The sequence below is a fragment of the Stegodyphus dumicola genome, chromosome 2 (genome assembly GCF_044657685.1).
Source record: "Stegodyphus dumicola isolate Sdum_Otavi_A_Nest chromosome 2, ASM4465768v1".
Taxonomy (NCBI): domain Eukaryota; kingdom Metazoa; phylum Arthropoda; class Arachnida; order Araneae; family Eresidae; genus Stegodyphus; species Stegodyphus dumicola.
In genome coordinates, this window is record NC_140769.1 from 19,554,205 (window position 1) to 19,676,100 (window position 121,896).

Sequence of the window (121,896 nt, forward strand, 5' to 3'; positions counted from 1 at the left end):
TGTAATTTCCGGAAAACGTAACTACCCTCCATCAAATGGTATCGAAAATTTCTCACCTTGTTCTCGGCACAATGAATCATCTTTTGGAAATATTGGTGTCGCGTGCATTTCGACTTGTTCCGCCACTCGGTTTTCCCTGGGATGTAAAACTCGTAAACGGATCGCTGGCAGAGCTTCCTGAAAAATTCGGCTTTATCGTATCCATTGACGTAGATCACCTCCACATTTTCGGTCAGTATTTTCAGGATCGTAGAAAGATGCTCGTAGGAAAGACGACCCTCGGTTTATTGAAGGCCGTGTCGGTTATTTGTAGTCTGGTTGACCACAGCTTGATTGCAAGACGATAAGTCATCGTAATGGACAGGAGGGAGAAAAATCATGGATCCGCATAAGGTTAAATCGCAAGTGATGTAGCCCAGTTCTTTCAAGATGAAACATATATCTCCCGTCTTTGGATCATAACAATGAAAGTATTCCATGTCCAGAACAATGTAGGAATCTTTGAGAGGTTTGGCACTAAAAATGTCCATCTTCTTCAATTGAGGAAAAAAAGAAAACAAAATTCTCTCTCTCTCTCCCGCTGTATGTCCTGAGGGAAAAAATGGATAGCGTTCTCTGGCCGTCTCCTCTTTTATATAGAGAGAGAAGTTTGTACGTGACAGGTCGTATGAATTCTGGGAAAGGTCACATTCGTATATATATTTGTTTTTTGAATAATATCGTGCGTATCTCAATACACATCCATCATCATGATAATAAAGGTCACCTTGGAAAGAAAAAGAAATAAAAAACATGGAACTCGTGCTCGACTTTGAAGGTTTCTACGATTCTCAAGGAGCCTTTATTGTGAAAGAATTGGCTTACGTCACATTGGACGGTACTTCTCGAGGGGTATTTGTTTTTAAACCCCCGTTTCCATGGCAAATGCTCACCGAGAAAGAAAAACGAACCGCTGTGTGGGCGAGTGATTATTATCACGGCTTGTCGTGGTACGAAGGAGAAATTCCGTACAGTTATTTTCCATGGGTGTTAACGATGTTGACGGAACCTTTTGCCATGATTTGGGTGCGAGGAGAAATGAAACGGCAGTTTTTAGAGAAATGGTTGCAAAGATCCATTTATTGCATTTCGGGATCGACGCAAGAGATTCTCAAATACAATGGGATCGAACACATGAATTGTCCTAACCATACAAAAGGTTTTTTCCATTGCGCTCTACAAAAAGCGGTTCGGTATCATTATTATTTAAAGACACAGAGAAAAAATTCGCAAAGTCGATCCTGCACAATTCAATCTTGACAGAACTCATTAAAAAAATACATATATCATGTTACTTCTTCAACAGCACAGATTGTTCTGAAGCGAAACTTGGAATTTTGAAATAATAGATCAGGGAGAAATCATTCTTAATAAAATGGTAAAGTCTCGAATCGGCTGGGAGAAAAAAAATTTCTCAGAGCTGAGATAAAAATTCTCTAATGGAAAAAAAAAAAAAACTTTTGGTTAATTTTTATCATGTCTTAGACATGATAAAAATTAATGACCCTCCCTTTTTGTCTGGGAAGGATGTCTCACCCTTTCTAAAAATAGACCATGACTCATCCTTTCGCTAATGGCAATCATTCCATGAATGAATCACGATTTGTTTTTCAAAAGAGTGAGACAACATTCCCAGAAGAAAAGGAAAGGGGGTCGTTAATTTTTATCATGTCTAAGACATGATAAAAATTAACAAAAAGTTTTTTTTTTTTTTTTTTTTTTTTTTTTTTTGAGTTGTAGAATTTTTCTCAGCTCTGAAAATTTTTTTCCAGCCGACTCGAGACTTTACCATTTATATTTACGAATAGTCTTTGGATTATTTATTTATTTTCTTTTAAAAAGAAAAATTCTGAGCTAGACCTATCTATTGGCTTAACATTCTGGTCATAGAAACAGTCTAGAATCTCATTTAATTTTTCGAGGCTAATGCACGGGTTCTCCAATCAAAAGGGTTACTATAAAGGGATTGGTTTGAATGCATTTATCTGCAAATGTTGTAGGATTCTGTTGTTGAGAAGGGGGTATATTATTATTATTATTATTATTATTATTATTATTATTATGATTGTGGCAGATTCGTTTTCTACATGGAAGTCTAATCTCCTCCGAAGACCTTTTCTGGGGATCGTCGATAGATGGTTTTTCAATAGGAATTGTTTCCCTCGGATCCTCAAGAGATAGAGGGGGGTCCTGTCTTGAGACATGGAGCGGTCTCTCCTCCTCCTCCTCGAGAAGTCTTGAGAAAGGGAGAGGATTTTCGGTTCCCTTATTCTTGAGGGGTCTTGACAAATTGAGAGGTCCCTCCTCTTCGAAAGAGAGAGAAGTTTTGGTTCCCTTATCCTCGAGGGGTTTTGACAAATCGAGAGGTCCCTCATTTTCGAGGGGTCTTGATAAATGGAGAGGTTTTTCATCTTCGAGGGGGTTTGATAAAGGAAGAGGTCCCTCCTTCTCGAGGGGTCTTGATAAATGGAGAGGTTTTTCATCTTCGAGGAGGTTTGACAATGGGAGAGATTTCTCCTTCTCGAGGGGTCTCTCTTCTTCAAGGGGTTTTGAGGAAGGGAGATGTTTTTCATCCTCGACGGGTTTTGACAAACGGAGAGGAATCTGAACAGGCTTCTCCTCATCCCCATCATTATCGAGGAGGATGAGGATAGGCTTTTGGAAAGGTTTTTTCTTTTTCTTCTGAACAGGCTCCTCTTGATGCTCGGGGAGAGGGATGGAGTAGTTGTTCCACCATTCTATTTTTTCTCGCTCGAGGATTTTTTCAAAAGTCGTGGCCTCTCTATGATGAGACGAAGGAGGAGAGTCCTCGAGAAGAATATAATAGGTATTCTTCCCAGTCTTCTCGATCGAGAGAGGTTCGTGCAAACATTTGTGCAACCATTCACTAAAATGAACGAGAATCCCTTTTGTCTTCTCAAGACGATCCATAATCCTATTCATTTGCGAGACGGTTAGAAAGTGGGACGTGTAGAAATATTTGGCTCGTTTCATTAACAAAATTTGTGCATCCAAAGGTGGAATGTCACAAGCCATCAACACGTTTTCGTCGGACAAAAATTCGTCCCGCATCTTTTGATAACTCCCCACGGTATAATAACCCGCACATTTTGAAAAATCGGAGGCTTTCAGGTAAACGACTCCTTGGATGATATAAAAGGAAAGATCAACATATTTATATTTGAAAGGAATACACGTAGTGAGCTGGGGATGCCTCCTCATGATCCACTTGGACAAAAATACGACTTTGGGGCTCTCCCCTTTTATTTATAAAGAGAAAGAGAGTGTGACCTTCCCTTCCCTCCTCCTCCTCTCTCCCTGCTTCCTCTATCTCTGGACGTCCTTCGATTGGAAAGGTTGACTTTGAAAAAAAAAAGAAGGTCATGGTTGGATAATTTTTTGTTTATTAAATTATTACTTTCACTTCCTCATTCCCACACACATTCATCTTTTTAAGAAAAGAAAAAGAGGTCATGGAGATAAGATTTCTTGGAAAGAAGAGAGAGAGAGAGAAAGAAACAAAAAAAAACAAATAAAACGGACGTCATAGAGCCTCTACATGTGTCTGTGTGTGTCTATATATATACAAAAAGGCGAGAGTACTGGGCGAGATCATTTCTTTTCCATTGGGAGCCATGTCGCTATTAGACGTTTTTCCAACTCAACGGATTTCGAACGGGGAGGATTTGAAGACGCTAAAGCAAATCTCCAACTTGAAAATTTTTTTGGCGTGTCATTGTGCGACATTTATTCCGCATTTACCACCTCATCAAGCGATCGTTTCTTTCAACCAAGATGTTGAATCCTCCAACCTGCTCGTTCAGAATATATACAGAAATTTATTCGAATCGCAACAAACGAAAGAGGAATCTCCCTTCTCTTGGAATCGGATGGATCGAGCTTTGAGACGGCCCATTCAAACAGACCGGCGATATACGGATCCGCGCACGAGTTTTCGGTGGAAGAATATTTTTCTCACGAAACGATATTTTACGTTTGGAGTGAGAACGACGGCTGAGGACGAAGTTCATATTGTTCAGACCACAGCCGCTCCTCTCGCCTATTACGAATCATCGTCCCCCAATCTGAAGGAAAGAAGTTTTAAAGTCAGCGACAGGATGAAATATAAGAAATATATTCTAAGACCTTTTCAAAACTATGTCGTTCCCCTGAAAACGCAATATCTCATCGTCACAACCCAGAAGAGTCTCTTTCTCGTCGATCGGTGCTCGTACTCGCTTTGGAAACAATTGAAAGAGGAGATTTCTTTCCAATCGCCGATGATGTTTCAAGAAAAAGAAGAAGAAAACCCTCCGCCACCTTTACCCATCCCTTCCTTAGATGATAAGAGGAGCTGGACCAAACCGTCAGCATGGCCCGAAACAAAATCGACCCGGCAACGGAATGAAATTGAAGTCATCACAATTGAAGATGAGGAGGAAGAAAAAAAATTACCTCTTAAAAAACGGTCGACTTACCGGAACCTACCTGGCGTGCAAGATCCGCTTCAGAACCCAGAAGCTTCTTCTTCTTCTTCCCCGACTTGTTCAAACAGGCAGCCTCTTTCGGACTCCTCACAGACAGAACCTCTTCCAGTATCCTCTTCTTCTTCTTCTTCTCCTCCAACCTGTCCCGACATCGTAGAGGTAGAATGTCAGACGGGTCCACAAGCTTCAAAAAGTCCCGACATCGTAGAGGTAGAATGTCAGCCGGGTCCACAAGTTCCAACAGGTCCAGAAATCATGGAGGCAGAATCACAGCCGGGTTCACAAGTTCCAACGGGTACGGGTCCAGAAATCGTAGAGGTAGAATTTCAGCCGGGTAAACAAGTTCCAACGGGTCCAGAAATCATGGAGGTAGAATCGCAGCCGGGTCCAGACATCCTAGATCCCTCCACTCATCCCAAAGAGACTCCAAGTGTTTCAAGACAGCCTTGTGAGGATCCAGCCCTTCCCGTATGGAATGATTATATGGACTTACAAAATTTGGTGCAACAGGAAGGAGAAGAAAATAATCATACGGATGGGTGGGTCAAAGACTGTTTAGATCATTTAACCTCGAATGAAATTGAACTGTTATGGAATTGCATTTCTGAAATCACATCGGAAATGGGATAAAAACCAAAACAAAAAAAAAAACAATTTTTTTTAATAACAAATTGGAGGAGGGTCATGATGTCAATTAAAAAAAATATTATATAGAGTCCAATCTTGGTGGTTCACTTCAGTTTTCCAGCATGAGGTGATCCACGTTTCCCGAAATATGGATCCCATTCCAAGAGAGATTGTGTAGAGCCTTCACTTCAGTTCTTTTTTTATATACCAAGAGGAGAGAGTCCCCAAAGGGCTACCCATGTCCAAAGAGAGAAAGTGTAGAGCGTTCATTTCAGTTTTTTTTCCAAGTTTAGGGGAGGGAGGTCTCAAAATGACAACCCCCCATTTTCAAAGAGAGATGGTGTAGAGCGTTCATTTCTGTTTTTTTCCAAAGTTAGGGAGTTTTCAAATGGCTACCCATTTCAGAGAAAGAGAGAGAGAGAGAGAAAGCGTAGAGCGTCCATTTCAGTTTTCCAACATTAGAAGGTCCCAAAATACCTTCTGAATTCAAAGAGAGATCGTGTAGAGCGTTCATTTCCAGTTCTCCAAGATCAGAAGAAGAGGGTCCGCTTTTACCAAAATGGCTTCCCAATTCAAAGAGAGAGAGAGAGAGTGAAAGGGTGTGTAGAGCGGTCATGTTCATTCTCCAAGATAGGGTCGTCAGCTTTTTCTCAAAATGTCATCTCCCCATTCAAAAGAGATCGTGACCAATTTTTTCCAGTTTTTTCCAAGATGGGGGGGGGAGAAGAAAACCTAGGATGGAATAACACGACACACAGAGAGAAAGAGAAAAAAAACGCCATCTTGTCATTTTCTGATAGGGTACCGGTGTTCGAATACTTTTGTGACCGACTGTACAGAACCTTTGCTGTGGACTTTGTAAGAGCAAATTCTGAAGCTAGAGTCCTTTCGACCTCCTCCCTCTGTACTTCTGGCGGTACAGCGTGAATTGCAACCCTAGGATGCCTTTTTTCCGGGAGTTTTGTCTGTACAAGTTTTTGAACTTCTTCACTGCCCAATGTATTGGCTAGTTTAGAGAGGTCTTCTTTTGTGGGGCAATCTACTGCCAGTCCTCCTTTTTGGATTTTCCTTATTGCATTAACTCTAACTCCTAAGGTAGCAAGGGGGAATTTTTCATTCAAGGTGGCTTTTAGATCTTTGCCTGTTCCTTTGGCGTCTTGGGCCGGATAGATCAGCAGAGTATGGGTTCTGGGTTTTCTAGACTGGCTGGGCTTCTGAATCAGCTTTGCTGCCTCCGCAAAAGATCTTGGGATGGGAACCTGGGGAATTACAGCTGTTTCTACGTCAGTGAAAGGGCTTGGTGCTGCTGAATCACTTGGTCCTGCGTTAGGTTGGAAGTGCGCTAAGCCGCAACAGACGAGGGTAGATGTGTTTGTGCCTGCCTCGTGTGTTGGCGGTTTTGGACTGAAATCTGGCCCTTCGAGTGCCAACCCTTTTAGCACTTCCAGTGAATCCTTGAGTCTGTTCCTTAAGACTTGGGAAAGAACGTGTTTGCCTCCTCGATAAGTGTCGGCAATTAGACTGATGTCCCTTGCTAGAGCTGCAATTCGCTCTTCGCATGTAAGCTCAGACGTCAATAAGGCCTCCGTATCCAAGTTATCTTGTGAGGTAGTTCCTGCTTTATCTGATAAAGTTGTCGGACGTGTCATGTCAGAGTGGAACACAGCACTGAGCAATTATGCGCTGAACACTAAAAGACTAGCACTTAGCACTTCGAGATGACACTTGCGTCACACTTCATGAACTTATAACACTTGACACACTTTAACACACTTTTAGCACTATTGCACGATTGTGCCTCTCTGGGTATCTTGGCAGACAGACTTCTCTGTTCTTCATCTGATATTAATTAGTTGAAATCTAATAATTGTTATCCACGGTAAATGTATTTCTAACTTTGACACACACACTTGCACTATATAAACACTGCACTGCACTGAATTCTGCTATTTATTTCTAACATTGACACACACACTTGCACAATGTAAACACTGCACTGCACTGAATTCTGCTATTTATTTTTAACTTTGACACACACACTTGCACTATGTAAACACTGCACTGAATTCTGCTATTTATTTCTATCTTTGACACACACACTTGCACTATATAAACACTGCACTGCACTGAATTCTGCTATTTAATTCTAACTTTGACACACACACTTGCACTGTGTAAACACTGCACTGCACTGAATTCTGCTATTTATTTCTAACTTTGACACACACGCTTGCACTATGTAAACACTGCATTGCACTGAATTCTGCTATTTATTTCTAACTTTGTCACACACACTTGCACTATGTAAACACTGCACCGCACTAAATTCTGCTATTTTTCTAACTTTGACACACACACTTGCACTATGTAAACACTGCACTGCACTGAATTCTGCTATTTAATTCTAACTTTGACACACACACTTGCACTATGTAAACACTGCACTGCACTGAATTCTGCTATTTATTTCTAACTTTGACACACACACTTGCACTATGTAAAAACTGCACTGCACTGAATTCTGTTATTTAATTCTAACTTTGACACACACACTTGCACTATGTAAACACTGCACTGCACTGAATTCTTCTACTTATTTCTAACTTTGACACACACACTTGCACTATGTAAGCACTACACTGCACTGAATTCTGCTAAGTCCAATAAATAGAGGAAAAAAATGTATCTCCGGATCTAATTATCGGAATGACACCAAATTTGGAAACTTCTGTCCGCGAAGGTGAAGTATGAGTAATGGCGTTGGTCCCAGATTGGTGCGTCGAGTTGTTCTTTAATTACTACGTTGAATAAAATAACCCACTTGATAAAAATTCGCTGTTGTGAATGACCTTCGCGAACTTCCTGCAGCTCGCGGGGGGGGGGGGGGCGAAACGATTTCCTTCAACGGTCGCTCCAACGGTCGAAAAGTGCTTGCTGAGCGAAAATTCGCTAACTTATATTAGTATATTAATTATAATTCATCATCCAGTTTGCCGATTGAGATAAAACCAGTATTAATAGAAAGCTGAAGTAATCCTCTTTCCAATGATACCAGTATTGGACTGCTGCGACTTCAGATGGCTTCCTAATGCAGTTGTGAAGATGGAATTCACGTCGAAAATGGCGTCAAGGAACGCTGATTAATGTTCAAAATTTGTAAAATCCACAGTTAACGAACTAATAGTCGTATACGCATAAAATTGATATCCAGGTACTCCTGAGGGTGTACGCTATTACGTGACAACTACTTTTGCGTTCGTAGAACGATTATTGCCGCTGCTGTAGATCAAAACGATGGAGCGCTATCCGAGCGTGGCTCAGTACGTGACACACACGGCAACTTCTCGGAAGGACATCTCAGCAGGAACTGTCACGTGAATCAAGACTGGGAGAGAGCTTCCGCGAAACAAAACAAGGGAAACTACTCGTAAAATGCAGCAATCTCACGGAGCGGAGGTTGCCAGGCAAAGATGCAGCCCCTCTGAAAGTTCTTCAAATCTCTTCAGTGAGCGGCGGAGATAACGGACTGTTTGTCAAAGGATACGTGAATAAGCATCCTTGTAAGATGATCATAGATACGAGAGCAAATGTAACCATCGTGAGAATAGATTTAGCTCGGGAACTAAGCAAAACGCTGTGCTGGACTCCGTCCTGTGTGACTTTACAAACAGTAAGAGGTGATAAGATTCCCATTAAAGGTAAAATTAATATCACCATTACCTTCGGAAATGAAACCTACCAGCACTTAGCTTATCGTCGCTAACATCGCGGAGGAAGTAATACCCGGACTGGACTTTACTCAAAAGTACGACTTTACGCTGGACTTTAAATGTAGCAAAATGCGCTCTGCAAAAGAAGATATAACTGTGTTTGAAATGAAGAGCAGCATTCTCTCAGCTCATCAAGTAATAACAAAAACAGATGTTACCATCCCTCCGATGACAGAATTATTAATAGCCGGCTCCATAGGAAAGAATAGCTTCAGATTTGGACTAATAGAATACCCTGAAAATAGCCCGAGAGAGGTACTAGTGGCCTCCTCATTAGTAGACCTTTTGAAAGATTTTATCCCTGTGAGAGTGGCGAATGTTAGCCACAGACTGAGAAAAATCCAAAAGGGTGAAATGCTAGCAGCATGCACTCCAGTTACTTGCATTTACAAAGCCCCATAACAGAGAAAAAACTGCGTTCACTACCGGTCAAGGACTCTGGCAATTTAAAGTTATGCCTTTTGGACTCTGTAACGCCCCTGCAACATTTGAACGCCTGATGGAGACAGTGCTTCGTGGTCTATCTTACGAATCTTGTCTGGTCTACTTAGACGACATCATTACAGTGGGCCGTACTTTCGAGGAACATCTAGAAAATATCAGGAAGGTGTTCCAGAAGTTGAGAGATGCCAACCTTAAACTCAGTCCTTCAAAATGCAAGTTGTTCCGCAGTGAAGTTACCTATCTCAGGCACGTCACCTCTGCCGAAGGTATCGGCAGTTAAGGACTGGGAACGTCCTGTGGATATACAAAGCTTCCTGGGACTCTGTACTTATTACAGAAGATTCGTGAAGGGGATCTCCAACATCGCAAGGCGTTTGCATAAATTAACAGAAAGTAAACAAAAATTCGTGTGGACTGAGGAGTGCGAGAAATCCTTTAATCAGTTGAAGGCGGCATTAACATCTACGCCCGTGCTCACATATCCCAGACCTACAAACAATTTATATTAGACACAGATGCAAGCAATGAAAGTGTGGGAGCTGTCCTTTCTCAACTGATTAATAGTCAAGAGCGAGTAACAGCCTATTGGAATAAACGCTTGTCCAAACCAGAAAGAAATTATTGCGTCACCCGTAAGGAATTGCTTGTTATCGTAAAGGCCATAGAACATTTCCATCATTATCTCTATGGCAGAAAATTCTTATTGCGGACCAACCATTCTAACCTGGCTACTGAATTTCAAAATTCCCAAAGGACAAATAGCCAGATGGATTTAAAGACTCCTGGAATATAACTTTGAGATAAAACATCGTAAAGGCTCCTCCCGCGAAAGTGCGGATGCTTTATCCAGGAAGCCTTGTCCTGCAAGAGCCGAAGTACAGGTTGGCGAATGCGACTATCTTCAACATCAACTGATCCAGATCCATGGAGTTATGAAAAAGTTACAGAAGACCAATTAGCGGATCCTAACATTAGGGCAATAATAGAACTGAAGGAATCATCCAGTACAAAACCCAACTGGCAGGGTTCCATTTTCAGTCCTGCAACTAAAAGGTACTGGGTTCACTCCACTTCCAAAATGGAGTCTTATATCGACTATGGGAAAACGACGATGGAACTAATAAGAACCTGCTGCTTCCTAGAAACCGAACACCTGATGTTCTGAAGGAAATACACAGCAGCTCAACAAGAGGGTATTTCCGCTATATGGAGACACTAAACAAGGTCCGAGAGCGCTTCTTCTGGAGTTCGGCGAGAAACGATGTTGAGAATGGTGCCGATCTTGTGATGCTTGTGCAACCAGGAAAGAACCGAAGGAATGTATCCGAGGAAGGCTGCAGCAATACAATGCAGGAGCGTCTTTTGAGCGAATTGCCCTTGACATACTTGGACCTTTTCCTCGGACCACGGATGGCAACAAATACATTCTCGTTGTCATGGATTACTTTAAGAAGTGGCCCGAAGCTTACCCAGTTCCAGATCAAGAGGCTGTCACAACAGCTGAAGTTCTGTTACAGAATTGGGTATCCAGATTTGAGACCCCCTTATTCATTCCGACCAAGGCAGGAACTTCACTTCGGCTGTGTTCAAGGGACTCTGCAACTTGTTGGAAATCAAGAAAACGCAGACGACCCTGTTACATCTGCAGTCTGATGGCATGGTGGAGAGGTTTAACCGTACAATCCTGAGCCACCTCTCGCTCATGGTTTCCAAAAACCAAGAAGACTGGGATCGCAAGCTACCCCTGTTCCTGCTTGCTTACCGTAGTGCCATCCACGAAAGCACCGACTATTGTCCATCACAGATGCTCTTCGGTCGCGATATCCGTCTAGCAAGTGACCTGTTCTTCAGCCGCCCTCCAGATGTACATTTCTCCCCTGAGGAGTACGTGTAAGACCTCCAGGCCCGGTTGGAAACAATACACAGGTTTACTCAAGAATGGATCAACATCTCGATCGACAAGATGAAGAGATACGACGTAAGAACCACCGAACATCAATTCCAGGAAAACGACGAAGTGTGGCTGTGGAATCCAAGTCGTCGTAAGGGCGTTTCTCCCAAACTGCAATCGCATTGGTAGAGTCCCTATACAGTCCTAAACAGATTGAATGACGTCGTGATCCAGATCCGTAAATCCCCCCCCAATTCCAAACACAAGGTCGTTCATTATAACAGATTAACCCAATACTATGGCCATAGTTCTTAGTGCCTCTCATTCTTAGGGGTACCCATAATTCTTGCGCATGATTTTTCTTGCCTAGTTTATGTGTAAAGTTTGCATGTAATGTAAATGTTTGTTTCTTCAGTTATGTTATCTGTATGTTTTAAAATGTTTCGATTGTATCGAATTTGGCTTCTGATCAATGTTTGTACTGCCTGGGATGTGCATTCCTTGCATGGAGGTAGGAAGTAAGAAGGAGTCGCCCTAAACAAGTTTCTCCGTACCCTGCTCTGAAGCACCGGCGATTCCTACGTGGTGACCAAAACATTGGGTCATTTACCATTGAGTTCTATGGGATTTGACGCGTTCGGGTGTAAATATTTTGTAATTACGTCGCAAATATACATATAAATTTATATATTTTCTTTTTCTACAACACTTCAGAGTCCTAAGTATGTGAAAACAACATATTTTTAAACAACATTTCATTCTGAACGGAATTAAATGCTATACTTTTCACAGGACAGTTTTCTCAGAATGGTTTAATTTGAATGAAATATTTTTACAAGTTTTCGTTAATTACATTAGAAAAAAAAATTAAGGTAATTCGATTTTACTCGGTTAAGGTACAAAAATTAAGATCAAAGTTTATTGTATTATTAATATTAACATTATGCCTTATTTCTTTTCTATTTATAGAGCTTCTTCCTAAAATACTTTCTTAAATATGACATGATTTTTTGGCTTCTTTTAAATCGAAAAATGTAAGTCAATTTATAATTAATGCTCTATTCGGTTCATTTTAAATTAGAGAATTATTAGGAAAATAGTATTTGACTTTCTCTGAACATTTCTGAAAGGAAATAAAATAAGTTTTTTTTTTTTTTTTTTTTTTTAAGTATTATTTAAAACTTGTAACTGAGTTATTATAAAATGTAAAGGGAATAATTCTTTTAATTATACTTATCAGATTTTTTTTTTTACCCTTCATTTCAACAATACATATTCCAAAACTCTTTATTACGTTCTTAAGTGCGCATCTCATAGCATTTGTTTTACAATACCTTTTAACAGATTGCTTTCCAATACGAACAATTCTTGCTTAAATAGTTTTATAACGTATTTGTGAACAGGATTTCAATTTATGTTTACAATTCAATATTAAGGTTATTATATATTTAGATAACATTTATAATCATTATAAATTAGATACATTTAATCATTAGATTTCTTCACAGTAACATCACAGTTGTTTATAAGTGAATAAATTCTTCATTTCAAATACATTTATAAATAATTTAATGAATATTTAAGTATTTTGTCAAAGGCAGATACATGCTTTTTGCAAGCACATGCATAAATACCCATACATATTTCCTATTTATCATTTCCGGCATGTGCAAATCTTTAATTTCTGTGCATTCACTATATTTTTCGTGTAAAGTAATTTACACTAATTTAGCATACACCCGAAAGTTTTACATAAAAAATATATATGAATATAATTTGAATGAAAATTATAAGTATTATTTTTAATACCCACTCAAAGGTCAGTTTTTCTTCAAAATTCCCCCACGATGGCATCTCTCTCTTTAGGCAGATAGCCCTTGCATGCGTTACTCTATTTAATAAAAACTTAATCTGACCTATGTGCCTAATTATAAATATTTTAACATACATAATTTTATATTTACATTTAGCCATCAAGTTTCAAACTTTTCAAATCTAGAAAATAAATTTTGGCAGATCTCTTTTAGCAATTTTCTTAAAATCTATATTTTTGTAGTGCAACAGCTTAGAATTTTATAAAACAAATTCATAATCAAAATCGCTGTTCTTAGTTATCGAAAAATAACCAAGATGTGATTTTTGCGTAAATGTCAGTAAACTATACAAATTGCTATTATCCATCACACTATGAATGTTTCTTTCATGCAAGAGTGTCCCTTTTTCGATTTCTATGGAACTGTCGTGTGTCAAAATACTATCAGAATTTTGTCAAGCGAGCTTCTGAATGTAAACAAAAAACACCCCGTCTGGTGACCCAAGCTTCAAAGCAGTGCTTCACTTCTAGCGCTGAATGGCCCCTCCTCCCTTTCCTACCTCCATGATTCCTTGTGAGGGGCAATGTTACAAAATGAACAGGCGTGGTGAGATAGCTTCCCCCGCAAAGAATGTTTAGGGTTGCCACATTTGGCGATATACATTGGACGGTTGGAGAACCTTCTGGAATGAATTCTTACTGGTTTAGCACAGAATGTTCTTGAATACAAGCCGAAGGCTATATAAACCCTACTGGCCTGCAGTCAGTGAGTGTGTCTCATCTAGTTAGTACGTGCGGAGACGATCAAGTTGACAGCCGGCCAGCAAGTGTATCGAAAAGTCTCTTAGTGTATTGCGGTTAGTGCATCGTTAGGAGAGTGGTGTTAAGCTCCGGGAACGACTGAACCGAAGAGTCGGGAGCTGTGTCGTCGAATCGATGTTCGGTTGTAGCATGGAAAGTCTCGAGACTACTTGGAGTTCTGAGAACGACCGAGCAGAGTCGGGAGCTGTACTCTGGTGCTTTGCAGTGAATCTGTCTCCACCGTTATTGCCTGAAAGTGTGAAGGCAGTGTCGCTGATTGTTCCAGCGTGTTTATTGTAGATCTTCGATGACTGTAAAAGTGTTTCGGAGCTGTTCTGATTAACATTGGTAAATAAAGTGTGTTTCGATACTTCATCATCAAGTGTCGTCATTATTCACTCCAAATCCACACGAACCCCGTACGAACGTGAAGGAAGAAAATAACTTGACAACTGGTGTCAGAAAAGAAAAATGCAACAATATTATAGATTAGATTATGAAGATATGATTGGCGATATAACAGTCAGATTCAAATATCAGAAGGTTGTGCCAAATGACTGACAGTTCACAAAATAAGTTCTGAAACTGTGTGTAGTACTAGAAAGAAAAAGGAAATCAAAATGAAAGATTAAAAAAAAAAAAAAAAATCATTCTTCTAATAAAAGGCACATTTTGAGCTGCTTGTAGGAAAGAGAATATTTGCTTTATCTGGGAAAGGTTACCTGCATATTGTATTGATCTAAACAAGTTTAGGAGCAAAATAATTTATCACCCAAAATTATTCATTAATTTTATGCCATTATCTTTGCCATGCTAAAAAATAAATATACAGAAAAAAAGGTTCTTGTGAAGGAAATGTTTTAGTTTCTGCAATTCAGGGGGGGGGGAATCGCTTTAGGTAGAATTGGGTGCTCTTTCGATTGGTGACAAATTTTGTTCAATTTTGGTGATGAAACCCCATTTCTGGTTACCATAATAGTTTTAACTCAGTTTTGGATTCCTGATTTTTTTAAAGTGAAAACGGTTTGATACATTCAAAGTCAAGGCAGAGCGTAATGACAAGTTTGCACATTGCACAATTCTTTAACTTCTTATTTTGGCTTTGTGTAGCGGCCATCTTGAAATTGTGCCTTCCTGCTGCTGATCTTGATGTCATAAAATAATCGTCAAAAAAACAAGGGGCACCCAATTTTAAGTATTTACCAAAAAAATATATAGTTTAATGTTCGACCAAAATCGTGAAATATCTTTAAACACTTCACTACAGCATTTATCTTAAAAAAAAAAAAAAAAAAAAAAAGGAAAAGAAACCCACAGAACATTCTGGATGACTGAATATGTTGTTCCTTGCCATGCAGGAACATGAATATGTTATCTTTTGCCTACATAACACTCAAGAGAACAAATTAAAAACATGGAAGGATCTTCTTGGTGTCATGATCCTGAATTTTGTTCTAAACTTTTAAAACATTCCTTGTGATGTCTTGAAAATATAAAATAATAATTTTGAATGGAAACATGTTCTTATTCTTGCAATAGCTGGTACAGCCATTGTAAGAATAAGAATCTCAGAGAAAAAGGTTAGAGTAGATTTAATGGTGCTCCTCATATTATCACGAAGTTGTTTATTTATTGTAACCCAAGTAGTTGAATGTTATGGAAACCCTATTATTATGTAATTGGTTGCATGACTGCAGTGAATTTGATTGATGGAAAAAGATTTGTGAGGACTTGTGGTGCGTGTTGGTTAGGAAGTACGTAGCTGTTTTGTGGTTTAGATGGTAAAATGGCTGAATGTGGTAAGATTAATTTGAAGTTTCTGTATGATTTGGAATGAAAGGAGAAAAGAGCATTAATTAACTGGTGTGTAATGAAGGTTTACTTAGTAGCCATTATAAGTGTGTTGTCTGTAGGAAGGAAATGCATATGGTTGAACATCGGAGGATATTTTCAACTTTTATTTTTGTGAATTTAAATTGCAACATCAGTATACAGATTCTAGTTCAAATAATTTTAGGAAGTTTTTGGATGCTGTTAAGGAATTTTGTTTGACTGAAGAAAGGGAAATTTCTAAATAAGGTAAGTGGCTATTTCCTTTTGTGTAGTGCTAAGATGAATTTCCTTTTTTATGTTATTTGATTGTTTGATTTAAAATGTAGTTTATTAAGATTATATATTTTTTGTTGGCTGCTCCTTTGACTTTTTAAGTGAAAATAGATCGATATATTCATGGACAGCCAAGGAAGTGCACAATGCCAAAAATCGCCGCTACACAAAGCCAAAATAACAAGCCAAATTGTGTCAATAAGAATTGCACAAACTCAGTATCCATGTACCGCCAATTTATGCCAAGGGGCATCCTAAATATATTTTTACTGAGATAATTTTTTAATTTATGAGATGGAACACAAGATTTTAAATTTCCTTGGATTAAGAATTCTTATACAACACTGATCGATGTACTCCTAGTAATTAAGATTTTCTCTTCCGATTGTTATATTTCAAGAGCAGAGGAACACATCTGGACACTCAGTTAGAGAAATACAAAATTACCTTAACACTAAAATAGCTAAATAAATGTATTTGGGAGGCATATGAAAATTGTATGGTGACAGATATAGCAGTCTATATTACAGCAAGTTATTAACAATCAAGCTTTCCATATTATTTTTAACTTGTAAATACCACACTTCGTTTTGAAATTCAATCTATATTCACTTATATACATATTTTCGATATTGTTGATCTAGCAAACTGCGAAATCCCAGAGAAATCCTGTAGGGGTTCTGCAAGTCAAAATTTAAAAAGCTTTGAATATTATATGAATTATAATTCAAATAATTAATAAAATAATATTTTGTACTTCTGTTATTATTGTTATAATCATTATAGAATATATTTGTTTTTATAAATAAAATGATTTTGTGTTTCTATTTTCCACTTAAAAATAACACATAATAATATTGATATATTTCAATGCTTTTTGTAAACTACTTTTCTGAAGTTGGTAAGAATTCTACAAGAATAATTATAGATTAATGAATTTTCAGAGTTGACATTTCAAGACCATTGTTCTGCAATAAGGACACACCACTATTAAATTCAGATTCTTAATTTATCAAAGTATGCATCCGACTTCATTTCCAACTTTATAATGATATTGAAAATAATCACTTAAATGCAAATTTTACTGTTTGCAAAATATTAAAGTTGTTTGGACATATTTCGTTACATAGAGTCTTTAAGAATAGATGAGATTTCTCAAGGTCTCTGTGAAATATGTATTATATAAAATAAACTTAAAGTGCTTTTAATTCTTTCAGTCACTTCAAAAAGATAATGAGCAAATTTAATAAAGTTCAATATGAATTCCATTAACAGCATGATAAATGTCATAGCAATATTCAGTTTCAGTCCAGATAAGAGTGTACGTTGTATACACAAAATAATATATGCACATAATCTTTTTAAATTACTGAATTAAATAAAAAATACTAAATTTATTACACATAATACATACTTCAAAGAGACTTTACAAAATCCCACTATACATTCTTGGAAACCTCATACTAAGTATTTTCAGTTTCGAGGGCAGTAAAAAATCGCCAAACTATTGTTGATGCCAATGCTGCCAAAAATAATTGCGACAAGAAAGGAAGTATAATAGTAAATAACTATTTAAGATTGATGTTTTAATTTAGATGAAAGGTTAATTTCATATAATACTTTTTTATTATTATAATTTATGTGAAAAAGGCTAAACATGACTGAATGGAAACATAAGAGTAAATAACTATTTCAGATCATTATTATAATTTATATAAAAATTGCTAAACATAACTGAATGGATGCCTGCATCGCTATTTTGCTACCGACTTATCGCTGAAGCATAATTTCATCTCGTTGGTTATTCAAATGTAATTTTCTATAATGAATGAAGCCTTTTCTTTGAAAATATTCTCGGTAAAGTGCAGAATCGCTCACTTATTTGTTTGCCGCTTTTTACAAGGGTAAAAACAATTGTATTTTTGTCAATTTTCTTTTACTTTTTAAGTGACAATAGGTCGATGTGTACATAAAGTCAAGGGTGTGCATATTGCCATCTTTGTGCAATTCTAGGATTTTTTTTTAAAGTGAAAATAAGTTGATGTGCACATGGATACCAAGTATGTGCAATTCTTAAAAACGCGTCAAGCAGTGGGTGATTCTGCGCTTTACCCAAAATTCTATTGCCGACTTTTCGTCATGGGCAATTCCCAAATTGTTAAATACATAGCATATCAAAAAAGGATTTAAAATCAAAAAAAGATTACAAAATTAAACTAGTATTTCAATGACGTCTTAAGAAATATAGAACTATATAAACTTACGCAATCTGAAATCAGCGCGTACGCTGGATTTGGCGCGCTGTTAAATTAGTGCGTTTGCTATATTTGGCGCTTTTGCATGTACATATTCGCTGCAATTTTTTTACGGCCCTGGAAACCGAATAGTACCGTATTTTCTTGCATAAAAGGTATAGCATTTTTAAAACACAAGTTGCTTTTTAAATTCATTAAATCTCTATCCTAAAACAGAAAAATAAACACAGTATATTTTGTTGATGTTTGAAGAAATATATTAAATTTCACAAATACTAAAAATACTATACATATTTTATAACCTATTAAGAGATAACAGGTACAGAAAACCACAAATTCATTGCCAGCCAGCAAGTCGATTACACTGTTTCTTTTATAATTTATAAATGTAGTAGAAAATATACAGAAGACTTGCATGATTTTTCATGCACAGGATCTGTCATTGGAATATTTTTGCAAAGTAAGACAACTACAGTTGCTGATATTTTGATTCTATAGCAAACAAAAACTCTGCCTCAGAAATTAAAAAAAAAAAAAATAAAATAAAATAAAATAAATAAATAAATAAAAAGATGTAGCAAAAATCATCAGAGTTTCTCAGCCTTTAACTTCAAAGATATAAATTGAAATGAAAACTAAAATTATACTATTATTCTGAAACAATTGCACATATTATTTAAATAATAAATTATATGGCAAAAAAATTCTGGTACATTGATTTTCTACAACCCGAGAACACAACACAGAAGAGGCAATGCATCATGTTGCCTAAAAGTATTTGTGTGTTAACCCAAGCATGCACATAGCATCCATTTTTCTAGACATTTTATAAATGGGACAGCAGATTATGATCACTATTATAGGAATTTTAGCACAATAGTGGATTGCATACAGTTTTCATTATGTTCTGCATAATCTCGCACTTAGTTTTCTGCACACATACAGGATAATGCAGCTCATTTTCAAAGGCATCATGCGACTCCTTTTTCTTTATTTTAGGATTTTGTTCAATTATATGATTTTTTTTAGTGAAAACAGATGACTGTTAATGTAGGAAATACAGCAGCATAAAAATAGAGATATCCATATCTTGCATGGAAAGAAAAGAATGTAATGAAGCAGAACTGGATGAATCATTTAAATAGACATAATGATACCTAATTTCTCTCCAAAGTTAGCAATGAATTTCTGACTTCTCAGTGGAGGCAAGGGTAATCAGAAACTACCAACATGTTTTATAGCTCCAACCTCCCATTTTACTAATGCTTTTCACTATCCAAAAGTGACCTTGTTACCTATATGGTTACCTGGAATAATCTGGGTTCTATTGTATTTAACTATAATTACAAGACATGAGAGCTATTTGCTTTTATGATAAGTTACTAAATAAAACTGACCCATGTAAAACTTACACAATGAAGAAAAAATTGCCATCCACTAACTGATTTTAACAGGGAACAAATCACTGATAAAAATACCTGTTTAATTACTTATTTAACCAATAAAGAGTTATCTTCTCAAATATATTCCAAGAAACTCATTTTTTTTAAATACTACTTGCCATTTTCTGTTAACATAATTTATTCTTCAACGCATACATTAATATGAAAAGTATCAAACTTCTCTCCAGAGATTAAATGATAATTCTGAAATTAATTGAAAAATAAGTTTATAAAATTTTATTTTGTTATATATTTAATCACGTAAAAATTTATGTAGACTGAAATCTTTTCAGTATAGTTTATACTAGCAAATGATTACTATATGATAAACATTCATTAAAAATGTTCAATTTTACAAGTCTTGGCAGAAATGTTGGTATCAAACTCTTCTACACAATATAATGAATACACTTGTTCTTTATTTCAGAGATCTTGATCTTACTAAGTCACATCAGGAAATGATACCAATGCTCATTATTTGTTTTACTTTCTTTTTATATCTGCTTCAAATTTAATTTTAATTAAAATAAAACTTAAAGAAAATAATTATATAATACATACACTTATTTCAAGATCTTAATCAAAAAGATATTCAACACAATTTATAAACATTGGTTTTTATTCCTTTCATAACACACGAGAAATTATTTGTTCTGACAGAGCGCTAAGAATTTATTCTGAAATGAAAACAATTGTCAAATACCGTCAAGACGGGTTGTCAAATGAAGACGGTTATATACCGCATACAGAAATGTTTTTTTTTTTTTTATTAAATACTGCAAAACACAAGCCCGTTAATATATTTTAACATGAAAAAAGGTTCAAACACGAGGACAGGTATATAAAATGATTCAAATTGAATATGCGCTTGACTGCATGATTGAATTACATTATACTCGTTGCTAAACTTGCCCATTTAAATTCTAAGCTCTTTTTGCATTTTTCAGGTGCACTTCCTGAAGCTCCTTCTGGAGCTCCTGCAAAATTTCCTGTTGCTTATCTTGCTTGGTACTTAAATCTTTCAGTAAATCTTCGGTCCTCTTGAGTTCCGAACTTATGAACATAATCCTTTTCTCTACGTTTTGCTTTGCCTCCTCGATCTCCTGTTGAACTAATACGGGTCCTGTCATTTTGTACACTTTATTTTCGGGGGTCAAAAACTCTAACTCTTCTTTTACAATTTTATTTTCTGACAACTGGCCATCTAAGGTTTGCTTAGCCGTCATGGCTTTTGACAAGTCTTTCTGAACAAATTTCAATTTCTCCAGCTCTTGAGATAACTTCTTTTGCAGTTCTTCTGGTGATCCCATTTTTATAAAATAACGTATATTATATATATATTCAAATTATAAACGTAAATTCTAGCAGTTGTTACAAACGACAAAACACCGTTGCAAGGGTTACTTAAATCGCTGCCAAAAAAAATTTCGCTTTACCTCTAGAACATGGAGGCGGACAGCTAGACAGCATGTTTGCTCTTGCATATTTTAACATGGAAATATAATTTGATGCATTTAAATGTATAATTTTGTTGCATAGTATCAAAATTATTCTTATTTATATTAGAGAACTGAAAAAAGGATGGAAAGAGATCTAAATAAAGCAATATCTATCTTCAGATTTGATGTTGCTTTATTTAGCTCTATTTAAATTTAAAAAGGAAAGACTGAACCAGTGATTATACAAAATAAAATAATAAATTAAATAAAGAAAGGGAAAAAGATTATTTTGAAAATGTATTATATAACCGCGGCACTGATTAATGGCAGGGATAAATAGAAGGGCTAGGTCATTCCTTTGTTCGACTCCTCGCCGACGTGAGCCTCATGGAGGGGGGAACCAGAAGTAATCTGACGTGTCTCTGTTGCACCTGCTCTGATTTCGCGCCTTTAAAACTGTAGTTTCATCCATTTGCGAGACGATTTTCTGGAGATCGCATATCCCAAATTAATGTTAATGATACATATTTGTTTTCTAATAATGCAAATATTTAAAATAATTTGTGTGTGCATATATATATATATAGTTTTAGTCAGTTTTCCTTTTAAATTCTATATTTAAAGTATCCTTTATGTAATATGGCTTCTTGTGCTTCTTGTACTTCTTGTGCCGTAACACTTATAGAAATACGAAAGAAAGAGATATTGTATTTCATTCTTTCCCAAAGAATAATTTGCTTTTGACGAAAGAATGGATACATAAATGTAGAAGACAAGATTCTATTAATGTGAAAAAAGCAAGAATTTGCAGCGAACATTTTCTGTGCAGTGATTATGAAGATGACATGAGAAATCGCTTGCTTGGATTGCCGCAAAAGAAACTGTTGAAATGCAATGCTGTGCCGAAAGTAAATTTATCGTGTGCAGTAAACGAAATAACACAAAGAAATCGGTGACATTTGAAAAGAAAACTAATGCAGAGTGCTTTTGAAAGACTACACGAATTAAGCCCAAAGAAAATTTATTTTGAGGCCGAGAACGAAATTGAAGCTGACAATAAAAAATCAAATGTGAATGATTTTGAAATAAAACTCACAAGTGACAATGCCCTATGTGACAATATCCCTGAGTGCCCTAAGTGTAAAGATAAACAAGAATGTATTGATAATTTGAAGAACAAAATAATATCCTTAGAAAATTGTAATAAAATATTGAAAAATAGAGAAAAGAAAAATTTTAGAATGTTTGCTCAGCGACAAAGAAGGTGGACGACATCTAGAAAGAAATTTGTATCGGAAATTCAGAAATTAAAATCCCAAACAGCGAAATTTAGGAAAAAACAGAACAGATCGGAGAATTTGGAAAAACATCTAAAGCATATTTTTACAAAGACGCAGATTAACGCATTGCTAGAAAAGAAGGAAAAAATCAGTGGACTAGTGAAGATATTTCACATTGCATTGTCATAAGAGCTCTGTCATCTAAAAGCTACGATTTTTGGAAAGAAAAAATGGGAATTCCTTTACCTAGCACTAGCACATTAAAGAGATGGTGCGCTAAATTTTCATGTAGTCCAGGAATTCAGAGTGATGTTCTAGCTGTAATGAAGGAAAGATGCCAATATTTGAATTCTGTAGAAAAAATATGCGTTCTCAGTTTCGACGAAATGCACATAGATTCTAAACTCTGCTATGACTCTAAACTGGACCAAATTCTCGGTCCTTTTCAAAAAGTGCAGTTTGTTTTAATCAGAGGTCTCATTTCGCAGTGGAAACAACCAGTATTTTTTGATTTTAACACTCCAATGAAGAAAGAACTTCTTTTTTCACTCATAAGACATATTCAATCATCTGGAGTAGAAGTGAAAGCAATAGTGTCTGATTTAGGAGGATCTACTACTTTGTGGAAAGAGTTACAGATTTCGATTAATAGTTCTCATTTTCCAAATCCAGTATTCCAAACGAAAAAAATATGTTTTTGCAGATTTAGCGCACTGCCTCAAATTACCGAGAAACCACTTTTTAGATAAAGGATTTGTTTTAGAAGATGGAACTGTTTTAAATGTTGATATTATTAAAGAGGTTTTAAATAAAGATTCAGGAGAAATTAAATTGTGTCACAAACTAAAACCAAATTATTTAATGGTCAAGGGAAACGAGAGACAAAAAGTCGCTCCAGCTTTTATTGTATCCTCTGTTATTATTGATTCGATTTTGTGTTAGCTTAGCATTCTAGATAAAATATATATAAAGTATGATATTAAAGTAATTGGCATAAGAAGACCTGCCCTCTAACCCCCACTTTTGAAAAATTAAATAATTATTTTAGGTACTGTGAGTAAAGTTGTTTTGTCTAAATTAAGATAAGAATCTTACATGTATTTATTTAAATGAAATATTGATGTAAGCCTAAGTTACAAAATTATTTAAAAAAAATATATGTTATTATATTGAATCGGGATAAAAATATGCCAATGTAAAATTTACAATTAGACTGAAACTCAAACTTAGATTAGCAGAAATTTTGCCATATATAACCATACATGTTTAAAACTATGCCAATTTAAGGTTGTTTTTTGATTAATTTTAAATAGCTGTTATTATAGTTATCTTAGAAGCAGTAGTACAGTTCTCTTAGTTAACATGCAGATAAAGAAATGATTAGAAACAAACAGGCATTTAAAGAAAAAAAAATCCTTGCAAATAAAAACAGGAACTTTATGCTAAGAGTAGCGCACTTTATCTCTTATTTTAAAATTGAGTAAGTACTATTAAATTTTGTAATGTGCAGTGTAAAATGCATACTGCGGTAACAGTGTCTCTTCCAAATTATAACTATCTTTCACACACAGCTCATTTTAAACGCTGGTTCTTCAAATTTAAAACGCTAATTTCTATGTTGTCAATTGCATTTCCGCGCTCGGTGGCATCATTTCTACGTCATCACTCCTCACTGCATGTTTCAGGGGGAAACGCTCTATGAGCTAGCCCTTCTCTTTAGTCCTGGATTAATGGAAGCAAATGTGCTTCGCAGGTTATCGACTAAAAGACTCAGCTGTTACAAAATAAAACCTCTGTCTGTCTGGCAGTGTTGTGTGTTTTGCGTGCAAAGTGTAGAAGTGTAGTTTTTGCTCTATATTCAAGAATATTCTGCCGTAAGTGGTTATTCGTTGTTAATTAAAAAAAAATTTGACCATAAATGTGTAAAAATTTGATCCAATATTCTTAAGTATTGCGTAGTGTATAAAAAGATTCTGTGTAGTATGACGGAGAATACTGTAAAGTGTAAAAGTTTCGTTACTGAAGCCGAGATTGAAGCATATAAAAAGAAACGACAAGAAGAATGGGAAAAAGTTAGAAAACCGGAAGATCCTTTAGGTAAGCTCTCTTGCTATGCAGTCGTTTCCTCTTATGTCTATTTTAGTTTATTTAATTTATTTACAAGATCTCTGAAATATCTTTTTCGCCTAAGGCAACCCCTTATTGCTTTACTGTAGTTGTTTCCTGACAGTACATTTGCGAGTATTAGGAGCTGCCTTTACCCCTTTGTATGCGGAGAAAAGTATAAGAAAAGCAGTTTTCCTTTTTATATCCCCCCCGGTTCCAGATAGCGTTATTGTGACGCGTGGACTTTTGTGTTAACTGTTCATTAACTAATATAGTCTGGGCTGATATCTGTATTTAGGGGGATGGGAACGGAAGGGATAGCGGTTGCCTTTGAAACTGAAGTATCAGTTTATAAATAGAAGACGGTTACAAAAGCACTAGTTTTAGAAGTTACTACCCTCCCTCCGCCCCTCGAAATTAAGTCCTAGCTGTAGATATGTCTGAACTTCAAAAAATGACAGCACATTTTATTTGATGACCTTTTATTGAGCAGGTGGAATATTGTGTATCTGTAATTATCTTCATCACTTTCTGTGAGAGTTTTAAACATACATTTCATTTTAAAATTAAGTGGTTAATCTTTGGATTATGGTAACTTGGCGAAAATGCCCCCTGCTACAGCAATCCTCTATTTTTTTTTCGCCGCCACATGTTTCTTTTCTTTTTATTTACTCAACACTTTTTCCAACAATCTGCTAGCCTAATTACACTTATGGTAGAAATTTTATGGAACAAAACTTCTTAATCATGACAAATATTAACTGCAAAAATGGCAAAAAGTGCAGAATCGCAAACTCCTTGCCGCGTTTTTCAGAATTGCACATACACAGTAACCATGTACACGTCGACTTATTTTTACTTAATTGCACGAAACTGGCATTGCGCACACTCTTGACTTTATTCATCTACACTGCTATTTTCTCATAAATTACAAAAATTTGCACGAAAATGCAGGAAAATTTTGTGAATCATTAAACTCTGTAAAAAGCACATATATGAAATTACCTGATCACGAAAAAGTATATACCCTTTCCAAGGATGAACGTTTCCACGTATAATATAAATAAAATATCCAAAAACCTTTACCTAAATTATCTATTATAAACGTCACCAACGAATTTATAATGCAAACATTAAAAATGGTTACAAATACCTAGTGTCAAATATTTAAATTATTTCCATGCATGTTTACTTCCACTGAAACATATACCAAACTGCTACAAACATATAATTCACAAAATAACTATCATTTAATTAAAATATAATTAAACCATGTACACGTCGACTTATTTTTACTTAAAAAAACATCCCAGAATTGCACAAAAATGGCATTGCGCACACTCTTCACTATATCCATGTACACTGCTTTTTTCTCATAAATTAGAAAACCTGATCGCAAAAAAGTATATACCCTTTCCAAGGATGAACATTTGCACATATAAAATAAATAAAATATCGAAAAACTTTTCCCTCTAAATTATCTATTATAAACCTCACTTACCAATTTCTAACGCAAACATTAAAAATGATTCCAAATACTTAGTGTCAAATACTTAAATTCTTTCCATGCACATTTACTTCTACTCAAACGTATTCCAAAATACTACAAACATATAACTCTCAAAATCACGATCATTAAATTAAAAAACACTACTTAAAATATAAATGAGCACATACATTAAATTAATAAAAATTAGCTTACAATCATAATTACTTTAAACTATATCATTGCTAACAACAATTTTTCAATAATACCATATTAATTTATTTACTCCTTACATTTAGAACAATGCATAAAAATAATGTCCTCAAATAATTAAAAATGCTAACTTACCTAATCTTCTACAGAATCTTGAGTGCATGGCGGATCACAAAATGTCCATTTTCACCAGATTTCTTGTACCGCCATTCAAACTTATCTAACGCCATTCAAACTATCTGTAATATCCTTCCTTTCACACAATCTCATTTCATACCCACATGTTGGACATTCACACTTATCCGCAATTAAGCAATTCTTTTCAATTACACATAAACGCAATAAAAATTTCGGATTTACTTTATATAGGGCCATGGGATCCAAATATTAAACAACACTGTTTCACAGAACATAGAATGAAACTAATACTGTACAGCAGATATTTTTACAAATTTACCCCCTTTTCCGATTAAAGAACAGTGATTCGTCCATTAATGTCGCATGACATATCTCATGCTCTCTCATTTCCCTCACACAAAATAATGCGTAATCGGAACTGAGTACTTCTCACATTATTCCCAAAGTCCTAGGTAGTAACTTTTATCGCCTCCAAAATGTTGCCAAACTACCTGTTACCATATTCCAAAGATCAGCCGAAAACTGCATAAAAATAATATCCTCAAATAATTAAAAATACTAACTTACCTAATCTTCTTCAGAATCTTGATTACATGGCGGATAAACTTTTCTTATTTCGTCGCTAAATAAAAAGCAATCGTATGTGCGCCTGTTTCAGGATCTTTAAAAATCATACTTCACAGCAAGATGTTGAAAACCTTCATCCTCCAAACAGATATATGACTTCCAGCAATCAGATATTATTATTGTACCAGGTAGAATAAATAACTTAATAAAACTTAATAAGCAATCTTTACTTCTATCTCGCACAACCTTAAAAAAACACTTATTACTACCCCTTTCAATCCCACTAAATACCCATTTCGAATTCACTTTAGATAGGGCCATGGGATCCAAAAATTAACCAACACTGTTTCACACAACACAGAATAAAGCTAAATACAAAATTTCCAGATTTTTTCCAGATTTCTCCCCTTTTCCGATTAAAGAACTGTAATTCATCCATTAATGTCACGACATATCTCATGATCTCTCATTTTCCTCACACAAAATAATGTGTAATCGGAACTGAGTACTTCTCACATTATTCACAAATTCCAAGGTAGTAACCTTTATCGCCTACCAAAATGTCGCCAAACTACCTGTTACCATATTCCACATTCATTTCACAGAATAAATTATTATGTATGTATGGCAAGTATTTATTAAAAGGAGAATTTTATTTTTTGGTTCATATTTAAAACCTTAACTATGCATAAATATTTCCCAATATGAGTTAAAAATAAACTGAGAAACTAGTAAAAATATATTTACGGGTGCCCCTTGATGATTTTTGCCAGTATATGGATACCGAGTTTGTGCAATTCTTGACTTGTTATTTTGGCTTGTGGGGCGTGATTTTTATGCCAAAAATGAAGACAAAATAACAAGGCAAAGTCAAAATCCATGTACACACACACAAACTCGGAATCCATGTACACATCGACCTATTTTCACTTAAAAAAAAAAGTGGAGAATTGCACAAACTTGGCACTGTGTACTTCCTTGACATTGTCCATGTACACATCGAACTATATTCACTAAAAAAGTAAAAGGAACAGCTAACAAAAAATATATACAGTCAAAAGTTTTTAATCCAGACTCATCAGGACTTCGGCAGTTCCGTATTATAGATCATCGATTTAAATCTGGTAAGATGGCATGCAGAAATTATAAAATTAAAAATATGAAACTGTAATTTAAGAAATAAAGAGCGGTAGAACTCTAATATATGCCCTAATTTCACCAAATGTGGTGATATGTGTTCTGCGCTGGTTTTTGGTGCGATTGCGTGTTCTATGGCAACCCTGTTGAAAAATCTTTCACTGGAGCTCATTGGTTCGCATCCGTGTCTGAGAAGATGGGAGGGAAAGATAAAATGGTAGTTGTTGAATTGAAGTTCGGCAAAAGGAAATATGATTGTGGCTATCCTGTTGAGGGGTAGTGGGTATTTCGAAGTGTGGAAAGAGGGTCTGGGAGATTATTTTTAATAGCAGTGCATGATAGAGGTAGGGATTTGTGATTTTATTTATTTGTGAACCATAGTATAAATTTTCTGGATAGTGTGTCTGGCTGTCGTGTAAATACAATAGTGATAACGTGGTGGCATGTTAAAGGCGGTATGAAATTTATATTTCTGCTATTCGAAAACGCATTAATTCATAGTAAGTACATTTTATTTTATCCTTGTTCTTATTTTGTAGAATGTTATGTTCATTGGTTCTTTAGTATGAATTTCTGTCGTTATTGTTTTTTTTTTTAAATTGTTTGAAATTTATTTTAGTTTATTTTGTTGTTTAGTGTCTACACTGTACAATTCGTAGATGTTTTTTAAAGTTGAAACAGAATGCTTTGTACATGGTATTATTTGAAATTTATTGTTGTTATGTTATTTTATTAAAGCGAGGAGTGCGTAGATCGTAGATTCCTTCCTTCCCTAAATTGTGCAATTCGTAGAATTTTTTTTAAGTTGAAACAGAACGCTGTGTACATGGTATTATTTGAAATTTATTGTTGTTATGTTATTTTATTAAAGCGAGGAATGCGTAGATCGTAGATTCCTTCCTTCCCTAAATTGTGCAATTCGTAGAATTTTTTTTAAGTTGAAACAGAACGCTGTGTACATGGTATTATTTGAAATTTATTGTTATGTTATTTTATTAAAGCGAGGAGTGCGTAGATCGTAGATTCCTTCCTTGCCTAAATTGTGCAATTCGTAGAATTTTTTTAAAGTTTAAACAGGATGCTGTGTATATGGTATTCTTTGAAATTTATTATTATTATGTTTATTTATTAAAGCGAGGTGTGCGTAGTTTGTAGATTCGTTCGTTGCCTACATTGTGCAATTCGTAGATTTTTTTTAAAGTTAAAACATGTTGCTGTGTACATGGATTCTTGTCAAATATTTTTGGTTAGAAACTTTACGTTTTTGCTATCTAAATTTTTTGTTTTTGTTTCGGATTTTTAGCTAAATTGTGTGTTCAAAACGTAGTTTTTGCATGTGCGAAAACCGCGTTTTTGGAGACATTTTAGGCTAAAAGTTCAAAATGTAGACAAAAAATTTAGATAGTAATATGGCAGCGTGAAGTTCTCGCCAAAAATATTTGGCGAGAAATTTGGCGACTTGAGGGCGCATATCAGAGTAGTTCCTAATTATGATCTAAAGGGTATCAATATTTAAAATAAAAAAAAAAAAAAAAGCTTACTGTATTTGATGGCATATAAGACGCACTCTTTTTTTCCTAAATTTGGTCTAAAAAAAGTTACTTGCGTCTTATACGTGAAAGACACAGGTTAACTTTCAGTATTGAATGCTATTTTTAGCCTGGATAAAGGTCTAGACACACATAACTTTTTCTACATCTGCCATAATTATTTTTCGCATGCGTGAAATATCTGTCACCAAAAAGCGGCAAAGCTCGAAGCTGTTGCCGAAGTTCGAACAGGTTCGACGGTCACATTACGTCTATGGAGCCTTTCCTTCTTTACATATACTTTCTTTGACTCAGCCGACACACTTGTCGGTATCGGTGCTACTCTGTATAGACGTGTCGGTATCGGTGCTTAAAACTATTTGTTTAAAAAAAATACTGTGAAAAATATAACTACAGGAAACAAGAGATTAAGATATACAATTCAGTATAAACTAGGAGTGCTAAACTACGCCAAAGTGCATGGAAACAGAGCAGCAGCAAGGTATTTTGGTCCACCACCTACCAAAAAAAAAATGATACGTACATGGCGACTGCAGGAAGATCAACTGAAGACTGCTAAAAAACAAAAACATAATATCGATGCCCAGCTCCATCTTGGACTGAACTTGCAAATGCCATAAAAATGTGGGTGATAGATAAGAGGAAATCTGAGATAAGTGTTTCAACCAAAATGATAATCAATGAGGCCAAAGGATTTGCAGAAAAACATGGGAATCGGAACTTTTCAGGGTCTGAGGGCTGGTGCTACAGGTTCATGAAAAGGCAAGGCTTATCAATGCGCACAAAAACAACTATTGCACAGAAAATGCGAGCAGATTATGAAGAAAAAATACTAGCATTTCATAGGTTTGTTATAAATGCACGCAAGAAAACTTGGCTGATCTTTGGAATATGGTAACAGGTAGTTTGGCAACATTTTGGAGGCGATAAAGGTTACTAGGACTTTGGGAATAATGTGAGAAGTACTCAGTTCCGATTACTTATTATTTTGTGTGAGGGAAATGAGAGATCATGAGATATGTCATGTGACATTAATGGACGAATCACTGTTCTTTAACTGGAAAAGGGGGTAAATTTGTAAAAATATCTGCTGTACAGCATTAGTTTCATTCTATGTTCTGTGAAACAGTGTTGTTTAATATTTGGATCCCATGGCCCTATATAAAGTAAATCCGAATTTTTATTGCGTTTATGTGTAATTGAAAAGAATTGCTTAATTGCGGATAAGTATGAATGTCCAACATGTGGGTATGAAATGAGATTGTGTGAAACGAAGGATATTACACATAAGTTTGAATTGTAGTGCAAGAAATCTGGTGAAAATGGACATTTTGTGATCCGCCATGCACTCAAGATTCTGCAGAAGATTAGGTAAGTTAGTATTTTTAATTATTTGAGGATATTATTTTTATGCATTGTTCTAAATGTAAGGAGTAAATAAATTAATATGGTATTATTGGAAAATTGTTATTAGCAATGATATAGTTTAAAGTAATTAGGATTTTAAGCTAATTTTTATTAATTTTATGTATGTGCTTATTTATATTTTAAGTAGTGTTTTTTAATTTAATTATATTTTAATTTAATGATTGTGGTTTTGAGAGTTATATGTTTGTAGTATTTTGGAATATGTTTGAGTAGAAGTAAATGTTCATGGAAAGAATTTAAGTATTTGACATTAAGTATTTGGAACCATTTTTAATGTTTGCGTTAGAAATTGGCAGGTGAGGTTTATAATAGATAATTTAGAGGCAAAGGATTTTGGATATTTTATTTATTTATACGTGCAAATGTTCATCCTTGGAAAGGGTATGTACTTTTTCGCGATCAGATAATTTCATATATGTCATTTTTACCGAATTTGAAGATTCAAAAAATTTTCATGCATTTTCGTGAAATTTTTCTAATTTATGAGAAAAAAGCAGTGTACATGGATATAGTGAAGAGTGTGCGCAATGCCATTTTTTTGCAATTCTGGAATGCTTTTTTTAAGTAAAAATAAGTCGACGTGTACATGGTTTAATTATATTTTAATTAAATGATAGTTATTTTGTGAATTATATGTTTGTAGCAATTTGGTATACGTTTCAGTGGAAGTAAATGTGCATGGAAATAATTTAAATATTTGACACTAAGTATTTGTAACCATTTTTAATGTTTTGTTATGAATTCGTTGGTGACGTTTATAATAGATAATTTAGAGGTAAAAGTTTTTGGATATTTTATTTATATTATACGTGGAAATGTTCATCCTTGGATAGGGTATATACTTTTTCGTGATCAGGTAATTTCATATATGTGCTTTTTACCAAGTTTAAAGATTCACAAAATCTTCCTGCATTTTCGTGCAAATTTTTGTAATTTGTGAGAAAATAGCAGTTTAGATGGATAAAGTCAAGAGTGTGCGCAATGCCATTTTTGTGCAATTCTGGGACGTTTTTTTAAGTAAAAATTAGTCGACGTGTACATGGTTACTGTGTATGTGCGATTTTGAAGAACGCGGCAAGGAGTTTGCGATTCTGCACTTTTTCCCAATTTTGCAGTTAATATTTGTTATGATTAAGCAGTTTTGTTCCATAAAATTTCTAGCATAAGTGTAATTCGGCTAGCAGATTGTTGAAAAAAGTGTTGAGTAAATAAAAAGAAAAGAAATATGTCTTTACTTCGTGAAGATAAAATGGCGGCGAAAAAAAGAGGGTTGCTGTAGCAGAATTGGTCGCCAAAAAATCACTAAGTTACCATAATCCAAAGATCAACCGAAAACTTCTTTTGAGCTCTGTCAAATAGGAAATATGATGAATTCCACTCACATTTGATGTGCCATCTAACAAGACTGTGAGTATTAAAGGTTCTAAATCAATAACCATAAAAACCACAGGTCATGAAAAAAACCCGATATACAGTAATACTAACATGTTGTGCTGATGGCACAAAACTACCACTTGTTTTCATATTTAAAAGAAAAACTCATCCGAAAGAAAAACTTCCAACGAGTGTAATTGTTCATGTTCATCCGAAAGGCGGGATGGACGAAGCTGGAATGAAACTGTAGTTACAGAACGTATTGGCGAGGCGACCTGGTGGACTCTTAAGAAAACTCTCTCTTTTGGTTTTGGATCAGTTTAGCACCCAAAGAACTGAAACCATAAAGAATAAAGCGAGAGAATTAAAAACCCAGATAGCTGTCATTCCTGGTAGACTGACTAGCCAATTGCAGCCTTTAGATGCATCGGTGAATAAGCCGTTTAAGGAAAATGCGCGAGAAAGGGGAACAAGTGGATAGGAGAGCCACATCACGCCCTCACACCCTCAGGTAGAATGAAACGGCCCTCTATTTCACAAGTTTGCGAGTGCGTAAAAAGATCTTGGGAGGACGTAAAGGCTGAAGTAATTGTTAAGTCCTTTAAGAAGTGCGGAATCAATTATACTCTTGATGGAACAGAAGATGACGCATTATTCGAAGAAGGTGATACTAGCGATGAAGGAAACAGTAATGATGACGATATTCTCGTTTTCGATGATGATGATAGTGAAAAGGATTTTTATGGTTTTGAAAGTGATTAAAGTCTAATTTCATGATAGGCAACGTTTTCCTTGAATCTGTGTTTTTTGTTGTTTCTGCTTTATTTTGTATTATGTTTGATTGCTTGTCGTTCATTCATTTATTCAGTATTGAAATTTACATATCATGTTCAAAATAGCTTGCTGTTTGTTAATTTTCCTTTATAAAAATATGTTTTGTAATTGCATTCAATGAATGTTTATTTGGCTTTTACGAAACGTGAGAACTAAAAGAAACCACATTTTAAGTTATGTCGTGCGGACTATTGAAAGTTTTTTTCCTTGTGTGTGGCCTTCTAAATAAGGGTGCGTCTTATATGCCGTCAAATACGGTAATATTTATTTGTTTACTTTATTAAACATTTCTTTCAACGTGCGTATGTGTAAAGCATACATTACGAAAATTGCAACCATAAAACTATTTGATGTGTATTCGTGATATTTATAATGAAGAGGAATTTGATTTAAATCATATCAAAGACAGAGTACATCGATATGAAATACTACATTTAGTAAGGAATTATTATAAGCTGAATAAAATAAAAACATCTGCCCTGAAGATGAGGATAGTGCTGACAGATCAACTTCCAGTTCATAGTGTGCCGCCCCCCCTTCCCTGCAGAGCAGCGTGAAATTGATAAACAGATTTCGGAATGGGTTTTTTGCAGCAATTCCACTTTTTGTTTATAGACATCGAAACATACTTTCGCTTTGGCAGCTCCAGAATCGGAAATTGTTTTTGACATAATCGAAAGTTCAAGCTTTCGATTGCATTTACGCACGCGCAGAAAGTTTGTAGCTTTGAGGTCCGGATTAAAGACTTTTGACTGTATAATCTCAATAAACTACATTTTAAATCAAACAATGAAATAACATAAAAAAGGAAATTCATCTTTGCACTACACAAAGGAAATAGCCACTTACCTTATTTACGAATTACCATTTCTTCAATCAAACAAAATTCCTTAACAACATCCAAAACTTCCTAAAATTATCTGAACTAGAATCTTTATATTGTCATCACCACATAAATTCACAAGATAAGAGTAAAAAATATCCTCCATAGCATCGTTATCATCCGACTGTTTGACCATACGCATTTCCTTCCTACAAACAGGAAACTTAATAATGGCTATTAATTAAACCTTCATTTACACACCAGTCAAGTAATGCTCTTTTCCCCTTTGTTTCCAAATCGTACAAAAACTTCCATTTAATCTTGCCACATTCGGCCATTTTACCGTCTGAACCACAAAACAAGCAATATGCTTCCTAATCAACACACATTACAAGCCTTACGAATTTACTGAAATCATGCAACCGGTTCCATCTAATAGGGTTTCATAACATTCAACTACTCAGTTATTACTATTTACCATAAATGAAACAACAACTTGGCGATAAAGGAAATAACAGCTTCGCAATAATATAAGGGATACCCTTCTCTCTAACCGATAAACTAAGTAAAACCTAACTGAGAAGCTTCTTCATATCTACCTGCACTTAAAGGAATGTGGAATTAAAAAAAAAGTACAGTCAAAAGTCTTTAATCTGGACTCGTCGGGACTTCGGCGATTCCGGATTATCAATTTTTCCGGATTATAGATCATCAGTTTAAATCTCGTAAGATGGCATGCAGAAATTATAAAATTAAAAATATGAAACCTTAATTTATGAAATAAAGAGCAATTATGATCTAAAGGGTATCAAAATTTACAAATAAAAAAAAAGCTTATATTTATTTGTTACATTTCTTTCAACGCACACATGCGTAAAGCATACATTACACATAGTCGAAATTAGAAAATTGCAACCAGAAAACTGTACTCACGATAATGACGAGGAATTTGATTTAAATTGTATCAAAGACGGAATACGTCGAGATGAAATACTACATTTAGTAAGGAATGATAAGCTGAATAAAATAGAAACATCTGCCCTGAAGATAATGATAGTGCTGACAGATCAACTTCCAGTTCATTGCGTGCAGCGACGTCCCCCCCCCAGCAGAGCAGCGTGAAATTGATAAACAGAAATCGGAATGGTTAGAGAAACAAAGGATATGCCTTTATCCATTTTTTGCAGCAATTCCACTTTTTGTTTGATGGACATCAAAACATACTTTCGTTTTGTAGATTATTTGGCAGGTCCAGCATCAGAAATTCTATTTGACATAATTGAAAGTTCAAGCTTATTTTTATAAAATTGCTCTAACAGTCTGCAAAAAATAATAAGCTGGATCCAATTTGAAGATTAAGGAACAACGCAATCTGCAACATTAACTGAATTAGATAATTTTAGATTAGCTTATACCATCCATTATACATTAAACGTGCATGCATCAACGTATTATGCGCAGAAAGTTTGTAGCTTTCAGGTCTGGATTATAGATCATTCCGGATTATGGGTGTCCGGATTAACGACTTTTGACTGTGTTTCTGATATATTAATAGCAATTCAAGAACCATTATTAGAAAGTCTGAGAATTTCAGACATGAAAGTTGCCTGTGAAAATGGTGAGTATGTGAAGGGGATGCAAGAAACAGATTGGCCTTCAGTGCTAATGATGCTGAAGGTATCAATTAAAATACTAAATAACAGGAACAGCATACTATGGAGTTTGGAATTTGTCAGCATGGAAACCACTATTAATACCATGACATTAACTTATTTAAGGTAGAAGACTGGTGAATAGTTCACATTTGTAGCTGATTTTCCTGATTGAATAATTTACATTTATAGCTGTTTCAAGGAGTAGGACATTTTGTATGTAAACAGATTTACTATAAATTATCTTTTTGAGATTTAAAATTTCCATCCATCTTTGGTTTTCAAATATGGGGGAAAAAAAAAAAACTTTTTTGCTCTTGATTTATAATAAAATAAGCAATATCCTGGTAAAAGTTATTTGGTTTTTGTATTTAATTGCAGGTTAGGTAGTAATTCTGTGTGATGAGTACATATGGAAGCAGAAGCAATGTGTTTTAACATTTTAAGCAAATTCGTAAACCAAATCCTGTAAAATTTTAAATTCTGTGATCATTTCTCTGGCATTATATTAACTGAAACTGCTTTTGAGCATGTTGCAAATTTTTGTGGTTTTCTACTAACTAGTTCTTATCAAATTTTTCGCAATCATAAAGGAATGACCAACATACACTTTCTATCTTGAGCTGCGCACATCATTGCTTTACTGAAAAAGTGCTTGATATTAAAGAATTTTTCCCTCTAAAATGCTTTTATGAATATATCAAAGCTTTATTGTAATATTTATGACTGAACATTTGTTTCTTTTTAAAAAAATTATAACAGTTTAGATTATAGTTTTATGATGTAATATTTGCCAAATTTTGAACATAACTGTAGTACTTCTGAGTCCTCTATACCCATAATGGGAGTTACTGAGATACCAGAAATCACATTGGGCGATATGCGGCAAACAGTGGGAAGAGTGTTTAGGTTGGTAGTTCAGATGTTAGCAAGATATGGAAAAGGAAAGAGATATTTTCTTTGTATTGCGTTTGGGTGTCATGTCACTTTGCAGATAAATCTTTGTGCTGATGATCACTCATGTTTGTGTTTAATGAATATAATGTAAACTTGGACTTCAAATAAGTAAAATGTTGAATTCTTTGCACCAAATGCCAGTGGCATAGCGAGGGGGGTAAGGCAGTGTATGATGCCCCAGGCGCCGCTCGCAGAGGAGTGCCAAATGATCTCCAAACAAGATTTTCATCATATCACTGTCTTTTTTCGGGAGTGGGAGGGAAAAAGGTATTTTGCTTCGGGCGCCAGTTATGCTCACTACTCCACTGCCAAATGCTTAACTGAAATATATTCGCGGATTGCATAGAATTGCTTCATGGGCTGCCAATTTGAAACCACTGTTTTAGACGACTTTCAAATTACATGAACATAATGTTTTATGATTTAGCTAACCAGTATGATTTAACTTTTCGTTCAATGAATATAGACAAATTAAATTAATTTTATCCTATTCTATTTGAGTGGTCTCTTCGTGAAATTTAAACAATTGCATAATGTCATGAAAAGCTGTAGAAGTAGTGTTTGTTACAAATCTTGTTTTACTGCAGTTATGCAATTCAGGATTACATTTCTTTATATACATGAAAACGATTTTCACGGTTCAACACAAGAAAAAAAAAAAAAAAAATGTTAACCGTATAAAGCGAAATTATGTGCATAAAAGAAGCCACAATGTCCAATATAAACCAGATTGAATAGCCTGGAATATATTTAAGGGTGTAATATTGTTGTTGAAATGCGTGTATACTTCATCTTTTAAAAATTTCTTTAACTATGTGATATACATTACATTTGCATGATCATTACTGCATTTCTATTAAGAACATGTTTTCAAACATATATAACCATTAACCCTTCAGCACACGCGTACCGCTGCGCTACGTTAGTACACACGCAGGACAAATTTTACCCCAGTATTTTTTTTTTCGAGTTCACTACCCAACGTATAAATAAATGCATTTCCTTTGTTTTAAATGAATGTATGAATATAATGTATAAATATAACTCAATATAATGTCATAAAATTATTCATATCAAAGAATAGATTCTAAATACGAACATTAAAAAATATAAATAACACATAGGTTCCCCCCTTCCCGTTCCTACCTGAGTTTAATTATTCACATAATTTCGTTTTGAACAATCCTTACATAGTGTGACAACATATTTTTACCAACAATTTCTTAGGGTGAAGGTCTGCTACATCTTCTATTCCTGCCAATCTTTTTACTCCAGTTTTGAGTTCTTTCGAGAGAGACAGGAATTGCAGCCCTTTTTAGGACATGTTCTTTTACAAGCTCTAATGCTAAATCTATGAGAAAAGCTCTTTGGTTCATATTCACTTGGCCGTTATTTGATCGATGAATAATAAAAGCATTTATACCTGCAATGTTCATTAGTCCAAAAAATACCGTTTGAGCCTAGCTGTGGCGTTTTCTTGAAACAGACACCTAACTCATCAATAGTATAAACATCACCTTTTGTAGAGTTGAAAAAAGTTATCATTTCGAGCTTGAGCTGCTCTTTAGACAATCGATCAATTTGATTATCCTCATGCATGGATGATAGAACAAGAATCGATTTACTCTTTTTTGGAACATATGAAGGAAGAGTTAATTCTTTACCTCTAAATCCAAAACGCGAAAAGTACAGAAGCCTGTTTTATTTGGCAGAAATTCTGAAATTTCAGGCGTATCTTTTCGAAGTGTCCCAAAACATGTCAATCTGTGTTTTTCAATAATTCATTGGCCAAAGGAATGCTCATGTACCAATTGTCCGTAGTTATATTTCTTTCAGTGTCACTTACAGGGGCAATAAGTCTTTGTGCAACATCCAAAGCCACATTTGATAGTCTATATAGTCTGACAGGCTGCTGACCTACATAAATTTCTATGTTGTGTGCGTAAAATGTATGAGAATCGCACAAAGCAAAAGTTTTTATTCCATATCTTGGGAACTTACTTTTTATATATTGTCTGAATTGACATCTTTCTCGAAAGGGTTCTAATTTTTTGTCTATAGTACAATATTCAGATAATATATTTTTCATATGTTTTCGACAAATATTTCAAAAGCATTTCTAATAAGTGCAAGTCTAGCCGTCATCTTTTGCTTTGCTAGTAAATTTATGTCATTAAACCTAATACACCTCAACAGGAAGTGGAATCGGTTGATAGACATTGTTATTTGAAAAACAGTTATTCCTCTTCCGTCAGCTGACCACAAATCTTTGCTTTGAGAAGTGCTGCACTCTGCACTCCAGCGTAATACGAGGGCTATCCAGAAAGTAGATTACGTTTTGGAATAAAAAAATAAACAAAGTATAGGAAACAAATTTTATTATATACAGATGAAAGCCACACTCAACTACTACTTTTCTACATAGTCACCATACAAATTAAGGCATTTATCGTAGCGATGTACGAGCTTGGAAATTCCTTCGTCGAAAAATTCGGCCGCCTGCGCCTTCAACCACTTCGTTACCTCTTCTTGCCTTCCATCTTGCTTGTGGTAACCAAGCTTTTCGCTGATGATTTCGTGCAACAAACTTCGCGAAATTTGTGGAAAACTCAAAGAAAGTTCCGTTATTGTGAAATTTCGATTTTCGCGGACTTTAGCATCGATTTTTTCGAGAAGTTCGGCGGTCACTATGCTGGGTCTCCCACTTCGATCTTCGTCGTGAACATTGGTTCGGCCATTTTGAAATCTTATGACCCACTGACGCACTCCAACTTCAGTGATAATGTTGTCCCCATACACTTCACGAAGCTGCCGATAGATTTCTATCGATTTACAGTTTTTTGCAGTCAGAAACCTTATTACTGAGCGCACCTCGCAGCTCGCGGGATTTTCAATTAACGCAGACATTTCAAACCGTCACAGTATCTGAACGGAGCACAGCACGAACCTCTCACTAGCACGGCTAGATGCAGACTGAGCTGCGCAACGCTCTGACCCCAAGATGGCCGCGCTAGCCCCGCCCCTAGCGGACACAGACGGAAACGTAATCTACTTCCTGGATGGCCCTCGTATAATAGGCGTAATTGAGCATAATATAATAGGAAAAACAACGCCTTCAATTCAGCTACATTTGTCTCTTGTGCATCACATTCTCTAGAGAATTTGTTTCTTATTGATGAAATGTAAATGTTTGTTGATTTCACCAAATCTTCCATTATTTCTTCATCAAAAATTTGCAATAAACACTCAGTTGGATTTTTCAAATTTCTAAAGCTTTTCTTGACACCAAGTAAATGTGTCACTATATTGTGCCGCCGTGTCCGAACATTTTTCGAGGGTAATTTTTTACTTCAAATTGTTCCATATTTTCAAATGTAAAAATCATCTGATGTCAAAGAAGGTATGCTCCCTAAATCATGTAAATCATCATATTACTGGTCAGAATCAGTTTTGTGAGCACTTTCAGAAATATTATCGCACTCGGAATCTTCAATTTCGATGTCAGTTTCAACACTAGCGAGAAGAACCTGCAGTCGTTACTGTTCTCGCTCGTACGCACTCATCTCAATGAATGTTTCTCTAGAAGTTAAACGTTAGTACACACGCAGGGTAGCTACAATCCCATTGCACATTTCTTCACCGAAAACAAAAAATCCCAAGGACATGGAAAAAGTTCCTCTGGACGACCCCTTTCTTAACCTTGAAAGGTACATGAAGTACTAGAAAGGTCACTTACGACCTTCCCTTATTTTCTAAGAAAAGACTTCACTTGGAGTAGATTTTACCCCAGTGCGTGTGCTGACATTATGGATAATTGTTCAAATTAAAAAAGTTAATAATGCTGGACTTATATATATCATAACCTAAAGTACTAAGATGGGAAAAAAATATGTAGATTTACTTAATCACATCAATAACTAATTGTTTATAATTTGTTCTCTGTGTATTGTTTACCTTCTCAACGCAAATGCCATATTTTTTAGGTGCTTTCCCCCTTATATTGGGCTGAAGGGGGAATTTTTGGAAAGCACGTTTTCATTCTCATTTTCCTCTTGGTGTAAAAAATTCCTCTCGAGGATTTGGCTATTTTTTGCGATTCAAGGTGGCAGAAAAATTGCACCAAGTGCCGAACTATCTGAGACTTCCTACGTAATGAATCAAAAACTTTGTTACATCTTTTGAAAAATAAAATTGACTCCAGAATTTTACATGATGTTCCTAAATCGGTTCTTACATTAAGACACAGTGTACTATTTAAGTGCTCTGTTTCTGTCATGCCATCAGTACATTATAGTTCTTGAGAATCACTTTGATGACACCCTCTGAAAATCGGGACTTGTGCAATTGATTGCCTGTGTCATATATGTTTGAAGCTAATCTGAATGTACCCTTACAGCGGTTTTTCTTACTTAATGCTATATCAAACAGTCTCATTTATTTAGCACATGGAGAACCAGCATATTATTAGCTAGGTGCTTAATTTTTTACATTTCAGTTTACATTAATGTTCATTTATACCTCGAAGTGCAGGCACCTTAAAGATGATAAGTAGTTTCAAATTTAAAGTTTTATAATCTGAAAATGTGGTTGATCTTTACATTACGGTAACTTGGCGATTTTTTGGCGAAAATTTGGCGACCAACTCCCCTACAGCAACCCTCTGTTTTTTTTTCCCCGCCGCCATTTTGTCTTCACGAAGTAAAGACGTTTCTTTTCTTCTTATCTACTGAACACTTCTTCCAACAATCTACTAGCCGAATTACACTTATGCTAGAAATTTTATCAAACAAAACTGCTTAATCATGACAAATATTCACTGCAAAATTCGGAAAAAGTGCACAATACCATACACCTTACGCGTTTTTCAAAATAACACATACACATAAACCATGTACACGCCGACTTATTTTTACTTAAAAAAACATCCCAGAATTGCACAAAAATGGCATTGCGCACACTCTTCACTATATCCATGTACACTGCTTTTTTCTCATAAATTCGAAAAATTTCACGAAAATACATGACAATTTTCTCAATCTTTAAACCCGGTAAAAAGAACATATATGAAATTACCTGATCGCGAAAAAGTATTTACCCTATACAAATATGAACATTTCCACATATAAAATAAATAAAATATCCAAAAACTTTTACCTCTAAATCATCTATTACATTATACATGTCACCAACGAATTCATACATGAAGCATTACAAATATTTAGTATCAAATATTTAAATTATTTCCATGCACGTTTATTTCAACTTAAACGTAAACCAAATTCCTACAAGCATAAAATTCACAAAATAACTATCATTTCATTAAAATATCACTGAACCATGTACACGTCGACTTATTTTTAGTTAAAAAAACATCCCAGAATTGCACAAAAATGGCATTGCGCACACTCTTCACTATATCCATGTACACTGCTTTTATCTCATAAATTAAAAAAATTTCACGAAAATACATGACAATTTTCTCAATCTTTAAACCTGGTAAAAAGAACATATATGAAATTACCTGATCGCGAAAAAGTATTTACCCTTTACAAATATGAATATTTCCACATATAAAATAAATAAAATATCCAAAAACTTTTACCTCTAAATCATCTATTACATTATACACGTCACCAACGAATTCATACATGAAGCATTACAAATATTTATTATCAAATATTTAAATTATTTCCATGCACATTTATTTCAACTTAAACATACACCAAATTCCTACAAGTATAAAATTCACAAAATAACTATCATTTCATTAAAATATAATTAAATTCAAAAACACCACTTAAAATATACATGAGCACATACATTCAATTAATAAAAATTACCTTACAATCCTAATTACTTTAAATCATTGCTAATAACAATTTTCCCAATAAATACCAAATTCCTTTTCACCTTACATTTCCAACAATGCATAAAAATAATTAAAAATACTAACTTACCTAATCTCCTTCAGAATCTTCATTACGTGGCGGATACACTTTTCTTCATTCTCTTTCAGAATCTTTAAAATCATACTTATCTTTCAAAGCAAGATACCACGTAAAATAAATAACATAATAAAACATGTTTATTTCTCTCTTACACAACCTTAAAAAACATTTCTTACTATCCTTTTCAATACCACTAAATACCCATTTCGAATTCACTTTACTTACGGCCATGGGATCCAAAAATTCACAAACACTGTTTCACACAACACAGAATAAAGCCAAATACAAAATTCCCAGATTTTTCCCCATTAAAGAACAGTAATTCGTCCATTAAAATCACATGACATATCCCATGATCTCTTCCGATTAAAGAACCGTAATTCGTCCATTAATATCACATGACATATCCCATGATCTCTCATTTCCCCCCCACAAAATAATGCGTAATCGGAACTCAGTACTGCTCACATTATTACCAAAGTCCCAGGTAGTAACCTTTATCGCCTCCAAAATGTCGCCAAACTACCAGTTACCGTAATGTAAAGATCAACCGAAAATGTTAAGAATGTTTGGTACTTACATAGTATCCCATCAATCATGAAGCTGTTGTCAAGTAGCATGATTTAGTGCAAGTTTTGGATAAGCGTGACATGACAACACATTCATAACATCTGCACTTTCATTTTATGTAATCGTTATTGATTTTCGATAAGCCACATTTTTTTTAACGAATAAGGATATAAATTAATTTTTTTGTGATGTGTTTTTTTAAAAAATTAAAAATGGAACTACTCTGATATGCGCCCTCAAGGCGCCAAATTTCTTGCCAAATAGAAACTCCACGGGCGCCAAATTTCTCGCCAAATAGAAACTCCATGCTGCCATATTGCTATCTAAATTTTTTGTCTACATTTTGAACTTTAAGCCTAAAATGTCTCCAAAAACGCGGTTTTCGCGAAAGCAAAAACCACGTTTTGAACACACAATTTAAGCTAAAAATCCGAAACAAAAACAAAAAATTTAGATAGCAAAACCGTGAAGTTTCTAACCAAAATTATTTGGCAAGAGTCCATGTACACAGCGATATGTTTTAACTTAAAAGAACATCTACCAATGGCACCATCTAGGCAACGAATGAATTTACGAACTACGCACACCTCGCTTTAATAAATTAACATAACAAAATAAATTTCAAAGAATACCATGTACACAACGTTCTGTTTCAACTTTAAAAAACATCTACGAATTGCACAATTTAGACGGTACGCACTAATCAACAAAATAACTAAAATAAATTTCAAACAATTCAAAAAAACAACAATAACGACAGAAATTTATACTAAAAAAACAATGAACATAACATTCTACAAAATGAGAACAAGCATAAAATAAAATGCACTTACCATTAATGCTTTTTCGAACGACAGAAATACCAATTTCATGCCGCCTTTAACATACCGCCACGTAATCACTATCGCATGTAAATGACAGCCAGACACACTATCCAGAAAATTCATACTATGGCTCACAAATAAATAAAATAACAAATAATCACAAATCCATACTTCTGTCACGCACAGCCACTAAAAATAATCTCCCATACCTTCTTTCCACACCTCCAAATACCCATTGCCCCTCAACAGGATCGCCACAACGATATTTCCTTATACCGAACTTCAATTCAACAACTTTCACCATTAAATCTTTTTTCCCTAGCTTCTCAGACACAAAGCATGATGAGAACCAACGAACTCCAGCGAAAGATTTTTCAACGTCAACAGCGTTGCCATACAACACACAATCGTGCCAAAAACCATCGCAGAACACATATCGCCACATTTGGTGAAATTAGGGCGTATATCAGAGTTGTACCTTAAAATTTGGGAATTTTGCTTCTATAGTTCAACCATCTTAAATGCAACCTTTGCTGGCATTCTGCCAAAACACATAGAATCATCCAAAAGGGTTGTTAGTTATGTGCCGTGAGGTAAGAGGTCAAGCGAACATTCTCTGTTTGTCAGAAAGAGCGAATTTTTATGGCCAAGTAAAGGAAGTCCCCATGTTATCGGGTCATGCTGTCGTTGTCTTTTGTGCCTTTTTTTAAAAAAAATATTTACAGAAATAAATGCTAAGGTTCACATTGGTTTGCAGCCGGAAAACAACGACGTTGAATTTTTTTTTTTATAATTTATGAATTTTACATGAACAATCTGTATTTCGTCACTTTTTTTCAAAGATAAGGTCACTAAAAATCATGGAACTATATTCTTTAACAGAGGTATTCCTTTTGTAGTAAGAAAAGGAAACCATTCAGTAGGTTTTCAGCATATCAGCATAGATTACTTAAAAGTAATTTTGTCTTCTTATGTCTGTCCTCTGAACGCTGCAGAAATAAAAAGGGGGAAAAAAAAAAGAATGGAAAAAATCCCTATGATGTAGTTCCACTCTGATTCCATTTAATGTTTTTGTGGCAAACATTTCATTTTTGGTCAAAAAGTCAAAAAAAAAAAAAAAAAAAAAAAAAAAAAATGCAGTGCACTTTGAACTTTAACCTCTATCCTTTGAAACCTTCAGTCAAATGCTGCCATCTGTTGAACTGAAGCCAAAATAAACTTCTCACGATATATATTCGGGTATAACAATACGATGCACTCAAAAAAAATTAGCCCGAGTAATAGTCGAGCTTGACATTTTGGAATACCAGTGCTGTGCCCGAGATTATTTTGGGCATGACAGTTAAAAAGTTAAATAAAGATGTGTCAGTTCCTATAGAACTCTACAAGAATTATTAACGCAAAATTGGATGTCTCCCAATTTTCATGGTTCAGTGGCATCTAACCTTCACGTTTCATGGGGTATTATAAATGCAATAAATATTTTGTTCAAAATTAATATCATTTTTAACAATAGTAAAATGTATATAAAATTCAGCTCGGCTCTATAGAATTTGAACAAAAAGTCATTATAATAAAAGAAGTAATACTGCAAGTTATGTATTTGTCATATATATAAATTTCTGTTTATATATGAATGGTCTAGAGGTTCCAGAGGAGGAATATGACCCACGTTCCTTGTATGAGCGTTTACAAGAGCAGAAAGATCTCAGGCAAGCAGAGCTTGAAGAAAGTCGCCGTTTAAAAAACTTAATAAAAGGACTGGATGATGATGAAGTGGCTTTTTTAGAATTAGTTGATCAAACAAAAATTGAGATGGAAACAAGGCTGTGGCAAGAGGAAAAGAAAGAATTACAAGAATTTAGGTAAACTGTATACATTTTTAGTCTTTTAAATGCATTAAATGTATCTTTTAAAATGCATTAAAATTTATTTATTTATATTTTTCTGGTTGCCAAAAAGAAGTAACAGAATTATTACATGATGAAAGGTAAATAGAAGTTTTCTTTAATGTTTATGAAATGAGGAAAATTTTTGTTTTAAACCAGGAAGGTTTCTGGTAGTGTGTTCTTTTAATCAAAATATAAGAAACATATTAATAGGAGAACTCGTATTAATAGCATTGTCTGTGATCTTCAGAATTGAGAAACTTATAGTATAAAGTTTAATGTAATATATTTTTGTGAATGCACCATCATGAATTTTTAATAATAAATCTGATATAAAGTTTATGTTTTCTGGTACCCATAATATATGTTGCAGCATCTGATTTCGAGAGTATCAGTACTCTTATACATGAGAACTTCTGTGAACGAGAGTAGGAGAGAATGTAATGTAACTGCATAAATGGCGCATCGCTGCTGTCTTATGAGTTAGTTAGAAATAAATGTTTGTGCCGTGAACTAGTCTGCTTGGTTGCGTCATGCACTTATTTGAACCCACACCGCAGACACACAAATTGGCGACGAAGGTGTGTGAGAAGAAAATCGTTCCCGACTCGGCGCACTCGGTTACATGCGTAAGTAGTAGCAAAACCGAAACTTAGATTTGGGGATTCCCCGAAAACTGCAAAAGGTAGGAAAGTTATTTGATTTTTATTTTGAAAGGATGGAGAAGTTAATATGAAGAATTAATAAAGCAGAATGAAGCTTTAATGGTCGCATTGCAAGAAAAATCAGAACATAAACAAGACAAAATTTCTGTTTCTTTTGTTAAGTTCGATGAAACGGTAGAAAATTTTGATTCGTTCATAGAACGATTTGAGGCTTTTTTGGACATTCAAAATGTTACAGAGGCAAAGCGTGGGAAAGTTCTGATCTCAAGCTTGAATGCGAAATTGTATAATTTGTTGAAAAATTTTCTCTCTCCAGATAATCCTTCAGATAAAAATTTTACCAATCTAAAAAAGTTTCTTAAGGATCATTTAAATCCTAAAACTTTAATAATACCTAGTCGGCACATGTTTATTAATAGAAAACAGCATGAGGGAGAATCAATTAGTAGTTATGTCACTGAATTACGCTCGTTAGCGATTCCTTGTGAATATAAAGAGGATATGCTAAAGGGATGTTTTTGTTAGTGGTCTACGAGATTATAATATCTTAGATCGATTATTTCAGGAAGATGATATTGGTTTAGAGAAAACATTAAAGATAGCCTTGGCGATGGAAAAGGCGGTTAAGGGTGCTAATGAGATTATAGGAAATTCCGTAGAACTGAAAGTACTTAAAAACAAGAAAAATGAGTCCAAACCGCAGAAACAAAATTTTCTTGCTAAGAATAATAAAGGTAAAAATGAAACTTGTTCGTGTTCCTTAGGAGCAAATCACAATAAAAACAACTGTATATTTGCAACAAGTGAATGCCGCTTTTGTAAAAAAATTGGACATATCAAAAGGGCGTGTTATTTGTCTAGGAAAAACAGACAGGTTAAACAAAAGAAAGTTGAGGCAAATAATGATTATTATTGGAAAAATGAGGTCCCTATCTATGGATTTAGCTCCAAAACGCACATGTTAAGAGAGGAAGAGCCGAAAAAACCGCCAATAATGGTTCAAGTTAAAATTGAAAACAAACCAGTTAGCATTGAACTTGATACTGGGGGAACAGTTTCGGTAATGTCTATAAATAAATTTAGAAAAATTTCGAATAAAAAGGTTTAGCCTACAAATTTAGTTTTTAAAACTTACAGGGGTGATAAGGTGGTACCTTTAGGATATGTTCCTGTTAAAGTTGAATACCAAGGTCAAAAATTAGTTTTAAATTTGTTCATTGTGAAGGAAAATTTGGACACAATCTTCAGCCGAGAATGGCTGTGTGAAATCAATCTCGATTGGAATGCCATCAAAACATTGAAAACTTCTAGTGAATTAAATTAAAAAAAATTACTTGAGGTGTATAAGAAAATTTTTTATGGTAAATTAGGTGAAATTAATAATCACGAAGTAAAACTAAATTTAAAACCTAATACTCAACCAATATTTTGTAGGTCATGACCGATACCTTTCGCATTAAAAAATAGAGTGTAATCAGAAATTGATTGGCTTGAGAAGGAAGGTATCATTAAGAGGGTTGAGGCTTCAGAATGGGCAGCACCAGTTGTGCCAATTGTTAAATCTGATGGTTCCATTAGGCTTTGTGCTGATTATTCTGTGACTCTGAATCCTAATTTGGAAGTGCCACAGCATCCATTACCAAAACTCGAAGAAATATTTTCATGCCTTAATGAAGGTAAAAATTCCTCAAAACTTGATTTCAGTCATGCTTATCTACAAATGAAGGTGCATCCGGAGAGCCAACGATTATTAACAATAAACACGCGTAAGGGGTTGTATATTTGTAAACGCTTGATGTATGGATTAAGTGCTGCCCCAGCTATTTGGCAGCGCTATGTTGAGGGATTATTTTAGGGGATCAAAGGAATTAAAATTTTTATGGATGATGCTTGAGTGACAGGACCGGATGATCAGTCTCATTTAAAAGCATTCAAAAAATGCAAGGACCAGGGCCTAAAATTAAACTTAACTAAAAGTAAATTTTTTCAAAATGAGGTTAAATTTTTAGGGCATAAAATCGATGCCGATGGATTGCATAAAACGAATGAAAAGATTTCGGCAATTGCTAATGCGCCTAGGCCGAAAGCCGTCCAAGACATCAAAAGCTTTTTGGGATTAGTGAAATTTTATGACAAGTTTTGCCCTAATTTGGCAACTTTGGCACATCCCTTAAATAATTTAACAACAAAGGATGTTAAATGGAGTTGGTCAAAAAACTGCCAAATTGCTTTTGAAAAAATGAAAAAGGGAATTTGTTCAGACAGAGTTTTAATGCATTACGATCCCACATTACCGTTAATGCTAGCTACTGATGCATCTCCGGTAGGTCTTGGGGCAGTGCTCTCGCATGTTTTGTCAGATGGAACAGAAAGGCCTATAGCATTCACATCAAGGACACTGACTAACACAGTGCAGAAATATGCCCAAATCGATAAAGAAGATATTGTAGATTTGCAACAAGTGAATCCAAAACTCGACCTTTATATCTAAAGGGGAGACGATTTTCTCTGGTGACAGATCATAAACCTTTAGTTGCTATTTTCAAATCGAAAAGAGGACTTCCTATCCTCACAGCCACCCAACTTTTACATTATGCACTGATATTGCAGGTATATCACTTTGATATTGTGTATCTAAATACCAAGGAATACGGTAATGCTGACTGCCTGTCGCACCTGCCTCTTAAGTCCGAAGATTTAAGCATTAAGGATGATGTTGAAATATTCCAACTTTTCCAAATTGAAACTCTTCCGGTAACAGCTAGGAAGATAGCTCGGGAAACATAAGCTGATGAAGAATTAAATAGTCTTTATATGAAATTAAAATCTGGAGAAAGTTTGGAAGGTAGGGAAGCAGAGTACACCTTACAAGACGACATTGTATAATGAGTGGTCAGAGGGTAGTTGTTCCGAAGAGTTAAAATTCTCAAAGAGTTACACCAAGGGCATTTAAGAATCGTTAAAATGAAGGCAATTGCCAGATCCTGCATCTTTTGGAAGGGAATTGATCATGATATTGAAGAAGTTTCTAGGAACTGTGTCGATTGTATTAAGTTCAAATCAGATCCAGTAAGGGCAAGGGTCCATCACTGGAAATATCCAAGTGCGCCTTGGGAACGCATTCACGTAGATTTTGCAGGCCCTATTTTTGAACGAATGTTCTTGATTATCATTCACACATTCTAAATGGCTAGAAGTGTATACCTTAAAGTCAACAAATTCTTTTCAGACAATTGAATGTTTGAGAGACTGTTTTGCAAGATACAAACTGCCTTTAGTAGTAGTGAGTGACAATGGTCCTCAGTTCACATCGGGGGAATTTGAAACTTTTATAAGGAATAATGGAATTAAACACAAAATGTGTGTTCCATTTAAACTGGCAAGTAACGGGCAAGCAGAGCGGTATGTTTACACCGTTACACAAGCATTACGTGCAATGTAAAGTTATCCAGGAAATATTAAGCAAAAACTTGCCATCTTCCTCATGAATTATAGAAAGGCACCGAACATGACGACTTTGTTAAGTACAGCAATGCTATTCTTAACCCGGCGGAAGGCACGTCAAGAAAAGTTACTTGAGCGGACGTGTGGTTTATCACATACCCCAATATTTAAAATATGTTTTAAAAATGTTTTATTTAGTTTTAAACCAGTTTTGTCATTTATTATACATGAATAAACCTTGGGTTACAAAAAAATTATTTCCAGTATTAAGCTTATAGAGTTAAAATAAAAATAAATGGAAATAATAACAAAATAAACATCATACCTCTCAATTATTTTTTGCGTCTTTGATACACAATGCTTATTTTATCTGTTTACACTTTGAACAAAATACATTAATATGTTCTTGGCACAGAAAGATTTCACATTTTGAACATCGCATTCGCGTATTTCTATCCTCAGCTCGAGGACATTCATCACATCTTTTATATTTAGTTATTTTGAATTGCATAGATTCGTTTGAATTATTCGTAGAAACTTCTGCTCTTCTTTTGCACGACGCACGTAAATTTCTCGTTAGCGTATTAATCTCTGATCTTTGTTCAATACGATTTTTAATTAGTTCTAATGCTAAGTCCTTCAAAAACAGACGTCTGCTTCTATATCTGGTTGGTGGATTAGCAGTTGATAGCAATATGATTCGAGCATTTATTGCAGCAATATTCAGTGCAGAAAAAAAAAAAAAAAAAAAATTACCATTGGCCATCTCCTTGTTATTCTGACAACTGAATAACTTGCTGCCATTTCATCTACCATATCCACTGCTCCCTTAGTCATATTATAAAAACATATCATTTCTGGCTTTTTCTTTTCTCCAGTAGTATCATCTATACCACCATCATTATGTAATGTTGAAAGCATAAGAACAGTTTTTCCTTTTTTAGGAACATAAGAAATTAATGTTTTATCTTTTTCAAAACCAAAAAGTGTAGAAAATATTTCCCTTCCCTTAGAAGTAACAAAAGTAGGAGGAATGTCCCTTTTGTTTTTCCGTATTGTTCCTACTATTGTCAGCTTTTCTTTTAGAAGATCTGCAGCTAGTGGGAAACTCGTATACCAGTTATCTGTAGTAATATTTCTGCCAGATATATACAGTGGTTGAATTAATCTTTTCACAACGTCAGGTGGACTGGTACTGACCTTGAAGGGACCATCTGGCTGTGTACCGCAGTATATTTCCATACTAAAAGTATAAAAAGTTCTTGAGTCTACCAGTGCAAAAATCTTGATTGTGTATTTTGCTGGTTTGTTCGGCATATGTTGGCGGAACCCACATCGGTCTCGAAAGGGTTCGAGTTTCTCTTCAATAGTGACGTTCTCACCTAAATTATAGGAATCTTTGCAATTTGAAATAAATTTTTCAGAGAAATCTCTAATTGCAACTAATTTATCAAAGTGTTTTCTCTGGAGTCTGTCTAGCAATTTATCGAAACGCATGCAACGTAAAAAAAATAAAAATCGCTTATAGTTCATTGTTGTGTGAAAAACTTCAATACCTGTATTGTCAGTAGCCCAAAGGTCCTTTACGTTGAGATGCGACGTTTTGTGAAGGCCACATAAATATAAAAGTCCTAGAACTGCTCTTATCTCGACCACGTTCGTAGCTTTCGCATGTCTTTCACGTTTATAATTTAAAACTATCTCAGAAATATATAAATTCGTACATTCTACAATCATTGACAATATACTATTATCAATAAGAATATTCCAATTACTAAAGGGATCAGTAACATTTCTGGCTTCTCTTACAGGTCTTGGAAGATGAGTCATAATATTATGCTCACGAACTCTTACATTTTGTCTAAATTTCTTTTTTTTCCACACCGTTTTTCCATCTTTTCCAATAAAATCATCGGAAACATCATTATCTTTAGCATCATCCAGTTCATCATCTTCTTCTGTATCTGTGTTATGTTTGCTAAATATTTCACAGTCAGTATCACTTTCAATTTCCGAAATGCAATCTTCATCACTTTCAACTGTTTCTAATAAATCTCGCAGCCGTTGCATCTCCAATTCATAGGGACTCATTCTTTTTGCCATAATGCACTAAAAAATCTTTAAAAATATAATGTTAGCTACTTTAAAATTCCTTGCGGGTAGAAATATTTATTGTTTTTCTCTAGAATTTAATTTCTGAAACAAATATTCCGTCAGAAAAAAAATTACGTGGACAGGCGCGTGGGGTGTGTCATACCCCAGTTCCAACAAATACCAATAAATATTTTTCTGAAACACAGATGGACCAGTAAACCTGGTCTGAAGGTCATACACTACTAGAAACTCAGCTACTGAAAAGGACACAAAATTTCCGGTTTCACAAGTTAGGAATATTCCACTGTTTTGTAGGGGTGGGGTATGCTACACCCCATGCACCTTCCCACGGGTTAAAAAGAGAAATTAGAACTCGAATTGATTTAGTTGTTCCAAATCTTAGAAGAAGAGTGGAAGAATGCTTCCGAAGGAATACTTATGATTTCAAAGACAGAAATTTTGAGATTGGAGAAAAGGTTGCCATTCGGGACTATAGATCGGCAAATTCCCGATGGAAAATTGGCGAAGTGACAAACAAGGATGGAGCTTTGCATTATACCATTGACGTTCAAGGAACTTTACTGCGCTGGCACATTGATCAGATCGGTAGGGAGCGAGGTTCTGTCTGCACTGGTAATCTATGAACCTCGTATGTCTGTTACTTCAGATGGCAACGTGAAGCCACAGGCTCAGGACAAGTACATCGAACAAAGAAGTGAAGCTGTGCACACTTCAGCCGGACTTGAAACATCGTCAGTTCCAAGGGAAACTGAGCCAGTCATTCCTATGAATCATGATAAAGAGTTGCAGCAACCCCAGCCAGAACTTAGACGATCTTCACGCATCCGCAAGGCTCCTCAGAGATTAAATCGCTAAATAAGTGGGGAGGGATGTAGCATCTGATTTCGAGAGTATCAGTACTCTTATACCTGAGAACCTCTGTGAACGAGAGTAGGAGAGAAGGTAATGCAACTGTGTAAATCATCGCTGCTGTCTTATGAGTTAGTTAGAAAATAAATGTTTGTGCCATGAACTAGTTTGGTTGCGTCATGCACTTCATTGAACCCACACCACAGACACAACATATGTAAATTATGATTGCTGTAAAATATGTTTATGCTGTAAGTTGTGTTTAAGTATACAGTATGTACTGCCTATTAAACTCATTAGTTAATAGCTTTTTATGTTCAGATTTCCTGGTATCAAAACAAATGCAACAAATGTTGCTAATCAATAGAAAAACCACCATTTATGAAACTCAGATTGGCAAAAGACACAATCTTCAGTGCCAGAATATCCAACTTCTACCTATGAAGATTTTTCATTGCTCTTCCATTTAACATATTGTGGACTGCAGCCTTATTGTTTAAATATATAGTGCTTCAACAAAACAGCTCTGACTGAAATTTTCCTACCCTATCCATATGTCTGGAAACTCTCTTTGCAGAATTCTTTGTCCCCACTAGATTTAGAAATCCATAGAATCCAGATGAAATTATCAGAGAAATATAATTTCTTTATCAAAAACAATTTTCTAGAGACATTGTGAATGAGAGAGGACTCCTTCTCAAATACCAGCTGATGCAACGTGGAAATGCAACTTCTGGATTATATCTTTTAAGGTTTCCACTTTCAAAATCATGCCTTTGGGATAGACACATTGTGCTAACAGAAAGATATAAAAATAGTTCACGAAATACTTCTAAGTATTACCATACATTAAGAATCTGTGAATGGTCTTCACCAGAGTTCCGCAATTCAAAAATTTGGAAAGAAAACTATAAGACACTCACACTAGTAAACTAGTGTTTATTGATTCAGAAGTCAAACAACAAAAATTAGCGTTATATTTTCAAATTTTCACAGGACTAGTTTCGATAGTTTTACCAAACCACCATCGTGAGCTGCAAAAGCACAAATGAATGAGATAGGATATAATGATGATCAGATAAGATAAGAAAGCCTGGACAGAAAATAAGCTAGTGGCGCCATCTGTTGATGAAACCAGAACTAAAACATAATTTCTGTAAAGGCCGAAGGCAAAGATGGATTGGAATTAGGATCGTTAACTAGAAAGATTTTTTTAATGTTAAATGCCTCTAGAAAATCCAGTTCTCCAATGGAAGATGTTTTTTTGAATAATTTTTCCACCCCCAGGCGACTCCCCCCCTCTGTAGAGCAGCGTGAAATTGATTAACAGGTTTTGCAATGGTTTAGAGAAACAAAGGATATTCCTTTATCCATTTTCTGCAGCAATTCCACTTTTTGTTTGATGGACATCGATCCTTTGGGAGCTCCAGCATCGGAAATTCTACAAGACATAATCGAAAGTTCAAGCTTAATTTTATAAAATTGCTCTAACAGTCTGCAAAAAATAATAAGCCAGATCCAATTCAAAGATTAAGGAACACCGCAATCTGCAGCATTAACTGAAATAGATAATTAGATAATTTTAGCTTATACCATCCATTATACATTAAACGCGCATGCATAAATGTATTATGCCCATGCGCACATGCATATGCACAGCCTTAAAGGTCTTACACGCATGCGTAAATGCCTATGCACATGTGCCAGCGCGACACATGCGCAGAAAGTTTGTAGCTTTGAGGTCCGGATTTTAGATCATTCAGGATTATGGGTGTCCGAATAACGACTTTTGACTGTACAACAGTCTTGAGACAAGGATATTATAAATGCTTTCAAATATCATTACAAAAGAAATGGGCTCTACACTTATATACGCCCTAACATCACCAAATGGGGCGGTATGGGTTCTGCACTGGTTTTTGGCACAATTGCGTGCTATGGGATGGTTTTAGGGACGATGTTGTTTATATGGCAACCCTTTTGACGTTAAAACTTAACTCTTTTGCTGCAGTGGCTTAATTGCTCTTTGGTTCATGTCGTGCGTGTTTTGAAATGGCCTATGTTGCAGTGAGAGATGTGATGGCAAGATTTCAGTCGGGTATTTTAGATTGTGTGCAAAGTAAATTTAGTATTAAAAGCTACGATGCTGGAATTGTAAACGAGACTTTTGTTCATGGGTGTGTTTATGCGGATCGAAGTGCGTTTTTGGAATTTCTGTGGGAGTCAGGACTTTTATTGCCATGTCCGAAATGGGGAGCTGATATGAGAACTCGGACGAAGAATGGTGTTTCTGATAGACTTGTGGATTTGCAGTCAAATGATTGCTGGTAAAGTATGTGGCTATCAGGGGAATTTAAGATTTGCATCGTGGTTTTCATATAGTAAGTTAAGTTTGGAGGAAATTTTTATCATTACTTTCGAAATTTTTAATCACAGAAAGAGATGTGATATAGCAAAATCGTGGCACTTTTGTCACAGGCATTCTATGACTGGTGAAATTTTATTCATGAATGTATTATGGTAAGTGCATTTTATTTTATTGTTTTTATTTTGTAGAATGTTATGTTCATTATTCTTTTACTATGAATTTCTGTTGTTATTGTTTTTTTTTTAATTGTTTGTAATTTATTTTAGTTTATTTTGTTGATTTGTGCGCAATGCCTAGATTATGCAGTTCGTAGATGTTTGTTGCCAAGTGGGAGCATATATAAGAGTAGTTCCAAGAAATGTCTAGAAAATGATAAACAGAATTGAATTCTATAAAGATGTAAGGACTTCGAAGGAGATAAATTTGTAAGTCGATATCTCTGCTAGAGGTTATATATAGGGCTAGCATAAATGATCCATTCATTTTGAAAAGGCTGTATTTTCAAAAGTATTATGCATACGCATCTGAAAAATATATGAAAACAACCACATATCTGCTAAGTTTTTTTCACTATTTCACCAAGTTTCCCAGATAAGTGGAACTTTGCTTCATCGCTGAATATCAACTTAGTGGCAAAATCTTCATCCCCCCAATGCTTCGTGAATGTTGAAGCAAAAATCTCGGTAATGGGTGTAATCCTCCAACTTTAATTGTTGCAGGAACTACAAATGACATGGTTTGAAATGCAACCACTGACGTAAAATCTTCCACTCAGCTTTTCGTGGTATTTCAAACATCTGGTCAATTGACAAGATGAACATCTAGACAACAATGCTACAAAATGTACTGAATGAGCTCGATTATTGTGTGGACGTGTGTTGTGTCACCGAAGCGGCACATGCTGAATATTTGTAGAGAATGTATAAACTAGGTAAGTTTGTGGTTCATTTCATATATCTTTCATGTGTGTACGTGAAGTACTTTTGAAAATAAAGCCTTTTCAAAACGAATGAATCATTTACCCTAGCCCTGTATATTATAGTTACTGCAGGCAGTCAATCTCTTAAAACATAATTAAAAACTGTTTTTTAAAATGTGTCTTTTATATAAAAGAAACCTTAGAGGAACTGCAAGCTATAGCTAATGTTTCAGATATTAATGGGGAAAGTTTTAAGGATTAACTTTTTTTAAGGATTAATTTAAGGATCTACGACAACGGGCGTGTTGTAACTTTTACAAAGAAGCTGCCACGTAGCACAAAAGCTCAGTAAAAAAACAAAAAATGTCATATGACTTCCTTTTAGCACATTCCATAATGTGGGGAAGGGTTGAAAGAGGAATAAAAATGACATTCAATATTTTTCAGATCCTAATAATATTGAAACAGCTTGTATAAATTCTGATTATGAAAGTGTTAAAAGAACTGTGGAAATAGATGGCAAAAGTAATCTGGAAAAAATCATGGCACGCCATCATTAATCAAATCTAGAAAAGCAATGCAACGTCTAGGAGAAATCTTGAACTGAAAGGTGCTGATCAGAAAGCTATCAGCAGTTTTATGAAATTGGGAATACAGTTGAAAACCTGTTGTTGAACAATATGAAACAAAAATAGATAGCATAGTTATTCTTAAGACATAAAATTTCATTTAAAAATGTAGTTATAGAAAGATTTTTAGAAAATTTTTTTAAATAAATTTCAAAATTATATAAATAGTTTCATTTTAATGTTCCTTTTTAATTATTATTTTAGGATTAATTAATAAATAAGTTGTTGTTATTTTATGTAAAAAGTGAAAAATTAATATCACAGTTTGCAGCATGCAAATTGCCAACTATTACATTCAGCTGCTTGATAAACTCAAATACGTTTGGAACAGAAGTAATTTTAATAAGCGGTGGGTACTGTGTATCTAATTAAATACCAAACCATTTTTCTATGATTTTAAATTAATACTTTGTATTTTTGTCATAGACGGGCTGTGTCCCATCTCACAGAAGAAGAGCAAGAAGCAAAATTACAACATTTAAGACGTACTTTAAATCTGCAGGGTGCTGGATCTGGGAAAAAATCGCAGCAGACCTTACTAGCTGGTGCTTTAAAGAGAAAAGCGTAAGTTTATTGTTATTATTAAGCTTTAAATTATTTGCTCTCTAAAATTGAAGTGACCAAATTTGATGACAGTAGAAGCTGCTTATTAGAATTAAAATTATTCAAATGACACATCTAAATATTAACGTTCCGGCACGCGCACGTTGTATTTTTTTACAACATCTGTTGTTTTACCGTTTTGGGCATGAAAAATGACAGAAATGAGTGAATATTGATAATAAATTTGTTAAAACATAAAATATTAACCTTATTACTGCAAAATACAAATGATGTCACACTTAAATGATAGTAAATTATTTTTAAACTTTCAAATCAGTCAGGGGGAAAAGCAATATATTTCATTATAAAAATTTAAAAATTTATTACTTAATAACTATATCTTAAAATCTAAGTTACTTTTAATATTTATCTGTTCTGTCCTGTTGATTTATCATTGAATCAACAACTTGTCAGAAATAAAAATCTCTTGTAGATCATCACAGCTCTTGTTATTTCAATTCCAGTGCCATCACTTGAGAACAATTCTTTTGCATTTACATGGTGTCTTTTTTTTTTATTCCTATCATATATAGCAACTCAAATTAGGTTATCATTTCCACTCAAGTAACAGTGCTATTATTCTCACATCCAAAAGTTTCCTTGTCTTCTTTTTCTTCATCAGTTAATTCTTGAAGAATGCAAGCAAAATCAGCTGATTGTACATATTTTTTTTTTACCATGAAAACCGAAATAAAAATTATAGACTCAAATTTATACAAATTAAAATAATGCACGTCAATTAATAACACAATTTTACAAAATATTTAAGAAAATGTATTTTCCGAATTTTCCCCTACGACCACAGGCATGTTGTAACTTTTACAAAGAAGCTGCCACGTAGCACAAAAGCTCAGTAAAAAGACAAAAAATGTCATATGACTTCCTTTTAGCACATTCCATAATGTGGGGAAGGGTTGAAAGAGGAATAAAAATGACATTCAGATGTCTCAGCTGTGGTATGCCAAAAGTGTGCATTAAAAACCGAATGTGTTGTAAATTTTGTGCATAGCGTGTGTGCTGGAAGGTTGATATAGTAGAATTATAATAATCTGCTCACCTGAGGACTAAAATTATGCATATTAGAATACTGTACAGAAAGCCTTCGCTTAATATTGAATTTTATTTTAAAGTGAAATTTCAAAATCTGTATTTACTGAAAACGAAATTTTAGAATACAGATTTGTAAAATATACCTACGTTTATTATGGAGCCAAAGAAGTCAGGAAAAATTTGAAATATTTCCTGAAAAGTAGTCAAAATATAAAATAAATAAATTAATTACCCCCCCCCCAAAAAAAAATAAGTGGTACAGTTTAGTCATTTAAAAAAAGTAAGCTGTTAATTTTTTAAATACTAAACAATAAATAAAAATTCCCTCTTTTTTTAAAAAAAGGAAGGAATTATTGTAATGTCTATTTATTTATTTATTTATTTATTTTGTGGAGTATATTTTAGCCATTTCATTTAATCTAACAACTTCCCTCCCCATGCTTTAGTGTGATATTGAGTATCCTTTTCTTCAGAAATATAACTCTTCTACAATCCTTAATTTGAAAGATATAATTATCTTTAATGATGTAATTTGCAATCAAGCATTTTCAGTTAGATATTTATTTCTTTAATGGTGCCACTGAAATGCTTCTTTAAATATGAAAACAGGGTTGGTACGGTCCTTAAGAGTCCTTAAAAGTCCTTAAGTTTTTTGGAATAGATTTTTGGTCCTTAATTTTGGCCAAAATCGACAGAAGGTCCTTAATTTTTAATCATCTGAAATTTCTGTCTGTTTTTACGACTGCCATTTTGAGCGTGAATTAGCATTTTGCAGGAATATTTTTGACAATTCACTGACAAATATGGCTATTTTTTGAATGGGTTCATGAGTTATAATTTGTTCCTATTTGTAATATAAATAATGGTGGGTTACTCGAGTTTCTGAGCAAGAAGTGAAACATAAGCATTTCAAAAGTATTTTATTTTTTTGTCTCAAACAACTTTCCGCTTTTGAGGATGTGAATTCTTTTATTAAACAGTTCTAAATTTGGTGATTATCAACATTTTGGCGATTTTAAGATCGGTTTCTGTAGAAAATTTTTAATTCCAAGATCTAGGAATTTTTTGACAATTTTTTAGAACATTCTAACATTGATAAATTTCATTAAAAAATGGTAATATATTAGGATTATATTTAAGAAATAACATTAAAATAAAGCATTTTAATTTTTCACTGTCATTAAAAAATGGTAATATATTAGGATTATATTTAAGAAATAACATTAAAATAAAGCATTTTAATTTTTCACTGTCATATTATAAAGTTCCATTTTGGCCACATTTTATACAAGTTTTTGAATCTGAAAAATGAGTAAGGAATAATGAATAGACTATATATATAGACTATATATCTTTATAGACATGCTATAAAGCACAGTTTACAAAATAGTTTTTAGCAAAAGCAAAATAGCTGTGTAATTAATTAAAAATGTCTTTTTAATTTTTTCATGGGAAGAATGATCAGAATTCTCAGAAATGCATCAGTTTTCTCTATAAAATTAATTTCACACTTTTTTCCTGCGATTTTTTTAAAAAAACATTTCTAGCTTTTTGCTGTTACAGAATTGGTAGGGGTAATTTTTCTTTAGGATTTTAGACATTGAAACTTGGAAAGTTTAGAAAGATTTTAAGATAATTTTATAGACCCATGACTCTAAAAGATTCCAGAAAAATGTGATAAAATGAAAAATGTCTCCATGGTAGTAACACGCAGTTTCTTACATTTTGGAGAACATCTATAAGAACAATGAAAACATAATAGTTGAATGTTTTACTTCTGATTCTAGAATCGCTTTATTAACATTTTTATCTTCCCTTTATTTTCTCTACTTTTCACTAGATACAAGCATGGAAAATATCAGAAGTACTTCTAATCTTATCATATGGACAGGCATTATAGAAAGGAATTTTTTTATTAATAAAGAAATTGAAAACTGACAATTCAAAAGATTCATCTAATATGTCTTAATGCATCATACACAGAGCTGGCACTAGGCATTTTGACACCTGACACAGTCTCTGTGGATCTTAAATTCTGTTGCTTGGTGCCTTTCTAAATTCTGCTTCCAATGCCTGCTCTAAATTCTAAAAGTTTTGCCATTTCTAGATTTTGTTGCTTAGTGTGTCCCTAAATTCTAAAAATTATGCCACACCAGCTCTGTGACTATACTTTACTATATGTATTTCATATTTCTTCTGAATGTTCATATTACTAAAGAAATAAAATTAGCGGCCTTTTTCCATACATTCTAAATGTATTTAGTCTTTTAGAATAACAGAAGTCTAATTAAATCCCAAAAAATTTAAAGTGAAAAGGAAACATGTTGAAAAAAGAAACTAAATATGTAAAGAGAAAGAAAATTATTCTTCAAAAATATGTACAGTTATTATTATGTAAATTACCCAGTTACTTACAGTTTTACCCTTTACTATAATTTCCCATTTCTATTTCCTCACTCGAATGCAAATCAGATAGTTTTTAAACTGAGTTTTTTGGAGTGCAATATGAGTGTTTCTGACCTCCACTTGCTCCCTGCATTAGTTCTGTCTGCTCTGATAATTTGTAATTATTAGTCTTTCCATTACTGTTGTTGACAATAGAGTTACTGAACCAGATTAAATTGAAATTAAATCATATAGTATTTAATGACTAGTCCATATTTTTAGTTTGAATTTGACTTGTTTAATTATATCATCACAAACTGTAATTTATTTTGTTAGCATAAGAACAGGCCTATATGTTCAAAGTTCTTTTTAAATAAGAAGCTTATTTAAATTTATTATCTGATTTATAATTACTTTCAGACATAGTGATAATTTGTTTCATGTCTGTTGGAGGGGCGGTTAGACTATTTAACTTTTACCAGATCAAGTAAACCCTCATAGGTAGTACATTGTGGAGAGGTTGGCAGTTAGGAGATAAAACATGCAGAAACTAATGAGAACGTTGTTTTGCATATTGAGACAAATTTCTAATTGTTAGAAAACATGCTTAAGGAGAAGGAAATCAATATAAATTAGCCAAAATGTGTGCGCAGGCCTTGAAATTAAAAAGACGCATAATTATTTTGTTGAGTTTTATATTTTGTAGCTTTTAATGTGTAATCATCCTAATATTGTTTAAAAATCAATGTCATAAATTGCATGTATTTTAAACTGTGAAATTTATGAGATCGTGATATTAATAGAGTTTTTTAACAAATATTATTAAAAAATAAATTTAATTTAATAGTAATATCAATTTAATTAATAGATATTATGTAAATCCATAATGACTAAGGTTATCTAATACCTAATTTAATTATAACTAAGTGCATTTTCTTAAAAATTATCCCTCTATATTAAAGCAAGTTTTTGCCTTTCGTTAACACACTGAGGCCGGCGCCAGTCCCTGGGAACCGGCACTGGAATTTTCGTTTGGCTGGCATCAGTCCGCGGGACCGACAGTATTAAAGTTAAAAAATAAGTATAGTCTCAACGAAATGTGATCAAATGTAATTTTAATGAAATTTATTGAAACATTCTAAGTAAAAATACGGCTTAGCTTTACACATATTTCAATACGAAACAACTATTTTGGTAACATTTTTGGCTATCTTGCATCCAAATAGTTTTGAATTGTCATCATAAAATTTCGAACAATACTTTCGGATTTTATGTGCATCTCCTTCCTTTTTGTATAATTTATGAATAATTTAAGTCGGCAATATTGCAGCCGACTGATCATTGCCGGCTGAATGGATAGGACAGCAAATTCGATGCCAGGCTCAACGTGTTAAACCTTTACCATGGTCACAAGGTAAAACACAAAAATATAAAAATTCATGTGAAACTTATTCTTTGCATCTAGGGAGACTTAATGCAAAACAACGTATCACCGCTAATTCTTTAGTGGCTTAATAGAACCCTAAAGTATATTAACTGAGTCACAACCCCTGGAACTCTACATGAAACTACGACACTAACAGCATCAGACAGAGGTCAGCTAACTTTCAAAACTTGCTAACTGTGCCTACATCAGGCCTTTCAGGTTTGTTCTGATCAGCAGGTATCTCTATAGGCAAGCAGGAGTGGTGACAACAGCCAGTCTTTTGTTATGAATCATGCTGATTATGATTTTAATGCTTATTTTAACCTATGCTGCTTGACATAAAATCTACTTACTATTTACTAAAATTCTAGACTGAGCAAGTATGTGACAAAATGTGACATTAAAAAAAAAAAAAAAAAAAAAAAAAAAAAAAACAAGCTAACTGTTAGTAAAACGTAACTAAAATGTCACTTATCTTCTTTCAAATATGTCCAGTTATTATGAGTGTAAACTATTTAATGCTACTTGGTAAATTTCATAAAATTAATTTTATTCTCAAACATATTAATAATTATGTTAATTAAGTTATGTTTAATAATAATGCATCCTACTCACGTTCAGGCATAGATATAATATTTTTAATTAAATTTATTCAGTTTACATTTGCTCATAGGTCCTTAATTTTTTTCATTAATGGTCCTTAAAAGTACTTAATTTCCTTGTGCAGAAATGTGTACGAACTCGGGAAAATGAATGTAAATTATTAAGAACAAACATAAATGAAAATAATATCATTAATTAATTTAATAACCTATTAAATTTAAAGTGTTCCAATTTAATAAAACAAAAGCAGAAGTGAAGGTGTTGGTGTTATAAGTGTTGTGCAGCCTGAACAAAAAAATAGTCATCACTTATATTAATGGATTTCCACCATGCTTCTGTGAGATAGCATGGTAGCATTTACGATGCAGACTCCTTACATTGTGCAAAATCTTGAGCTTCAATATTTCTCAGCACAATTCAGTTGCTTGAATATTAGTACCTTCTACAGGATTGACAAAATTCTTTTGCGTTTTTGGTTAGCAACCAATTTTAGCGGTACCATCTAAAAATAAATTGCAATAAAAGCAGTTGATCACTACTCCATCATTAATTATCTTTTAAAAATGAGGATTGTAATTTTGAAGTCGCCACATAGCATGATTGTGCATTATAATAAATAACTACATTTATTAACTTTTTTTTTAACTCGCTGTAATTCTTAGTTCGTCATTTTTATTTTAAAGTACTGTACAAGTCATCTTTTTATTTATTTACTTATACGTTGTAGGACTCAAACAGTCCCAGACTGAATCTATAAGGTAATTTTTTTTTTTTTTTTTTTTTCAGTAGTGCGACTACGAGAATGTTTTTGTGTTACTATGTCCTTCCCCTTTTCTAAAAGTGGATTGTGCCAAATCACGTGGTCGAAAGCTTGCAACGACAGCATTTTTTGTAGGCATTTAGTAACCAGCGATAGAAAGAAATGGCGTCAATTGAGCAGAGAATCAATAACAAATTTTGTGTACGTTTGGGAAAGAGTGCTATGGGGACTTTTAAAATGTTGAAGCATGTGTACGGAAGTGAAACATTATCAAGAACACAAACTTTTGAGTGGTATCATCGTTTCAGAAGAGGTAGGAAAAGTGCTGAAGATGACAAATGCTGTGGCAGTCCTCTGACTTCGCACACCTTTGAAAACATCATAAAGGTATCTACAGCAGTACATGCAAACAGGCAGCAAACAATTTGCTAAATAGCAGAATCGGGATATCGAAGGCCACATGTCAGCGGATGCTGACTAAGAATCTTAACATGCATAGGATGTGTCAGCACATCAATCCCCACATGTTAAATGTATACCAACAGAGAATTCGAATGGAAATGGCAGGAGACTTAATCTCGGCTGTTGACAAAGATCCTTCCATACTTGGCAGAACTGTTACTGGAGACAAGAAATGGTGTTTTTTGTACAACTTGCAAAACAAGAGAGCATCGACAATGTGGAAAACACCACAATCTCCATGAAAGCAGAAATTCTGCCAAGATCGCTCTAAAGGAAAGATCATGCTGAGATATTCTTTGATATTCAGAGCACTGTGCATCTGGAATTTATTCCTGAAGGACGCACTGTGGACAAAGAAATCTACGTCGAAATCCTGCCTCGTTTGCGTGAGTCAGTCCGTAAGAAGGGACCAAAAACGTGGGTTGAGCAGTCATGGGTGCTGTTAGATGACAACACTTCTGCTCACTGATCCTTACTCATCAATGACTTTCTTGCGAAAATTTAAAAACTGTTTTGCCTTATTCTCACTCACCTGATCTCGCACCCTGCAATTTCTTCCTATTTTCTGAACTGGCAAGATGCTTGCAGTGTCGTCGATTTCAATCTTGTGCATCGCAGGATGAATTAAAGGACATGGCCAAAAATAGATTACAGACATGCTTCAATGAACTTTACAGGCGCTGGCAAAAGTGTGTTGTTGCCCAAGGGTCTTATTTTGAAGAAGGATGTGTCTGCAAATTAATTCATAATATTTTTTACATTATGGGTGCGTATTTCCTTGCATATGTTTCTTTCATTTGCTTCACAATACAATATAACTGAAAACATAATAAGAATTGGTATTATTGCATTATCGGTCTCACATTGATAAGAATTGCAATTGTCACCAAAGTAAGCAATCCAGATTTTACAAACATGTATTTATTTGGAAACCCACTTGTTGCATGCAATATCGCCATTTCTGTGGGTAGTGGTAATAATTCATGCAGTTTCAAATTCAAAGGTCACATTTTCATTGTGATTAGTGTGTGGAGTTTTTTTTTTTTTTTTTTTTTTTTTCGTGTAACAAATCCTAATGCCACTGCGTGCCTGCTTATGAAAAAGAAAGCATTACATTTTTTTTTTTTTTTTTAGAAGTTTTGCTTTTTACCTACTGCTAGAGAGTGCAGAAATGTGCATTCCATGAAGTTAATTTGTGTAATTTCTGACTTTAAAGCTGAAACAGGTTGATGTGTACATGGAGAGCAGTGCCAGTTTGCTCTGCAATGCTGGGAATTCTGCTATTATCTGGTTTTTATTTTAAAGCTAAAGCAGATTGCTGTGCACACAGATAGAAGACTTAGAATGTTGTTTTGCTATGGATATTTATTGCTTTTAAATTTAGTTAATTCGTTGCTATTTTATAAAGTTCCGAGTGTTTCATCATGGATCTTTGTTTTGTATAATTTTTACTATTTTGTTATGGATATTTCTTGCATTTTTAATTTAATTCATTGCTGTTTCATATAATTTTCAGCACACCGACATTTTTTTAAAAAATGGTTACTTTTTTCACATATTAAGTTGATGAAAAATTAGCTGCCAACTGCTGTTGACTTTGCGCTGGGGTTAGACAAATACCAAGAGAAGTACCTAAAAATTTATATTCCTGTGTTTTGTAGTGATTGCTTCAAATTATTTAATTGTTTAACGTAACTTGTTATTTAATTCATCAGGCTTGGTCTAGAAATTTTTCAGTTTGATCGTAAAGAATCAGGGAAATTTGAAGTTGAATTTCAGTTGTAACTTTGCATGAAGTTTTGTTTACAAATTAACCCACTGACCACAGAAAATAAGTAGCATTTCAGAATAAAAGCAGATTCTGTGTAATAGCTTGCCTATTTTCTTTAAGAGCTGTCTTGGTCATTGATATCCATTGAATATTTTGATTCATAACTGAATACATGGGTAGATGAAGCTGTGTTGATTGGCATGGCGAAAGTATCTAAAATATTATCAAATCACAGTCAAATCATCTTCAAATAGGCATCTAAAACACAATACTGTTTTACAAGTTATTTGAACAGTGTTTAGACCTGGGCTTCTCAACGGGGTTAATAGGGCCCTTGAGGATTGATGAAGTTTTAGACAAAGGGAATGATGATCAAGGGGTCAGTAGCTGAATATGCACAGGCAGTAAATCAGCGTAATGAAGATCCCATTGATTACAAAAAAATAATTTTGTAAAGTTGATAGTTAATTGATTATTGATATAAAGTAATATCATATAATAAGACAGAAATGATATAAAAATTATGGAAAAAATAAATAAATTTACTTTATTTTAAAAATCAATCATATTTTTTTAATTAAAATTTTTTTATATGAAAATGCAATATAAAAAAGGGAAATGCAGTAACACAACCAAAAATAAATGAAGAAAGCAAAACTTCCTCGGAAGATATATTGTTATGTACCAGCTGTATAGAAAATTTAAAAGATTTTAATATTTGCTTTCAAGATATTGAAAATTTTGAATATACTGGCAGGACTCATGGAAATGCCGAACTGTAATATATTTAATCTTGATATTATGATGCAAGAACTGATTGCATTGAATGAGCTTGTTCAAGTACAAGTCTTATTCAAAACACTTGAAGACCAGTTTTGGAATTTAAAAGTTGTTACTGAACAGCCTTATTGACTTTTCTTTCTTCCTGTATGGTAGAAGCAGGCTTCAGTCAAGTCAGTAATTTATTATTGAAAATAAGGAACAGGTTGAATATTTTTGAACAAGGTTATTTAAGAATTAAGCTTGTTTTGTAGTTTTATGCCAGATATTAAAAAAAAAAAAAAAAAAATGTATAAATGCACTAAGCACAGCCATCATACGAATTAAAAAAAAAAGTTTTGTGCAATTGGAATCTAATTTTGTATCTGAAATCTTGTTTATATTTCCAAAATATTAATGATACACAAAAAATAATAAAACGGGAAATCTAATAAACCTCTTTCCCCCCCTCGAAACTGTTCATATTTCTAGTTTAACTGATATTAACTGATGCATTAGTATAGTTTAACTGTTAGGTTATTAAGTATAATTATTTGTATTATTATCATGTTGTATACTGTATGTTATAGAAAAAAATGTAAAAGGGTAATTAAAGAAAACCATTCTTTTAAAAGGGGTTAATGTAAGGAAAAAAGTTTAGTATTCTTGGTTTAGATGGGCACATCTACATCCATAATCATCATTTGTGTTATTTTGACCCTTTATTGGAAGAAAAAGTAACTTGATCAAGTGGCTTCTCAATTCTTCTGATTTACTGGTTCTCATGTATAAATTCATGATTGAAGTATCCTTGCCATTCATAGGGATTCATGCAATGCAGCTATCTACTGTCGCATATGCCTGTTGTGTTTGATCATTTTTCTTGTTACATCCTCTTTTTTGTATCTTTTCCATATACTGTGGTGAGCAACTATTTTGTTATTGGCTTTGATTTTTAAATCATTTGTATATCAGAATTTTTACATGGACTACATCTAGGTCAGCGATCTCCAAATTTTTTTTTTTTTATCATGAACCCCTAAGGTGAATATAATACAGTGCAATGCAATATTATAAAATGTGGTATAATGTAATGTAATATGAATGTGCTTTAAAATTATAATGTTAAATGCAGTTATGATTTTGAGTTCTCCCATTAAAAATAGACCATGGACTTTATGAGAAAGGTATGGATCTTATAATCTTGTAAGAATGCCACATTCACGTGATACATGATCATACACTCATAAGTAATCATGAGCCTACTTACTTCTTTGATGTACTCTCAAGTATAATTTAATGTACCTCACTTTGGAGACCACTCACCTGGATTGTGACTGATCAAAGGCTTAAGTTCCAAGCCATTGATAGTTTTTCCTGGTTTCTATTTACAGTGATTAAAGGGGCTGACTGCATAAGATGTTTTCCCCTCCTCTTCTTCAATTTTTCCTCATGTTTAACATGCCATATTTCCCTCTAGCTTTTAAGCTTCAAGTTCTGAACGTTTAAAAAATTTTTGCATAATTTCCCCTTTCCTCAGTGCATTTAGAGATTGATCCCCAAACCACCTGTCAAGATCACACCAAACCTTTCCTTTCTAACTGTTGAACTTTTTGCCAGCTTAGTACAGGAATCAGTCAATCACAGCAAAGCAAACACAAACTACATTCAGTCTGCAATTTTGCTGAGTTAGCTCCACATTCACCTTTTCTAATTATTTGTGTGTGGTTTGAGGTCTAAGAAGTTGCAGAGAAAACAATAAGAATAGATGAGTTTAATTTACAGAGAAGTAGAAATAAAGATATCTTATTAGATATTTTTATGCTATTATTAGCATATATTTTTGTTGGAGTGTAGTAGGTCAATTTACTTGCAAAATATCCTCCTTGAAAGCCTTTTTTCCTGTAGGTAAGTAACACTTGTATGTATTGCCATGAGTGAGTCACCCAATCCAGTTTGATTAACAAATTTTAAATATATCTATATTTATTTATCTGTCTCCTTATATATCTTTAAAGCATGCGCCTAGTATTGTAAGTAACATATAAAGTATATTGAAACTTTAATTTATTCATGTAACGACTGCTTAAACTAAATAGGCATTCTTACCAAATATACCATTTAACTTTTCTCAGCGAAGTTGATCGAAACATCAGTGCATTCAGACATCGACAGGTCATCTGTATGTCTGCATTCCTTCTCTGCCTGCAGCTTTCTGTGCCAAAACGTTAGTGCATTACTCTATTACATTATGGTTTTGGGAGTTTTTAAATGGCATGCCAGTCATTCTTTTGAAGTGACTAAAAGTAGTTCTCTTATTTTAGTGTGCCTTCCCTCCCCTTTGATTAGCATCAACGTTTAGCAATTGATGCTCGCAGTTGCAATTCTGTTCTAAGGGGGAACTAACTGCACACAGTGGATGAAACAACACTTATTTCTAGGAGAGACGTAATTGTTTCACCTAAGTAGGTTATTGTTAATGCCATAGCATTTTGCTTGGGGGAAGGAAATTCATTCAAAAAAAAAAATTCATAAAACGGGTATTTCAAATGATTGAGAGGAATGGATTTTGCCCTCTACCAATCTGAAAGAGTTAAAAACTACACATTGTTTTTTTTCATATGTAAATTTATAGTACCGCGTGTACTTTGACAAATCAAGTAATCTTAACTCATCTCAATCAGATACCATTCTGGATATGTATTTGAAAGAATGCATTAAGTTTTACTTTTTAAGATTTTTAAAACATATTCACAAAGCTATTGATTGTAAAGCTTAAGATAAGTTTAGCATGTCCTCATTCATATGCATAATAAACATATTAGAATGTATTTCCTATTGTGTTCTTTAAATCAAATGTAATGATGGAGAAAAACTATTTTGATTTTTGTATCTCATTAGTAGTCTGTCTGTGTTAATAGGTCTTCTCCAGCAGGAAGCCCGGAGAAGAAACAAGTATTAGCTGCAGGTGAGAAATGTTCTTAATCCTTTATGGATTTAATAAAATATTTTTATATGTGTTTACTTTGAAATTTAATATTTTTAATATACTGAAAAATATTAGCAATTTCTTTTTTTTGGAATTTAGTATTAAAAAAATCCAAATAACTTGTCCCCCCCTTTTTTTTACAAAAAGTGACAGCTTTTGCTTTTGTATGACAGTGATCATGCAACAGAATTTCTTTTGCTGTTGTATGATCACAAGCGCTGGAGTTATTTATAGAATGTATTATTTTAATCCTGAACAGCAATTGGCTAAGAATTTACAGCAGTGCAGATTACTGGAGATTAATGAAGTCAAAATGATGCAGCATAAATCCTTTAAAGGGGTTATATCAAAATTTATTTAAGAATTAAAAGGTCTATTGTCAATTAAGTTAGTAATTTTGTTAGTACTTGTCTTTCATATTTTATGTCTTACATATACGTATATATAAATATATATGCCCATGTCTTAATCTGTTTCTGATTATTTTTATCTTGAGGTGAACTAATTTCCTTTTTGCTTTAAATATCTTTCTTTTCAGTCAAGGCAGAAAATGTATCTGAGCAAGCAGCTGATGAGCAGACCAAAAAATCACCAGTAGCACCTAAAAATAGAAATATAAATAATATGATTTCTTGTTTGGGAGTTCTTCCTGGACTTGGAGCCTATTCAGACAGTAGTGACTCTGAAAATTCCTCTGACTCTGATGTTGAAAAAGATGGTGAATACGACTTAATTGGCAGAAGGCATGTGCAAGTGCATAATACCCATGAACGGTCTTAGATAAAATTTTAAGAATCTTGTGCCAGATGTCAGAGTACATGCCAATTTAAATTTTAACAATTAACATAAACATATGAGTATTACAGGAAAAAAAAAAAAAAAAAAAAAAACCATTAAATGCATTTTGAGAGTAATGGGTGATCTGTTTTTATTTAAGTCATTCCATATATCTAATGAAAATGCTTTTAACTTTTTTTTTTGGTTGTTTTGTGTGTTTTTATGAATTGGCAGTGGTAAAATGTTGATTTTTATAATCATATTTGTTTATGTTATTTTCAAATATATAATATCTTTAAATAAAAATTCTTTTTAAAATGTAAATGATCAGATAAAGAGCTTTAAGAGGCAAAATATAACACACATTAAGTTCTATAAGAAAGGGTTACATAGTGGTCTTTCTGCTTCAGTTGTACACTGCTGTGCATAAACAATGTTAATTTCTCTCTTTCAGTCCTAAAATATATTCTTTGATGCAGCATTTCAAAGGCTTTTCAATTTTTTTTTTTTTTTCCCCCAGTGCTTAAGATTGCAGCAATGTGGAGATCACTCAGCATATGCATTTAAGAAACAGACTTGTATATTGTTTGTGAAGGATAAATTGCAGTTTAACCCCCCCCCCCGAAAAAAAAGAGTCAGCATGATGCAGTTACTTTATTTCTAAGACTTGGGGACCATCAATCAGTATAAATAGCGAGCTGAAACAAGGCCCAAACATTGTTGACTGTGGCCAGGATAAGGACACATTAGCTTAAATCATCATATGGGGAAAAAGACAAATTACATCTCATGTACCATGTGATCAATGATATACAGAGACATACATATCGTAAGAAGCAATATAGCAGTTAGCACATACAGATATATCACAAGGAGCAGTATAGCAGTTACAGACAATATCAAAGAGAGTTAACTAGGCATGTTTGCATTAGGAGCTGCAGCCAACTAGTTAGATCAATGCACAGGTCTTACAGTCAGCCTATGAGACGTGCTGAATCACAGTGATCTCTTGCATCCTTCCTTATTGAACATTATTGTGCTTAGAGGAGGGTTGTACTGCAACAATGAACTAGTGCATTCACATAAACAGATGCCCATATTGACTGGAGAGGCTAATTAGTTTTCCCATGTGGTACACTATATGGTTTCTAAGTTGTAAGCAATTGATCAGGTTCAAGTGTACCAAAGCAAGGATGGTACAGTTACAATATTTACTAAGAGATCATGCCATTAGGCGATGGCAACGAGCAGGCTAATACTGGATTCTCACAAAACCATGCTGGCAGCAAATGTTGTAGCTTTATAATTTTTTTCACTTTCACTATTATTCTTTTAGATGTCACTAAAAATTATCTCAGAATTTTCTGCAGTTGCTTGTGATCAATTAGATTTTTCTTGAAGCTATACATTTTACCAGTTTGTTAGTTACATTCATTGACTTTAATTTTGTTACAATGCTCAGTTGTTTTTATACATTTTACTATGATATTGATTTTCTTTTTCTTTAGTGTATGGTGCTAAATGTCTCTTGTGCCTATCTAAGTTCAACAAGTGCACATGTGCAGAATAATTTTTGCAGTTAAATTACTATTCCTTTAAAGTCAATGTTTTTTTTTTTTTTTTTAATTTTATTATCAAGAAAGGAAAGTTGAATTTTTTCCAGTTAATTAAAATTGGCATGCATCTCTTTCATCAGTTAAGAGCTTTACTCAGTAAAAATGGATTTTTATGTTAATGATAAAAAATTAAGTTCTTAATCATTTTATTTGATAAAACTGTGTAAAGCTAATTGATTCCTTTCCCTTGATTTTAAGTTGCACTTGTGTAAGTCTTTATTGAACAGTAAATGTTTTTATCACTGCTGTTATGTAAATTAAATATTTTGTTTGTTATCTATTTTCTCATGCTTTGTTTTCAATAAAATAAAAGAATGACTGTATGAGTGAAGTTAATTTCTAAAATTATTAATTTAATATACACTGCTAAAAAAAATGGGACAGTGCTATATCTCCTATTCTACTGGGCCGATTGACAAAATTCAAACTGCATTTTTCATCTCTCGAAAGCGCAACTTAGGATATATATTAGATTTATATATAGCACTATTCTAACATAGGTATTTTGACACAAAATCGGACTTTTTCTAAAATAACATACCAATTGTTTTCCATATTTCGATTCTACGACTCAAATTATGCCAGAATACCAAGTTTTGAAAAAATCGTACAAATAGTTTTTAAACTATTAGCTCTCAGAATTTTAGCTCCTCAATGTTAATTAAATTTGGCAAATATTTATTAATATCTCTTTTTTTATTAAACTTCTTTGATTTTTCCTTTCACATTTAAAAATTTAGGTTCATTCCAAATAAAATTTACCCATTTTTTTTGTGTTTTATTTTTTAAATTTCTATTTTTAAATAATTTTTATAAATTTTTCGAAAAAAATTTTGAATTATAACCTATAAAATTTTTGCCATCATCTTAAATTAGGTGTATTTCTAAGCATACCTGCAAAAAATTATACTTTTTTATTCAAAATTTTCTAAGATATACACGAATTTACATATTTTCACGTTTTGAAACTTGGCATCTTTTTTTTGAGCAATAATAATGCCAAATGTGGTTTATGGATTTTTGTTACAGTGAATTGCCACAGCTATTTTTAACCTTAAATTTCAAATAAAATTTTATGGAGAATTAATTATATGAAATGTTTTCCCTCAATGATGCATAATATATATTTATGAATACTCTATGAAAAGCTATTCTTTAAAAATTATAAATGATATTATTCAAATTTTTTACCTTTTTTTTTTTTTTTTAAATTTCTCTCTTCCTTTAAAAAAAATATTTGTTAGAGTAAATTTTTATCTTCGGCATTTTATCATCTGCTACTTTACTTTAACTTCGTTTAAATCGAATTGTCTAAAACTGAGAACTTTCCTTTGATGTTTATTTGAATTTTAGGAAAATATTTTATGACATTAACTGCATAATTTATTTCTAAACAAGCTGTTGCTTATGAAGTGGCTAAAAGAGCGGCTGTTACTATCATCCATATTTTTAAAGCACAGTATATTTTTATAGAAACATAAGATTTAGAATAATCATTTTTATAAGAGTCAAATTATGATATAAACATACAACCCTCTAGAGACCGAACTAATGGAAGTTCAGTGGTTGTGTAGAAATGATCTGCAGCTACTTAATGGCTGAATAAGTCAGCAGGTTCTGTGGACAAGTAAGAATAATTATATAAACGGCACTCAACAGTCTGGATTAAATTAACACAGAGGGTACTATGTTTATTAAATGAATTTATGAAGTTTTTAAACATAAAAAATCAACTCATTTTTTATCCTAAAATGTATTTTTATGCGTAGCATATTTTAATTATATCCTTAAAATTCTAATTTAGAATGTAATTCTCAAGAACTGAGTTCTAATCATTAGTCATATAATAAGTAATTATTACGGTTATTAATAAATTCTTCTTATAAAGTAATTGCAAATATTTCAAAAAACTTTCTGTCTGAATGCTAATATTTCTAATTTTATATTAATAAAGATTGCACACGATATTATTTATTTGCACTTCAATTCTTACCGTGAGCACTAGTAGAAGTTACAAATCAATTATATTTAATTAAGGAATTATTTAATTAAGGACCACCTAAGTTTAGAAACAGCGTACTGTAACAGCAATTCAATTATTGGTGACGTATCTTTCATGTTACTCCCGATTGGCAAGCTGTATGATTTTTGATGAGTATTCGGATTTTGCTAGTAACTTTCCTTGGAAATTGCGCTTAAACTAGGTTAGTTGGTTATTTGAACATAGAAAGAACATGGGAGCTATTTGGTTAAGATGCTTTCAAAGAGAACCTTTGTGAAAAGAACCTAGAAAACTACGAATACCAACTATGCAGCCTGGGTTAGACTTAGCAACAAACAATTAGTATTTAACAATCTTCAAATGCTAGGCAACTTGGTGAGGCTCCAATTTAATTTTTTTTTTTTTTTTTTTTTTGTAAATATTTAAAATATTGTTGTATTCTTAGACACAAAAAGTAGAATTTAAGTTTTGTTAACTCGTTAGTAAACTACCAAGCCGTAGTGCAAATGAATATTCAATTTCTTTTGCAATAATAGTATTTACTTAATATTCTTGGAATATGAACTAAAGAAGGAATGTTCTCGGAAGATTAAAGAAGTGTTTAAATCCAGTGATATTAGGTTTGTCTTACAAGCTCAGGATCAAAAAGATTGTGCAATTGCCCGAGTAGTTGACTTGTAAATGGATGTGAATTAAGCAGATGACTTTTAATCTTACGTTATTCAGCCAGAAAACGTATTCCAAATCTTCTGTATTGCATGACAATGCATCTTTTCATTATTTAATAACCAGTCGGAGAACCGCTTGTGTTCCGAAAATAAGTATGTGTACTCAATCGTCCTGCATGTTCTTCAAATTTGTCTTCTTGTGATTTTTTTCTTTCCCAAAAACTAAAGTTGCCTCTCAAAGGAAAGTTTTTTGACATTGAAGAGACAAAATTAATATGACATCTACTTTTAGAGGCATGTCAAAAACAGATCTCTACAAACCTTGTCTTCCGTTACAAGTTGTGCAGTCAGACAAAAAGTTGCATCAGCGTAAATTCTATAATCTATTTTTATTACACTCTGATTACTTTATTAACATACAGTGAATATATACTAAATCTTTTACTTCAGCTTAAGTAATTCGGAATTTTTGACGGAATTGTTGTTGGAACTAGGACTTAGAAGATATGTCAAATTGAATATTTCGATAATCCAATAAATTCAAGGTCGAAGTTTCAATATTTTATTTTCGGAGGGAGGGGACATTTTTTTCAGTTTTGGTCCATTATCCGAAGAACATTTACTTCGACTCTTTATTTTTTTCATAAAAGCAAAAATCTTACGCATGGTATACATATAATGCATAGCTTCAATTAAAATTTAATAATATACAGGGCGGTTATAAAGTTCCACTTTAAACCGGTCATAAAAGTACAACTACTGGATTAAATGTTATACTTTGTAACCGTGTAAAGGAGGTCATGGGAATTTAATTTCCGCAAAAAAAAAAGTTCGAAATCTCACCACCAGGAGGGAAATGATGCTGTATGCAATATTGTTAAACGAAACATGGGTCAGAATCTAACTTAACCTTTTGTTACACGGGCTTAATATGTTGTATACCCTTAAGAAACTCTGAAGTGAGCAAATTACCATTTAAAGGCGTTAAATTTGATAAAAGTCGAGTGCGCCATCCGTGTAAGAGTGTGTGTGTGTGTGATTATGGCAAAGCCTCGAGGGCTATCTGCCTAAGGGGAGGGATGCCTTCGTGGAGGACTTTCTAAGGGAAACTGGCTCGTATACACGTTATACATGGGGAAAACCACGAAAACGCCCATGCAGCCAGCCCGTTCGCGGGATTCGAACCTCGGACCGAACTACCAGTGTTCAGCGACTTTACCGCTCGGCCGCTGGTGGGCCCCCATTCGTGTAAGGGAGAAATTCGTCCGTGAAAACCGGGCCCACCAGCGGCCGAGCGGTAAAGTCGCTGAACACTGGTAGTTCGGTCCGAGGTTCGAATCCCGCGAACGGGCTGGCTGCATGGGCGTTTTCGTCACGTGTAACGTGTATACGAGCCAGTCTCCCTTAGAAAGTCCTCCGCGAAGGCACCCCTTCCCTTAGGCAGATAGCCCTGGAGGCTTTGCCATAATCACACACACACGTCCGTGAAAACCCCGAATTAGCGATTAGAAAATGTGAGATCGCAAATCGCTCGCACAAGTGCATACAATCTGGAAATCGTTTTCTTACTGATCGCTAATTTGTAATTTTTGAATCCTGAATTCAGCCCTAAAACATGAAGATACTGATTCAAAACGCTTTTAATCGATTTGCGCCAAATAAATCCCTCGTGTTATCTACCTAGTTCCATTGCATTCTCTTACTGCATTCGATTGCATAGCAGTCATTCCACACCGTTTGGTGAGGAATGACAGCTAGTTTCATAACTGAACCATTTTTCTCTAAGCAGTCGACAGCTGGACCACTGTGATTGCAGATCGCTTAGAGTAAATGTTAAAATGTTTCATGATACATGAACTGCAGTTTGATTGCATTTTAGATACTACGATTATATGCAGGGCTGGGTGCCACCTCATATGTGTCGCACAGTTACTTAGGCAACATTTCACGAATGAAAGTCTTATAAGCCAACACTTCCCCTCTTTCCACCAGACCTCAACCTCTGTGACTTTTGGCTATGGGGTTATCTCAAAAGCATTGTTTATGGTGATAATTTAAACAATTTGGCAGAAATGAGAAATGTGATACACTGACATGTCCCTAACATTCCTCCTGATATGCTAAGAGCTGCTGTTGAGAATACAGTAACAGCTTGTTTTCGGAAAATACTGGACGCTACATTGAGCATGCTCTGTAACACGTTTCGGAAACGATTAAACACATTTTAAACCGATGATTTCATGTCTTATTTCATTTAACAATATTGCATACAGCGCCATTTTCCCCTAGTGGTGAGTTTTTTAACTCTTTCCCCCCCACGGAAAATAAATAAATAAATTCCCATAACATCCTTTCCACGATTCCCAAGTGTGTTAACATTTGGTCCGTTAGTTTTCCTTTTATGACCATTTCAAAGTTGAACTTTAATTATAACCACTATGTAAATTAAACTTTAAAAGTTTGACAGTTTGGTTGAAGTCCCAGCTTTAAAAATATACATATAAATATAAATTTTTATATTGATCCTCTTAGAAAGAATGTTTAAAGAAGCTAATTTTTCTCTCGTGTTATAGATTGTATAAAAAACATTATATATTTAATATGATTTAGGTTGTTTCAGTCGATATAAGAATCGGGTTACTCGGTGGTACAGAATAAACACTGCTGGACTGTTTTATTTCTTTGTCATTTAGCAAAAATCTTTTAATTAAAATATTTATCCTTTGGACTTCACTTTAAATTTTATTTATAGTTAAAATGACTAGAAAATGAAAAGCTGTCTTTAGCTGAAACGCAATTCATATAATTGATATTTTAAAAAATTGACAAGAATGCAAAATGTATGGAAGTCTAGCAATCGAAAAATCTTAATTTTCTTGTGTGAGCACTGAAAATAACTGTAAAAGGAAAGAAGAAAATTAGGGAGAAAAGTAAGCAAAAATTTGCAGGGAAATTTGGCTGTCAGACATACCAAGATGTTTCAAAAAGTTGGACGCTTTTGAATATATTTTCAGGATACTTCAAAGAATTTAGGTGTTCAAAGAGAAATTACTTGGACGTGTACACCAGCAAATACCATCAATTGAGCTTGTGTTAACAGAAAAGACAAATCGATATCATTGCAGATTAAAGTGAAGAGCGACTGGTTTTAAACTATATGGTTGTGTAAATTACGTTATAGAACATCATATCGTATCATAAATGGTGAATCCCATGATTTTTTCAGTCGAATTATTTGAAGATTCAGGAGTTTATCCAGTGATGTATGTGGATGTCACCTAAAGATGTTTTTTTTTTCCGTTCCTGATGAAACAGCGGCCGAGCGGTAAAGTCGCTGAACACTGGTAGTTCAGTCCGAGGTTCGAATCCCGCGAACGGGCTGGCTGCATGAGCGTTTTCGTGGGTTTTCCCCATGTGTGACGTGTATACGAGCCAGTTTCCCTTAGAAAGTCCTCCACTGAGGCAGATAGCCCCAGTGTACCTTGTCATAATTAATTAAACCAAAACCTCTTCATGAAACCAGTCTTTCCTTTTATCTCATACCTTCAAAATGCTTAGCCTCTAAAGACTGATAAAGGCTCTGATGAAATGGATTGATTTGGATTATTAGGTTACGGCAAAGCAGGGCTATCTGCCTAAAAGAAAGGATGCCTTCGTGAAGAAATTTCTAAGGGAAACGAGCTGCAATACACGTTACACATCCACGAAAACGCCCATGCGAACCAGCCCGCTTACCGGGATTCGAACCGCGGAGTGAACTACCAGTGTTCAGGGACTTTACCGCTAGGCCGTTTGTGGGCCTTTATGAAATGGAAGGCGATAACTTTATTCAAAATGATTGTCAGAAATACCAAGATGTTTCGAAAAGTTGGGTGCTTTTTAATATACTTGCAGAATGACTGCGGAAAAACTGTTTAAAGCAGTGTATGCAACTCATCCTAAGTTAAAATATCGGTTATACATCTCTCTTATTTATATATCTTTTCCGAACGGCACGCTAAAAGGCGTGTTAACTGTGCTTTATTGTGTTTTCTCTTTTAATATATGCAGTTTTTAAATGCTTCGTAGTCTGGGTCACAAAGTATTCTTCCGAAAGAAACGCAATTCAAATAAATAAAATCAAATTCTGGAAAATTTATACTAATAAATATATTTAAAATGCTCAGTTCGAATGAATAAACAGAAAATTTTAAAATAATTATCTGAAAAGACAATGCAACACTAACAATTAAAACAAAAGTCTAAAATTTAAAAAATTACCTAAAATAGCAACTATGACTAAAAATATAGTATAAAGAAAACTATTTGAAAATAAATAAATAAATAAATAAACGATGCGCCTTTGATTTAAACTACGCAGTTCAAATAAGTAAATAGAAATTTTTAAAACAGTTATTCGAAAGAAACTATGCAACGTAAACAATTAAAATAAATTCGAAAAAGAAAAAAGTTGCTTAAAATTAATAACAATTATAATTAAAAATATAAGATAAAGAACATTATTTGAAAGAAGGAACGATTGAGTCTTTTTTTTCTGTCACGCACTATGTAAAACTGGAAATGAAAATAGGTTGCCACATATTAAGAAGTTCGCCAACTGAACTAATTTTGGCTCAAACTGAATAAAAAGCGCCAACATAAATTGTTGAATTTCTCCGTAAATTTCGCACCAAATTTTACAAAATTTAATATTTAGGCATAATTTGAGTCGTAGAATCGAAATATGTAAAAAAATTGGTATGTTATTTTAGAAAAAGTTCGATTTTGTGACAAAATACCTATGTTAGGATAGTGCTATATATAAATCTAATATGTATCCTAAATTGCGCTTTCGAGACATGAAGAACGCAATTTGAATTTCGTGAATCGGCCCAATAGAATGGGAGATATAGAACCGTCTTATTTATTTATTTATTTATTTTGAGCAGTGTACTTTTCTATGAAATGGGATTCATTGACATGGCTAACACTTGAAGTTGTTAATAGTTTTATGCAATCATAGGGTAACATTTCTGACTGAGATTTTTCAATTTTTTGGTTTTAAAGTTCATATTTTTTAAGCTTTTTAATAGCAGAATTTGAAATTTCGATATGTATTTGCATTTGATGTAAGTCTGTAGTGCTCTCTGTTGTTTGCAGAAAACCTATGGTGTGATTAGTACCCAGACAAGGAACTTGCATTTTGCATTATCATTAAAGAACTCATTTGTGAATCAAAAGATAGAGTTGCAAGATTTTCCAATAAAACCAGGAAACTCCCAATTTTTTCATCTCATCTCTCATGTTCCTGATAAATTTTCAAATCTTCTAATTTTAATTTGTTTGAATTTAGATTCTCTTTTTCAGTTGTAGTTTTAGAAGACTTAACCGATCACTAATTTTGGAAGCAAAAGAAAATGGAATTTCTTTTTAATGATTGTAATTTTTCTGATTAATTTATATTCGATCTGCTGTGTTTTAATCCATGTATGTATATAGCTTCTAGACTCTGAGCATACTTTTGTCGAAGTACACATTGATGAAGATTCTTATTTTGATACCAAATGATAAAAATTATCTCTCTTACAACGCTTATCAATAAATGGTTCTACCACCATAACCTATCATGGAAATAGATGTAGTACAGGTGAAAATTTATGAATATTTTCATGGAAGTGTGCTGAGGGTAAATATGTTTATCTTAACCTTCTTATGCTCCTCAAAAGAATATGCAAATAATTCCAGTGAACTGGGATGTAGCTGAATAATAATACTTTGATTTGTTTTAACAGCTTTTCCAAATAATCATATTAGTTTGGATACTGGGAAGAGTATAACATTGTATGAAGCTACAAGTTATTTACATTATTGTTATTAATGTTCTTATAACGGAAAAGAGCGTATTGGTGATAAAAAAAATTATTTTTTGAACACAAATATTTTTATTTCATTGTTAATATACAAACGTTTCTGAGTCTTCAGACAGTGTTCATATTGGACACTAGTATATGCAGCCTGTCCCAAAGCTAACTTCTGGATCCATATAGACAGTCAGGCAGCTTATTCCCCCATCTTAGTCTTCCAGAGAAATAACCACGAGCTCAGAAGAAGGTTTAAAATAAGCCTTTCTGTTAAAATGTCAACTTAACAACTTGTATAATTAACAGAACAATTTCTGGCAGCTTGTGATGCTTCTGGGCTTGTGAGATCTTGCAGGTTTCTCAGAACATCAAAGCTAAACTTAATAGTTAAAATATGCAATTCCCATGGCAGAGCCCTCCTATCTAGTCCTCTAATCACAGAAGTAAACATAGCTAACAAAAGGCTATGTTTACTTCTGTGTACTTATAAGTGAATCCAGATAAATTTAAGCTGAGCATAATTACTACATAGAATATCCGTAATCACTGCCAAAAGCACTCCTGTAACTAAAAGAACTCTTTTCTTCTGTACATTAAATAAATTTACATCCTTATGAAAATAAAGGTTAAAGTAATGGGTTAATGAGCAAGAAATCTTGCATATTAATTCTTGATTAATGTGTTGTTCTGCATTTCAATGGTTTGGTTGCTGAAGAGTTTCAAAAAATGCATCAAAAGGTAACACTTGTATAAATCTGGTAAAAAGCTATTTCGTGTTTGATGATGTTTGGCCATTTTGGTATCTTTTCTGAGTGGTTTATGAGATGTTATCCAAAGTAAGTTAAAAATGGGAAGATTGGTTCATTTGTCTGATACGTTGTGTTAAAAGAATGAAAACAAATTTTGTTCTTTTTTTCCCACTGTAATTTGTACAGTCGGATTTTATGGATTATTATTATAGGCTTTCTTTGTTAACATTCTCACTGTATTGAGTAGCAAAACAATTTATTGTGCATTGTAAATAATACTATCTATTTCGCTTTCTAAATCTGAATGTACAGCTCGAAGTGTATTTGTACTACATTTGGGACTAAACACACTGCAAATGCAAATCAGTGTTTCAAAATAAGTGCAAAATGTGTGCTGAAAAAGGCTTCAAAACTGAAAGAAGAAATGCACATACAAAGATAGACTATTAATCCTTTTTATTAATCTTAATTTGGCTAAAAATTTGTCGATAATAGAATGATTTTTCAGTTTTAATCATTGACAGATAGGTTATCCAGAGACACTGACAGCCTGTTTGGCCTGTGTTGGTTATGCTGGTTTCGAAAAATCTGCCTTTGAAAGAGTACATTCCTCCAACCATCATCTTGATCTACAGCATCATTGTTGATGCCTAAAGCATCTCTTGCGTGGAGCACTGCTCCATTTATTTGAGGTCTGTCTCTGTGAACCATACCTCCTGCAATGATAAAAGCATCATCAAGTTGTTGATTTGTAAAGATAGCTTAAGTTACAGATCAAGGAAGAGTAAAATTTGTCAAAGTGTCATGAATTCAGAATTATTGAAATTAATTTTCTTTGCATGTCAGATTTACCAAGTCATAGAAATCTCTTTTTATTATAGTAAGAAATAAATGGAACATATATACCGCGATCTCATTATTCTCATCAAACAGTTACCAGCAAGAAAACATTTTTGATTCTCATCCACACAGTTCACAGATTTGGCACCTGCAGGTTACTTCCTTTCTCCTAAAGTGAAATCTTACCTCAACTATCATTGTTATATTAACATTGAAGAGATTATGTAAACTTTAACCAAAAGCTTAAATAATTGTCCAAAAGACAGTTGTACGAAGTAATCAAGCTGCTGTATGAATATTCCAAGTATTATACAGATTTACAAGGGTTGTGCACTAAATGTTAAAACATTATATTTGTTTATAAGGGTTGTATACCGAAAGTTAAGAAGTAAAATATTGTAATCTTCAATTTTTTATTTTTGTACAAACTTTGTCAACCACTGTGTATATGGCTAGATATCTTTACATTTTGACTTAAGTATTGCAAACTTACCATCTTGCATCCAAGTACGCCTTCTGCTTGGTCTTGTAGGTTCTTCTTGAGAAGGAATTGTAAGGTTATTTCTCATTTTACGTCGTCCACCACTACCAATGAATCGTCTGCTCATCGGATCCCAGCGAGGAATTGATGGGACTGGTTGCGGAGTTGGACGTATCCAAGTGACATCTCTTGCTGTAAACCTCATCATCGTATGCAACTGTAATTTCAATTCTTATCAGTCAATAGTGTATTTTAACATATTTTCCATTCAGTTTTCATAAAAGTTTTTAAATGTAATTTTTTAAGTCTGTCTGATTTTATATTTAAAGAAGAAATATGTTTGTTAGCATCCTCCATTTACTTTTCCATTATGAATGTATTTTTTAAAACCGATAAAACAAAACTGAAGAGCCGAGACAAAAAAAAAAAAAAAAAAAATCGATCCCGAGTCACCCGTGTTGGGCTAGTGGTAAGTGTGGCATCCAGTCAGAAGTTTAATGGTTGGCTAGAGATAAGAAGAGTGATAAAATAATGCAGGCATTGGTGAATGGGTGGAGGGATTCTTTTTGGAAAACTATACTGTATTAAGTCGTGCATGTTGGGCTACTGGTAGCCGTGATATCTAGTCAGGATCTTAGCGGTTGACTTGAGATAGGATGAGAGATAAAATAGTGCAGTTATTAGTGGATGGACGTAAAGACTCTTCATCACACACACACACACAAAAAAAAAAAAAAAAAAAAAAAAAAAAAAAAAAAAAAAAAAAAACACGTCCCTATGCAGCACGTACTTTTACATATGATATTTAACTATTTTGGGTCTCATTTTAATATCTAAATTTTTCCTTCCTCCCTATTTTCAAGCAACACTAGGGGCCGTCAGCACTTGGGAGGGGGACCACCCACATGACTGACGCCAGCCAATCACTATATCACACCCTCTTTCTCTCGGATTCGTTGACTCCTGCACATGTGACTTCACCAACTCTGTTCCATCTAATATACTCACATCACATAGTGCTTGCTATATAATTGCTTATCATCTGTGATGGCTGTTACTGTCACACGTGACTATTGGTCACGTCCCTTTCACCAGAAAGCCTGTCCTCTGGACCCGCATTTCAGCATTCGCCTACCTGGTGCGCTCAATGAAGCATGATATTTTAAGACAGCCGTATCAATGCATGCTATTCGCGGCAAATTCATCAGAACTTGGTACTTCCCATTGCATAACATATCTCAGGTCAGGAATTGAAATACAATCATTTCAGACACCAGTGACCACATCTGAGGTTACCCATGTGAGGTGTTTCCCTAATCGGGGTGCCGGTAGTAGCGGAGTAAATTTCCTGCTGACACAGGCCTACCAACAGTATCAAAGAATCTTTCTTCAGAAAACCATATAATTTTGAATTGATAGTGTAATAAATGGAAAGAAGGGAAGTTGAGAAATCGTTAAATCAATATTTAGAATTTTAATATTTATTCAAAGTATTCACAAAGTTCATTCGTAATTTTAAATAAGATGTACATTATTCAAAGTATTCACAAAGTTCCATTCATTATTTTGAATAAGATGTACATCCTATCTACAGGGTCCTCGCAACTTCTGAGTTTCGGCATTGATTTTTTAATGGTTTGGATCTAAAAGTGGGTTTATTTGTCCCCTATCATGTCATTGATCTCTTTCATGCAACTAAAAATAGTTCCATAAATTTGGATATACACTGTTTTGCAAAAAAAATCGAAGCACCAAGAAGGACTTTTACAATCGTGACGAAATTTGGTATGCAAAAACATCTTGATCGAGCATGCAAATGAACATGAATTGCGATCATAGCGCATATTTCTAGGGCGCAATTCGCAAAGTATAAAACCAGTAACAGAAGCGTAAAATTTATCTTTTTTATTGCTGCCATTGTAATTCCGTAAAGAAGCAACTAAAGATGACATTACGACAATATCGAAGACCTTACAGACAACTAAACGACTTCGAACATAGTCGCATTGTAGGGTTGCGTGAAGCTGGGTGGTCATACCGAGCAATAGGCCACCATCTGCAGCGTAGGGACACTGCTGTGCAAAGATGTTGGAAGCAATAGTTGCTACAAGGAAATTGCCGGCGAAATGAAGGCTCTGGAAGGCCAAGGAGCACAAATGCGAGGCAAGATAGAATACTTGTTCGCTAGGCCCCAACCGCCCCAACGGTATCATTGTCAACTATTCAACGCACTACAGCCACGTCTATACCACCCATGGTACCGTTCACCATCTCACGGAGCTTGTCTGAGGCGGGGTTACATCACTGGTGTGATGGTGTGGGGCGCTATTTCTTATGACAGCAGATCATCCTCCATCCATCTTTAACAGCTCAACGATATGTTGATACCATCCTGCGGCCGGTTGCATTACCCTCATGGCACGTTATCCTGGGCCATTTTCCAACGGATAATGCCAGGCCACATATCGATCGCATATCGCTGGACTGACACAGACACACCAGGCGTAGGACCTCCATCCCAGGTCCTCATTATACGGGACCCATTCAGAGTTTGAAATATCCAACGCCCGTGGGACCTCGTTCTCGTAGGCGCAACCCCCACAGTCCCCGTCCGGCTTTTACTAAGCATTGGCCAGAACGATACGTTGCTAATTTAAAACGCTGTCACCTTGCCTCCGGGCACCACTCCATCGGCAAAACACATTGTAGTAAGGTGCTCTGTCCGCTTTGTCAGTCCCCGCCACGAAAACTGAATGGGGTCAAACCCCCGGGAACTCAGTCGACAAATATACTATGTAGCTCCACCACAGCCGAAGGAACAGACACGACAGTACCAGTACGGTCCCTGCCAAGCCTGAACCAACCTGAGTACAATACTCGGCCTCAAGTCCTGTGAAGTCAAATTATATACCCCCATGGTTGAGACTGCCTAGGTACAGATCCTAAGCAGTACTTCCCAGGCATTCGCCTGTCTCCGTGCGGTTGATACTCTTCCTTGGCCAGCAAGGTCACCAGACTTCTCACCAATCGAGCATGGGTGGAACATAGTAGGCCGCCAGATTCGGGCACCACAAAATATCGCAGATCTGGAGCGACAACTGATGAATGCCTGGCAGAATGTGTCGCAGGATGGCATTATGAACCTCTACCACTCCTTGCCTTCACGAATTCAAGCATGCATTGCTGCCAGGGGCGATTCGACCAACTACTAATTTGAACACTCAGTGGGTGATTGTGAGCCGTGAACAGGTACTATGTCCTTGATTTTTTAATCATTTTATTATCTGTATATGAGCTATACACATATTCAGTTTCATCAAAAACAACCACTTCCTTCATGGTGATTCGACTTTTTTTTTTTGCAAAAGAGTGTATTTGTTTTATTATTGCTAAATGTGTTTGGGGGGGGGGGTTCTTTGAGATCAGTAGAGCTGGTGTTGGCCTCTTGTGCAGCAATATTTTGAATTTCATTGGTTACAATGTTTTTGTTGATGCTGGTGGTCTGGTTTTTGAGAGCCTGGAAATAACTGAAACCTTGTTTAATGAATTTACTATTTGATTTGGGGGGGGGGATTTAGTATATGATGGTGGTTGGCAAGACTGGCAGTTGCTGCATTTAGCGTTTTCTAATTTTTCTTTTTGGGGGCAATCTATTGTTTTGTATGGTAAACAGCATTTATGCAACGGGTTTGAAAGTAATTTTGGAAGGAGTGGTTCCACTTGTAACAGTTATAATACTGTGGGACTGTGTTTTTGGTAATATATTTTTCTACTGTGTTTGAGAATAATAGAAGGTCCTTTCAGCTTCCAGATTTTATCAAAGCTTTTTACTATAGTTGAATCATGAATGATGGCATTGGTACTTTTGTATTTCTGCGTTTTGACTGTTAAACTATTTTACGGTAAAACCTCTATGCATCAATACTAATTTAATGTTACGTTGGTTAGTAATGGAAGGACTTCCTCTGATAACTTTAATTGGTGTATTCTGCTTTGTGTTAATAACATAATGCTCGATACAGTTGTGATGAAAGAATTTTATTAAAGTATTTGCAGTATGAGTCAGAAATTTAAGGTTTCCACTGTTAACTTTTCCTAGAAATTTAGCTGCCATGGTTTGAGCTAGTTTGTTTAGACAACTCCCATGCGAGAGTAGTCCAGGGCTAACCATTATTGGTGGTGTTAATGAATGACTGTTCGTAGTAGTTTCATGCTGTTCCTTAGGGGTTTGCATATTTTTATTAGTTGCGTTATTGTGTAAAATTTCAAATCTATTTACTGTGGGTATTGTATTGTTGTGTTGCTTTCATTGATTTTAGGGTGTTTGCACGTTTTAGTAGAAATCCATCTTGCACCGTTCTAATGGGAAGCTTCTTATTGGTTTCATTTTTACGTTTGCAGCATTAAACTGTTTAGGTATATCAGTTGCAGTGGGGGTTGTGCGGGCATTATTAATAAAACTTAATTTACTCTCTAGTCAGGAATTTGTAGTAATTCCTGCTCGACTAGAGCGGTCTTTTATCTCATCGGTGGTCGTAGTATCAGTGGAAGCAAAGGCTCTGTTTTTAGACATGGCTTACAACAATCATCAGATTATGATAGGTGTAGGCCATTTCGTCAATATGTTTTGTTACAATCGAGCTTTCTTCCGCATCCTGTTCCATAACCAGGTTCTTGTCATTAGTCGGCTGTTGTGAACTCTGGTTAGATCATAGTCGCCTTCAGGCGATTCTTTGCAGGTAGGCTTTCTCGTGAGCAGAAGGGAGAGCTTCTCCACGCACCACGGCTGGAGGCAGAATGATCAATGCACCAAGCGGTAGCAAGCCTACTCCTGGCCTGTGTCTAATACAATACGAATTTTCATTATAATTCCTTTGTTATGTTTTCTTTGATAATGTTTATATGATTTGAAATTCGTATTCCATTTTCGCTAACTTCACGCTATATCGAGTTTTTAAAGTATTTTTTAATTCATGTTTTAGAACAAGGTTTCCTGTTGGTCACAAACTAGCTCACAGAAAGCTTAATCGGGCCTGCCAACTGTTATTTGAAATTTTAATATACTCCATGTTTAAAAACAAAAATAAAATTTTTAGGGGAAAAATTTTAGGAAAAAATAACGCAAAGAGAACAGTATGCGAGATTTTCCTCGCTAGGAGAGCAGGTCCAACCAAACAGTTTTGAAAACAGCAATGAAAATTTCGCCGATTTATTGTACCAACTATAAGCGATGCCTGTGAACGCTAGAGAAATACACATTTGTTATCAAATTAGATAATTGTTTTCAGAGAAAAGAGGCTAAGGATATCCCAGTCAATGTAGTGTCGGAACAATGCCTATTCCAAAATTAGTGGAGCCTCGATTATCTAAGACGCCATCATAATGCTGCCCCGTTCTAAAAGGCTACTGACATCTTTTTGCAAATTTTTCCTTGCTTGAAAAGGCAGAAACCTTCTCAACGGTACCTTAGAATAAGTGTCCGCATCCTTACGTAAATCGCAATCGCTTGAACCTTTGCATTCCAACAGCTCCCAAATCATTTTCGAATTCAAAGAAAAGCAGTGTAAAAGTGTAAACATAGCCTCTGCTTAAAGATGAGCTGTTCCATAAAATTCAGGTAAGATGGTCCTCCTATTTCGCAATCCACAACCAAAATAAAACAAGCTTTGTAAATGAGCTGGCAGCTTTATGACCAGGCATCATAATCAGAGCTGGATTAACCCTTAAGCAAAATCAGCAGGCCCTTAGGGCATCAAGGAAAGGGGCACCACAAAAAGTCATTAGTTCATTTCCTCAAAAAAAAGGGGGGGTTAAAAAATTGGGTCATTCCCTCAGAAAAAGGCATGGAGGTACATTTTTTTTAGTAGAAATTAAGAAGGACAGGCCCTAACCGGTTTCCCCATACACTGCTTTGAAGCACTGGCGCTTCCTTTGTGATGACCAAAACATTGGGTGATTTACCATTAAGTTCAGTGGGTTTTGGCACGATCGGATGTAAATACAGTACAAAGTCTCTAATCCGGACCTCAAAGCTACAAACTTTATGCGCATGCGTAAACGTATAATGCGTTTACGCATGCGCATATGCGTCTTTACACATGCATACATATGCGTTTACGCATGCGCGTTTAATGTATAACGGACGGTATAAGCTAGGCTAAAATTATCTAAGGCATTTCAGTTAATGTTGCAGATTGCGTTGTTCCTTAATCTTCTAATTGGATCCGGCTTATTATTTTTTGCAGACTGTTAGAGCAATTTTATAAAAAGTAAGCTTGAACTTTCGGTTATGTCAAAAAGAGTTTCAAATTCTGGAGCTGCCAAAGGATTTACAAAGCGAAAGCATGTTTCGATGTCCATCAAAGAAAAAGTGGAATTTCTGCAAAAATGGATAAAGGCATATCCGTCTAAAAATTATGCGAGGAGTATGACATTGGAAAGTCAACTGTATATGACATAAGCAAAAAGAAGAAGGAACTTTTGAATATTTTGTGGATTCCGACACCCCACTTGCAAAGACTAACAGAAAAAAGGTTCGTTATGCTAAAAGTGACGATCATGACAAAGTGATAAATGTTTAATAAAGTAAACAAATAAATATTAAGCTTTTCTTCTTCTTCTTCTTTTTTTTTTCTTTTTTCTTTTTTCTTTTTTTTTTGTAAATTTTGATAATTTTTAGATCAGATTAGATTAGATTTTTGTTAGAAGTGGATGATTCTTTTGAGAATGTTATATATATGCTAATCTTAAAAACAAACATTTGATAGCAGAGCGTGGTTGCCCCTTCTGTTAATAAACTTTCAGATAGAACATTGAAGTTGTTTAGGCAAACAAAATCGCCAATTTCTCTAAGAGATAAATTAGTCTTGTATTATAATAAGTGAATATAAATTAGAAAATATGGCATATAATATGATAAATTTGAGTCATATAGAAAAATTAAGTGACGATAATTATCTTATTTGGGCCAACAGAATTGAAAGTGAATCAAGAAGTTTAAAAATATGGAGAAGTGTGATAGAAGCTGATGAACCACCAAAACCATATAAAAAGGATGATGTTAATTTCAGAAATGAAATAAAAACTTGGGAAATATGGGATGATAATAACGCGATAGCAAGAAATATAATGAATCAAACTATGACAGCTCCACAAGCGTTAAAATATGCGAATGAAAAGAACGCAAAGAAATTATGGAAGAAAATCAAAAATGAAATGGCTGCAAGAACATAAGATATTCAAATCAAATGCAGAATAGAATTAGCTCAACTGAAAATGAGTCAAAATGAATCAGTAGATGATTATATGAATAGAGCTGTAATTCTGAAAAGTAAAAGTATTCAAGTTGGAGATGAAATAAGAGATAAAGAATTAATTTACTTCATACTAGAAGGACTTAGAAAGGAATTTGAATTTGATGTTAAAATTATTAAAAGCAATAAAGAGAAAGATTTAGCTTCAATTAGACAAGCTTTAAAAGAAACAGAAGGAAAAAAAATAAACAAAGAGGAAAAGAAATAGAAGTAAGTTCTAAGGCAAAAGAAAACTGGATAAAATCGAAATATGAAAGAAGATGCTTTAACTGTGGAAAATTAGGACATTTAATAAAAGAATGCCGAAATAATAATAATAGTATAAAGTGCTTTTGATCTGAAAAATTCGGCCACAAATCAACTGAATGTAAAAGGAAAACTAAACAAGAACACCGACAGCAGAGAAATGTAACAAATAAAACTTACAGAATGTCAAGCAAGGAAAGAGAATATGAATCAGCTACATGCTTATTTGAAGTATCTAAGAAAATAGAAAGCTCATATCTTAATCAAGATAGAAATGATGGAAAGAATAAAATAAATGAACAAGAGAATAGAAAAATTAAATGGATTATTGATTCAGGAGCCACATCTCACATGGCAACTAATAAAGAAATATTTACTAATTTTAAAGATGAAGAACGACAAATAATGACGGCTGAAAAAGGGGCTATGATCAAATCAGTTGGTATTGGTAACATTAAAATGCAAACTGATAGAAATAAGAACATCTTGAGAGTATAAAATGTTCTGCAAGTACCGAATTTAAGTGAAAATCTGCTGTCAGTATCAAAAATTGTAGATCATGCTTTAAAAGTAATTTTTACCAAGAATAAAGCAGAAGTGACCAATAAACAGGGAAACATTCTATATATAGCTAACAGAAATGGAAATAAATTTGAAGTTAAAGGAAATATTGTTGAAGAAGCTAAAATTAGTTATATTAATGATGTACTATGGCATCAGAGACTAGGTCATGTAGATTATCAAAGGCTGATAGAAATGAAAAAACACTCATCTGTCATTGGATTAGAAAATGTAAAAATTTCTGAAAACAATCGTGAACCTTGTACATTAGGTAAAATAACACGAACATCTTATAAAAGTGTGAAATTTAAGCAATCTGAAGATATTTTAGAATTATGGCACATAGATTTAGTTGGACCAATTGAGAAATCAATAGATGGAAGCTGTTATTTTTTAACAGTGGTAGATGATTACAATAATTTCATATTTGTGATAACAATTGAGAAGAAGAGTGAAACTTCAGAAGCTCTAATCAAACTTATCATTCAAGAAGAAAGACAAACAGGAAAGAAAATAAAAAGAATTCGCAGTGATAATTAATGGTAGTGAGTTTTTAGCTAAAAGTATAAAAGAGTTTTTTGAAAAAAATGGGAATTAAACATGAACTTACAACCCCTTATACTCCGGAAAGTAATGGAAAAGCTGAAAGTTTTAATCCTACTATAATTGAATCTGCTAGAACAGTGCTCCGCAACCGGTGTGCCATGAGTAGGATATAGGTGTGCCGCAATCAAATACATGTATGCGACATTTTGCAATTTTTTATCATGTATTTAATACACAATGACAATTTTTTCCTTAATAATGTCTATTTTAAATGTTTTTATATATTTCACTGTTGTGTGGTTGTGTGTGTGATTGTAAGTGTGTCAGCATTTGAATTTTTTTTGGCACTTCCTTGATAACTCGGAACTCTTTGGTGTGCCACGAAATTCCAGAAAGATTTTTTGTGCGTCGCAGGTGAGGAAAGGTTGCGGAGCACTGTGCTAGAACTATGTTAACTGATGCAGAATTACCGATAAAATTTTGGTCTCAAAGCGTTAAAATAGCTGTACATGTGAATAACAGGAGTCACAAAAATGATAAAAGGTTTACACCATATGAACTATATAAAGGACGCAAGCCTAACATTACTTATCTAAAAAGATTTGGATGTGAAGCATATGTTCATATAAGACGAGAAAAACGTAGAAAGATGGATCTAAAAGCTAAAAAAGGAATTATGATAGGCTATAGCATGAAGAGAAAAGCATACAAAATTTATATCCCTGAACTAAAAATTCAAGAAGCGAGAGATGTAAAATTTGATGAACAGAAACTTGGATCATCTTTACTAAAAGAAAATTATTTAAAATTCGATAAAAATTACATATTAGAAGAACTTTATTTTTATAAGGAATTTTTTATAATGAACAAACTAATGGAAATGTAAATAATTCAGAATTAACTGACAGATACTATAGAGGAGATAATACAACAGATGAAGAAGCTGAGAAAATTTTGCCATCCAACAGTGATGATGAACACGATGATAACAATTCATTGGAAAAGTCAACCGAGTATCCACAAATAAATGAAGAATCTGGAAATGATAGTCATGGAAATTCTGTACAGAAAAGACCAGCGCGAACTACGAAGCCCCTAGAAAAATTAAAAGATTATGTAGCATACAATACAGATGAAGGATTACCTAAGATGGATGATGAAGCTACAGAATCTGCTGAAAGTGAATTCTGGCTACATGCAATGACAGAAGAATTGAGTTCAATGGAAGCTAATGAAGTCTGGGAATTAGTTGAAAGACCCATCGACAAGAAAGTAATTAAAAACCGCTGGATAGTCTCAAAAAGGGATGAAAAGGGTAATTTAGAAACAATTTACAAAGCAAGACTAGTAGCAACCGGATTTAATCAAAGAAAACGAATTGATTATGAAGATGGATTTAGCCCAGTAATGAGACTTGTAACCTTTGGAACATTACTATCGATTGCAGTTTACAAAAACTACAAAATAAAATTTTTCGATGTAAAAACTGCATATTTAAATGGATACTTGGATAAACCAATTTACATGGAACAACCACCTGGCTTTATATCAGATCCGAATAAAGTATATCTTGTAAACAAAAGTATATATGGATTACCACAATCAGGAAAATGCTGGTATGATGAATTATGTAAAGTTGTTAAAGAAAAGAATTTAACTAGACTAAAGTCAGATCCGTGTGTTTATATTTATAAAGATATCAAATATATCATCATATATGGATGACTTAATGGTGATTGGAAATTCAAATTCTGAGATAAATTACATCATCTCTGAACTATCTAAATCGTTCCCATTACGAGAAGTCACTAAAACACAAAAATTTTTAGAAATAGACATCCGGTAAGAATCTGGAAAACTTATACTCAATCAAGAAAACTATATAACTAAAATCTTAAAAAACTTTGAAATGGATGAATGTAAACCTATCAAGACTCCAGGAATATTGGGTGAAAATCTTGATGACATAGCATCTTCGCCACCTGTGTCGAAGACAAAATATCAAGAAGCATTAGGTTCATTGATGTATTTAGCAACAGGCACAAGGCCAGACTTAGCTTTTGCAGGAAGTAATTTGTCAAGATATAATCAAGATCCCAGAGAGAAACACTGGAAAGCTGTAAAGAGGATATTTAGATATATTAAAGGAACACAAAATGCTTGTTTAGTGTATACTTCAGACAATGGGAAATTAAATGATACAAGTTGGTGTACCACTGAAGAAGGAAAATCATTTGGAGGTTATTTCATTAAATTAGGTAAATATTTCATAAATTGGAAGTGCAACAAACAAAGAATAGTTGCTCTGTCTACAATGAAAGCTGAACTTTTAGCATTCTGTGAATGTGCATGTGAAGTTAAATGGTACATTCAAAATCGTAAAAAACAACCTTATATTTAGCGTAGGTATAATGAAACACTCAATCGATTTCGAGGGCAGCTAAAGGTCCCTCCTCATCAGGAGAAAGAATTACATAGAAAGAAGAAAATAGGAATCACAGAAACACGTGGTGCTTATCAGCACTGCACGTGGTTATAACTAGATTTTTAATCAGAGTTGCACTGGCCGCCTACTTTTACTGAGCCAGGCTGTCTGATCAAACATAAAGAAATATTAGCGAAGTTAAAATAGGGAGCGAGGGACAAATGCACATTACGCTCAAAATCTGAACTTCAAATAATGGAAAGCAACCACTGAACGGATTTTTATACCCTCTGGTAGTACCAAGTGCGAGGAGGTAACGCCATCTATCGGCAAAAATAATTGAATTAAGATAGTAGAATTTTAAAGGCATTAGGAAGGACTGGATTGGACTTCAAATCATTAACTAAACTTTCTAAATCTTTGTGAATGTGAAAAGCCTCAAGAAAATCCAATTCGCCTATGGAAGAAGCCTTTTGGATGATTTTTGCAGACCCAAAATCAAAATTATGGTTAAAAGTCCAGCTATGATACGCTATTGAAGACTTGTTAATTTCCCCTTTTTTGACATAAGATTCATGTTCCTTGATACGAAACTTCAACGCTCTTTTTGTTTGGCCAATATATCTTAAACCACACTGACATGATATACTATAAATTCCCCAAGAATTCAAGACAGAAACGCAATCTTTTAGAATCGAAGGGTGAATTTTATTAATAGGGGAGAAACCGACTTGAAAATTGAATTTCTGGAGAATCCGTGCAATTTTATAGCTAACAGAAGGATAAAATGGAAGCACGACAAGGTCATTGATATTATTTCTAACAGTGGAATGTCTTCTTTGATGGGAATCTGAAAATTTTTTAACGGCTTTATCAATAATCACGGGAGAAAATCCACGGTCAATCGCAACTGCTCTCAAATAATTAAGTACATTGGTAAGCAAAGATTCAGAGGAACAAACTTTTAGCGCGCGGAAAACATAATAGTAAAAAGAAGCCATTTTTTGCTTAACAGGGTGGCATGACTTGGCATGGGGTGGTAAACAAACTGCAAAGGGTTTACGGTACACAGTGGTGCTAAAATCGGTTTCATTGCGGATTATAAGAATATCGAGGAAGGGGAGGGAATTGTTGGATTCAATTTCAAGAGTGAATTGGATGGCTGGATCAATTGAATTCATAATAGATAGAATCTCCGATAAATTCTCTTTATAACCGTCAAAAAGTGCGAAAGTGTCGTCAACATACCGAATCCAAAGACGAAAAGATAATTTATCAAATAATTTCATCTCAAAATAGTGCATATAAATGTCAGCAAGTACCGGACTGAGAGGATTACCCATAGCCAATCCTTCAACTTGACGAAAATATGCATTTTGGAAAACAAAGTGGACTTGACTTAGAGAAACTTTAGTAAGCGAAACCAACTCATTAATTTCAGTATGTGTGAAGTGAAATTCCCGAAGCCTAGTTTCAAGACAATTTAGTGCTCCTTCGACCGGAACATTAGTAAACAATGATTTGACATCAAATGAAACCATAATGGAACGAAGTGGGGAAATATTTTTAAGTTTATCAATGACTTCAACAGAATTTTTTACAGTGTGAATATTGTTATCAAGTAGAGGAGAAAATCTGGAAACTAAATATTTGGCCAAAGGATATGAAGCAGTACCTATGTTGGAAACAATTGGTCGAAAAGCAATACCGGTTTTGTGGACTTTTGGAAGAGCATAAAGTCTAGCGCAATTAGTAATAGGCGGAAAAAGTGATTTCTTCAACTGAGTTGGCAGAATGTGGGAAGATTTAATAGCACTTTTTACTTTCATGAGGTCCGAAGTTGAAGGATCTTTAGGGATCGAGCAGTATGGGCCTTCATTTATCAATTTAGAGACTCCAGTAATATATGTGTGTTTGTCCATAACAACGATCTGTCCGCCCTTATCAGCTTTAGAGATAATGATATTAGTATCAGAATGAATTTCACGTAAGATCTCATTTTCCTTTTTGCTAAGATTAGAACCCAAAGTTTTATTGTTAAAATTAACGTTATGAGTAATTAGGTGGCGGATTGTATCCTTCTGCGTTTCCGAAATTTTGGAGAATTTAAAGGCTTTCTCTATAGGAGCGATGATTTGAGGAATTGAAGGTTTAGATGTCTTTGAAAAGTTGAAATTATATTTTAATACTTTTAACTGATCCTCCGAAAGATTCCTATTGGAGATATTAACGATGGAGTTAACGTTTACAGTGGGAAGATCAGCTAGATAATTGGGACTATCCGACTGGTGTGTGAGTTTTTGGAATTTAGAAATGAGCACATTTTTATGCCGTTGACAAACGGTATCGGTTCTAGACCAGGATGTATGTTCAAATGAGGAAAAATTTTCAGTGGAATTAGCAATTTTTAAATGGAGGTAATATAATTCAAATTCAATTTTAGATAAACGTTTGCGTGTGTCCCTTATAATGTGACGAAGAAGTGCCAATTTGAATTTATGCAAAATTTTTGAAACGTGAACGGAAGCTTTAAGGCTACATTTCACATGTATAAATTTGGGAATGAAATTTTGATGTTTGCATTTAAGTAGAAACTGTAGATGATTCAAGAATTTCGTACGCTTAAGGCGTAACTTACAAAATCGGTTCCTGTCAGTGGACATATTGTGAAAAGGGCCCAAGCAAGAAACAAGTGAACAAAAGAAATGTAATTCCGAAAGTCCAAACAAGTAATTACTTATAACATGAAAAAAACACCAATAAATAATGAAGACAATTTTCATCAAATGATAAAAACATTCCAAAAGGAGAGAAACATCCAATACTGAAAACCAATAGCCACGTGGAAAGAAGCAACGAAAGTCAAAATCGTGCACGTGGTAAACCGAAAAAATATAGAATTACCTCGAAAATGCCGGTTGATAGCATAAACCAAATCCGAAAAAATGATGGCCACGTGGAAAGAAGTAAATAAAATGGTGCACGTGGTAAAACAATAAACAGTAATATATTCTCGAAAATGCCGGTTGATAGCACAAACTAGACAGACAATTTTAACAATAAAACTTTGGGTTCTAATCTTAGCAGAAAGGAAATTGAGATCTTACGTGACATTCATTCTGATACTAATATCATTATCTCTAAAGCTGATAAGGGCGGACAGATCGTTGTTATGGACAAACACACATATATTACTGGAGTCTCTAAATTGATAAATGAAGGCCCATACTGCTCGATCCCTAAAGATCCTTCAACTTCGGACCTCATGAAAGTAAAAAGTGCTATTAAATCTTCCCACATTCTGCCAACTCAGTTGAAGAAATCACTTATTCCGCCTATTACTAATTGCGCTAGACTTTATGCTCTTCCAAAAGTCCACAAAACCGGTATTCCTTTTCGACCAATTGTTTCCAACATAGGTACTGCTTCATATCCTTTGGCCAAATATTTAGTTTCCAGATTTTCTCCTCTACTTGATAACAATATTCACACTGTAAAAAATTCTGTTGAAGTCATTGATAAACTTAAAAATATTTCCCCACTTCGTTCCATTATGGTTTCATTTGATGTCAAATCATTGTTTACTAATGTTCCGGTCGAAGGAGCGCTAAATTGTCTTGAAACTAGGCTTCGGGAATTTCACTTCACACATACTGAAATTAATGAGTTGGTTTCGCTTACTAAAGTTTCTCTAAGTCAAACCCACTTTGTTTTCCAAAATGCATATTTTCGTCAAGTTGAAGGATTGGCTATGGGTAATCCTTTCAGTCCGGTACTTGCTGACATTTATATGCACTATTTTGAGATGAAATTATTTGATAAATTATCTTTTCGTCTTTGGATTCGGTATGTTGACGACACTTTCGCACTTTTTGACGGTTATAAAGAGGATTTATCGGAGATTCTATCTATTATGAATTCAATTGATCCAGCCATCCAATTCACTCTTGAAATTGAATCCAACAATTCCCTCCCCTTCCTCGATATTCTTATAATCCGCAATGAAACCGATTTTAGCACCACTGTGTACCGTAAACCCTTTGCAGTTTGTTTACCACCCCATGCCAAGTCATGCCACCCTGTTAAGCAAAAAATGGCTTCTTTTTACTATTATGTTTTCCGCGCGCTGAAAGTTTGTTCCTCTGAATCTTTGCTTACCAATGTACTTAATTATTTGAGAGCAGTTGCGATTGACCGTGGATTTTCTCCCGTGATTATTGATAAAGCCGTTAAAAAATTTTCAGATTCCCATCAAAGAAGACATTCCACTGTTAGAAATAATATCAATGACCTTGTCGTGCTTCCATTTTATCCTTCTGTTAGCTATAAAATTGCACGGATTCTCCAGAAATTCAATTTTCAAGTCGGTTTCTCCCCTATTAATAAAATTCACCCTTCGATTCTAAAAGATTGCGTTTCTGTCTTGAATTCTTGGGGAATTTATAGTATATCATGTCAGTGTGGTTTAAGATATATTGGCCAAACAAAAAGAGCGTTGAAGTTTCGTATCAAGGAACATGAATCTTATGTCAAAAAAGGGGAAATTAACAAGTCTTCAATAGCGTATCATAGCTGGACTTTTAACCATAATTTTGATTTTGGGTCTGCAAAAATCATCCAAAAGGCTTCTTCCATAGGCGAATTGGATTTTCTTGAGGCTTTTCACATTCACAAAGATTTAGAAAGTTTAGTTAATGATTTGAAGTCCAATCCAGTCCTTCCTAATGCCTTTAAAATTCTACTATCTTAATTCAATTATTTTTGCCGATAGATGGCGTTACCTCCTCGCACTTGGTACTACCAGAGGGTATAAAAATCCGTTCAGTGGTTGCTTTCCATTATTTGAAGTTCAGATTTTGAGCGTAATGTGCATTTGTCCCTCGCTCCCTATTTTAACTTCGCTAATATTTCTTTATGCTTGATCAGACAGCCTGGCTCAGTAAAAGTAGGCGGCCAGTGCAACTCTGATTAAAAATCTAGTTATAACCACGTGCAGTGCTGATAAGCACCACGTGTTTCTGTGATTCCTATTTTCTTCTTTCTATGTAATTCTTTCTCCTGATGAGGAGGGACCTTTAGCTGCCCTCGAAATCGATTGAGTGTTTCATTATACCTACGCTAAATATAAGGTTGTTTTTTACGATTTTGATTGTCACATTAGCGTGTTTCTCTTCTAGTCTAAATGGTACATCTTTAAATACAAATAAGGGGGGAATTGGTAGTATTTATTTATAAAGCACAATTTTAAGTTTTGATATTTTGGCAACATTGATATTAAATTGTAAAAAGAAGGAGTTAAAAATGTATCTGGAAGAGAGAGAGTTTCATTATTATGGTTTGGTAATGTGGTAAGATTTCTTATGTCTGATTTTCTTTGAAAAAGTTTTCTTTTTGTATACTGCCATAATGTATTTTTGTTAGAAGTGGATGATTCTTTTGAGACTGTTATATATATGCCAATCTTAAAAACCAACAGGATATTATATTTTAGATAAATTTATAATCATTATAAATTTAGGTACATTTAATAATTAGATTTCTTTACAGTAACTTGCACAGGAGTTTATGAATGAATAAATCCTTCATTTCAAATACATTTATAAATAATTTAATAAATATTTACTTTTTTTTTGTTAAAGATACATGCTTTTTGCAAGGCATATGCATAAATACCCATACATATTTTTAATTTTCGGCACGTGCAAATCTTTAATTTCTGTGCATTCATTATATTTTTCGAGTAAATTAATTTACAATAATTTAGCATATACCCGAAATTTTTACATAAGAAATATGTATAAATATAATTTGGATGAAAACTACATGCATTATTTTTAATATCCACTCAAAGGATCAGTTTTCTTCGAAATTTCTCCGCGATATCATCTCTCCCTTGCATGCCTTACTCTGTTTAATATTAACCTGACCTATGTGCCTAATTAGAAATATTTTAACATACATAATTTTATATTTGTATTTGGCCATCAAGTTTCAAACTTTGGACTTAAAACACGTTTTAGGATACACTCATTATCAAATTCAAATCTTCTAGTAAATATATTCTGGCTGCGCCTTCAATACCTTTTTAGCGATTTTACCCAGTTTAATAATTCTCTGATAATATAATAAATATTATCTACCCATTAAGACACAATAAAACGCCGAACAAGTACTAATTTTAAAGTCAAACAACAAAAATCAGCGCTATATTTTCAAATTTTCACAGGACTAGTTATGATTATTTTACCGAACCACCATCGTCAGCTGCAAAAGCGCAAATGAACGAGATAGGATATAATGATCAGATAAGATAACCCAACATTATTAATCAAGCAGTTAAAAAATTCTCATATCAACACACTGAAAGGCACACTCTTGTTTTAGAAGATTATAAAAATTCTGTTGTCATTCCTGGTTCCCCAAACCATCATCGGTTTGCCTTCCACCACACTTAATCATGTCATCCGACTAAACAAAAGTTAACTTAATTTTCTTCATGTGTTTTCCGTGGTCTTCAAGTTTGCTCTTCCAAACTATCCCTTGATGAAGATCTAAATTATTTAAAAGCAATAGCTATTGACAGGGGCTTTTCACCCAACATTATTAATCAAGCAGTTAAAAAATTCTCATCTCAACACACTAAAAAGCACACTCTTGTTTTAGGAGATTATAAAAATTCTGTTGTCACTCCCTTCTTTCCATCAATTCCCTGTAAAGTTGCACATATTTTGCAGAAATTTAACTTTTGGGTCGTTTATTCTCCCATCAATAAAATTCCGAGTTCCATACTCAAGGACCCCATTCCGGATATGAATTCCTGGGGTATTTATAGGATTCCTTGCCAGTGATGATAAATTTACATTGGCCAAGCTAGGAGAGCCTTAAAATTTCGCGTCAAGGAACATGAAGCATATGTTAGAAAAAAGAAAACATAAAAGTCTTCTGTTGCCCAATATTGTTGGTCGGAAAATCACACTTTCAATTTTTCTGCAGCCAAAATTATTCAAAAAACATCTTCCATTGGAGAAGTGGATTTTCTGGAGGCGTTTCACATTCAAAAATATCTTTCTGTTCTAGTTAACGATCCTAATTCCAATCCATCTTTGTCTTCGGCCTTTAAAGAAATTATGCCTTAGTTCTGGTTTAACCAACAGATGGCGCCACTAGATTATTTTCTGTCCAGGCTTTTCTATCTTATCTGATCATTATATCCTATCTCGTTCATTTGCGCTTTTGCAGCTGACGATGGTGGTTCAGTAAAACCATCGAAACAAGTCCTGTGAAAATTTGAAAATATAACGCTGATTTTTGTTGTTGAATTAGTATTATCTACCCAATTCAAATTTAAACCTTAAAAGCATAGTCATTTAGCACAGCAAGCTTCCATGCTGAATACCCTTCAGTATCAGTATTCAATTTTTTTGCTGTTACTGGTTCTCAATTTCTCAGAGAAATCTTTAATCCAAGAGAGAGTTAATTTGAGAATCGGGAATTTTGCCATTTTGTAATTACGATACTGAGAATAAGTATTGTAATATTCTCCAGTTAGCCATTCTTTGTCTGTGAGCAGGAACCTCGAATTTCCGAGAAAAACAGAATTACGTGGGAAACATTTAAAAATCTGGAATCAATAAGAGGATCATTCATGATCGGACCTCCTTTGGCAGAATGCACAAATGTTTTCACCTCCGTCGATTACCCTATTTTCAAATTCTTAATGAGCTGCCTTGATGACGTAGCACGTTCACATGGTCACATCATCTTGACCGCCCATGGTACCAATGGCGTAGCTAGGGTGGACATCTGTCATGGTACCAATGGCGTAGCTAGGGTAGACATCTGTCCCCGGACGCAGCATCCAAGGGGCGCCAAATTGATGCTACGAAATTTTTTAATGAAATGTTTTCATTTTTTGGTACACAGATAGGTGCGCAAATTCTTCAGTTGTCCCCGGGCGCTGGAAACTCTAGCTACGCTCCTGCATGGTACATCCGCCGAATTCACAAGTGTATCCGTCTTCTTTTCCACACATTTATATAAAATTGTACATGATTTTACACAAATGTGTGGTCGTAAATCATGGAAAAGTTAACTTATTAGCATATCTCTGTGTATATTTATTAATTTCGACAAGGATTGCAGCATTTGGTGATAATTTTATTTCTTAATTAACCCGAATACGTAAAATGTGTAAACTCGGATTGATTATTTTTCAGTTTATAAAAATAAAATTATGAGTTTAAAATGAACAACTATAAAGTCTGTCCTCTAAAAATTTTTAAAACTGCATGTTACAATAATATGTGTATGGCAAAAAATAATATTTTATTTAAAACATTTTGGCATTTGGAACATAAAATAAAAGTAGCGAATACTCTATCAAGGGTATCGAAAGACGTATACAATATTAAAGGTACCGTAAGGTATTTTTCATTCTTTAAGCATAAGATTTTTGCTAAAATCTATATTTTTGTAGTTCAGCAGCTTAGAATTTTATAAAACAAATGCATAATCAAAATCGCTGTCGTTAGTTATCGAAAAATAATCAAGATGTAACTTTTGCGTATATGTGACTAAACTATACAAATTGCTATTATCCATCACATACCGATTGTTTCTTTTATGCGGGAATTTTTCGATTTGTATGGAACTGTCGTGTGTCGAAATATTATCGAAGCGCTTCTGAATGTAAAAAAAAACACCCCATCTGGAGACCGAAGCCTTGGAGCAGTGCTTCACTCGTAGTGCCGGCCTGGCCCCTCCTTCCTTTCTTACCTCCATGGAAAATGAAGGGACCACAAAAAATTTCGATTACCGGTTTCGCCACTAAGTACTGCAATTAAGGCAAGACGGGAAGAGACGAAATCGGGAATGGGAAACAAACATAAATGTATGAGGGAGCACCAAAATATAGGGCATCTAAAAGTTTTAATCCGCCCCTGATCGTCATGCAAATAAAGCTTTATTTAAATGCGCGATGCGCTGCAAATGAAAAATGAAATTTCTATATGCATAAGCATCATGATGCCTCGGCTTAGAAGTCCCCGAACTTTATTAGGTTGCTTTTTTTTTTTCTTCAAATTATAAGTCGAGCTGCATAAAAGGGAGGTATGTTGACGAAGGTTTCTTTCTTTTCAAAATGTAGTCAAATTGTATAAAAATGTCAGAAGCTTTTTAATATGGAAGACACTTATGAAGCGCTCTCGACTAACAAAGATCTTAACTTTTCCTCAAAAATTTATTTTTCGATAACAAGTTTTACTTACAGAACTAACTATGTTAGTAAAAGGTCATTGCGTTCTACGTACCCATAGGAGCTTTCTTTGTAAAATATTTCAGTCTAAATATGAAATCTACAAAGAAAATTCATTTTGACCATAGGTTTGTCTTAATAAATAAATTTTTATATTAATTATAACGGAGTCATATTGCGTTTGATATGCCAATAAATCATACGTAATTTAAGATCTTATAGTCATCAAAAGAAAACATCTGTGAAATATATAAGCAAAAGCGATTTCTTAGTAAACTAAGATAAAATTCATTGAATGCACTCACTAAAAGACAAAAATTCAAAGCAGCGTTCTCCCTTTGAAACTGAAACCTGAATTCTGAGGTTGGCTGCTAAGGTAAGTTGTACACACAAAACAACACGCGCGCGCACACACAAAAGTATTAAAAGAATAAACGATCTAGAAAAAATAACTGAAAATATTCTAATTGAAATATTGAAATCCTGCTACTTTTATAGCTTAGTGTTCGGTGAATTATTGTTGTAACCAAGTGAAATTATTTTCTAAATGATTCACTTACCACTAACTATATCAAGCAAAGTACTTTTAAAGTATTGAAGATAAGGAAAATATATTATATAACATTAATTGGCAACAGCATTTATTTATAGTGCTCAAGATTCTATCCAATCTGAAAATAATAAACATTTCGAAAAGTTTTTGAGCTGTTTAAAAAACGAAATTTGTGTACTTCTGCAATAAACGTCCCATCGCTTCGCAGTTTATATTTTCGGTATTTAAATCCTATCGGAGTGTCTCTGTCGTAGATCGTAACTTTTTGCTGGGCCCCTATCTGTACATGTAGTTTGATGTAACTGGCAAACACGACATCAGTGATCACGTACAATATGTTAACTCCACAGAGACCTGAAATTAAAGAAAGAGAGTTATTAGCTTATGCAAACTCGATTCAGTTTATTTTGCTATACCTCTACTCGTCAGGTTGTTGTAACCCACGTGATCATCATGAAAACAGTCAATTGCTGTTTTTATGATATGCTTCATAAGCTGAGTTTAATTAGTCTTTAATTAAAGGGAATGTATGTTCATAGATCAGAAGCAGCAATGATGAAGCTCCTTATATTTAATACACCATATTTAATTTCTAATCTGCGATTATTTTTTCAAGATTATTTTTCCTGTCTTAATCGTGTCTGCCCTGTTATGCAGGTTGGCCGGTTTTCACCAAGGTAAAATCTTCACCAAGGTATCTCGGCGCCTTTATGAAGGTAAGTTTACAACTTGAAACTGTATACAGTCTAAAAGAAACTTTACTTTTTAACTCTGTGTTTCTTTATAAATTATGTGACCTAACGGTACTTCACTAAGAGTTATTCCTAAATATCATGAGGTCCGCCTTTACAACGAACAGAATATACCAGCTATAAGGTATTTCTCCCGCTTTCCTAGCGTGCCTTCGTGGTGTAGTTGTTCTGCATGCTGGGCCGGTGTTCCAGAGGTTCGATTCCCGGTGAAGGCGGTTGCTAATTTTTCAATTCTCCTGCTTCCAAAAAATACCTAATGTCTCTATACAGCTAGCATAAAAATTTTGTCTCATTTTGGGATGTTGGAATATAGAGGGTAACTGATTCTTTTCAGGTAAAGGTACGTCGAGAGTAGTGGTAAGGGAAAAGGTCATGATTCATTGGAGCTGTTAAAAAATGTTTAAAGAACGGTCCCTCAGCTTGGTCAAAAATCGATGTTCTCTGCATTATGCTAAACAGGCTTTCTTGGGCGCAGAATAGAGGAGAACGCAAACAGCAGGCCATGTTTACAAATAGACGAGATTTCAAAACCTTAATTTTCTTTTCAGGGCTGCAGTAGTCCGTTCTTTCACTTTTTAAGCACAACAGTGCTCCTCCATATAGGCTAATCTGCTGGAAGATGTTCTGAAAAGTATGAATATTAATTGGATAGGTATGCTAGACAGATCTCTAGGCTTAAATCTTATTGAACATATCTGAAACATCCTTCAGAACTCGAAAATCTTGTACCTGCAGGAGTAGTACCAACTGTCACAAGGCCTCATAAACTATTTCATTTCTAGTAAGAAATCTCGTTGTGATTTGTTCGATTTTGCAACCTGTGTTATAAACCTTCCTGTGTCGATGAACCTTGCGCACGGTTCTACATATGTACTATGACCGTTGTATGGTACACTGTGGAAAAAAAAAAAAAAAAAAAGAAGACAGTTCTTTACCTCCCGTTCTATTGGGCCGATTGACGAAATTCAACTTGCGTTATTCATGTCTCGAAAGAGCGACTTATGATATGTATTAAATTTATATATTGTTCTAATATAGGTATATAGGTATTTTGAGATCAATCCTGCATAATTGGAGTGAGCAAGAAACTTGGCGAGAGTTTTTAGTTTGGTGCAATTTCGATATGGTTGTGGTTTCCAGCTGTATGTTTTCCTGTGACAAACTTAGAGCTTTATTTAGGTGATTGTAATGAGTGCGAGTTTAGTGTAGCCAGAAGATTCTTTTTTTTTTTTTTAAATTAATTTTGAAATACTGTGTTTGTTTTTAAAAGTTTCATTGTTTAATATTTGCAGCAAGTTAAGCTGTTGTTGGTGGGAGAATGTCGGACTTCAGATGAATAGGTTTATAATTTATGAATGCTTTCATTTAATTTTATTTAGTTAATGTTTTCGATACTTTTCCGTTTTGCCGGCGCAGTCGATAAAGTCGCCAATAATGGTACAACTGATGGCAAACGAAATATCTTCGCTGGTAACCTTTTATGCCTCATTTTCAATACAAGTCGCAGCCATTTCTTATCAGATAGATTGGTTCTTTCAATACTGGCATACAATTGCATACAATTTTTACCTGATAATACAATTTTATGCCCTAAGGCCATTCGCGGTATTTAAGTCAATTAGAATGCAATCACACCGATCACCTGAAAGTGAAAATATATAAAAGGCAAAATCAAGGGTTAAATTCATCAATTCTAATGAGAATAAACTAGCGAAGTAAAGCACTGCGGTTTTAAATAATTTCTGAGTAAGCTTAAACTTGTACTCAAAATTAAGATTTAACTTGAAATTAACATAGATAATTACTGAGAAAGTTAGATTTTTGTAGCGTAGTTTACGTGAGATGAGATCACTTGGGATCACGTGATATGAACCGGCGAATCAGCTTGTTGAACCATAATAAATTCTTAAATTAATGTCTTTTTACACATTTTTATTGTCTTTTTATTCGCTTTTCACAAAATTTTAAACTATATTAAAATGTTTATGACTTCAAAATAAAAAATTCTTAGAACTAACATTTATTAACAATTTTATGTGTATCCGGTGAAACGGATAAGTACCATGTTTTCCGTGTCAGTTAATTTTTTATAAGTTTTGTTTCTTGCATGTGGCAATCGAAATATGTGGAATGTTTAAAGTTTTGAACGAAAGTTGTTTGGTGTGTTGAATTCCACGATGATAGTAACTTGGGTGCTGCTTTGGTAGACGGTTGCACGGATTTTTGGCGATTTACTTTGGCGCAATTGTTGGCGTGGCTTTTACAATCAGCTATCTTGAAAAACGCTGTTTTTACGTATTTTACGCACAGTAAAGTATTCGAAACTTTAAAAAAATAAATATGGTTAAAAATAAAAGATTAATTTTTTTGTTGAGAACGTTGTTTTTTAAGATGGCAGGCAAATGTAAATAAATAGATTTACTACGAGTATAAAATACTTAAGTAAGGTTAAATTATTATTTTCATATAGCAAAGCAAAGAATAAAAACACCGCTATAAAAACGTTGCACCAACATTTAATTGGATTAAAATATTACTTAAACTGAATATCGAATTAAAAACCATCATACCAACGTTTAAAAAAATTAAAATATTGCTTAAATTCAAATACATTAAAATAAGTAAATAAGAACGCTTCGTACACTAGAGTTAAAATGACAGTAATTAGAAGTTGACTGCTGGTAAAAAAGGAGGAATGTCGAATACTTTTTTTGCCGTTACAGCGGTTATTTCTTCCACCGTAACCACAGTACCATATAAAGATTGTTAAAAGTGTCTTCAGAATCGGCTCTTTTAACGATCTTCATCTGTGATCCGCATTTCTCGCACTTCATTGAAGGACCAATTAGCCAGGTTTCCTCCAAAAATTTAAAATAAATATCCTCTGACTCTTGTAACAATTTATAAATAAATCTTTGATTAGAAAAGACAGGTTGGCTAAAATAAGGTTTCAAAGGGCAGGGCAATTTTTTGATTCCGATTCCAATAATTCTTGGTACTAACCAATAACAACATTGATCTTTGAAAGGGACATTATTAGTATTATTATCGTATATCCGTTCGTTATGAAATCGAAGGAATTCAAAGAGATGAATAATAAAATTTTAAAATGGCGCGGTTATGCAAAAATATTCAATAACCAATCAGAAAGCTGATTACAGCTCGTTAATGCACAAATATTCTGTAACCAATCAGGAAGATGATTATATCAAGCATAGAATTAAAATTATTTAAATTATCATACATAATAAAATCATTTAAAAAAATGCAAAATTAAATTGTATTTTAATATTTAACAGCCATAAATAATGTTTAAAACATTAGCTTAAATTTACAGATATTAAAACCAATTACTTTTAAAGTAAGGTGACGTTATTGATTACATCATCCACAACATAAAATTATATAAAATATCATAAACAATAAAATTTTTATTTCAAAAAAAATTCAAAATTAAATTCATTGTTAATATTTAGAAGCCATAAGTATTATTTAAAACACGGAATTTATGCATAATAAAACGCATTATTTTTAAATAAAATGACAACAAAGCATCGGTTACCATACATGACTTGTCCAGCAATTGGGTTACCATAAACCGTATCGCTCGCCAAAAAAAATCTCCAAAATCCGTGCAACCGTCTACCAAAGTAGCACCGTAACTTGTATATTTTAGGAAGTTTATGATGCATCCGTTGTTAAAGACTTTGAATAACTTTACTTGGTTGACAATTTTGGAGTCCGAGGAAAGTGTTATACAATTTATTATTTTACTATTTTATTATTTATTATACTATTTTATTTATTTTATTTATTTATATTATTTATTTTGATAGGACTATGTTTTTACTTGCAAAGTAGATAGACTTTGTTTTATTCATCTAGTATTTTATCTCATTTTAGTATCCTGTTTACATAAAATAATGGCGTTTCACTACTGCAAAACTTAAAAGTTACTATTCTGTTTACGTTTAGAAATCACATCTTAGTGCTCTCATTGCCGCCAAAAAATTTGCCAAATTTTGAAGGCCAAAATAGTTTGGCGTCAACTTACCCTGCTTATGGAAAATTAGCCTATTTTGACACAAAATCGGTCTTTTCTGAAATGACCTGCCAATTTTTTTTCCATATTTCAATTCTACGACTCAAATTACGCCAATCTGCCAAGTTTTGTAAAAATCTCACGAGCGGTTTTTAAAACATTAACGCTCAAAATTTTAGCTCCTTGATGTTAATTGAGTTTGGCATATTTTATAAATATCTTTTTTTTTTATATTTATAAATATATCTTTTTTATTAAATTTATTTGATTCTTCCGGTCACATTTCGAAATTTAGGTTCATTCCAAATAATATTCGCCCATTTCTTATGATTTATTTTTAAAATTTGTATTTTGAAATAATTCTTATGTTTTTCAAACAAATTTTGAATTATAACCTATAAAATTTTTACCATCATCTGATCATACATTTTTACCATCATCTGATCATGCTTAAAAATACATCAAGTAGATGTATTTTTAAGCATACCTGCAAAAAAATTAGAATTTTTATTCAAAATTTCCAAAGATATACGTGAATTTATATATTGGCACGTTTTGGAATTTGGCACATTTGTTGAAAGCGATAGTAACATCAAATGTGGTTTCAGCACTTTGTTCAAATTATTTGAAAGTAGGAACGATGTGACTTTTTTCCAATCATCCACAATGTAAGAGGCAGAAACGACGTAACTTTTTCCCCGCTTCTGGAAAATGGAAAGGAAAAGAAAATAGGTTGCCATTTATTAAGAAGTTCGCCAAGTGAATTATTCTTAGTGCAAGCTGAAAAAAAATGACCAAAGATAAACTTTTGAATTTCTCTGTAAATTTCGCACGAAATTTTACAAAATTTAATATTTAGGCATAATTTGGGCCATAGAATCGAAATATGGAAAAACATTGGCGTCATTTTAGAAAAAAATCCCATTTTGTGTCACAATACCTATATTAGAGCAATGCTATATATAAATATAATATATCCTAAGTCGCGCTTTCGAGACATGAAGGACGCAATTTGAATTCCGTCAATCGGCCCAATAGAACGAGAGATATAGAACTGTCCCCCCCTTTTTTTGCGCAGTGTGCATTTGTTTATAATGTTCATAATGAATTTCATTAAAATCGTGAAGGCAATTTTTTTAATCAATGCAGTTCAAGACAGTTCTCGATACAATACAATTCAGGATCAATACAGGCTAAAAGGAAGAAGCCTTGGGTTTGTAACTCTATGCTTATACTTTAATAATTATGTCACTTAACTGAACTCCACTGAATTACCTCCAAACTGTGTTAATTGTCTTGAATCGTGTGGAACATTCACAGCATATAATATTTTAGAAAAACATTTTTGATGGAATCTGTGCGACTGACCAAACTACAAAAAATTGTTAAGATGCCTTCATAAAGTGACCTATAAGGTAACATGTAACACTTTTATGCAAGTAGACCACTTTTGATATAGTTTCATAAGGATTCTCCGGTGTGTCCCCACTTTTATGCAGATAAGTTTTTAGCTTCAAATAAGCAAACTTCGTTAAGGCACTTGCTCCTTTATGTCGGGATACCGTTATGCAAGTAGAATTTTTATTTACTTTTGCTATTTGAATAACAGACTAAATCCAGCATGTATTGCTGTGACCCCATACAGATGTCCGCATCTTTATGAAAGCTGCTTTTCACAAGTTAGAAACTGATCTCAGAAAAGGATGCGTACTGTTTATTCCGCGGCACCTTTATGAAAAATTTAGTCTTTTCGAACAACGGTCGCCTTGCATAAACGTACAGTCAACTTCATGACTAGCTACCCCTATGAAGGCATCCCGAATTGTCTTCCATGAATCATTTTAGCTGTTTTTATATTGAAGCAAATTTTGTGTAGCTTATTTCGTAACTTACCTGGCAGTAAATTCGTGTGGATGGTCAAGGAATTAGTAGGCATCGGAGGTGTTGCACTGCGAGCGTGGGGCTCTATCACTATCAGTTCGATGAATTTATCTAAATCCGTTCGATTGGAGTTGATGCGTAACCTGAACTCCTGATACATCTGTAAATTAATCTATGTATTATAATCAAAAATTAATAACTTTTAATGATGGCGGCTGATACGGCCATATCGCCTTAATAAAAGGTATCTGTAATACAAATAATTTTCATACGTATTTTCGCGAATCATTAATTTTTTTGCTTTGTTTGTCTGTCAACGTTTGTACAACTTTTAACCTCTCCTTTCAGAAGCATTAAATGAAGGGTAGTGAAGTCACATGAGTGTGATCGATTAATTTATCTAAATTCTTAATATAGTTATTTGCAGCCCGATGCTACTGAGCTCTAAAAATTTAAGCAGTGATGCTGCGAATAACTCAGTTTACTTTATTTTTTAGCAGACATTAACAGTATTGCTGCGAATTTTGTACGTGTATAAATAATTTTAGTAAAATTATATGTGAGATTCTAGTGTTTTTTGTATAAGGTAACATGTAAACTAAAGAAGCGAAGCTTTGCCAGAAAAATAAGAATACAGGAGCAAGTTTGTTTAACATTGAGTAAATGGCTATCTCACTAAAGTGGCGAAATATTGCAGAGCTGGAGATGGTTTTGCGATTATTTTTTGTCACCGGTTTGTCAAGAAATCGCCAAAAGTTGCCAACCTTGGCGACAATTTGGTCCGATCCTGTATAACTGTAATGGGTATTGAAATTAAGTAACTATAATTGATCCTGTAAGTAACTGTAACCGTACCCGTCTCTATTATGCCTTCCGTTAATTTCGAAAATTGAAAGATACTAGCGATTTCTCGGCGGCCGGGGGAAAACTATATAAGACCGAGAAGAATATCAGTTTTTCAGCACTTGTTTAGTTCACCGTGAGTTCAGGGTATTGAGATATCTCCGTGTGAGCTTCCTGATTTAGATGGGCTTTGTACGTCGCGTTTAATGTTCTGAGTAGTCTGGAGTCTAACTACTGATTGTACTCTGTGATGCTGTGAAGAGCTGTACGAATATTTTTGTTTGAAGTTCGAGAACTTGGCGACATTTTGGTCATGTCCTGTATAACTGTAATGGGTATTGCAACTGTGAAATGTTTATTTTGGAAAATATATTTTATCAAACTATCATCTCTTCTATGTGCATTCGATCTATTTACGAACTGGCACGCATGCAACAATTTTGGTGTCAGGAATGGGGTTGAATGCCAGGGACAAGAAGGCTAGATGAGTAATTAAGACAGCTGCCTGCAGCCTTTGTTGCATTCAAAGAAGACATGCCATCAGGACAAGAATCCTTAAAGAAGAGATGGAAACGGGCTAAGTTTAATAAAAAAAGAGATATTAATAAATATATATCAAATAAAATTTAACACTGAGGAGCTAAAATTTTGAGAGGTAATTTTTTAAAAAACAACTCTTGCGATTTTTGCAAAACTTGGCATTGTGGCATAATTTAAGTCGTAGAATCGAAATATGGAAAGAAATTGTTATGTCGCGAATTTTAATTATTGATATGTTTTTTAAGATATTATTATTTTAATATTTTTATTTGTATTCATGTATATTTTAATCTGGAAAAAGTATTCTTAATTGTTAAAGCTTTTTGTTAAAGTTCTTAAATTGTTAAAGCCTTTTTTAACTGGTAGTTCTTGAAAGTGTAGTGTAACAACGACAGGAAACGGTTGCAAGAGCCATCTGTTTTATTGGTTTATGGCCTTTTTACTAACAATGGAGGCAGTAGGGTGTTGTATTGTCGCCTTTTACTAATGGCGTTTGAAACGAAAATCGTCTTCCTTTCGCTTTGTTATAGTTGCAAGTTTTCTTACTTCAAGACAAGGGGTTGTACAAAGTTTAGGTAATTGGATTCTCATAAAGCTTAGTTCCGCTTGTTAGTTGGGGGGTCCATTTTTTTCCTCACGTTGTGTGTACAGATGTTTTGGGACTACATTGCCAGATATGTGGTGTTTGGTTCGTCATGGGTGTGTCATTTTCTCAGTCTAGATAAAGTAAAATTCAGGGATTGGTAAGATTTAATTTGATGATATTTTTGTAGGCCTATGAACTTACAGAGGCGGAGAAACCGAAATTTCCTAGGTGCTTGCACCAGGCTAGAATTCATTCTGATTCTGATTTTCAAGCTAAGAGAAAGAGTGGGGGCTTGACCCCTTGCGAGTCTTGCTCCAGCGGGCTCCGGTTGTGGTTTTTTTCCTTGGAGTCTGATATAGAATGATTTCGAGCAGCCGCGATGTGAAGTTCGAGCGGCGTTTGCCATGTGACCGATTTGCCGTGCTGCGGGCTTCCTGAGCAAGAGGGTTTTTTTTTATTATTAAAAGAAACACAACAAGTTCCCCGTGTACCACATAGTATCACATGGGGCTTACAGAAGTAAGTAAGAAACACAATACAAACTAAACAGAAGAGAAAATTGAAATAAAATTAAGGATGATTACACAGTTTTACAATGAATTGACAAAAAGTGTTAAAAGCACTACTCTCGGAAATAAATTGGTAAAACTCTGGAGGCCAGTTAATATTAAAATTTTTCAGTCCCAGTTTCAAGACTTTTCTTTCGCTCTCATATTTAGGACATAGAAGAAGCACATGTTCTACATTCTCCTCGCCGCCGAGGACACAGTCACAGACAGACTCAGGTTTCAACTTAAATCTGTTCAAATAACTTTTAAAATTCCCATGTCCAGTAAGAAACTGGATTAATTTATAATTTGTGAAGAAATGATGACACGACAATCTCATTTTAATAGAAGGGAAAAATCTTCTAGTTAAACTCCCTTTATTTGAATTAATGAATTCGTGATTCTACGACTCCACAATGCTTTCATACATGACCTTCTTATAGAAGGAATTAAGGATATTGACAAAAGTGTCAATTTCCCGCTTAGTCCCGCTTAGTCGCAGTCTTAGCAAGGAAATCGGCTCGTTCGTTCCCAACAACACCTGTATGACCACGAACAAATGAAAATGAAACCGAAATATTTTTATCCTTTAGATTTTTCAGTTCTTTTTGAATCTCGATAATGATATTATTAGAAGAAGAAATACATTTTAAGATCTTCAAGGATGAAAGGGAATCAGTACAAATGAGATAGTCTGAAACAGCACTGTTTTGTTTAGAGACCCATTTGACGGCGAAGTTTAAGCACAAAAGTTCAGCTATGAAAACGGTACATTCATCTCTGATTCTAAATTGAAAGTGCTCAAATTCAAGACCATTTTTGAAGACAACAAATGCGAGACCAACCTTGCCATCAATTTTGCTGCCATCAGTATAGCAAGTTACAGGCGAATCATCTACGATTTTATTGCTAAACTGAATAAAATTAACAGCATTTCTTTCTGAAGGATGAGGGAGATCAGATAGAGGTAATATACAATCATACTGAGAGACAGTAGAAGCAGAAATATTTTCCTTATAAGCAATAGAATGAAGAATGGCAATGTCAATTGGAGGAAAGCCAGAAATTGCATAAACAGACTCATAGCTTACGGTACGATATCCACATATGACCCGCAGAAGTATCCGCCTTTGAACACGTCGTAAATATCAATAATTTATCTTCTTCTTGAGCGATATACCCCAGACTCTAGAGCCATACATAATGAAGGGGGCAATTCCTTGTTTATAGATGAGCGAATGAACGTTGTAATTAATACCGTATGCGTTGCGTGCAATACGACTTAATCCACGCTGTAATTTATCACATTTCTCTGATACATAAGTTAAGTGTTGTTTCCAAGAAAATTTACAGTCAAGAAAAACCCCAAGATATTTCATTTGCTTTACCACAGTCAAAGGGGTGCCATCGAGAGATAACTGAAATGCATCATAACAGATGTTTCGCTTTTCAATAATCATAACCCTGGTATATCAGGATTAAAATCTAATTTAAAACCTTTTGACCAGTTGGAGGCGAAATTTAAAGTCTCTTGTGCCTGTAAAAAAGTAGCAGAAAGGTCCCTACTCTGGAAGCAAAACAAAACATCATCCGCAAAGGCTATAGTATCACAACAAGCAAGATTTTCCAGTTTTAATAGGAGATCATTAATAATAATATTCCAAAACGTAGGTCCTGAAACAGAACCTTGAGGGCAACCCCTTTCAAGGTGACGAATTGCAGAAGCCGAGTCCAATTGCAATTTGGCTGCCCGATCATTTAAAAAATCAGCAGCAAGTGAAAAAATATTCATTGGAAGTTCCACGTTTTTGAGAAGATTGAGAATACAAGGCCACCACGCATAGTCGAAGGCGCCCTTAATATCCAAAAAGACCAAAATAGTGTGCAAGTTTTTCTTTTTTCCTCTCTGAACAATTTCATTCAAGCGTAAAAGAGCGTCTTCAGAACTTTTTTGAGGTGTAAAACCATACTGATTACCAGAAAGAAGGTCTCTATGGCGGAGATACCAGCAAATTCTGTTAATAAAAAGTTTTTCCAAGCACTTACCCAAAACAGGAAGTAAGCTTATACACCTAAGGTTATCTAGGCGAGGAATCCTAGACTCATTTCTTTTAGGAATAAGAATTACTTGAGTATGTTTCCAAACACGTGGGAAAATGCCAACATTTAGGCAAACGTTAAAAAGTTTATGGAGAAATTGAGGAAACATTAAATGAAACTGTTTAATAATCTCATTCGAAATAGAGTCAGGACCAGGTGATTTATTTGGTTCCAGCATAGAAATAACTGTATTAACTTCATCACAAGAAAACATAGGATCTACAAAAGAAGAATAAGCAGTACGCGCAGCTTGACGCTATTCCTTATGCAAATCATCATCATTTTCCTCTAGATCCGAGGGGAAAGATTTCTGAAGCACAGCAGTAATTGTCTCTTCTAAAGAGTTGGTTGTCTCTCCAGTGGAAAGACAAATACCAGTTATTTCAATTTTTTTCATGAAATCTCTTTTAACTCCATACGTGTAAATCTTTTTCCATACATTGTGAACATCAATGGTTGAAAGAAATATTTTCCAAGACTGAGATTTAGCATCGGCAAGCTTTAGATTGTAAACTTTTCTATATTCAAGATATTTACTTTTATAAAGTTCTCTAAGAGGCGGATTTTTACAACGCTGAAATCTACGCCTAGAGGCATTAAGCCTTTTTCTCATACAAAAAATTTCGGCAGACCACCAAGGAACATTGTGCTTACCATGATTCCTAACAGGTATGGAAATTTGAGATGCCTGGAGAAGAACAGAACTAAAATTCTCAACAAGAGTATTTAGTCGAGAACCGTCAGTACAGTCGTTAAGAATATCAATGAAACGGGTGATGCGAGAAGAACAAAATTTTCGAAAATGATCCCAATTTGCTTTCCCTGTATTGAAGATTTTAAAAGGAACATTTGAGGTGTCTCGTAAGAACGTAGAAAGACAAAATTCAAATTCAATCATCATATGATCAGAAAGGGATTATTTTTCAGCCAGTCGCCAACTCGAAATATCCTGGAGAAGATCTGAACCAATAACAGTAACATCAATATAACTAGAACTCTGAGTTGCCTGAAACGTAGGTCCATAATCTTCATTAATAACAAATAGGTTGTTGGCAGAAATAAATTCACTCAGTTTATCTCCACGAGAGTCAGAATAGGGACTAAACCATAATTCAGATTTGCCATTAGAGTCCATACACCAAACCAGTCGATTAAGATTTTTGGACATAAAGACTTGACTAATTTTATGAAGATCTAAGTCAATGTTTCTTGAGGGTTCAAAATAGTATGAAAAAAGAGTGAGCACAGTTGAGCCAACAGTAATATCCAAGGTAACCATATTATAATCCGTATTTTTATAATCAAGAAATGTTGATAGATCACGTGATCGAATAATGATTGCCGCCTTTACATTATCAGAATTAGGATCACAATAAAGTCTATAAGTTCCAGGATATCCTGGAAGAAAATTCTTGTAATAATGAGGTTCCTGAACCAAAGCACAGTCAATATCATCGGCTTCCATATTTAAAATTAGCTGTTGTGTCGCAGATTTGGATTTATGAAGATTTAACTGCACACACTTTAGAACGCGTCTAGCCATAATCAATTCGAGATGAATGTTCTTTCTCATAAATTCATGACTAGGACAGCATTCTGAAAAAGGTTTGTGATTAACATTCACTTTTTTATAGCTGTTATTTGTTTTATGATTGAAGCGGATGCAATTTATAGAAGCTACAGCATTCCTATTCGAACAATCCCTTGCCTTATGTTCTCCAGAACAGTTAAAACAGGCTGTTCGCTCACGACACTCATCAGCACGATGGTTGTACCCAAGACACTTAAAACATCTATTGATGATAATATAATCGTCAGTTTCACATATACTCCAATTAATTTTCAACCTGGCTTGATTCAGAATACGTTTACGAACCATGGGGTGCGTTTCAATCACAACGTGCCTCGTGAACTGGAAGGTTTTTAAAGTAAAACGAACTCTACATATACTTCTGGCTCCTATGCCTTTGTTTCAGGTTCATTTAGAGAATGTACCAGGGGTGCAATCTATTTATGATGTTAAAAAACTACTATGTTTCTTTGTTGAAATACATCCTTATAAAGTGCGTGGAAATGTTGTGCAGTGTCACAACTGCCAACACTTCCACCACAGTAGTGAAAATTGCAAACTACAACCAAGATGTGTGAAATGTGCGGGTGCACATCGTACTGATAAATGTAATGTTAAAAAATTAGACTCTCCTATTTGTTGTAATTGCCTGCAAGAAGGACACACCGCCAATTATCGCGGATGTCCGAAATTCCCCCGACGTGTAGTCGGAAATAAAACTGTGAATAAGAGTGCAAACTCAGAAAATGTAAATAATGGTGTTAAAATGCCTAGTACTTCTAATGCAAATTTGAGTTATTCTGCTGTTGCCTCCGGGCGCAGTTATGCTAGTGTAGCCAAGGGTGACGTTCAAAGATCTGTAAATACTGTTAATAATTTTAATGTTGATATGCGTAAACAGACTGTCAGCAGTGGTGGTGCTGCTAGTGCTACAGTTGGTTCGGGTATGTTTATGGACTTTCTCAAAATAATCAAAGAGGTGTGTGATGTTTTTAAAGGCAACACAGTTATGAATGTTTTTCAAAAAATCTCGGCAGCGATGCCTGAATTGCGGGCTGCGGAGCATTCAATCGATAAGTTGTTTATATTATTTAATGTTTTTGACAGTGTTTTTTCCAATGTTGAATAATTATGTATAGTGTAAACAATAGGTACTTAAGTATTATTACTTGGAACGCAAATGGTTTGTTCCGTAAGATTAATGAATTGCGGGATTTTGCAAGTGAGCACAGTCCCGACTTATTTTTCCTACAAGAACACAAGCTTGACCCTAAAATACCATTGTGTGTGGCAAATTACTATACCTACAAGTCGCACAGAAGTACTACCGCTCCTCGCCCACGTGGAGGTGGCACTGCATTTCTTGTCAAACGCTGCATTCCCCATTATCACGTGAACATTCCACAGCTCTCAGCCGTAGAGGCCACAGCTATCTGCATCACAACAGACACTAACACTCTATACACTTTTGTCTCCACCTACATTCCTCCCATGAGACCTGTGGCTGTCGTTCAGGCAGACCTTGAAATTCTACTCACACTTGGTACACATGTTATTATTGGTGGAGACTTGAACGCAAGACACCGCGCATGGAACTGCTACACTTCTAATGCAACAGGCAGACTAATTTATTCCTTGGCCGCGTCGGCACGGTTTAAATTGGCAGTTCCAAGTACCCCAACACGGTATGCTGCTGGGTCCACCGCAATTATTGATTTTTTCCTGTTGCGGAAAATCAAAATCACAAGTGATCACAATCCTGTTAGGATTATTCTGGACCTCAGCAGATATACTACATCAGACACCAGGGCCTTTCGTACAGACTGGCAGGTCTTTGCCAAAGCCCTCTCCAACACCCAGTACACTTTACCCACGATACACTAGGGGAGTGACATTGATAGTTTGGTCAAGGATCTCACTGAAAATATAGAAAATGCTTATGCGAAAGCACAAGTTGAAGTTAAACCTGGTATGAAACACAAGCCTCAAGAGCTCAGATTATTGATTAAAGAGAGAAATGCTGCAAGACGAGCGTATCAACGTACCAGACACCGTGATGATAAAAGGAACTTCAATCGCCTGTGCGAAGCAGTCAAGTTTCTTACAAATAAACTCTCACAAGATCGCTGGACTAACTACCTCAGATCTCTTTCTGCAGAGGATAACTCCTTATGGAAAGCAGTGAAGAGGTACAAAAAATGCTATAACGCCATTCCGCCCCTTCACGGCCCTCAACGGATCCATTACACAGGAACTGAGAAAGCAGAACTTTTAGCTCAGCATCTGGAATCTCAGTTCTGCATTAACAACATTTCAGACTCAGACACTGAACAGCTTATTGCTGACTTCCACTCCAATTTTACCACACAGCCATGCACAGACAACATTATATCAGCCATGCCATCGGAGGTCTGTCTCTATATCATGCGAATTGCGAAAAGGAAGAGCCCTGGAGTAGACGGGGTCACAAATGAGATGATCAAGCACTTCCCTGTCAAGATAATACTCTACTTCACCAAGTTAGTGAATATCATACTACGATGGCAGTACTTCCCAACTTGTTAGAAAACTGCCAAGATTGTCCCTCTGCTAAAGGCCAACAAGCCTGCGACTGCTCCTGAGAGTTACCGACCAATCAGTTTGCTAAGCTCAATTAGCAAAATCTTGGAAGCAGTTATTCTACATAGACTAAACATCTTCCTGGATGAGCAGAAGATCCTCATACCCTATCAGTTTGGGTTCAGGCGTAAGCACTCGACAACGCATCAACTCTACAGAGTTGTTGAATTAATAAGCAGTGGGATGCAACAACATCGTGTCACTGGTGGACTTTTCTTAGATGTCGCCAAAGCCTTCGATAGAGTATGGCTGGATGCCCTCATATACAAATTACACAACCTGGGACTCCCAGGCTACATCACAAACATAATTAAATCCTACCTAACCGGTAGACACTTTGTCGTTCATGTTTCTGGTTCATTATCCACAAACCGGCCTATACGGGCTGGTGTTCCACAGGGATCCCTTCTGGGCCCTACCCTATTCAATATTTACGTGAACGACATCCCCACTACACACAACACAACACTAGCCATGTATGCAGACGACACAGCGATCCTAACTCAAAGTGCATTTGTTAGCTCAGCAATACAACAGCTACAACACCACATCCATTCGCTAGAGACTTGGCTGACCAAATGGAAAGTCAAAGTGAATGTCGACAAGACACATGCCATACTGTTTACTACTAAGAAGAATTTCCCGACTCACCTGCAAATGTATGGTGTGGACATTCCCTGGGTCAAGCAGGTCCCTTATCTTGGGGTGATCCTCAGTAAATCTCTTACATGGAACCCACACGTTACACATATTCTCAGGAAGTTTCGAGCTAGTAAAGCTTCACTCTTCCCCTTAATTGCTCGAAACAGTGTTCTATCTATTGATAATAAGTTGCTCATTTACAAAACCATGTTGCGTCCAATTCTTAGTTATGCATGCCCCGTCTGGGCATACTCGTGCAAAAGTTTGAGAAGGCAGTTACAAGCTGCCCAAAACGGGGTATTGCGTATGATATGTAATGCCCCCTGGTACATTCGGAATAGCCAAATTCGTAAAGAGTTAAGAATAGAGGATCTTTGTGATTTTTATTGCCGCCTATCTAGGGCATTTTATGATAAACAGGAACTTCTGGACAATCCTGTGGTTGTTAACTATTGTTATGATACTAGGGACCCCAATTTCTTGAAACGCCCAAGGGCGATCCTAAATGTTAATGTGTAATTTTGTATATGTGTTATGCAAATTGTTGCTCAGATTCTTTATTGTATATTGTTCTTTTTTCCTCCTGATTGCTTTTTGTTTTTACTAGTGGCACTAAGGCGTCGCACTTCGTATTTTGTTTCTCTTGTGTGTACATGTATTCTTCTGTGAAATAGTTGTTAAAAAATAGTTAATTATGTATGGATTAGTAATTAGGTACTTAAGGAAAAAAAATTGTATTTAACTATTAGCAATTATGAATTTAAACTCTTGCTCATTTAATTATTTAGCACATTCAGTTATATTTCTCATAATTCGAAACTTTTATCATGTTATTCGATGAGGGGTAGGGCTATGGCGCCCAGGCACCCTGGTGGTTAAGCACCGCAGTTCAACTACATATACTTCTGTTTTCATCAGATTCAACATCTTCGGGATTTTGTTCAAAAATCACTTTCAGAAGATCTTCATTAGGTATTTCATTTGGCACATTTTTTACAAGTAAAACAGGATTCCTCTTTTTTGGCAAGGACGTGTTTAATTCCGGAGACTTTTCATTAATCTCGGCTTGAAGTCTATTCCGATCATTTTCTGTCAAACACTTAACCAAGACTTTATCTTTTCCAATATTTTTCAAAGTATATACACCTAACTTAGCTTCTAATGGATTAATTTTTAGTTTAATAACTTTCTTAACATCGTCAGAAGAGCAGTTTTCAGAGTCTACAATTAAACAACAATCCGAAGAAATCAAGAATTTTTCATTAATCCTTGTAACATCAGATGGCGCCACCACACTAGCATAACTAGGTCTTGAAAAGGCGTCTTTCAAACTTTCCTTACATGCATCCATAAATTTAACAGCTTTGATACGTTCAAAATTCTTATAAATAGAAAATTTCAACTCACCCAAAGCCTGCCTGGCCTCCTCGCGAACCTGTTGATTCATATTGCATTTAGATTGAAGTGCTGATTCAATAATTTTACAGTGTTTTTCAAGAACATCGTAAAACACGTCATCCTCCGTAGCAGCCATTGCCGTGCATGCAAATGGGGCGTTCCGGGTCGATGAAATTCTCAATTATTCATTTCTTCAAAAATAATCATTATCTTGATACAAAAGGCACATTTTTCAAAACCGGAGCACAAAACAAATTATAAAAAAGCACTTTCAATAACACAGAACCAATATGCACAGAATAATAAAGTCTTTTCATCACAGCACAAAACTGCCAACCAACACGGCTGCTGACATGCGCCGAGATTGCTTGCACGTACTCCATCTTCGCAAGAGGGTTTGGGCTGCGTTTCTCTTTGCTCTAGAAGATGCATTTTTTCTGAGATATGTTTAAAAGTTTTGTGCGAGCTGCAAGGAGCATTTTTACTGTGAGCTGATTACTACTTTAGTGCGAGATGTATAGAGGAAAATCTACCAAGAAAATTTAGCCCAGATTTTCTCTCTTTACCCAAATCTCAGGTTAATATCTTCTACACCCGAAAATTTAGCATTCCCGAAGTGAATATACCTGGCACTTAAAAGTTCCGGAACGATGTGTAGTTATTACTATCCGGCTCATGTGGTTCCTGACGCCTAGACGATCCACACAGAAATATGATCCTGAAGAACGAACTTTTCCCTGATCTAGCGGTTAGTTTTATAAAAAGAACTTCACCCTGTTTCCAGATATTCTTGTGCAGAATGTACTTCAATGCGCGAG

The 121,896-nt window shown here is 34.4% G+C and overlaps 3 protein-coding genes across 3 annotated transcripts; 1 reads left to right on the forward strand and 2 right to left on the reverse strand.

Moving 5' to 3' along the window:
• Positions 1-20,276: 20,276 nt before the first annotated feature.
• Pfdn6 (prefoldin 6) lies at positions 20,277-21,096 on the reverse strand. The gene has a single exon (XM_035371694.2). It carries the CDS (start codon positions 20,983-20,985, stop codon positions 20,599-20,601), a length of 387 nt encoding a protein of 128 aa, XP_035227585.1. The 5' UTR covers positions 20,986-21,096; the 3' UTR covers positions 20,277-20,598.
• Positions 21,097-24,081: 2,985 nt separating this feature from the next.
• LOC118199834 (PSME3-interacting protein) lies at positions 24,082-72,403 on the forward strand. Its single transcript, XM_035371693.2, has 5 exons — positions 24,082-24,491; positions 45,647-45,866; positions 57,306-57,443; positions 69,620-69,666; positions 70,226-72,403. Exons 1-5 carry the CDS (start codon positions 24,377-24,379, stop codon positions 70,465-70,467), a joined length of 762 nt encoding a protein of 253 aa, XP_035227584.1. The 5' UTR covers positions 24,082-24,376; the 3' UTR covers positions 70,468-72,403.
• A 9,391-nt stretch (positions 72,404-81,794) lies between these two features.
• On the reverse strand, positions 81,795-121,402 carry LOC118199836 (uncharacterized). The gene is made up of 4 exons (XM_035371695.2): positions 121,088-121,402; positions 103,736-103,911; positions 82,673-82,877; positions 81,795-82,055 (listed from the first exon to the last, which is right to left on the reverse strand). Exons 1-4 carry the CDS (start codon positions 121,212-121,214, stop codon positions 81,850-81,852), a joined length of 714 nt encoding a protein of 237 aa, XP_035227586.1. The 5' UTR covers positions 121,215-121,402; the 3' UTR covers positions 81,795-81,849.
• Between the last annotated feature and the right edge of the window lie 494 nt (positions 121,403-121,896).

Excerpts from the sequence above, each read along its gene's own strand:
- Pfdn6 (XM_035371694.2), bottom strand. The coding sequence starts at position 20,985 with ATGGGATCACCAGAAGAACTGCAAAAGAAGTTATCTCAAGAGCTGGAG.
- LOC118199836 (XM_035371695.2), bottom strand. The coding sequence starts at position 121,214 with ATGGCTGCTACGGAGGATGACGTGTTTTACGATGTTCTTGAAAAACAC. Across the intron at positions 103,912-121,087 it reads GGAGGCCAGGCAGGCTTTGG|GTCTCTGTGGAGTTAACATA; the intron begins GTGAGTTGAAAT and ends CTTTAATTTCAG. Across the intron at positions 82,056-82,672 it reads GCGTACTTGGATGCAAGATG|GAGGTATGGTTCACAGAGAC; the intron begins GTAAGTTTGCAA and ends TTATCATTGCAG.
- LOC118199834 (XM_035371693.2), top strand. The coding sequence starts at position 24,377 with ATGACGGAGAATACTGTAAAGTGTAAAAGTTTCGTTACTGAAGCCGAG. Across the intron at positions 24,492-45,646 it reads AAAACCGGAAGATCCTTTAG|AGGTTCCAGAGGAGGAATAT; the intron begins GTAAGCTCTCTT and ends TGAATGGTCTAG. Across the intron at positions 57,444-69,619 it reads GGTGCTTTAAAGAGAAAAGC|GTCTTCTCCAGCAGGAAGCC; the intron begins GTAAGTTTATTG and ends CTGTGTTAATAG.